We start from the raw sequence: 144,179 nt of genomic DNA on the forward strand, positions 1-144,179 counted from the left end.
AAGGTTCAAACCTTTCATATTTTTTTTAACTTATTTTTGGGAGAGTCTTGCAATATAACCATTGCTGCTCTGGTAATTGCTATGCAGCCCAAGCTAGCCTCAAAGTTGCAGCAATTCTCCTGTCTCAATCTCCCAAACATGGGCATGTGTCACTACACCTAGCTTAATGGTCTCAAGATTTTGGAACCCAGGAGCCCAAGACCTGATCCTGCAATGAGGACCATGGAAACAGAACCTCAAATTTGCTTTTAAAAGCCCAGTACCCCTTTAGCTCTATGCCAAGCCTGGTCCTGGAGCCACAGAGAGAATAGGAAGGATGAGAGAAAGGATCTGGTCCCATGCCACATACATATACTTTGAGACCTGGGTGTTAATTTCACCACCTGGCTGACAATAGAGAGAACCCTCTCTCTGTGGGTTGACCATTGAGCAGGGACTTTGGACATTCCTAGTGTTCTGCAAACAGAAAGGCTTTGTGTTTTTCTGGACTCAGCTCTTCAGTTACCATGAAAAACAGGTGTGAGAAAAATCAACTCCTTGACTAATCTGATTAGTTGAAGGCATGCTTTCTGGTGAGCAGCTGCAAAGGCAGGACAAGGTGGCTCAGGCTCCAAGTAGAACACAGAGTTGGCTGTGTTTGCATTTGGGAGGCTGCCCACAGACAGAAAACACTCGGAACTCTAGGAGTGCAGGGCCTGGTGCTCGCATGACACCTGAATGACCTGCCCATCTCCCTGAGCTCTCCAAGTAGAGTTCCTGAAGCCCTCCTACCAGAGGTCTCCAGCACCGAGGGCTGCAGAGCTGGGCGCTGGCTCCACACTGGTCCCTGCTGGCTGGGGCAAGTCCTAAAGTCCCAATAAGAAGCTACTTAAGACTTCAGAGAACAAGCTTGGGCTCTTGGACCAGAGAGCTTGGACTTCACACGCCAGGCACTAAAAGGCTCTTGAAGAGCCTCAGTCAAGGCACAAGAAGGCAGGAACAGGTGGACATCTTGGGTTTGGGCCTAGGAATTCAGCACAGGTTAGCAGATGTCACTCACCTGTAATATCCTGAAGACATGAACTGACTCCTCTGCTCCTACGCAGTGACTTTTTACATCTAATTCCATTTTTAAAACCACATGGATGAGCTGTCTTTGACCATGGTGGAGACAACAGCAAGGTGACCTGATGGGGCTAGGCCTGGTGAACTTCTTCCTGGCCAGGCTGAATTTTCACCCGTTTATTACAGCTCATAGGTTCTTCTGAACAAACTGCTGTGCTGTGAAGGGGAAGGGGCTATGTGGACTAGTGGCTGAGAGGCCTACTTCACCACTCCCTGCAGTCAATCCAAATGATGATTCCTGACCCTGCCAGGGGAGGAACATCACCTGAGAGACTCTGAAAAACACCAGCTAGGGTCTAGGCCCTCCCCAGGCCACTGGAGTCAGACCCAGCAAGACCCCAAGAGCAACGGTTTAGAAGCTCAGGGGTCATCAGGGCGGGAAGAAAGGAGGGGGGGTTGCGGGGCTGGAACTGACAGGAGGAGGTGTGGCAGTGCACCCCAGAAACTGGCTCTTCTGGCTAAAGGAATGATGACTTGGAAGTTTTCAAAAATATCCTTTATGTTATGGGTAGCTTTTGAAGATCTCTTCTTCTAGTTAGAGACTGAAGACACAAGCTGGCCATTAGGCCTTTGTGCTTAGACTTGCTGCCTCAGCATGGTAATTGCTGCCTTGCACTGACTGGTGTGTCCTCAAATCACACAGCCCAGCTAATCTCTTTGCCTCATGGGCCACCCTCCCTGGTGCCCTCCTGGTCCCCACATACCTCTTGAACAAGGCGGGTATCCTATAATCCAGGCTGGTCAGGGAAGGGCAGAACATGAGGCCTGTGACCTCTGGCAGGTTCTCCTCAGTTTCTGCTGCTTCAAGCCACAGAAACATGAACACATGTGCCGTGCCACTGGAGCATGAGAAGTGGGAGCAGGGCATAAGTATCCTGGTGCCACACTTACCTTCTGCTTGTCTCTGTGGGTCTGAATCCATGTCACATACAGGGAGCTCCTCCACCCCCAGTTCTGGAAATCCTGCCTTCCATCTTTCCCTTTTGGAGGGCAGTGCTGGGATTGAACCCATGGCCCTGTAGGGGGTCAGGCAGGCACTCACCACTGAGATACCCAGCCCCATCCAGTCCTTTTATGTTTTGAGACAGTGTCTGGTCACTTAGTTGTCCAGACTGGCCTCTAGCCTGCAATCCTCCTGCCTCAGCTTAAGTAGCTGAGGTTATAGGTGTGCACTACCCATTTTCATCCTTTTGTGTATCCCCTCTTGTGGCATTTCCTGGGCCTATTCTATACATCCAGTTCCTCAGAAAATGAGGCTGTCATTACAAATTGCCCCAGGGCATATTATCTGGGGGCTTGGGGGTGGGGAGAGTCCTAGTTAGTGCTCAAGGAGGTTGGGAAAGGCTTGAAATCAACCAGGAGACTCACTTGCCAGGGACCCCTCATCTTTGCTTACCCCCTAAAAGGGCAGTGATTTTGTTTTAGGACCATGTCCTAGAAACTAGGGACACAGTATAAGCTGAGTCAATTGTCTGGCCTTAGGCAGGCTCTCAAATATTTGCTTAATTACACTCTCCAATTAGCAGTCACTGGAAAACAGGAACTACCAGCTGAACTTGACGTATCAGTATCTGTCCTCCAAGAGCAAAACATTGACCTACCAACTTTGACCTAAATTTGTCTTAAAAGAAAAGAAGAAACCAAAGGCAACATTGATATGGGCTACTCTACCTTTACCCATGGGAAACCCTGTTGTGAAGGACATAAGCAAACAGCAGAGGCAAACAAACACCCATCATCTTTGAGAGCCATCTATACAAGGCAGGGAGAAGAGAGACCCCAATTGACTTTTACTTGTTAAGGGCCTCCTGAGCGATGGTTCCAGGTAGCTGAATCACTTGGATTAACTAACTCTTCCTAGGATCTGAGGGCAAGTGAGCTGGTACCCCTACTTTTCCTGCAGCAAGCTGTGTCAGAGTGACTCCCAAGTAGAGAAGAATGTTACCCAGCTCCCGGCCCTGCCCAGAGCACTGTGCTCTGCCACATTGCAGCTCCAGAGCTTCGGGGATGTTCCCTCCCAACACTTGCTGTGTCCAGGTCTCTGCTCTCCAGAGTGCCTCACCCAACTCTGGCAAGAAGTCTTTCACATCCCTCAGAAGCAGTTGCCACCAAAGGGCCACATGCCACATATCCATTTAAAAAAAGAAAATTCAGTTTGCTTTAAAGTTCTCTAAAAACTTCAGAGACTTGAAGTTTTTTTCATACAAGTCTTTGACTTGTTTGGTTAGAGTTACACCAAGGTACTTTATGTCCTTTGTGACTATTGTGAAGGGTGTTGTTTCCCTAATTTCTTTCTCAGCCCATTTGTCTTTTTGTATACCGGAGGGCTACTGATTTTTTTGAGTTGGTTTTGTATCCAGGCACTTGGCTAAAGGTGTTTATCAGCTGTAGGAGTTCCCTGGTAGAATTTTTGGGGTCACTCATGGATACTATCATATCATTTGCAAATAGTGATACTTTGAGTTCTTTCTTTCTGATTTGAATCCCCTTGATATCTTTTAATTGTCTTATTGCTCTAGCAGAGACTTCAAGAACTATGTTGAAGAAATACAGAGAGAGTGGACAGCCTTGGTTAGACCTCCAAAGATGGAGAAAACAGGGAACAGGACAGGAGCATACCATAGAGGGCCTCTGAAAGACTATCCAGCAGGGTATTAAAGCAGATGCTAAGACTCATAGCCAAACTTTGGGCAGAGTGCAGGGACTCTTATGAAAGAAGGGGAAGATAGTAAGACCTGGAGGGCACAGGAGCTCCATAAGGAGAGCAACAGAATCAAAATATCTGGGCCCAGGGGCCTTTTCTGAGACTGATGCTCCAACCAAGGAACATGCATGGAGATAACCTAGAACTCCTGCACAGATGTAGCCCATGGCAGCTCAGTCTCCAAGTGGGTTCCCTAAGTTCGCTAGTAAGGGGAACAGGGGCTGGCTTTTTGGTCACCTCCCCCTTACCGGGCCTCAGAGGAAGAAAATGCAGCTAGTCCTGATGTGACCTGATAGGCTAGGGTCAGATGGAAGGGGAGGAGGACCCCCCTATCAGTGGTGGAGGGGCATGGGAGGAGAAGAGGGAGGGTGGACGGGATTGAGGAGGGACGAGAGAAGGGCTACAGCTGGGATACAAAGTGAATAAATTATAATAAATAAGAAATAAATTAAAAATAAAAAATATTTTAAAAAGTGTTTTCTAGAAACCCCAGCCAGCCCAATTGCACAAGAGCTCACGGCAAGATGTCATTCCAAGTATGGAAGAGGCTAGGCCGGATGATGTCTCCAGTCTGGCACTGTTGGAGGAGGAGACACATAAGGCAACCGAGAAGGAACTTCCTAACAGTCTCCACAACAGTTGGGACAGCTCTCAACAGCGCTGCTACGAAGCTCCAGCCTCTGGGCCTCTCTCCACAGCACCAGTCCATTTGCTTCTATCAAGGGTTATTGCTGAAACCTGGCCATTTCCAGGGAAGAGCTGGAAATTCATGGTGGGTCAGCAATGACCTCCCACACCCTTTTTATAAAGACAAGGTCTTAGTTGGTCTTGAATTGAACTCAAGTAATCCTCCTGTGTCATCTTCCCAAGTAGCTGGAAGCACAGACAGATTAAGAACTTTTCTATGAGAAAAGGGCAGACACTTCTGAGAAAGGCCTCCAACAGTCCCTGTCTGACTCCACCCATCTCAACAGTGTCCCTTCAAATCCCACAGCCTTGGCAGGTTGGTCCTACGAGGTGCTGAGTCCAGAACATTGTGAAACCTTATGAGGGGTCTGAGTGCACGGGTACAGGGTAAGACCTTGAGATAGCACACTGCCTCCAAGGGAACTGTGCGGCTGAGGGCCCCAGCAAAGAACAGGGTGAAACTTGGGAGGCCCTCAGACTGAGCTCATACCATCTCAACAAGGCCCCAAGGAGAGAGCAACCTGCACTGCTGGTCATTTACACATCCCCAGGCAGAACACTAGAGCCCAGATCTTGACAGTGTCCTTGGTTAAAAATTTAGCACATACTGTCAAGAAACACCTGTTCCCTGGGCAGGCCCAACCTTTCCGGCCATCAGCTGAGACACAGCCAGTCCTCACTATTGACTCACCAATGCTTCCCACTGAGGGTCTCAAAGGGCCCTAGCCCCAGAATGCCACTTACTGACTTTGTCACCAAAATGCTGTTTATTGTCTACCACAACTCTTCTGATTCTGAAGTTCCTCAGATGCCAAAGGCCTGGGTCTGTGGCCATAGTGACTTCAGAGCTTCCGAGCTGGGACTCCAGAAGTCCTATACTTACAGAGCGAGATTGCTGTGACTGGCGAGACCCAGAGACTAGGGAGCAGGCAGGCCTTGGGAGCCTTCCATACAAGGAGGACAGAGGAGCTCCCTTACCCCGAGGCGAGGAGAGGCACTTCTGCTGCCTTCTGAGGAGGCTCAGCTAAGCAGTCCCCAGTCCACTGAAGAAATGAACAAAGGAAGCACACAGCACATTGGGAGAACATTTACTGGACAGAGACAGGGGTGGAGGTGAAGAAGAGTCCTGAACAGAGCAAACACAGACGTTACTGCATGAAGGGGAGAACATAGAACATACACTGACTCTCCCACTATTCCCTCTCCCCACAAACACAAGCGTGACATCAGAAAAGCTAAGGTGAAAGAAAGGAAAACATCCATGCCACCAACTAAAACAGAGAATCTGCCCCCACATTTCCAACACAAAAGCCTCATCAAATAAGAATTAACTGTGTTTTGCTGCTTTCCCCCTTCGAGCATACTCAGCATTTGAAGATCCTGATGGACAAACACCTGTCAGGTGACAGGAGCTGAGACCCACTGTGGCCCCCAAATATCCCATTCAGGCTGTCTGAATGCCAGTAACTGCCTTCTCATCTTGCTGCCATTTCTGCTACCTCTGAAGTGTAAATTGCAGCAAAGGAGGGTGATCCAAGTAGCTGCAGAGCTCCTGACAGCCTGTGCCAGGCCCTCTCTCTCCAGGTAGTGAATGCCAGCAGATGTACAGCCAAAGGCACACGGGACAAAGCACAACTGACACTGCAATTTACTCATCGCTTATCTTTAACCCAGAAGTGACCCAATGTTTTTCCTTTGCTAACTCTGTCCCAAGTGAAGGGAGTCACACAAACTTTTGCTACTAAAAAGGCTAAACAAGGTCTTCTGGGGCCACCAGAGGACTATAGTACATGGACTTTGAGGCTAGATGTCCCTTCCAGAGCTGCAACAACTCCCTTCCTACTGCAGTAAGCCAATGAATCTCAAATGTCAGGTAAAGCAAAAATCTCAAATTTGCAGGTAAAGCAAATGTCTTTACCTGCCCCATGCCCAAGAAACACATGCTCCAGGGCAAAGGCAGCCAGGAACAAAACATGCCAAAGCAATGCTGGGTCTCTGCTGACACTACTCCTGAGTGTGCACCAGCACTCAGTCTTAGGGAAGACCTACCACCCTACCAGAGGTACTCAGTCCACCCTACAGCCACACTTCATCAGCCTAGGGCCAGCATGCCAGTCTTGGGGCTATTTGTAGCAGAGCATTCAGCAAGCTCTAGGCATGAATGCCATGGATAGAATGACTGGAGTCATGGGAATTTGGCAAGTGACATGAAGTACCCAATGAACTACAGACAAAGGCTCTGATGCCCAAGGAGAAACATGGGTGTAGAGATCTAGCCTGGGGCAGCAGGAGCTGGCAAACCCAGCTAATTCAACCTCCAGGGTTTGGGCCAGGAGCATTTACTTCACTAGACTAGGCAATTCTAAAAACCAAAGCAAGAACAGAGCAAGCTTTGTTTTGCTATTTAAATCAGCCAATGTTGGGTACTGTGGGAGGGCCCACAATTCTTTGCTTAAAATATCCTAAACACTAGGACTTAAAATGACTGGGCTAAAGTATCACAGCAGCAACCACAGAACGCCTTCAGGCTCTAGCCTAAGTTTCCTTGGGCAGGGGTGGGGTCTGCCTTCTGCCTCCAATGTGAAGAAATGACGCTTCAATCCTCTGATGACTCTCAGCTCAGGAGCCACAAAACCAGGAGACATGCTCTAAGAGAGACCCCCCAGTTCCACTTTACTGCCCCCTGAAGTTACCTAACTTTACTTAGGAGCAGGAGCAAAGAAACTGAGGAAAAGAACAGGTGAAATAAAATCTTCAGGCCCAAAAGGTGCTGAGCCTCTTTTTCTTAACCTCCTTGGGAGGTTCCCCAAGGGTTAACTATAGATACTGAGACAGACTCTAACCCTGTCTTAAAGCACCCTTGATTTTCAAGTCTAGAGTATTGGCTCTGGAAAACAAGAACGTCCAGGAGACATTTTCTCAATTCTCTGGGTAATCAATGAAATCACAAATAATGTATCAAGAAAGGATTTGGTTCTCTGAAGAAATGAGTGGAGGGATGGTGTAAGCTAATAATCTGTCACGAGGTCATGAAGTCATTGAACATGCATGACTTCTGGGCAAATGAGAACCTGATGATGCCATGCCTTGCAAACTCAGGTTGTTGTTGGCTCTGCTTGGCCCAGCATGCTGCACGCAGTCACAGAATCAGCTTACAGAACAGCACTGGAATTTTCTTGGGGGAGGCTCGACTCTTCCGGTGCAGTTATCTCATTCTTTCCACAAAGGTCTCCCCACACCGAGTCCTAGCCTGCTGGTCACTGACTACACCACTACCTGAGCAGCTACCTTTCTTTCTTGTTGGCTTTTGGTCTCATCTGGTTTCTGGCAGGACATATGTGCAGTTCTCATATGTGCAGCCAGAACTGCATAAGGCAAAGACAAATTCACAATTAGCTCTCACGGAGTGAAGAAGAGACAAGCTACAGAGGTCAAAACTAAACCCAATCTTCTTGAATTATGGTGAAATAAAGTCAGTTATGCACTTTGAAAGTCAGGAGTACTCTCATGACGTTCTCGGTGCACGGAAGTGAAATACACCTTGCTTGGCTAACCCCCCTACGCCGGCTTGCCGTCTCAGACTTCAAAGCAAGCTCAGTTTTGGGTCCCACCAACAAGATGAGATCAGAGAATAAAGACAGAAGACAATCTGGGGGACCTTTATGTATCATAAAATCTGTGTCCATTACCAATCCATCAGCCCTTTTTCAAAATACAAGACATGGGAATGACTATGCAATGATTAGAGATTTCTCCCTAGAAGCAAAACCCTTTTTGGGGAGTCTATGTTAAAGTGTGTTCAAGAGTGGTCCAACAACCTGAAGAGCAGACCCTGCTCAGCTGGCTCACTCAGGAGCAAACGGTCATTTCCATCTTTCTAGTCCACGGCTCTCTGTCCTATGGGAGATGCAGGGTCAGGTCAGCAATGGATGACAACTGCTACTCAGGGACCAAACGTCCAGGACACAGACGCCAAGTGATTTCTCCATGGGAGACATGCAGAATGACCCCATGATCTTGCCTTTATAAATGCTGACGGGATCATCCAAGCAGATCAACTGAATGCCAAAGAAGAGAAGCTTAAAGGTTCTTAATGACGGGGGAGTGTGCAGGTCAGCTCTCAGCAGAGCAGAGGAGTGGATGGGCTCACCGCTCTCCACCCTGAGCTGGGTACTTGCACATCTTCTATTCTAGCAGCCCCAAGCCCATGCTTTGACCCCCACTGGCACTGCAGAACAACAATCACTTGGAATCTTGGCTGAGGAATGACGGGTGACCTTAAAGACTACTTGAGAGGACAGTAGCACTCGGCATTCTACCCACAGATTTTCTATGACCCAAGGCTGAGGCTGGCTTCACACTCAAATAGACTTAGGAAAATGCACTGTGACTCTGCTATGGATTATCGTATCTGAGTGAATGGGACTCCAAAGGCTTTGATTCCTTGCTCATGATGGGTCATTTTTTTTTAATCATTTAAAGTCACATTGGTCAAATTACAGATACCTATCATTCTCTGGCCCCAAAACTGATGACAACATTTCCAGAGTAAACACACACACACACACACACACACACACACACCACCACCACCACCAAAACAAGAAAATAACTGAAAATTTTAAAGAAAAAAAAAAAAGAAAAAATGTTTAAAAGAAATACAAATCAAAGAAATTTATTGGTATTGACAAAAATACATAATATAAAAAACAGAACACAACACAACAGAAACAAAACTGCAAAGCCCACCCCACCTGGCCCACGTCCCTAATATACTGACAATCTGCAGTCCCAGACCCCATCAAAGATGATGTTTAATTCATGAGGACCTCCATCTGCACCAGCCTGGCGTTAGTGTCCCCAGAAGTCCGGTACGGTATCATCCCAGCAAAGGTAATCAGGGCTCTGGCTTGACTTCGGAGTTGCTGAGAGAAAAGGGGTCAAGACAAGAAAACCGGTTAACTGTCAGGCCAGGGTGACACACTGACCATCAGACTCTTCTACGCTGCACACTTGGTATCAGGAATGTCTGAGCCTCCAATGCCACTTTACTCCAGCCTTTAACAAAATTTGTCCACTGGGGGCCCACTGCACACGGTGTCAGAACTGAACAAAGGCTGAACAACAGTTGGTAACCCTGTCTCACCAACACACCTGGTTAGCTTCTACACGGCTAAGGCTTCAGAACACCGGCTCCAGCATTCTGAGCCTCCCTCTCTCCTGGCTAGTTTCTCACTTCCACGAGAATCTGAGTTTTTCGTGCCCCATAAAGCCCTTGCAATGCAACCTTGCAGGCTGTATCTCTGCAATTCGAGCCACTTCTTTCCATTCCTTCCTCCCATTATCCTCCTTTTCTCCCTCACGACACTCTTCTGAAACACAGTATTTTATCAAATTTCTAGATTGTTACAGGGGGTAAAAAGAGGACCTTACAAATTTAAAATCAGGCCTTTCCAAGAGCTGAAAAAAGAGAACGTGAGTGCCAAGTGGTGAATTATTGAACACAGAATAGAAGTTTAGGAGGGGCAAGCACTAGACTAGACTTAGGAGAATGACTCCTGTCAGATGGCTGCAACAGATGCTGGGACTCAGATTGCTTATGCTGAGATGTACCTCTCATACTAGCAACCAAGGAAGCAATCCAAATCAGATACAAGAAAAGTCACACCTTTCTCAGCTAGGACTGAAACTTCAGGGCAAACTCAAGGGTCATTACCAAGCTTCCTCAAGGACTGTTTCAGAAAAGTGAAAGGCGGGAACTTTTTGCCTTATGTGTGAAATAAACTGTGCATGGTGTTCTTAATGTCCCAACAACAACAACAACGTGCTCTGTGATGAGAACATTGATAGTATTTCCTTTTGCGGTAAATAAAGCACCTAAGCTAGTATGCCCATTTGGTTTCCTTAAATGAGTTCAGACAAGTTCAGGCAAAAGGATTTGATAGTACTTTACTTTAAATTGGGAAACTATTTCTTTGGCAAGCAGCTTTGATGAATGAGATGCTATTCATGTCATCCATCTCTACCTCTCAAGAAAAAGTAAAATAAGAAATACAGAATAAATTGTAAAAAAATAAAAAAAGAAATTCAGAATAGACTGCGTGTAGAGGCACATGACTTTAATTCCAGCACTCAGGAGGCAGAGGCAGGCAGATCTCTGTGAGTTCCAGGACATCCAGGATTATGTAGAAAGACCCAGTCTCATGAAAAAAAAAAAGAAAGAAAGAGAGAGAGAGAGAGAGAGAGGGAAGGAAGAAGGAAGGAAGGAAGGAAGGAAGGAAGGAAGGAAGGAAGGAAGGAAATACAGAATGGTAGGTAAGAGGAAGACAGGAGAGCAGCTTTATTCATGGGTATGTAAAAACTTCTCTCCCTTGCAGTGCTGGGTCAGGACTGCACGCTGCGCCACGGGTTCAATTACACTGCACTCAGAAGACATGCTGAAAGGGCTCCCTCCAGATGAGAGAAGCGGCTGCCCAGTGCACTACTTCCTGTCTAGTAGATAGAAGTCCTGGACTTCTGACCTATGAAAACACATCACTGCCTCCTTTGCTACAGAACGATCTGCCAAGTGTTAGGTAGAGTGAGCTACCAATGGTCTATTGAGAACACAGGCTCTCGACTCCCCAGGTGCAGCTAGTGTTGGCATGGAGCAGCTCAGTGGCTTTCAATCTTTGAAAGTGGATTGAGACCCCTTTGGGGGGTCAAATGACCCTGTCATAGTGGTTACACACCAGATATCCTGCATATCAGATATTTACAGTATGATTCAGAGTTGCTATAAACTGTAAAGATACAGTTATGAAGTGGCAACAAAAGTAATTTTATGGTTGCCAGTCACTACAACTTAAGAAATTGTATTAAAAGATCAAAGTGTTAGAGAGGTTGAGAACCACTGGACCAACTCCCAGGCACTGTTCCCTCCATTTCTCAAAGTGAGCATTCCTGCCCATGCTCACCCCACGTGGAGTCATAGCCAGGTCCTCCCAGCCCTAGGACAAATAAGTGATCCCTATGTCAGGTCTCAGTTTCCTCAGCTCTAAGTAACGAGGATCCTAATGCTGTCCAATCACTTCTTAGGGGCTACTGTGAGGCTTAGAGAGGAGAAACAATGGTTTGTATTAAAGACTGTACCGACTGAAAGTAGAGTATAGTATTGCTGAAAATGTTCAGCCCCCCCCAGTAAGACTCAAAGTAACCCTGTATGTTAAAATGAGCAGAAAATCCTATGGAACCAACTATAAATTAGCATTTTGGTTGACTTCTACCCCATTCCTACCCCTAGTATGAGAACAGCAGCAATCCTACTGTTGGGTTTCTCCCAGGAGCTTTCTGTATAAGGTTTACACTAGTGCTAGGTCCCAAAGGAAAAGGGTGATTAGATCATGTGGCCAAAGAGGGTAGAAACTGGATTCCAAACCAGCAAGGTGATTCTCAGCAATGTCTTAGGAATGCTGGGATCTTACAGAATCACGGTCTTCGATGACTCGCTGGGGTCTGGACGCTGAAGATGGACTTGTTCCCTTGAGCCTCTTAAATTGTGTGAACAAGATGTTCATGGTGGCGAGGAGTACTTCTGAGAGGTTGTGCCTGATCTACAGAGAGAAAAACACCTGGAATAAGGGAAATGGACCCAGGCCCTAGAAGGAGCAACAAGTGGAGGGAGCATGACCTCTGCCTCATCATGCTACAACCCACAGCTGCCAATGGAGAACGATTGTCACCAAAAGGGAACTGTTGGCACTGTGATATCAAGAGTGGAATTGCTGGCCACTCTCCCTGCTCCATAATGATACTTTGGTGGGGTAGCGTGCCAAAAGCACAGGCGCTACCTGCAAGCACGGAGGCTTTACTTAAGGTCAGCATAACGAGACCAGAAAAACCACTCAGTATTATTAGAGGGTGAAGGGATGCATATGACTCCCCAGTTCCCCACAATGTCCTACTGCCTCAGGCCGGCCTGCCTCCACTGGCCCTTCCTTGGAATTCTACAGGGGCAGAGCCTGGTGTATCACTTTAGGCCATGATGCAATAAACCTTGTATCTGGGGGGATGGGGTAAGAATTAACACAGGAACAACAGCTAGTAGCAGAATCCTCTTAGTGTGAGGTGAGGGACAATGGAGGATGACTTTCTGAGCTTTTGTGCAATGGTCTCAACAGTCATGTCTTCTTTATGTGGAAAAGCTAACCCAGGCAGCTGGGTCCAAAGTACAGTGTCTGCGCTCTAAAGAAATTTCTTACCTGAATGGACCAAAGGAGGGACATGTTGTAGCCTCACCAAGGTAGACAGAATCTTGTGGGGCATGGCTTGGATGCCAAGAGTTTGAAAGCTCTGAGTGGTTCCATATGTAGCCCAAGAGAGCACCCTGAGCTACAGTAGACAAGCTTGAAGCCCTGTAGAAGCAGTGAACCTGGGCTTCTGTGATAATAGTTTATGGTCACTGCACTTGCTTCTTAAAAAAAAAATTGTTTTTTATTATTTGTATTCACACACGTGTGGGTATGCTTGTCCATGTGTACATGTGCTGAAGCCATAGGTTAACATCAGATATTTCTCTGTGATCCTTTATCTTATATATTGAGAAAGTTTCTTTCACTGAACCTGGAGCCCAGCATTTTGGCAACTCCACAACTGCTCCCATTGCTGGGGTTACAGACACTGCTACCATGCTCATCTTTTTTATATCCTACTGTTGGGTAGGTATCGGGCATCCAAACTAAGGTCCTTATACTTGCTATCAAACACTTTTTCCAAGGAGATACCTTCCCAGCTCTAGCTTATTATTATTATTATTATTGGTTTTTAAAGACAGGATTTCTGTGTGTAGCCTTGGCTGTCCTGGATTTGCTTTTGTAGACCAGGCTGACCTTGAACTCACAGAGATCCGCCTGCCTCTGCCTCCCAGAGTGCTGGGATTACAGGTGTGTGCTACCATGCCTGTAATATACCCAACAGCTCTGAAAGGTGTAGTTCTAGCAGCCATCTGGACTGGATTTTTCTAGAATGGGTACAACTTCAGCTCTTCTGGTGTTTTGTGAGTTCACACAATGGCTCTTGGAGGAAATGGTTCTGGTTGACCTGAACCTTAAGTCTGGTTTAATTCTCTAATTGTTTATATATAGCAGAGGATATTTTAATACTTAAGTACTTCTAGAGGGTGCATAACCTATGATTTATACCCCACTTCTCCAAGGTCTGCCTCAGTATATAAAGTGGAAAACAACTGAGAAAGACACCCATCATCTTCTGTGGGCTTTCATATGCACATGTGCCTGTACACATGATAACATAGAAATACACACACACCCCATTAAAAAAATAAAGCTTTTAGTTCTGGAAGGTATAAAAGGAATTCTGTAATGAACAAGGAGAAAGACTCACTTCATCACTGAAGTTTCTGAAGGCAGCCACCCTTTCTTCCACGCTTTCCTGATTCAGAGGCACCAGCTTTAAGCGGTCAATGATCTGTTTAAAACAAAACATCACCAGCCACATGACAACGCCATTATAGTTACATTATCTCCCCTCTTCTCCCACCACCAAACAAAGCCAGTCATCTTCTTCAAAAAGAGCAGAAATGTTGATCTTCCTGTACATAAAAGCTTTGATCCTGATGGGTGGTGGTGGTGCCTTTAATCCCAGCACTTGGGAGGCAGAGGCAGAAGCAGAGGCAGACATATCTCTGAGTTCAAGGCAGCCTGGTCTACAGAGTGAGTTCTAGGACAGCCAGGGCTACACAGAGAAACTTTTGTCTCGAAAAACCAAAAGCCAAACCAAAAAAAGCTTTGATAACTTACTAACTTGATTTTTACCCTCATTTCCAGACCCAATTCTAAAATTCAGAGACCTCTACTTCTTTTAGAAGCCTGTTTCTCGATTAAAGGAGAGAGAAAAAAAGAAAAGAGCCTGGGGGAGGCAGGGCACAGATTCTTTGAACTCCTAGGACTTGTCTTCTTCACTTGACAGGCATGTTGGTGATAAACTTACATCAAAGGCTCTGTCAATATGACCACTGTGATACTCGTCGAAAAAGGTGATCAAGTCCAAGAGGAGATAGAATGTAGAGTCCACAAATTTATTTGCACTTATTCCCTGAGCCCTGTACCTGAAAGACAAAAAAGAGGGGTGCTGAAGGAAACAAGGGTTGAGGATGGATCTCCAAAGATCCGAATCTAAACGCATCAACACCCTGAATTCTCTGGATGAGGGACACTAGGAAGTGGAGAACAGTGTTCATTTTTGAAGTTGTGAAGGGCTTGACCAGTGTGGATCCTCTACCTACACACATTCTGAGTGAAACATGCTTCTCCAGCATCCACCATCAATTCTGCAGCCAAGTCTTTAGGAAGGAGAAGAGGACCCCATGGGTTACAAATCCTGAAGGCGGGGGACTACTGCCTAAGTGGAGAGGACTCATTTGCTTAAAGGATGTCTTTTGTGCTGTTGCAGAAAAGCATCCCAAACCCATTCTCCTCTGGAGTTAAGCTGGTTACAGTCTGGGAACTCAGGGACTTTGCTGGGAGCAAGGTGGATTCTACAATAGTGGCCACAAAACCTGAGAACCCCTTGTCGCTGTCACCGCAGGATGTTATAAAAGAAGTTGAGTTAGTATAAACTCTGGGAAGCTGCTAGTACCCAGTGAAGCTGAACATGAAGTAGGACGGGCACAGTGACCTAGCCCCTTTGTGCCCCACTGAGCTGAGCCCGGCCTTACCGCTCAGCAATGGAGAGGGCCATGTTCTTCAGCCGTTCCTTGTTGGACTGTGGGGCACTGATCTGTGGGACAACAGGGCTCAGCAGCTTGTTCATCAGCTCCAGCACCTTGTCAGCATTCTGTGTAAATTTTTAAGATTAAGGAAACAAAAACAAAAGGACAAACTAAATAAGCAAAATAAAAACAGCATCTTTATTGAGGAGGGGGGTGAACTGAACTGCTCTATGTCCTGAGACTGGGGTTCTGTGGACACAACTGTAAACAGTTCATCCAATGGATGCTCATCACCTGCATACTTTCTTATGTCCTAATTATACCTCAATCACAACATTCTTAAATTTGGAAAACCTTTATTTAAAAAAAAAAAAAGATTTATTTATTTTTATTTTTATGAGTATATGTGTTTATCCTGCATGTATGTATGTGCACCAGGTACATGCTTGGTACCTGCAGAGCCAAATAGGGCATCAGATGGTTGTGTGCCACCACGTGGGTGCTGGGAACCAAACCAGATTCTCAGGAACAGCAACAAGTTCCTTTAACCCAGTGAGCCATCTCTCCAGCCCCAGGAAGCCTTTCTTTTTAGGTCACCTAAGTCATCCGTAGGTAGAAGCATTTAACCTAGGCTCTTAGACTGTTGGCCACTGTAGAAGGCTACCACAGCCAACTAGAGTGGCTTCGACAATGCCTATAGGATAGTCTTTCATTATGTCAATCTTTGGCCAGATACAGTCTGTGGATAGTTAGAATTTGGTAAAGTGGGAATTTCACCCTTAATGAACCATCACCATGCTAGAGAAAATGCTTCAGTAGGGATGGTGATAAGCAAAGACAATGCTGAAAAGTTTGAGCATTTATGCCACAAGGCTGGCAATCTATCAAGCACAGAGAAGAAAAGGGGTACAAAAAGGGCACATTTACCTTGGCAAGGTCATAAAGCTTGGCTGCTTCTTCAAACAGGCCTTTATTTTCTGCCACAGAAGCAACTTTGTTGATAATAGGTTTTGTGTCACTGGTAAACTTATCTATGACTCCAGGCTGACAAAACAAATATCAAGGAAGGAAGAGACTCAACACTCAGCAACAACTGTGGCATAGAACCCTGGAACTGGAAATGCTTGCCCTAATCAACACATTTTCCATCTGCCAGAATGGAACTCTCTTGAAGACATAAAGCCCCACACCAAAACCATGGAAAGAAAGACAGGGCACATTTAATGGAAGACGATGGTGCATTTGTGGTTTCTCAAAGATTTCCCAACATGACCAAGAATAGGTAAAATTATTAGTGCTTCTAAATTTGCTGGCATGCAGGAAGTTGTAAAAAAAAAAAATACTTTAAGAACTTTTGATTTGCTTCCTAAGACAGATGCTGAACAAATACAAAGGAAGTGGTGTTGAGGACCTTGAAAAAGGTCTCTATAACCACTCAAAAGTAGGCAAACCATCAGGAGAGTTTGAAAGGCCCCAGGACAGACAGGGAGGGACGATGGACCGCACAACACTTGTGCTTGTCCATGCTAATGCTCTATCAGGACTGAACCAATCAGGTGACTTGTGCCTCAGGCAATGATATGTGTACGTTTAGATTCCAGCTGTGTGGTCTTGAAGAAAATACTTACACATTCTCATTTTTGCTTTTTCATTTGGGAAACAGAAGACACTGGTTCTCATTCTGTTGGTGATTGTCATAACTGAGTAAAAAACTACACACAAAGCACTTGACACAATGCCTAAGAAAATGGGGTAGTACATCAGGCCCCTCATCTGGGATGCTAGGCCAAACCATGCAGTTTTACAAAGGAAAGTGAGTACCTCTGGGGATCCAGGGTCAGGACTGGGCCCTGACATGGGGCTTCTGCCCTTCTCTTATGGTGCCCCCTGGCATGGCAAGTCTTAGAAGAACTACTAAGGCTCCCAGAAGATGGCATTTCCAGGGCTGGTTGGGAGGAGGGGTCCAAAGTACTCAGGGTTTGCCTTTTTAGAGGCAAAGTGCATTTCTAACTTTTCCATCTGGAGAGAGTTAGGCATAGTAATCATTTGTTTTTGTAATAAAAAATATAGCCATCTTAACTTTAAGAAAAACGGCAGGTACGTTTAGAACATATGAAAACACTATCTAATCACAAATTTATCAATTTTAAAGAAAGAAAAGTATATGTAAAAGCAAAGCCATCAGTTGGGCCTATATTTCATCCTTTACTTGTTAAAATGACTGTATCTAGATGTGAATCCTACAATGTAGCTATATTCTGAAAATCAGGGACACATTTAACCCACCTTTCTACTTCCGTCGTTCTCTAGTTTCCCAAGTATCATATCAAACTGTGGAGGAAAAAAGTTTACTCAGTTTACTGGTCAAAGAAATAAACAAAAAACAAAATTCTCTTGGGAAAAGGGGTGCATAGGAGGAGTCTTACATGAACTAGGAAACAGTGCAACTGAGATCAATATTTTCACTGTAAGAAACCAAAGAAAGCCTACTCTACCTCCAGTTCTAGGCCATGTACATTCACACAGAGTGTAGCATGAGAACACACTGACAACTCCGGCCAGGGAGAGAAGAAGCTGACTTACCTCTCGACTTTCTATCACAAGCTCGCTCACACAGCGCAGAAACATGTTTTCTCCTTGACTGTCTTTCTCATCCCTACAAAAGCACAGGAATAGCTTGAGTGGTTTGTGGTATGGAGTCAGAGTTTCTAACAGTTATTGTCAGAATAAAGAAATAAAAGCTAGTTAAGTTAAAAGGCAAAAGGAGGTTTCACCTGAGGAAGTAAAAGTACTGGAGGGCTTCCCTTGGATCCGTGGACTCAAACTTTCGGGTGTAGAGCATGAGCAGACGCACAAAGTTCAGCCGTCGCATGCAGGGAGGGTCACCAGGCTCATGGCTGACTGCACATGGGAACAGAAGGGCTCATATTCTCATAGCCCCTCGGACCCCTGCAGCCCAGTACCCATGGAAACTAAATGTACATTTCCCAATGTGAGCTCACCACTGCCCTGCATTTTCCTTTGAACAGACAGAAGAAAATGTCTCATATGGTGAATGACCAGCATGATGGCCTTCACAGGAAATGACTATGTACCTGATCATCAAGGCTCACATACTGGGGAGAATGTGCTGACCCAGCCACTCACATTTACCTGGCTCTCTACCTGCCTCTACCACCTGGGTAGGTAAATAGGTAGCTAGCTGGCATTTCCAAGGTCTTAAAAGCCAGATCACTAATGAATACCATATTCATGACTCCTGGAATGGCTTTCTCTGGCCATAAAACTAGCATCTGGCGTAAACATTTAACACTCCAGAAAATGCCAAGGGGTTAAAAGCAAGCACTCTAACACTAATACAAAAGCTCAAGTATCTACAATGATCTAAAATGACCACAATCTGGAGTGGTGGCCATTCCACCATGATGTGCTGTGCTCACATCACTGGCAGCTAAGGCCTAAATAAATACTCACGGAGCTGAGCACTCTGCCCAGAAGATTTTAAAAGCAGCTTTAGCTCAAACAGCACCAGGGCCACATGGACAGCATGGCAGCGCAGCCGCTCCATGCGGAAGAGAAAGGCAATGGCAGCTTCAAACTGCGCAGTCAGGAACAGCACTTGGAAGTAGAGGAAGGGCTGCTGGTTTACCGTGAAGTGGGACTCGCCTGAAGGAGAGGAGATAAAACCTACTCAGAAGGAGGCTGCCACTAGCTGTCTGACCCAGGGTATCAACTGGCGTTGTTCAGGTGGAAACAAAGCATCAATATGAGCCTAAACTAACTGAAGGGACCCTGGACCCAGTAAACTATGTGAAATATGACCCAAAGACAGGCATGGCGGTGCATGCCTCTAATACTTTTAGTCACAGCAATAGAAAGGCAGACGTGGGTGGATCTCTGTGAGTTCAAGGCCATTCTGGTCTACTAAATGATTTCCAGGACAGCCAGGGAGAAACCTTGTCTTACAAAAACAAACCAAAAAGACCCAGTTCCTCTACTTTCTCTAGGCCTCACTACATGACTGACAAGCAGGGAGGTCCTGTTATAAAAATCTAAGCTCTTTACATCAGAGGAGAGAAATAGTTAAAGATGTTAAAATGACAAATTGTCTTCAATATGGACGGAGATAGAAACTGCAAAGAAGCTGAAGTGTACATGATTCGCAGAACTCTGACGTCAGCAACAGTAGCTGTAGTCACTGACCTACTTTCTAGAGTTGCCTAACAACGAGGAGGTCAAAGGGGAAAGCTACTCTTCTTTGCAATCAGATGTGACCTCTAGCAAGGTCTACAAGGGAGTGACTAAGACCTCATTCACATCCCTCCCGAGTAAAAACTAGAAAAAAGTTTATGGTTTATGACCATGGAAGTCACGGTTTTCTTTCTTTCTTTCTTTCTTTCTTTCTTTCTTTCTTTCTTTCTTTCTTTCTTTCTTTCTTTCTTTCTCTTTCTTTCTTTCTTTCTTTTTCTCCTTCCTTCCTTCCTTCCTTCCTTCCTTCCTTCCTTCCTTCCTTCCTTCCTTCCTTCCTCTCTCTCTCTCGCTCTCTCTCTCTCTTGCCCTTCCTCCCTTCCTTCCTTTCTTTCCCTTTCTTTCTTTTGGTGGTGCCAGAGATCTATCAAACCTAAAGTCTCTGGAATATCAGGCAAGTACTTCATAACTGTACTCTGAGACAAAAATCTAACTAAGTTGCCCAGGATGGCCTTGAACTCATGATTTTCCTGCCTCAGTCTCTCATGTATCCACAGGATAAATATTTCTTAGTACATAATGATCTCTACCTGATTGAGAATGGTAAACCATGTGCCCCAAAAATAGAGAAGGTGACTGTCCAGGATCTTACCATAGTCTTCTAGTAGCTGTTTCTGGAACTGTGAAAGAGTGAGCCTGTCTTGTGGTGAGCTTGTGCCATCATCATCAAAACACACCTGGTTCAGCTAAATCCCCAAAGGAAACACACACGTTGGTACAAAGTACAACCTCAGCCATATGTACAGCGGTGGCTACCTAGCAGCTATGTTCAATGCTGGGAGCTGGAGGCTACATGATATACTGTGGTTCTTGGAGCTGGGTCATCCTCAGCTCATGCCCAAGGCCCTATATTCCATCCCTAGCAATGCAAAAAAGGAAGGGGGATGGAAAAAGGGAAAGGAAAGAAGAAAGTTAACTGTGTAGTCATTAGTTGGGAATTAAAACACAATAAACACAATTAAAAAAAAATCACAGTAAAAAACAGGGCTGATAGCTGTAAAATTCACTGGCCCTGTCCTGATCACCACACGAACATCATGCACAATGCAGGTGAAGAACATGGAGAACTTAGGCCGGCAAAGGAAGCTGTGCCTACTTTTAACCATAAGTAGTCCTCAGTCTTGTCTGCTACTTCACTCTGGTTGTCAGTGATGTCACATCTGCCAATGATACAGTACACAGCTCGTTTATAGGGGTCTGTGTTATTCCTGAGGGCTCTGCGGTAGTGAAGCCGGAGTTTGTTTTCAGTAGCTGGAGACAATCTGAAGACACACAGAGACAGGGATTCAGCAAAGATCCTCAGAGGTCAAGCAGAAGCACCCACAGAACAGTTAGGAGCCTCTCCTTCACTAAGGGTGTCACAGGTCCTGTCTGCCTGTACCACCACTTTCTCCTGACTTGTAACTACTAACACCATGTCCTTTGCCCATCAGCCTGCTCCAGTCCTGAGACCTCCTGAGGAAGGTCGAAAATGCTAGGGATTAGTACTCTACCCCATGCCACATCCCTCGAGTAGTGACAGAGTGGGTCCTTCCCTTAATTGTCCGGTTGTTGTATGTGTATCTAAATGCACGTTTGTGTGCAGTATAGAGGCCAGAGGTCAACATTTCGTGCCATTCCTCAAGTGGTGTCTTTTTGATATGGTATCTCTCATTGGTCTGGAGCTTGCCAATTAGGCTAAGCTGACTGGGCCGAGTCCCAGAAATCCTTTTTTCCTCACCTCACCAGTGCTGAGATCACAAACATGTGCTGGCATGCTTAACAAAGGTTCTGGAATTGAACTCAGGTTTGCACAGCAAGCACTTTACCTACTGAGTCAGCTCTCCAACATCTTCCTTTACTGGAAAGTTTTGGTGTCTTTAAAAAGTCAGTTATGTTATATAAACATGGTTTTGTTTTAATCCCCAGTGTGAGATATGGGGTGGATTCAGATGGTCCACAATAGCAAACCATTTGCCTCATGTGGGTTCTGAGAGAGGCTCTTTGCCAACTCCAGATAGTTTAATTCTGAGGACTCTGGAGAGGGAATAAAGGTCAGAGCCCACAGAGAGAAAGGAGGCTCCTAGGAAAAAGAAGGCTGGTGCTGACCCCGCCCCACCCCCACCCCCGGTTACTGTTGATGCAGTTTGAGAAGAAATTGGAGATACCCTGAAATGAAGATCAGACTTGTCCCAAGAAGCTACTTCCCTAGCCAGTAGGAAGTAGCTAAAGACAACTACACCTCCTCTCCCCACTAACCCTTTTTCTCTCCTGCCAAGGGTATGTGTGTGTGTGGGGGGGAGGGTGTTGGAAGGGAGAGGTAGAGGCATTAAGAAACATAAAGTTTTTTAAAAAATAGCACCTACATCTTCTTCAGCAGTCTTAAACCCTTGGGCCTCCTCATTCCCTTATTCACATGCGCTCTATTTCATAAAGCAGCCTTGACTTGGTGTTTCCCGCAGTCCTCCACCGATAGAAAACCGTGACTACAGTCAACAGCTGCAGGCAAAGCACAGCAACTGAAGCGATCCCACTCACTGTACCTTCTATCCTTGCTATTCATGTACTCCTGGAACCAGGTTTTAAACTCCCCCAGCTGGTGCTGGGCTCGACTGACGACTTGTGATGCAGCAAGCAGGTCTCCACAGCGCATGCAGTAATAAATTAATGCCCAGACAGGATGGCCTTCTACCTCTCCATCCTGGAAGACAAAAGGCAGAGTCAAACAAACAAAAGCTACACTAGCTAAGGCACTTAATTCCCACCATTACCACAGGAGTTAAAAGCCACTGATAGTGCCCTACTCCCTGCATTTTGCAAACAAATTTGCTCAGGGAAAAAGTGGGAGTGGCAACGCAGTATGAATGTAGAGTTATTCTGAACTGAACAGAGCCCATCTGCCCACAACAGCCCTGTGCTTCCTCTCATAGCCATCAATCATAGGACCATCTTGTTTGATTTTCACAAATCGAGGGCTAAAGATATCAATGATCAGTGAGGGATACTGTCATCCACTTGAGCTTTTAAATTAATTGCTACTGAACAGTCATTCATTCCTTGTCCCTTCACACCTTTGAGTTGTCTGGATATCAGAAGCTGTTAGGTGACTGTCTCTACCCTCTCAACAATGCAACCACCCACTCTACTTATTATTTGTCCATGTAGCAGTCCTGGGCTTGTCCTGTGTTTCAGCAATTCTTTCAGGAGTGGTCCTCAGAACGTCTGGCACTCACCTCTGTGGCAAAAAGCTTCATAAACTTGACATCAGATAGTGTCACTTGGTACTTCTTTACCAGCTAGTCCAAAGCTTGCTAAGCTCTACCATGTACTTACTACTCCAGATACTTTGCTTTCTCTCGTTTGTCCACATTGTTCTCCTCCTGGAATAGCCTTCCAGGGCCCCAGGAGGCTGAGCCCCTGCTCTTTAAGAGTATGACCTTTTGTGAAGTTAGCATCTTTCATATCCCCAATCTCTCGGCACAAAGCTCCAGTTTAGCTTATACACTCTATAAGACACTGTAAAATAATTCCTCAGCTGCCTGGCAAGCTGGGCAGAGGGATTACAACCATCGCCAATGCCATTCTTTCAGCTGTTTTGCTTTAAACTTCTGACATATCCCTCAGTTTGTCTCGCATACCCACATGTTTCTGAGAGAATCCTTACAGCTCAACTTTTAAAATGCTTCTGAGACCTGATGCTGCCTCCCTCTCCTACCTCTCCCCAGGATTCCTGCATGGCTAGTTTCAAAGGGAAACAGCACTGTCCCCTCAACCCTGGCCTCTCTGCCACCCAGGACCTCTTTTCAACTGAGAATGCCTGAGAACAAGTAGTGGCTCTGGAGTGTGTCTGGCCATACAGAGGTTTTTAGTACCTGAAGTCCTGGTGAGGGAGCTGGCAGTTTAATGTTTAGGAAACTTCGAACCAGCTGGTAAGTCCCAGGCACACCACCCAGCTGAGCCTGATGCAGATTCCCAAAGACAGTCACAAGGGTGTAATTCTTATAACTGGAAACATTTCGAAAGAAAAAAAAATGGCAAAGGTTGACAACGTGTATTACACACATCTATGTCCACATTTGGAATACCAGACTATGAACTGTAGAGGCAAGATCTGATTTTAAATCTCATACAGAAGAGGAAACCAAAGCAAATTCCATTTTTATAACTGTACAGAATTTTATTACAGATACCCCCAAAGAATTCCTAGGGGAATATAGCTGAGAACTTCAAATGCATTAAGGGTGGAACGTAATGCTCTAACAGGTTTGCTTTCCTAAAAAACTAAACTTTTTATTTTAAAAAATTTGAAATAAATTCCATGAGAAGTCAAAACAGTCCAGTGAATACTATCACACCCTTTACCTAAAGTACCAAAACACACATCGGAACACATTTTTTAATTTCAGAAACCATTTAAAGAGTTATTAAAATCATAACTACCTAACTTACAAATATTTCAGCCATGTACCTCCTGAGAGCCAGGATATTTTCCTACCTAACCCAAATACCACTATGATACCCAGAAACTCAATATTAACAAACTACTATATAAAGCAGAAGCCATTGTCAAGTTTTATAATAATGGAGCTGACTAGGTTCCTATTCTCATATTCACAATCCACCCCAGGGCCCTGCTTCTATTTGTTTGTTTGAGACAGGGTCTTACTCTATAGTCCAGGCAGTTCTGAAACTGTGAAGGCGTTTTGTACTCACAGTGTTCCTTCTGCCTCAGCTTCCCAAGCGCTAAAATCACAGGGAGCTACAGCACCCAATAGTTTGTTTTCTTTCTGGTCCCAGACCCAATTTATAAAGTCCAAGGACAACTGCTATCTACTTTGATTCCCCTTTAGATGGGGAGTTCTCCCACCTATTTAAGAACCCTTCTATAATTTAACCAAGGTAATTTAATCAATGCATTCTCCCCATCTGTACAAGTATTTAAAAGCACAAGATGAGAGAACAGAGATCCCTGTAGTAGTCAGAACAATGCCCACTACCACCACTTCCAACCTGCAGCAAGACAACTTTTACGCTGACAAGGTCCTAAAATAAAGAACACTAAATTCAGGGGCTGGAGAGATGGTTCAGAGGTTAAGAGCACCTCTGCTATTCCAGAAGTCCTGAATTCAATTCCCAGTAACCACATGATGGTTCGCAACCATCTATATAACGAGATCTGGTATCCTCTTTTGGCATGCATGCTACATGCAGACAGAACACTTTATACATAATAAACAAACAAACAACAAACAATTTAAAAAAAGAATGCTAAACTCCCTGAGAACCAAGACAAATATATCCTACATCACGCTTTGAAACATGGAAGGGACAGACCAAGCCTGTATTTTCTCAACATTTTTGGCCTGATAGCTAAAAACGTATTTGGAACTAGGTCTTCTTTACCATCTGGCGGATTATGTAACTTGAAACAGTAAGTGTATACTGTCAGCAGAAAAGCATCTGAGGAAATACTGTAACCCTGAATATAGCTATTCTAAATAGGTGATAAGGAAGCATTCGAAAGGATGCTGTCAAGAGAGTGACGCTACTCAAGAGATGGAGAAAAGGCTTTGTTAACTGGACAAGAGCTTCAAGAGAGCTCTAAAAGTCCAGTTAGAGGACAAAGAACAAATAACTAAATTATGGGCTGAAGAGATGGCTCAGCAGTTAAGAAAACTTGTTGTTCTTACAGAGGACCTGGGTTGGATTCCCAGCACCCACATGGAGGTTCACAACTGTCTACAACTCCATATACTCTCTTCTGACCTCACTGGCACCAGGCATACACATGGTGCACATATGTACTTGCCGGAAGAACACTGATACACACAAAATAAAATAAATACATTAAAAATTTAACACTTTAAAAAACTAAGTGGAATAAATAATAAAATGGGACACATACACAAAGGACGTAGCCTGGTAGCTGAAGCACCAGTTTAATGGTTAGGTTTATCAAAAAAATAATTTTTAAATAAAAATATTATTTTTAATTCCTTAAGATTTTTATATGGTGTAAGAAAATCTGGCTCACAGTTTGCCAACTAAAAATGAATAACTGTTATTATATTAGGTTCTTTATGGTTGACAATCAATATAACCAAACTGCCTTCAAAGGTTAGCCGGTGGGGCTGGCGAGATGGCTTATCTGTTGAGAGCACTGACTGCTTTTTGAGGTGACCTGAGGTTCAACTCCAGCACCCAAACCGTGGCTTGCTCACAAGTGCCTGTAACTCCAGTCCCAGGGGATCTAACACTCTTCTGGGCCCCACGGATCCTGCATCCTTGTAGTACACAGACACACATACGGGCAAAAACAACCATACAAATAAAATATATATTGAAGTGGAAAAACAGTGCAGCCAAAGTCTTAAGAATTATTTTGTAAAACTTTTACACACAGACTAGAGAAATCAAACAACAACAAGAAGAACAACAAAGAAAAAGAACCCAACACCTTTTTACAGTTGCAGATTCCTTGTAACAAAGGAATGGAGACTAGTGAGGAAGCTTATTTCATGAGGCTAAGGTAATTAGCATGATATTTATATGAAAACCAGTCCCTTGTAGCATCAAGTCTGAATTCCCTTAGGGAACTTCCTAATGAAATAATATTTTGTTGACAAAGAGCAACCACACTGCAGATGGAGTCTGGTAGATGGAGAGACTGTGTGGCAAAGGCTGCAATTCAGCTAGTATACTCAACTAAGCTTTCTCTTCTCAAACCAGCAGGGTGACTCCCAGCAACCTTTCTCTAAAATAGTCTATTGCACACTCCTGACCATCCCTGCTGAAATTCTACAGAGTTCCGTTAAGAGAGATGAATGGCAGTGGTCCTAATAATGAGGTGGACAACAAGGTATGAGGACACAGTCACAAGCCCCTCAGCACCTATGCAGAGCCCTGACTCAGGGGTTAACTGGGTAGGGCCACAGAGGGTAAAGTTACAGGCTTTCTTTCCTAAGGGTTCAAAGTCTTCATACTGCAAGGATGAGTTAAAATCCTATTTTAAAAAAAAAAAAAAGAAAAGAAAAAGAAACAAAGGGACCTGAGGGGTGAATGCTGAACCGTACTAGGAAAGCAGGATTATGGTGCTCTAATCACAACATCTCCACACTGAACACTGGAAAACAGAGAAATAAAAAATGTCACCTGTGCGCCTCCTTAATCCAAAATCCATCATTCCCATTTTGGATTTGTTAGCTGCAGAAACAGTCCTGGTAGATAAGTATTCTGATAACAGAATTAGCTCAGCTCTAGTCAGTTTAAAGTATTCCAGTTGTAACATACTCAGCCCCAGAACTGCATAGACTGAGAAACAAGTGACTTTAGGGAAAGTAAAAGCTAGCGAGAGAGAGAGAGAGAGAGAGAGAGAGAGAGAGAGAGAGAGCCAGAGAGAGAGAGAGCCAGAGAGCCGGAGCCACTAAGCTGCCTTACCTCTGCTCAAGGTATCCCAAGGCCTGCCTGACAAACTCCATACGCACTTCCACACTGCTTCGACTTTTGAGGGCATCAGTTGCTGGTGACAATACCACATCTGTCATTTGTTTCACCATGGTCCACATGTCAGAAATGCTCTGCATGTAAATGAGATTGCATATGACAATGCTGTAAGGATGGAGAAGTTATGTGGCTATGACTGCAATGGCAGGCAGTATGAGGAAGGGCTGAGGTTTTATGTGTGAGAACCCCCTGGTTCAAACTCAGTACAGAAGATGGGCCTCTGCCTCACCAATCACCAGAGCTCTGAAAACTAATGAGCACCCCTGCCCTGCTTGGAGCTGGCTTTCAGACCAATTATCATGCCAGGCCTGACAGAACCACTGCACGGAAGTAAGAAGAGCAGAATCTCAGTAGGTCACCCCTTAAGAGCCCTGAATACAGTTCTAATTACCCAGAGCTCTAGGAATTTAAACACAAGTCCTTACAAGGTTATTTAAGTTTCTTAAGGCTTAAAATAATAGTTTAACCTAAATAACAAAGGTTTTGTCCTCCTAGAGGCTCTCTGCAGCCTGTTTTATGAGTCAATGCCCCAGCCTTCCATTTTTCCCTCCCACTCCTCCTCAACAGTACCTCCAGGGAAGAGGCATTTCTTTGTGTTCCCCTACCCAGTGGCCTCCTCTCCCAAGGCTCTGAATTTCTCCTTCAAAAACATGTTTCCTGGCCTCTTGGCAACACTCTAAAGATAGAACCAGAGAAATGCAACACAGTAGAGAAAAGCTGGCTCTCATGGCTCCTCTCTCAACAGTGAAAGCTGTAGAATACCAGGCAAATATGACTAGTGAATTCTCACTTCTGTCTTTAAATCTGTTTTGTATTGCTTTATATTTCACTACTGGGAGAGAAAAAAAAGGCACATTTTTTTGAAAAACAAATCCATGTATTGGTGTGTCTACTTCTGCAACAGCCTTCCCTTCCTTTTGCCTTTCCCCTAGCACCTTCTAAGGCACTCCCATCCCCACCCATTCTGCTTTGTAAAGCAGAAAGCTGGCCAGGGACATAAGACTGGGGATAATAAAAACTGGGGAGGGGATTAAAAAAGAAAGTGGATGAGTTATGTTCAGCGAGGTTGCATAAACTATACCCTCTGCCATTTGGCTCTCCTTAAAGAGCCTACAGGCACCTGAGGAGAAAAAAATGGTAAAACCCAAACAGCTCAAGACCTCTTACCACCGACTAATCCCAGCTGGGCCTTTTGAAGATGTATTTTTACAAAGCCACCATAAAAACAGTAAACTCAAAATTTATATAAAATGCTGGGAAAAAGACTGTTGTGTCATAAAACAATCTCACTTAGCGCGGCAGCAAAGTCAGTGAGGTGCTGACCCCAACTAAACACTGAACTTGGGTTTCTACTCAGGTTGGCTCTGGGCACTACCTTGTCATCCAGCTCTGCGACAGATGAACACAGGTCCACCAGGTTAGGCTGCAGGTGTCCACTCACTATCTTCTCGTTATAGATATAAATCTAAAATAAGGGAAACAAAGCGAAAAGCATGAGCTATTTTAATTTCTTTTTAAGATCTGAAGTCATTCTGAAGCCAGCAAGTGGTCAATAGAGGCTTATGCTAACCTTCCCTTCCTCAAAGTGCCTAATCATCCACAAGGCCAGGTCTCCAGCTGTGGCCAACCCATTAAAGCTAATCACTAGGCCAGCCCCACAAACACCTGAAAAACAAGGAGCAGGATAGTCTGAGGACAGGGACTAATACCAAAAGCAGGAAGATGAAAGTACAGAACCACAGGCAGGCTCTGGTAAAATTCAGGGCAGAGGACTGAATGGCCCCAGGGCCAGGGCTCATGGTAGGCTACAGCCTCTCTTCTCCTTTGTTAGTGTTTGCTACACATTTAGAATATCTACTTCTAGAAAGCATCTCTGGGTCCAGACAGATAACTTAGTGTTTGCCTCCAGGCCTGACAACCTGAGTTAAATCTCTGAAACCTACATGGTAGAAGATGAGGTGATTCCCACTGGCTGTCCTCTGACCACTGCCCCACAATAAATAAAAAAGCAAATACATGTAGTAAGAAAGAATCTCTGCTCTTCAGGTAAAATCTCTCTTAAAACAGAAAGAAACAAAACAACATGGATTTGATGTCATGTTTAAGGTATAACAAGATACCTTTTTCTTTGGATTTGGTTATAAATTATTAAAATATCAATGGTTACTAAGTTCTACTCTTGTAGAAGGCTTTCTTCTACATTTTGAAGTCCTTGATCTACTGAGTACTGAACTGACAAATCATGGCCCCATGGGAACCTCGGCCTCTTCTACTTTAAATGGAGGATGCTGATGTCATTTAGCTTCCAGGGCTAGCCCAAAGACTTAATGGGTTCTGAACCACAAGCAGTACTTACTCACTCAATGAGCATGTCCTAGAAGTCTTGCTTTGGAAGGCTGTATTCTACATAGTACATAAACATCCACTCTCTGTGGGAGAGTCCCACCTAAACAGACAGCAGGCATTACTGGATTCTAGGTGCTGCAGAAGGTAAGCTCTCCAGAGATTAGCTTTTCAGATGAAGAAGCTAAGCTGTTTCTCCATTCATCTGTGATTTTGTTGGGTCTGAGCTGGTGGCAGCCACAGCAGCCAAGGGAATCAAGCAGGTGAATGAGTATGTGGAATGATTATAGGAAAAAGAGGGAGAGTGATCTAAAAGCTGGAGAAGGAAATGAAGTCTGGTGGTGAAATAGAGTGAAAGGAGGGGGACATCATCTCTGGAGGACTGAGGCCAGCTTCAGTTCCCTAGATTTTGAAGCAGCAATGTATTAAGAAAGACACTTTACCTTCATACCTGCTCCCATCTTGTGGATTAAAGTTTCTGCTTCTGTTATTGCTTAAAATGAATCTACAGTTACACTAAAAAAGCTTTTAGGGTATTTTTCTCAAGAAGTGTTAATTGAGATGTCTAATACGTGACACAGATAATATAGAATCCATTAATTAATTAACTAGTAGCTGAAGAGCCAGTCGGTCTAACAGTTTCTGATAGGCCCTTGCTCCCTTTGTGTAGCTCCCATATGTGTCTGCCCCCAACTCCTCCACTGCAGGGCAGAAGGAGGGATGGGAGTAGGGGAATGTATCCATGCGTCCTCTCAGGCTCATGGCTAAGTGATGCAAGGCAAAACATCTTGAGACTCTGTGGCAATTACAATGAAACACAGGCTTGACTGGCACTGCTTTATTCCAAGAGTCAACTCCAAGCTAAGTCCTGCACATAGCTCCAATGCAGACTCTCTTGATTGTGCTCCTTGGGCAGGCTCATGACCCTCAACACAGCAGGAGCACCCTTACCTGCACTGCAGTGCTAAGTAGTGTCTGCACACCATGATAATCAAGACAGGAAGGGTTCTGAACATCCCACTCAACAAGGGTAAACGGATCTGACCATACCATTAGCCAGCCAAGTAATAGTTAATACAGAACTCCATTTGCCCTGCTTTATAGTTACTCAAGGCTTCATTCCCCAGGAAGCTATTGCCAACAATGTAAAAAGAAACACCTGGTTAAGAGAGGGCAGAATTCAATTTCCCCGCACTATCTGAGTCATTAGGTTACCTTATTTAACTGAATGGAGAACAGTGGCATTCATGGTAAAATATTAACTAATCCTGTGATCGAGAATCCCACTTGCTTTCAGATTTGACTTTGCTGTGAAGTCACTATTTTCTCTGACTCTCTTAGATCACAGCATTCCTTCTCCCGAATTAAATCTTCCTAAAAGGCATACTCACCTGCCGGGCATAGGCCATCTCAATGCTATCCAGAGAGCTTCGAGTAGGAGGAACCACATCACTGATGTAACTCGGCTATAAAGACACACCCAGTATTGGTTAAGAACCGCACTCCATCACCTGAGGCATAAAAATCCCATAAACGCATCCATGTCTGTGACCTGTTAAGTGGGGAACCTGGTCTGGGGAAACAGAGAAAGGAAAGGAGAACAGCAGCAAGGTTCTGCTACAAGGACACAGGCTCAGCTATCCTTTAACAGCCTCAGGAAATATTTTCCAGTACTAAAAACCTAATTCTAAAAATTACGCATTTAAAGAGTAGTTGATTGCAGTGTCTGAATTTCCATTTAAATGACTTTTGACTAATGCTCTTGTTTTCAAAAGCACCTCTCCTTCAGTTGCCCTTGGCCAAGCCACTATTTTACCACACATAAAGTCAATTATCCACCAACAGGATGTGTGCACTGTAATTCCTGAGTAGAAGCAGCTGGCAAACATTCAGCTGGAATTCCACAGACAGGGCTGCCTAAGAACAGGAACATGGATGGCAACACACTGTATAGAACAATGTTCCCTACACAGGTCTCTCTGCACTGGAAAAAATGCAGTCCATCTATTAAGCCATGCTGGGTATGACAAGACAGAGCACGATACAGGAGTGGGTAACAGGGGCAGGGAACCAGAAACCAGAAAGGCAAAGAAACCAGGTAAACAGGGCCGGAGAAGAGGGGGGTTCACAAAGAACATGGAAGTATGTGAAGAGACAGCAATGCACCCCCCACCTCCAACACACACACAGACACAGACTGGGAATGGGCTTCCCAGAGTAGAGAGCATTCAGAAAACAGCCATTCTGGGACAGTTAGGCATGAAGCAAAAGGGAGTTGCAAACTTTATGATTGTGCAAAGTTTATCCAGAGATGTGTAAAACACTCCAAAGGAAGGTTCACTCTAACTGTAACAACACTTGCAAAACAAGTCTAGGGTGAAAACTAAATCCAGTGATACCACACAAGAAGATATAGATTAATTCCTCCACAGAATGTTTGCCTTCATGAACACAAACAGAAATCAGACTGATTAATTTACAAAATTTGGTTATAAAAGCCCATGAGTATGAGGAAAAAAACAACAACAGAAAAACAAAACCCAGGACCAGAGCAGTAGAGCTCTAAATGCCCACCGGTGTATAACCTTATGCATAAAACAAGAACACTTGAACCATTCCTATGAAGGAATGCACCACAAAACAAACAAAAAGCCCTAACACACACCTACATGCAACAACATGCAAAGGACTGACAGCAGGTGTCTGGACAGGCAGGGTGGGGGCGTAAAAGTACATGTGAGGAACTCTATCTGGTACAGCACAGGACCTGTTGAACAGAGAGTTTCCAACATCTTTTGCAGAGAGCAGTGGAGCACTTTCTGTGCTTGCAATCCTACTCAAACCCCAACCTATGAACTAGGCCCATTCCTTAGAAACCTACTAGGAAGCACAGTGCACAACTTAGAATCATCTAGTGTGGGGCTGTCATATTCAAACTGTCAGTCTATATTTTACAAAGTCAATTACATCTTTCATTTAAAATATGTCATACATGCCTGCCAACTATATGCTGGAGAAAAAAATGCTGTCAAACTACAAGCCACCGCTGAAAAAGCCATTGTGATTCCAGAGATGTTGAAATGTAGGAAAGCTGTATGATTGACAGTTGAAATATGGTATTAAGTCTCTAATCAAAATTAGTGGCTGCTCAGTATTCACTGAGTGTCACACACTCACACGCCACAGTGCAGAGCAGCTGTGTCATCTGCAACGAAGCCTCAGCTCAGCTTCTCCAGCAAGCCTGTTGCTTACTGAATCACTTTCCAGACAGCTCATTTGGGGATCTGCCCATTCATTCATTGCCCATGGCCAAAATCCAACCCATCTAAGTTAAACCCATCTTTAAATACTGCTTTTTATTTAAAAAAAAAAAAAAGTGTCTCAGGAAGATGGGGGAGAAAAAGTATGTATGTATGTATGTATGCACACATGCATGCATACAGGTTGAATTCTCTTCATCCACCTTTATGTGGGTTCTAGGGATCAAATTTAGGTCATTAGGCTTTCATGGCAAGCACTTTTACCCACTGAGACATCTCACCAACCCCAAAATACAGTTTTAACTGTTGGATAAGATACGTCTAGGAATCCCACACTGTCACACTGTCCAACTCATCTTGTCATGCAAGCCACAGACACTGAAGACCTTCCTTGCACCGACCAGATGTAAGAACTGGGACACAAGCACAGCCGAGTGAATGGCTATAGGAGACTCAGAGTTAAAGCATATTTTTGTTGTCCTGGACTCGCTTTGTAGACCAGGCTGGTCTTGAACTCTCAGAGATCCTTCTGCCTCTTCCTCCCCGAGTACTGGGATTACCTGCATGTGGTACTGTGCCCGGCTAAAGCACATTATCTTTATACAGGCGACACTTGAAAAGTTACAATCTTTCAATTCCTACCTTCCTTTAGGAGTTTTACCTCTTTCTTCAATGACATCCTAAGAATATTAATTTTTCAAATAACTTCATGCTATTACAGTGTCACCTGCTTTATTAAAACTTGCTAGGCACAGATATTGACAGCGTTTTGCTCTTCTGTTATTGAAAGGCTCCAGGGGAAAACAAATGTTCCAGGGACTACCTATTTCAGTTCATTTCTGCCTTGAAATTTCCCCTGAAAGCCTTGGGCTCCGCTTTACATCCAATTATCCAATCTGGACATTTTCCTTTAAAAATATAAGGTTAACTCCAAATGATCCAAGGCCTCCTGTCTTACGACTCTTTGAATCCAGACTTCCTAACAATTAGGTATACAGAAAAGAATGCTGTAGTCACCAAGTCATACTTCTTTAATTATTAATTTTCTACCAGGATTGTTTTATTCTTAGCAATACTTCATAAAACAAGAGAGAAAAAGATCCATACTAAAACAATTGACCTCAACAATGTACAGCTAACCAAATGCCAATAGAGCTGTAACACTGAACAGACCTGGAGCATGCAACGCACACCGGGCACTGGGCTGCAGCTTTACACTGCTTCCAAGAAAACAAGGTAATTCAGAACAAGAGATCGATCCAGGCTCAGGCTTAATTCTGAGGCCTGTCAGTTATCCTTCAATGTGTGTGTGTGTCTCCTCTATGGGACAAATTACGTGGAGATAATAAATCTTTCCATCATTTTGAAGAAAATTACATGGAAAAAGCCTGTGAAAACACAGGGCTCTATGGTTCAATTCTGAAAGATAACACCAAGTGTGGAAAAGATATGAAACAGAATCGTCACATGCTGCTAGCGGAGGACACGCTAGTGAAACCCTTTAGAAGCACTGTCTAGTGAACTTGAACTTCACAGGGATGGGGGCTCATGTCTTAATTTCAACCCCCGAAGAGGCGGAGACAAGAAGATCACTGTAGGTTTGAGGGCAGCTTGGACTGACTATATACTGAGTTTTGGGCCAGCCTGGGCTACAGAGTAAGACCCTATCTCAAAAAGGCAAAAGAACAACAAAAAATGCTAAATTTTTTTTTTGGGGGGGGGGCTAATTACTGAACCCAGGGCATGGTGCATGCTAAAGTGCTTTTCCAGTGAACCCCAACTCTAGCCCCAAAGCTGAACACACACATAAACTCTGACTTAGCAATTTCCTCTGAGGTATACCCAAAAGAGATACAAATATATTTTCATCAAAAGATAAAGGAATTGCTCTTAATAATATTGTTTATAAAAGCCAAGAACTGGAAATAATCCAAATGTCCATGAACACTAGAATGGCAAACAAAACTAGTTATACTGCTCAGCCATAAAATGAATGGCTTACCACTACAAATAATGTATATCAATAGATGTTATCAAAAGAAGATGTTATGTAAAACAAGACATTTTATGGCTCGGGCTATATAAAGTTCACAGAGGTAGGACCTTTGAGAGTGGGGCAGAGGTCAGAGGCTACTGCTGAGGTGCTGGGATTGTTTCAGTACTTGCTCATTTTTAATAACTCACTGAATTACATACTTATGATTTCTATACTTTACTGTATAAATATTACACTTTAGGGGAAAAGTTCAAAACAACAAAAGTGATAAAAACCAGATGTAAGCTGAGCATAAACCGTATGTAAGTTCAGGCCTGTAATTCCAACACTAGAGAGAGTGCAATAGAAGGATCACCATGGACGAGGTCAGGATACACAGTGAACACCAGACTTGTCGGGGCTTCAATATTAAGACCCTAATCCTATCTCAAAAGAAAGAAACAAAAAGCTCCCAGGAGTTTCCAGAAAATGGCAATTCTCTAGATAAATGGAAGAGATTTTGTGTACCTGCCAACAATATGCAGCAACGTTACTCACTCTGCCGAAAACCCCAACAGAGAAAGCACACACACATGGGCAACTCTCTCCAGGGGCCTGGAGGTCACGGAAGAAGAGCCTCCTGAACAGACTGGTCTATTTTTGAGAGAGGAGCAATCAAGGAAGAACACTTCATTTGTAGTTTATAATTACTTCAAATCCCTATGCAGATCACAACCTATTAACACCATTTTTTAAAAAATGAAGTTTATAAAACCAGGAGTTGTTCTAATTATCTGCTCAGACTCAGGAAGAACTGAGAGGGAAACACTGTATTAGCCAAGGGTCTTAGGTATTAGTTCTTCCTCCTCAAAGACTGTTTCACCTGAAGTCGTTGAGTCTGAGAAATATAAGACAGGGCCCTTAAGGAGTAATTTTCTGAAATAACCAGACAGCAGCAGCTAGTTAGTGGGAGATTAATTTAATAGAGCACGTGCAGGTACAAGACATCAGAAGTCACCTGGCAGGTCCCACAGACCACCAACCCACCCAATCCTGGCCCCCTTATTCAACACAGCCAGGATTTAGAAGACAACATTCTGGGATTTGAGGCATGTTCTAACTCTGAGCCTGAGCTTCCCTGTCTCCACATAGAGTCTAGGCACCTGGATGTGGGCATGCACATATAAGTCAGTACTTGGGAGGATAGGGATGAAGATTGCGAACGTGATGATAGCTTGGGCTACACAGTAAAATTTTGTCAAAACAAACAAACAAAGCTAAGTACTCACCAAACTAATCCTAGGAAAAAGACTAAACAAGAAGCACTGGTAATATTAATATCACTCTTAAAACATAAAAAATTAAAATATGTTCTTCAAAGTTATCTTAAATTACTTTTAGATTTTTTTTTTAATTTTTAAATTTGAGATAGGATCTCACTGTTCTCAAACTTATTTGTTTTGTTTTGTTTTCATGATAGAGTTTCTCTCTGTGTAAGGAAGTAAGAGTGATGGCTTACAGATTACAAAGGGAGAACAAAATGGGGTATCTGGAGATAGGGTATTTTAATTTTTGAACCATATTCCTACACTGTCTTTATTTTTTAATTAAATCTTTAAAAGAGAAGAAAATTCTCAAGTTATCTGATTCAACCTACCTCACTTTCTTGGGTAAAATCAAGGGCATCCTCTCCTGAGGCCAGCAGCGTGTGCAGAATTCTTTGTTTGACTTGTTCCCACTCGACCAGCATCGATTCTCGATGATACTCCTCAGCCATGCCAAATGTCTGTCACACAAATCAGAGAGCACAGACACAGTGATTGCGGTTTCCTTTAAAAACTAGGCAGAACTGCAAAACAGGAGCCCCATCCATGACCGCTATTCCAGAAGCAGACCCAAACAATCTATTTAAAAATTTGTCATTTAAAAATTTTGCTAACAACAGTTTATGACATACTATTTCACTGATGTGAAGACATCTTTAAAAACTCTTATTAAATTGTGGGAAAATGGTCGGGCACTGTGGCACACACCTGTGATTCCAGCACTCTGGGAGACAGGGTCAGGTGGATCTCTGTGAGTTTGAGGCTAGCCTGTTCTACAAAGCGAGTCCAGGACAACCAAGGCTATACAGAAAACCTGTCTCAAACCCCTCCCCCCAAAAAAAAGTTTTAAAAGGTTTTTTTTTTAAAGTGTGAGAATACATGAGATTTAACATTTAAAAACTATTTTATGTATATGCCTGCATGGATATCTACATACCACATGCATATCTGGTGCCCAAAGAGGTCAGAAGGGGATATCAGATCCCTGAGACTGGGGTTACAAATGGTTGTGAGCCACCATACCAGATGCTGGGACTCTAAGCCAAGACTTCTGGAAGAGCAGCCAGCGAGTGCTCTTACCTGCTGAGTTCTCTCCCCAACCCTAGCTTTCCATTTTTAAGTGGACACAGTTCAGTGACATGATACACGTGTGATGGCTGCCACCTTCCATCCTTATAATGCTTATGCAAAACTGAAGCTATGTACCTGCTCACCAATAACAAGCCATTGCTTTCTCTACCCAGACCTGGCAATCACCATCCTGTTCTTTTTCTAAATGTGATCACTTTAGTTATCTCACAGAAGTGGAACCATGACTTTGTCTTTTTAAGACAGACTTACTTCATTTAGCAGTCTTTAAGTTCTATCACATTGAAGCATGTGCCAAAATTTCCTTCCTTTTGTATATAACACTGCTAAGAACATGGGCATCAAGATATCTTTTCTGAATCCCAGTTTTCAATTCTGGAGATATACTCAAATGTAGAATCACTGGCATCATAATGTTCCAAGGCTACATGTTTCCATAAAGGATACAGCACTTTACATTTCTACTGATTGTGAGTCAGGGTTCCTAGTTCCCTACACTCTGACCAACATTTACTATCTGCTGTTGTTGGTTTTAGGAAGAGTGCTAGGTAGGAGCTCATTGTCATTTAGATTTGTATTTTTCTAATGACTAGTGATGATGAGCATCTCTCCCCATGTGCTTATTAAAACAGATGTCTTCACTAAACTTTTGGAATTATACTGCCTATTACGCTGCCTTTTCTTTGTGGGACATAAAACAATCATGAATCGTTGGTATATTAAGATTTAACAAACATCAAGGAGGAGGGACTCTCCCAGTGATTTCATTTATTTGTTTGTTTGTTTGTTTGTTTGTTTTAAAGTGCTGGTATTTCTGGTGAAAGGAAGAAAGTGCTAAAATTAAAAAAAAAAATAGCCTTCTGGGATTTAGTTCCTAGCAGTTTGCTCAACCTCACAATAAACTCTGGTGACAATACACTGTCACCCAAATAGAGGGGTGGAAGGAGCGAGAAAAGCAAGAAGCAAAGGAAGAAAAGACAAAACAGCTTATAGCCTCACTGAATTAAGGCTGCTCTTGGCCTGTAACTTTTTAACTGATAGACCAGGTTTCACTCCATTTAGGCCCACTTTTCAAAAGACCATCTCACCTTCACTGAGAATGGTATCTCATTAGGCAGCAGTAAGAGCATATTAGTAATGCCTGCTTTATTTGGGACAATGCAGATAGTTTATAGTGGTAATAGTAATGCATACAAACTGTGAAGGAACTATTAGAAACATCGAATATACTCTCTCAACAAATGTACCGAGTTTTGAACAGTATCAGTCAAAATGTAGGCTAAGAGAACAGGGGATACAATACATATGTACACACAAAATTATTAGGAAGAGCAGCACATTTTGTATCCTTTTCTACAATGTCTTCTGAAGACATGGGAGAAATGAACAAAACTTGAAAAATAGTCTTCCCCTGGTTTTGTTCTTATAATGAGAATCAGGCAACATGGATGTTGGGTATGGAGGTAGGCCAGCCAGCTAGCTGGGAGTTGGAACATACAGAGAAAACCTTTGTCTGTTGTTCATACACATGAACAAAAACATGAGGCTGTGCATTTTGACTAGAGACATGTGACAGATCAGAAAGATGGAGTTGAAATGGGGAAAGAGGTGATTCCCTAGATGTGACCCACAATGTGTACACAAGAACACCACACCTTTTTAAAAGCTCTTCTTAGTGGTAAACCAACTGCTTCTTGAGCCTCGAGTTCTCCCAGCACAGGAAAATACAAGTGTCAAGTGGCAGGAAGATCAGGGCAGATGTAATAGTCTGCAAGGCAAAGCTGTGCACTACAGTGCCCCCAGGGTTTCTCTTAAAGACATATTCTCTGGCTAATAACCAACAGCACAGTAGTAAAGGCAGCTGAAGAACACAGACAAGGGGCTGAAGAGAAGGCTCAGTGGTTAAGAGCACTGGCTGCTCTTCCAAAGGATCCCAGTTTAATTCCTTGCACCCACATGACAGCTCAAAACTGTCTTTAACTCTAGTTCCAGGGAAACTCTTAGACACACACACAGACAGACAGACAGACAGACAGACAGACAGACGGACCGACCGACCATCAATACACCAATATACATGACCAAAAATTAAAAAAGAAAATCCCACAGACAATATTCCACCACAGAAAGCAGGAACAAGGACAATGGGGTCAGTCAGAATTCCAGCATTAGGTACAGGTTAAAGTGACAACAGTAGAAATTAACTACCCCTCACCCTGTGTTTATTAGGCTATTCTGATACTTCTAGAGATACCAAACAACTTTGAAAGGGGGCTTTGGGGGCTCAAGTGCTCACATGTCCCTGAGAAGTATGCCAGCCTACTTATTTATAGACAGCCAGCAACCTAAATACTGTCACCCTATTCATCCTTGTTGTGATAAAGAATATAAAATAAAAATATGGCCCGACATTAAAATTCTCTTCTCTTAACCATACCACGCCTAGCTTATCTTAATTACATCTGAGATAATGGAACATCCAATTTGTGGACTAATCAGGGATGGTCAGCCACCCATCTGCCCAGCTGAGGCCTACTGGGTTTATAGTGGAGTCTGAACTACTGAACTAGATACACAAAAAAGAATGCTGACTAAAGAGGAGAATTCATATCTGAGAGGGTCAGATGAGAGGGGAGGAGGTCCTTGGACTTGGAAAGGGGCAGGGAAGACATGATGGAGGAAGGGTGGGTTTGGGAGGGAATGAGGGAGCGGGTTACAGCTGGGATACAGAGTTAATAAAATGTAACTAATAATAAAAATTTAAAAAAAAAGGAAAAAAAAAAGAGGAGAATTCAACAGAGCTATTTAAATAACCTAAAGAAAATGGCAGTGAGGATGTGAGAGCCTTAAGCAGACAAGGGAAGAGTAAAGAGTAAGTTGAAAAAGAATGTAGAGACCTAAAAACCAAAGGGAAGGCAAAACCAACCAAGGAAAAAACAACAACAACAAAGCATTACAAATTAAAGCAGAGTCACTACTATTGTTATATGTGGAAAGCATTACCTGTAGAACACTGTTAAGAAAAGAAGACAGAGCAAACTGTGCAACTGAATTAACATGTTAGGGGCTCCTGAACTACATTTTACCAAAAGAAACAGGGCAATATGCTTTGGCTTCACATCTGATTATTACTGAGCTGTGGCAGCTTTTGGAATCTCTTTGTCTGTTCTGAGAGTGTCATTTTGTCTCTGCTGGGATGCACCAAATGGGAAAAGCAAAGACACATTTGTAGTTTTTAGCCTGTTTTACTGGCATTTCAGCGGGACATTGGCAAGTCATTCAGACAGGAAATTGCCACCAAAATGCCAAAAAGCTGCTGATTTTTTTAATCATTTTTTAATTGAAAATTATTTTTGCTCAGCAGCAACTTTCCAGTGTCCAGCCAAGTCAGAGGTATCTCCTCAGGCTGGCTCCCAACACTGGAATGTCTCCCTCATAAACACATATGCACACATTTTCTGCTGTGGTATGTCACCTAAATGTTTTGGCTGGCTGCACATTTAGTCTCAGTATGGCACAATATTTAGAGACTGCCAATTTCAGAAACACATTCTGCAGGGTAAATGGATTAATAAGGTTTGGAGGCATTCAAGAGTCATAATTTAATTTCATTGGTCTTTTATAGCAGCACAATCAATTTTGGTAAGAAATTCAAGTGTGAACAACAACAAAAAAATCTTTTCTAGACATCATCAAATGTAAGTCAAATGAATTTCTCTGTTTTCAGGCCTAAATACTGCTGCCAACAATTAATGAAATTTGGAATTTCCTTATTGGTCACTTAACGCCATTGGAACATTTCTTGCACACTAGAGAAGGCAAGCCCCTTGGCAGCTGTGCCTGCGCTGAGTCCTGTTGAGGATTTTACCCTTGTAGACTGAGCGAACACGGCGTGCCAAGCAGGAGCATGTCTCACTTTATTACAAATAACACACAAACACATTCCGCTTGATATCCAAGCTAAGTAAACACTGAAACAGAAACAGTGCTCCTTGTCCAATTCCTCTGCAGGGAGCCACAGCAGGCAGACTGGCAGGTGCTTCCAGGAGAAGCCACCTTCTCAGAGCCAGGTCCAAACTGACAGCTAATCTTTTCTCCTCCCTCTGCAAAGACCTCTCAGGAGCATCAAAAACTCTTACTCTGAACTGGGATGTTACTAAAGGCTGTGATCCTTGTCAGAAGCAAAAGGAAATAATTCACGTTAGTAAAGGACATGACCTATGGTCATTTGCAGGAATGCTTCTGTGAAATATGCACATTTATCCGACATGGACCTCTATACTGCTGTCTCTTGGGAATCTCACCTAACAATTACTATTCACTCCCAGAATGAAAGCATCCAGAAACACCTGTTCCAAACCATCTGTTCTGATATTTTCGGTTGAGAGCTTTTTGTAGAGGTGGAGATAGGCTAGAATGTATAACAGCTACTCTGGCTGATGTATTTGCCACCATCTAGTGTACTGAACATCTTCAAAAAGCATTTGAGAAAATGTCAGTATGGTGATACAGGGCTACCAAGACAGCTCAGTGGGCAAGGGTTTATGATGCCAACCTGGAAACCCAGGTTTGAGACCCAAATCCACATGGTAAAAGGAAATAACCAATCCACAAAAGCTGTCTTCTGGGTCCACTTCCCCTCCCCCATAAAAGAAAATGTGAAACAAAATTTTAATTAAAAAAAAAAAGTGCCATCATGCCCTAAGATAAGATAAAGGAAGCAGATCAGCCAGGACTTGCAAGAACACTGTCATTTATGCATCTCATTTGCATTGTTTTCTTACCCTCTTCCGGGACTCTTCGATGGCAGATAACAAGGCATTATCTTTCTCATTCTTCAGGAAGCCCTAAAAAGGAGGTAAAGGACACAATCAAGGTCACCTTCAGATGGGCACAAGCGCACTGCCGAGCAGAAGGCGACTGTAAGAGCCTGGGACAGTAGTGCACGTCTAAAATCTCTGACACTGAGGGGGTAGAGACAGGAGCGCCAGGAGTTCAAAGCCATTCTCAGCAACACAGAAAGTTGCAGGGCAAACTGGGATACTGGAGACTCATGTACTCCCCTCCCTCACTGCCCTTGCTGAAGGGCCGTGCCTCCATTTACTAATGGCAGGACTTTAGCCAAACTCTAAATCTCTGCTGACTTGTGTATAATGAAATAATGTAATCAAGTTCTTAAACCCAAAGCTCAATACACAGTTCTATCATTAATACTGATTAAGTCTAGATATGTGGGTGACATTAAGGAAAGGTAGCTCAAGATGACCTCTTGTTCTTGTTCACTGTCTTTATTTGTCTGAGTTGAGGTCAGCTGAGAGAGGTAACAAGAGACTGTGACAACAGGCGCAAACGCACACTGACAGACCCTAGATCAACACCCTGCCTTTTACACAAACGTAAAGCTTCTTTCCCACAGCGTGGGGCTGAGGAGCCAAGTAGGAACACGGACAGCTAAGATTAGTATGATATATTCATGTATGGATACAAAGGCTTAGTTCTAATGTAGAAGACTCCAAGTTATTCTACACCCCAGGTCCACCTACATTCTGCAAGACAAGTGCACTATTCATACATTTGAAATTTTTAATGACCTGCTTTCTTCACAATGTTTTCATCAGGATTTTTAAAAAGAATTTGGGGAAATGTAATAAAAAGAATTAAGCAAAAGCTTTTAAACGATAAGCTCAATTAAGATGTATCTGATGATTTTCTAAAGAGATGGTTAGTTTGAGTACTCATATTTTAACAACTGTAGTTTTACTGCACTCTGTCCAAATAGTCCTTGTTCTTAAGCTGCTGGTTAACAAATATAGATAGAGGACAATACAGGAATACGACTTGGAGAAGATATTACTAATATTCTTAGATGTCCAATATCCCTCATATATTGGCACACGATTTCCCCACACCTGCTCTCATACTCCTAACTGAATGATGCACGGGGAGAGGTAGCCAGCAGTTAGCAAACAGGCCTCTCAGGAAGACAACACCAGGGCAGCTCTGAGCATCTGCTGTAGACTATTCTATACTGATAACAGGGCTGTGACGTTAGGGTAGATAGACCTCTTTAATAGTGGTCTCCACATATAGGAAAAAGGGCTAAATGATATAATTATAAAATATACACACATTGTCGTTCACGGAAAAAGTCAATAACCTTTTATTATGAAGTCTCTTTTTGAGACAGGGTCTCTCTCTATAGCATCCAACTTATTACTATCTTTCCTTTAAGGGCTTCAATGGCTAAAGCTAAATTAAAAACTTAAGAGTGTCACCATTTAAAAGCAAAACTATGCATCAACTACCGAGGATTGATAGTGCCAAACAACGGGTAGGCAGGGACCATGCTCAGCTGCTGCTTCAGGAAGTGGGAACAAGGGTAGGGGTGGGAGGAGAAGTCACTATTTGATAAGGCCCAGTTTACTTTTTCTGTTTTGGTTGATGCAAAGGGCAGTATGTGAGTTAATCTGATATTCTGTCTGCCCTTCTTTGCTTCCCTCATCTTCCCAAGTCAGCATATTAACTTTCTTATTTCTTCTTGTTCTTCTTCTTTGTTTCTTCAAGCCAGGGTTTCTCTGTGTAGCCTTGGTTGTCCTGGACTTGCTTTTAGAGCAGGCTGGGTTCAAACTCACAGTGATCTGCCTGCCTCTGCCTCCCTGAGTACTAGGATTACAGAAGTGCACTACCGAGCCTGGCTACATTAACTTCTTTTAATATTTCTCTTATATATTTTAACATATTAACGTATTTTAACATATTTCTCTTACAAACATACATAACATAAATGCAAAATAGTAGTCAAACACACTCACTTAAAAGAAAAAGCAAAATACTTCTCACTGTGAAAGAGTCCTCAACTACTAAGAAATGAAATTTGAAGAAATTAAAAAAGACATTCCTCCCCCCCACACCAACCAACACCAATTAAAGGGGAAAAGGCCATAAATTTAAGAAAACTCAGGGAAGGAGGTTTACATTGGAGGGGCTGGAGGGAGAGAAATGGGGCAAATAATGTAATTATATTATAATTTCAAAAATAAATAATTATTATAGAAAAAAGAGAGTAAGAAATGATTGGGGTAGATTAAGCTATTAGTCTTTTAAAGGCTATGTTTTTAAAAATCTCAACAAATTAAATTAAGAAGGGCTAGAGAGATGGCTCAGAGGTTAAGAGCACTGTCTGCTTTCCAGAGGTCCTGAGTTAATTCCCAGCAACCACATGGTGGCTCCCAACCATCTATAAGAAGATCTGGTGCCCTCTACTGTCATGCAGATGTACATGCAAATAGAGCACTCATATGTAAAATAAAGAAATAAATCTTAATAAAAAAAATTAAATTAAGTATTTGTATATGAGACTCAGACTTCAGATATGACCCACATATGAACACAGGGTACCTGTTCTCACAACTCACAACACAATCATCTCTCAGAATGCCTGGAAGATAGTTCCAGACCTCTCCCCAGACAGCATAATAGCTGCATGCAACCTAGGCACAGTTTAAACTGTAGGTTACTAATACAACATAAATACTGTGCTAATAGCTCATATACTGTATTATTTGGGCAATGATAACAAGAAAATCTGCACATATAGTACCCCTCCACAGGTCCTGCCATCTCTCTCCAAGGCTTTCTTAAGCTTCCAAGTCTCCCAAGCACTGGTATCACAGGTCTGTACCATTCCATTGTGCAAGTCAGACACAATGACTCTGTTAGAATGTTTGTGTAGGGCCAATTAAATTTATTCTGATCTTTGATTTTTATCCTTTATTCCTTCTAAAAGGAAACATTAGAATAGATTATACATATTATATTTTAAAAACTATTACATCAGCAGCCTATCTTTTGAAAAATCTTTTAAAAAATTAGCAGGCACAGAGTAATGATGGGCTCTTGTGCCATCTAGTGGTGATTAATTTCTGCTAAAGAACAATACCCTTGGGGAAAAGTAATGAATGAAAATATTCTAAACACACACACCCTCCCTTTGGTCACCAACCTATTGAGACAATAGACCACCTAAGAAATTCCAATTTCTCCTGGCATCTCATGATGGGAGAAAAAGGGCTGAAGCCTAGTGCCAGTCAGAGGGGCAACTTGACCCCAAGACAAAAACTTTACACAGGTCTAACAATTTGTCAGAGTCCAGATGATGATGGGGAGGAGCACAACTGCCCTATCATTGCTTAGTTATGCATACATCTTGCTCTATTTAAACCTAAAATTCATGTCAGGACCTTGAAGATAGATTTTGAGGTGGGGGAACACCACTTTGCTCCTCTTCCAGGATAGCCATATTGAATACATGTCTGTCTGTCTGTCTATCTATCATCTATCTATCTATCTATCTATCTATCTATCTATCTATCTATCTATCTATCTATCTTTTTTTACCCCCTCTCTGTTTTTCAAGACAGGGTTTCTCTGTGTAGCCTTGGTTATCCTGGAACTCACTCTGAAGACCAGGCTAGCCTTGAACTCATAGATCCACCTACTTCTTAAGCACTGAGCCATCTTTCTAGTCCATCTTTACTAGAGGAACTGGGCTGCCTTGTGATGTACCTGATGGAGAACAATCCAGACCAGAACCTCAAGGTTAAGTCCATTTTCTTACCAGTACTGCAGTATTTCAGGGACCCTGCGGCCAATGTGGCTTGTAAATACCTACAATTCAGAAGATAAGCCTTATTTTATTCACTATAGAGTCTAGGGTTCAGAATACCCCAGAGAAGAGACATAGGCAAACAGACATCTGTTTTACCTAATGGCCAAATTTTCTTAGCTGATCTGCTTACCAACACTGAGGAGGAGCTGATTCAACAAGTAAAAGTGCTTTCTCTTTAAAAACCTGAGGACCTGAGTTCAGATCCTCAGAACTCATGTACGTACACATGTGCAAATACACACGCATACAACATAATCTTTTAAAAAAGAATCTCTAATGAGAAAATTGCCCATGTTCAGTTTATTCAGAAAAGGACATAAAACAAAAAAGATTTTATACTGCTTCTTTTACAGTTCCCACCTACAACAAATAAGCCTGACTTAAGAACATGTAAAGTTCCACTATTAACCATGCAGACATACATGCAATTAGAGGCTGCTGTCAACGTAACAGTCATCTTTTATATGCCTCAAAACACAAAACACTATTTATTCTCTATCTCTTTCCTTTAACAGACCAATGAGCAACCCAAAATGGAGGGTGAGGCACTGCAGCAGGTGGGACATTTACCAAAGCCTATCTGACACAATGCAAAAACAGAGTGGGGACCACAAAATCTTTTGCTCCCTCTCAGGGGCTGGGTGTACCACTGTACATGTGGAGGTCAGAGGACAACCTCTATGGGTTGGCTCTCTACTTCCAATACATGAACTCTAGAGATTGAGCTCAAGTCATTAGACTTGGCAGCAAATGCTTTTACCCACTGAGTCATCTTGCTGGCCCCCAAAATCAAAATATTAACATAAAGTCAAAAGTGGTATTGGAAATGAACACTATAATTGAATCAACTGCCAAGACACAAACAAAAGATATAAAGACAAAATAAGCAAGAAAAAGCTGGGCATGGTGCTGCAAGCCTTTAATCCAACACTTGGGAGGCAGAGGCAGGCAGATCTCTGTCAGCTTGAGGCCAGCCTGACTGCACAGAGAATTAAAAAGACAGCTGGGACTATATATTAAGACCCCCATCTTTGGGGGAGAGGGGTGAGGGGTGGATAAGTAAAAATAAGAATAATTCTTATTCCAAGAGGAAACAAGAAAAGCAGTGAGCTGGGCCTCTACGGTGGTGTGGACATGCTTCGCATAGTCCCCTTTTGTGGTGTCTACATTGATATCTCCTCAATGAACTGTTCAAGTGCAAAGATGTCATTACTGATGAAACCGAAAAAAGAGACCAAATCTTAAAATGGAGAATCTGCATGTCTTAAAGCATTTTTGTCCACCTTATTAGACAGAGATTACTGTGATAATATATAGAATGAGGCCAAATCTCCAATAAAGTCCAAACTTTACTCTCCAACTCAGATTTAAAGTAAGTCCTGGGGGCTGAAGAGACAGCTCAGCGGTTAAGGACACTGATTGCTTTTCTAGAGTACCCTGGTTCAAATCCCAGTACCCACTTGGCAGCTCACAACTGTCTATAATCCCAAGATTTGACACTCTCACAGATATACATGCAGCTAAACCACCAATACACATAAAAGGTAAATAAATAAAAAAAATAAGCCCTGCTTCTTGTTTTCTATGAAAATTTTAATTATATTGACAGACTGCATGTATTCCCCATAAAGAAGTAACATCAGATAGACAAGAATCACGTCACCACTTGAAGTCTGATGCTGTTGTGTGAATCTGTGGTGAGCCTAGCTGCTCTCTCAGCAGGTGGCAGCAAGCACACGTTGCAGATAGCTCTGAAGCAACAGGTGGCAGCTCCTGGAAAGTGACATGGTGCTGCACAGTTCATGACAGCAGGTCAGATCCCATTTTGAACTTTGGCTTCCTTCAAGTATTGGGCTAAAAAGAGGGCCACAAAATTGCATGACAGATTTGGATCTTCTAAGGCAGATCAAATTATTGTTTTCACAATTCAAACTGGTTTACAGGACAGTCTTCTAAGCCTCAGGAGGAAGAGAACTCAATGTCCATAGTGGGGCGCTAATAAACACAAGAATACTCAGCATGGGACGGTACCTCCTTCCAGACCAGCAAAGGGCACGCAGCAACATTTTGGCCTTTTGCGTTTCATCAGTAATTACATCAGTGTACTGACATTCCTAGTCTCTTCAAAGTCATGTCAGTATTAGTCCATCTGCACCACTGCCTTTCAAGAAAGCCATAGGCCTTAAAGAGGCACATTACTGTTGCTTCTACTTCTACTTTGTGCATATTTTCTCCTTACTACCCATCTTTCTGCTCCCCTAAAGAAACAATATAAACCTCCAGATCAAAAATCCAACTTCTAAGACTTCAGAGTCAGGTAAAGCTGTGAGCAAAGCAGTATTAAGGTGGGTGGTGAGGGCTGCAGAGCTGTGCACAACACCTACCTTATCAATGCAATGAGGGCCCTACGCCAAGGCATTATGCTGAGGCTAATTGGCACACAGAGCTGCTTAACTTGAGGAAGACCATGCCAGACACTGCATCCCAGTGAGGCTACTGCTACTGCTGTTGCTGCTAGAACACTTCTGTCCCTTTAAGGGCAGTGGGGCATTCATATTATCTACCTATACCATCTTACACCAGTCATTTCTGGATAGTCAAAAAAGAAAAACAATTCACACTTCTCAATTATTGGAAGGCTCTGGATCCTACATACAGAGGATACAAGTATTGATGACATCATATAAATGAGTAAAATACTCAGCGATTCCTTTGATATTGGTGGTAAAAATAACAACAATAATGTTCTTCTACAGATTTTCCTTCCTCCAAATGCCAAATAGTTCTGACATGCTTTTTCAGGCCTATGTAAGCATTTTCCTTTGCTGATCTCAAGAGGGCCAGAGAGAGGAAATAACATCAGTGCTGCCATTGCACCAGTTTTAAAAACTAAGTCCAAGCCTACAACCAGTGAGAGGGACCATGATGTAGCATGGGGTGCCAGACTGTAGAAGCAGGGCCTCTGCTCACCATCCTCCCTTTCCTTCTGCTGGAAGCAATGTGGAAATCACAGAGGCAGACATCAAGGGAGGAAGGGGGCGGCCAGCTGCTCTGGCTCTGAGCAGCACCAAAGAGAAAGCACAACTGTGAGCACTTCCTCTCCTTCATCCAACTGCCCCTTAACGTCAGCACACTTGCTAGGGCTAAGCTGTGGGGACACAAGAAAGGGAAGGATTCTGCAGGACGAACTTTTTCAACCTAGCTTTGCAAATGGAATGAATATTAATAGTGGCTGGCTTCAAAGAGTAGCAGCAGAGCCCTCTCCTCACCCAAAGACACGAATAGGATATAAAAAAAATGGACCCCATGGTTACTCTAGGGAAGGAACAAGGTGGGTTCATTGTGGGGGGGATTAAAAAAAAGCATTTCAAGTCTATCTTGGGCTTTGGGTACTAAACCTGCCCTGCAGCATAAATAGGAAAACATCAATAATGGCTTTGCTTATAAAGCATCATGCCTGTCCACGGTCCTATAACCTATGCTGAAAAAAAAAAAAAAACCACTCAAGTAATCTCTACATTAGCAAGAAACAAGATTAGGAGTAGGTTGCTGAGCTCTATCTGATCTTGTGCCTTCTACCCTTTTGGGGAAAAAAACAAGCAAGCTTTGAATACCAAGCCAAGGGTTGGGGGTAGGGGTTTAACAGAGTGTCAACCGAAAGCTAGCAACCTGCTTTCTGCAGCACTCAGGATTAATCCTGAGCTCTACTTAGCAAGTACAAGGACTGCTGTTAGGACAATGTCTAGGAGCCACACTCATACTAATTCCCTCCTGGTACCCAGTGTCATTTACACTGCAGTCAAAAATCCTGGCCTCTCCTGCTTTGCAGCAATGCTTATGCTGATGGGATCTGAGCACCAGCGGGGAGGTGGGGGGTGGGGGTGGCTGTCACAGAAAAGAAAGCCTTCATTGGTTTCACCGCAGTTCCTTCTTACTAAAAAATTTATTTTTCAAAAATCTGGAAACAACCAACCAAAAAGATTTTCTCCGATTTCACATTCCTTTGTGAACAGTTCTTAGAAGTTTCACTCTCTCCTAACCCTCTTCATTAAGGCTGAAAACCTTTTGACTTTACTGTTAGAGCCGAGAAATACTGCAGAATGCACCACTTACCACTGTCACCATAGATACAGTTAGCAGGATAGAAAATATAAGCAATGGAGAACATGGGACAAGGCCATTTTGCAAGTAGAAACTGCTCCAAATAAAAGAAAGCTAAATCTTTTCACTCATTCTTTTGTCCTGTAGAAGGGCAAAGTTAGAGGAGTTAGTTATATGCTGGGGATGCCTTCAGAGAGCCCAGCTCCATCCCAGCTCATAGAATGCCTTACCCTTCATGTTCAACCATCACCATGCGCCTAGGAGCTCCACTTGCAGAGAGATCATATTTTTAAATGCGTGCTTATAAAAGACAAATTGATAACTGCATATCATCTTCAACACTAACCCAGAAAGACTCTAAGCACAGCCAGGAAGTCATTTCTAGGACAGCTGAAAACAGACACCTCTGTGAGTATGGTTGCTCCGGCACAGAAAGACTGACTTTGCTGAAAGCTCAAAGCTCAATCCACCAGCCAGCCAATGAAGAAGGACAAAAAAACAAAAAAACAAAAAAAAAAAAAAAAAAAAAAAAGGAATTAAATGTAGACAGCATACAGGTCAGGAGTCCAGTGCCATGGATATAGGACATTAGCTGCTTCCTTATGCCTGACCTTGAGAAAGTTATTTACTGCAGCAAACCTTGCTTTACTTAACCCAGATGTGCTGACTGTGCCAGATAAACACTATGGTTGGCTCCAAAATTTTCAAACCCATAAGAGATGGGAACAAGAAAAAGCAGCATCGTCATCACTACACTTTATCTACAGAATAATCCAGAACCACAAAGGAAATACTGTAAGCTTTGTTTTGAAAGCACTGCATATTTCATATTTAAAATAACAAAAGCCCATCAAGAACTAGAATGAGACAAAGATTACATACTTACAGAAATGCTACTTCACCTTGCCATTAAGAGCATTGTTCTGCACTCTCTAAAAATTTATCCTTATAACAAGCTTCTACATTAAAGAACACACAATGGAGGCCATTCCAAAGTGTTAATACAATTTTTTAAAGGTGGTATTTGAAGTCTAAATATAAGTGCTAATGAGTCTTTAGGAAAATCTCAAAACACTTCTATTTCCTAGCGCTAACAAGTAACCGCGAACTGGGAGGTGGCACTCCTAAGGATGTCTCCAGATGTACTAAGAAAATAACTGCAGTCCAGCTCTCTTCACAGTGCTCCCGATGACGCCATTTTACTCCTTCCTCACTGCCATCTTAGTGCCACTAGATGCTTCCTAGCAGGCTAGCTGGCATGTCTGCTTATCTACCATAGTACTGCCAGCGCAGTCAAAGGTGTGAGATGAATATATTTTCTGTCACAGAAGAAAAACAACCCCTGATTCTTTACTATCAAAAGGCTAAATTTTATGTGAAAACCGAAAAGCTTCAAAACTACAGAGCATTGAGAATACTCTACAACTATCAGAGGAGCCTCTTCTAGCAGCCAGACTTGAGTAGATCAGGGTGGAAGCAAAGAAATACAAAGCCTTAGACCTCCTGCCACCTCCCAGCTGATCTAAAAAGGTCCTTGGCATAGAGCTTTTTTATAAAGCCAGGAACAGAAAGAAAGAGGGGAGAACCCACAGAATCAAGCAAATAGTACTTTAAAAATGTCAAAGGAAGGCTTTGTAAAGCCCCCTTAAACCATTTACCCCATATTCTATGTAAGTAAGGTTGCTGTTCGAATTCACTGCTCAAAGACACTTTCATTTCAAAGTGTAAGCCTTGTGGAAATCAAAGGGAAAGGAGCCCTTTCCTTTCCAGCATATATATGAACAATTAATGCACTCAAGGCAGGTTCCCTAAGACTGAAAAAAAAACACACTGATAGCTAGGCTTTTGTGTGAGGAGTTCTATCAGGACTCGATCAGGGCTTGTAACAACTGACTCTTGTATGTCAATGTGAAGTTGCTGTGAAGAAAAGTGCTCTCTCCTGAGCCTCCAGAAGGCTGTATTAAACAGAAACAGTGCTTAGTGACAGGACGAACAGCATCCCCAACAACCCACAGGAGGCGGCTTTCTAAACTGATACAAGTCAAGAGAATTCTGCGAACCCGATTCTGTAAAGGTTGAACTGAAACAGCCACCCAGCCTGGTGAGTCAGCTCTGCAAGCACAGTTTACTGTCAAATTTAACATTCTTCAGGGTTATAAAGATAAAGATTCTTCAGCCTTTAAAAAATAAACACACAAATCAAAGTTAAAATCCACATGTTTCCTCTCAGCAGCAACAGAACAGAACAAAGATCTGAATCAAATCAAATCTAACTACATTTAAGAATCAGTCCAGGCTTATAAGCTTACAGTTAAAAAAGTGAGTTTCATCAGTAGTTTTGAATTCACAATTATTACTTAACTAAGCAAAAGCACAAAGAATGGTCCCCATGAGTAAGAGAGAAAAATCTCAATATATTATATTTTGAGAACAAATCTTGTTTTGTTAAAACATTTTTTTCTTATGCCGTTTAATCATGTATTTATAGATCATTAACATGGAAGCTTTTCTTTTTTAACAATAAAAAGCTTTAAAATTCAACAATCCTTTTCAGGAATAGAAAACATTCTTTTAAAGACAATTAAAAAAAAAACTAAACTCTTGAAAGTTACTATATTCTTAGGTCCCCCCCAATCATTTCCATCTGTGATTAGTGACAAATCCATATTTATCATTATTAATGAGTAATTAAGCTCATTTACTAAAATCACTCATGAATCTTATATTTTAAATACAGCTCACATGATTTTTGACAGAGAACTTAAAGAAAAATCCAAGGATCTCTGCTATACTTTTTACAATGGCAGCGTTAGTTTAAAAGTCTATTTTGCCCATTCAACCAAAGACAAATTTTCAACCTTTTACCACTACCTGAGAAATACTTACTGTAGACAAAAGGATTCCATTTTCTTTCTGGGAATATTCTCCCTCTCCTAAAGAACTCTTCTACACAGTGTGCAAATCAATGTTGGTTTTGCAGTAACAAAGCTCTTGTGCCATAGCAGCTAATGTAAATGGAATGGACCTGCAGTTGCCTTCAGAATCCAATTCACCTTGCCTATGATACAGCTAATTGTTAAAAATGGTGGATGAGGCATTTTCCATACATTAAGAAGCTCTGATGAAGGCACTGGCATCCACCCACTTCAAACAAAGAGAAATAATGTGCAACTGTACCAAGGCATGGATAACTGAGTCATCTCCCTGCACACAGGGTCAGTGTTAGAGGTTTCCTCCATCTTTCACAAAATGCAAACCACAGCTATTGTCTCATCTCAGAAATCAATTCTAGGCAGTGTTGCACCAGGTCAGAGCTTTAAAGGAATCTTTAAATCCAGACCTCCAGCACTGAGAGAAGCCAAATTCTCACAGCTCCCCTCCCTTCCTGAGCAGGTGTCCTCTATTCTCCACCTGACAGTTTCTCCAGCTTCCTATTGTTAGTAAAGAAAAGTCCCACCTCTGAAGGGGCCAAAGCCCTCAACCAGGTGAGCAATTTCCAAGTATCAGCTTCAAAAAGAGTCCAGACCCTACAGATCTTACAATAAAAACATATTCTTGAGAACACACGCACATATTTGTTTTTTATTTTGTTTTTAAGGCATGACAATGAACTGATTTAATGTTGAATTACAAACAGTTAACCTCTGATATTAATCAAGCTATTAAGTATTATCTATAAAACATTATTATTATCTTATTATTTTCCAGATATTGTTCACATGACTTAGGGAGTTTTCATTTCACTTATTAAAAAAAAAATCACAAAATCTGAAATATATGTACAATACACATAAAAGACCCATACTGTTTTCAGTTGGAATTTAAGAAATTAAAAATAGTTTTCTTAATTTAAATTGCCAATAACTGATAACTATTAAGATTTTATGTATTAGGTGCTACAATTTAATTTTTCTCATTTAAAATTTTACACTAACATAGGGGGAGAAGAGGGAGGGAGGCTGGGATTGGGAGGAGAGGAGGGAGGGGGCCACAGCCGGGATACAAAGTGAATAAATTGTAATTAATAATAATAATAATAATAATAATAATAATAATAAAAGTTTTAAAAAATCTTACACTAAACATTCTCTGCGAGACAACTGCAAATATTTCTGACAGTAATTTTTCCTTACATAGGAAACACAAGTTATGGGATTCTATGATCTCTCTTTCTCTCAGACAGACAGACAGACAGACACACACACACACACACCTCAATTCTAAAGAAGGAACTGGTTTTATCATAGAAAAGAAATTCTACCTTTACATCATACAAGAATACTGTAGTTCACCTACCTCTTTTAAAAATCTTGAAGAAAGTCCATACTATTTGCTACTTAAAAAGAAAATTCATAAAAAAATAAAAACAAAAATAAACCAACTCTTTAAATCTTTACACAGATAGATCTCTGCCCCACCCAAACAATTTTGTTTTTAAGAAAAGCATTAAAATAGCAAGGCACAAATCTCAGTGATTCTCAGAAGAATTAAATACTTTTTCTACCAAATGAGTTAACGGCTACCAAATGTATCTCAAAATTTCACACAAACCAAGATCTTATCTTTCAAAGATACTGCAATGTGCTGTCACTCTATTACCAGGGCACATTTATCTTAATTTCATTATGAAACAATAAATCCTACCTGCCGCTCTCAAAATATTTAAGGAGGTGCAGCTCAGCCGATGTCGGTCACTGCACCTCGTCCATGCCCTTCTAGTGGGATGAACCCTGCCGGCACCAGTGCTCCGCGCTTCCCACCCTGAATTGCCTGAATTGAAGAGTCCAGTGGGAGGAGGAAAAAAAGAGAGGAAAGAAGAAAAGGGAGAAAAAAAAAAAAACCAACCTCTCTGCAAGTGCTAATATGACTAAAGCACTAGAGTCCAATTAGACAATGAAACTGTAGCATCCCCTTACAGGGGGTTCACAGCAGACCCCCTACACAGAGCACTGCCGTCGGAAATGCTCCACACAAATTCAGAAAAGTCAGCTATCAGTTTGCAAGCACGAACTGATGGGAGTAACAGTTTATAGGTTACAGAAGGGTATTTTATTGTTAACGGACTGTACCAAGTTAAGATTAAAGAGGGGGAGAGACAACATGTAGGCAAGGAATGCTATGCTACTTTTTTCCTCCAACCCAAGCCACTACAATTACTCTGATGTGAATTTCTGATGACTTCCGACATCTTGCATGGTTAATAATCACTTCTCTGTCATGTTCACTTAAGGTGGAAAATGCATTTGCTGCATTGTGATGCAGTGCTGTGGCCACAGATTGCAACACCAGTTGTGCAAAGCTGGTCCCTTAACTGAGCAGCAGGAATCTGCACATGTCATGATGCTAAAATAAATGGTAGTTAAAAGACTTTATACAGCAGCAGGCAGATTCTGCCATTTTAGTCTACAGAATATGTAGCTCCAACATGCAGAAATATTTCAGATCATTGTGCCCTTGTCAACTGCACTGCCCTTCAGAGAGAACAGTAAATTCACCTTCTTAAATGCTTGGTCTCTTAGTAGTTAAAAGATTTTGATACTAAATAACTATTTTAGTTAATTATATCTTTGAACAGAACAGAGGTTATTTGCATTTCAGGAATATACAGCCAATGAAACTGTCAGTGGCACAGGAAAATGCAGGCCTTTTATTAACATATGCTCAGCTCAACTGTCACTTATTAGTACAACATTTATGGGAAAAACATACGATGTATATGCAATGAATGTTCCCGTTCTACTGCAAAGATTTTTAAGGTGCTTGCCAGAAACGGGTACTTTTTCTCCTTATGTTTAACATATAACCTAGAAATTAAAGATCAAGATACCAATGCTTTTCATTGTAACAAAAGAAAAATTCAATGAAGCAAGTAAGTGTGCAACTACAGGAGCATTTTTGTGAAATAGCAAAGATGCACCAAGATCTCCGCCCGAGAGAGTTAAAGTCAGACCAGTTAGTGAGAGGGCCATCATTATCACACAGGCTGAAAGAAAAGCTGACAACACAGACCTAAAAGTGCAATCTGTTGGCTGCAAACCCAACACCTTTACTTGCAGAACCTGAGTGATATAGGATACCTGCCAATTTCATAATGTACTTTTACATAAATATTAATCTGGCCATTTAGCATCCAGAGTTTGGGTACTTAAGGTTGTTTAATCTACCATCATCATTTGTCTTTTAAGAGACAGAACCAAGTTATAGAATTTGGTGCTAAAATAAAACAATACAATTAGTATATTTTGTACATTAAAACTTCAAGTTAAACACTCAGAAGTGAGATGCTTCTGACATTTCTATCTCATCAGAACAAATCAAAATCCACACTGCACACTGGCATCAGAACATTGAGTCAAAAAATAAAAGAACCATGATACTGACATAAAGAAGCCCGTGATTGCCCATTTTTCACTGTGACAGCAGCAAATGGCTACCTTGAAGGTGTATGTTGTTAACAAGTGCTGTAACGCTGAAGAGCTTTCTAATTTTCTTACCCTAACTTAAAATAAACTTCACCAACAGTGCTATTCAGTGCCATAGCACATGTCACAATAGTTGTTGCTGGCATCCAACAATTCAAGTTTTTGTTCCAGACCCAATACAAGGTACCACCAACAGCTCAGAACTACAGAGGAAGAAGGCTGGAGCATGTGTTGGGGGTAGCTTTGAAATTAACCAGGCTCAGCTTAGGCTCCAATTACTGAACAAAGGATAATCCTGGGGGACCTCTCTCTGAGCCATACTAGAAGCAAACTCGTTTGTATTTTATCAAATAAATATTGTATTGAGCACAGCAGACAAGCAGTGAAACAAGGGTTCAGTCTGGAAATGGAAGGGGCAAGAAAAAAGAAACCAAAGATCCAAGTGTGGTAAAAGACAAAATACCTCACTGATAGAAAACCTGAGGGTCACAGAAAGGGAAGTGAGAAAACCCTCTTTGTTTATTTAAAACTGCACTGAGTCTGTTAGACTTTTTACTCTTTACTAATCCAAAACATAAATTAAGAGGATATTTCTTTGTGTGAGAATGAATTCTAAACTAGCACAGAGTTCTTTTCCCTCAATCCATAAAAATTTTTAAGGACACCAGGCAAGAAGCTCAGTTTGTAGCTGCAGAACAGGCCTCCGAGGGAGAAAAGGACTCCAAGGCAGAGATGATAGAGGTCTAACTAATCTACCTTCAGACTCAATGCCTGAATGTGCAGGTCAGAAAAACATTGGCAAGGTGCCACTTACAAAAGACGTATCTCTACTTGTGTCTCTAATCAAGCCCAAACCAACCCATTCTTTTTTTGTTTTGTTCTTGTTTTTCTTTTTCTTAAAGATTTATTTATTATTTATACAGCATTCTGCCTGCATGTGTGCCTGCATACCAGAAGAGGCACCAGATCTCACTGTAGATGGTTATGAGCCACTGTGGGATTGCTGGGAAATCCCAGCAATGAACTCAAGACCTTTGGAAGAACAGCCAGTTCTTAACCTCTTAACCTCACTTAACCTCTGAGCCATCTCTCCAGCCTCCTCTCCCCTCCTTTTTTTGGCAGGGTGGGGGTGGGGCTTTCAAGTCAGGGTTACTCTGTGTGTAGTTTTAGGTGTCCTGGAACTTTAGTTTTTCTACCAGGCTGGCTTCGAACTCAGAGATCCTCCTGCCTCTGCCTCTTGAGTGCTGGGATTAAAATCAATTTACTCTTAAATGCCAATGAGGTAATTCATTTTTTAATTTAGCCTGAGACACTAAAAACAAGCAAAACTAGGAATATTGGCTCATACTTGCAGTCCCAGCACTAGAGAGGCAGAAGCAGGAGGATTTCAAATTCAAAAGACAGCCTGAGCTCAAAGCTCAAAGCCAGTTTAAGCTACAAAGCAAGACCTCAGGAGCTGGAGAGATGACTTAGTGGTTAAGAGCCCTTAATGCACTACTTCTAGAATACCCACGTCAGGCAGCCCACAACTATCTGTAATTCCAGCTTCAGGTGATCTGACACCCCCTCACCTACATGGGTACCTGCGTGCATGTGACACAATAAACCTAGGCAGGCACACACACACATGCACATATAGAAATCAATAATCTTTTATTAACATTAGGTAATATACATAGTAAGATTGCATAACAGAAAAGAAAGCCACTGAAATTCTATAGTTCACATAGAATTATAAGCATTGTTAGATAAAATCCTATTCATGTCAGCAACTGTGAAGAAGTTCTGCAAGTACAATGACCACATGCAGGAGATTACCCAGAAATGAGTGGGCTCTATTTTGCCCCGTTCACTGGGCTGCTGGGAAGATCAAGTGATACTGCTAGTGAGTATGTCCTACTTTGTTTCTTATAGTCTCACTCATCATGTAGCCTAAACTGACCATAAACACTATCTTCCTGCCTCAAGTTTCTAGGTAGCTGAGATGACAATAGTATTTATTTTTAGTATTTCCCTGCTCTTAAACTTTCAATAGCACCTGTGGCCTACCTTGCACTGCCTGACAGTCATTTCAAAAAGAACACATCATGCACACATTCACAAACACATGCACTGGCCAAAAGAATCACTTTTTAGCACGTGGCTACCTTTGGTTATTACTATAATATTATCCTCCTCTCTCATTTTCTGCAAGCTGAACCTATTTTGTCTCTCAAGGCCCATTCAGGTTCTAACTACTCCAAGGAGTATTCTCCAGCCTCCCCAGAACTCATCATTGTCTCTTTCACCTCAAAACTCCTAGGGCATTCAGAATTTCACAGCACTCCCATTCAGCTGGTCACTTTGATCCTGTTGTAGGATTAGTCTTGACAAGATGAAGACAGAAAGGCGGTTCTGGAAGGCGGTGTCTAGAACTTAAATTTAATCTAGTTATCTTTGATGGCTACCAGGTGATTTTCTAAGTGCCCAACAGAGTCACTCCCATCCTCTACATCTCACACACACAGAAGACAGACATGACTGCTGAAAAAAGAAGCAAATATTATTCTCGATTGTTGTGGATTCCTGAGACAGTTTCAGCCTTAGATGATGAGGCAGATGCTGAGGTGGTTCTTTGCCAACATGCAGAAATGCATCAGCCTAATTCTTCCTGTGACTAAGCATCAGTCCCCATAGTATTCAATTCCCAGAGTCAGCTGCCCTTTCATAGAGCCAAAAAGGCTTAGGAGAAATGAGAAGACTTTCAACCAACATTAGTTGTATGGCATTCACAGCTCATCTGTCCTTACAGATCAGCCAAAAACCAACAAGGAGTCCACAAAGTCATGACACACATTTTACCCAGAAGACTGCATGAGAAACACTACTATAAAAGGCAGTCGATTTAAAGAGACAACTTCTTTATGTCTTTATCTTGCAGTAAAAAAAGTCAACGTTCATTCTCTCTTGTTCACATTCAGGCCAACTGGCCCAGTGGCCAAAGCACATAGAAAGGAAAGACAAGCACTCCCTTCCTGGAGAGGGTAGTGTTCCTGGCACCAGTGGAAGCAAGGTTCTTTCTGTCTTCTACGGCACATATATGCTATAGTGGGGCAGGGCGTTAGCACTGAGCTAGGGTATGATATATGATATCATATGATAGACATAATATATTCAAACCCCAGGTGGAAGGAATTTGAAAGGAAGATTTAAGCTATTCCCCAGTAAAGACAGTAACCAATGGGCTTAACATAGGATGAGAAAATATCCTCCACAAATATTCCTTCAGGTAATCCACTGCAGTTTGTGACAGACTCACTATGTAGACCAGACTGGCCTCAAACTGGCACTGGTGATCTTCCTGTCTCTGCCTCTTGGGTGTTGGGATTACAGACATTTATTACAGCTTTAAGGAGCTTCCAGATTTTAAGACACTCAAATGAGAACTCTTATCTTTTTGTCTATCTGCTTCTCTTTTTCTCTCTCTAACATTAACAGACTTCAGTACTCAGAGAGATAGAACAAGCCAGGCAGTGGTGGCACACGCCTTAAATCCTAGCACTCTGATGAAAAGGAGGGGGATCTTTGAGTTTGAGGCCTGATGGTCTACAGAGTGGGTTCTAAGACATCAACGACTACACAAAGAAACCCTCTCTTGAAAAACCACAAAGAAAAAAAGCAGGGAGGGTAGGACAGAAAAATAAAAGGTAATAAAATAATAAAGTACATGAAGACTTATGAAACTCATAGCTATAAAATTTCTGAGAATTTCCTTTAGTTAAGGAAATGAAGTGTAGAAAAACTAAAGTTCTGGGCTAGGGTCCTGCAATCACCTGGCCTGGGTTTTGGCTTTCGCCTAGGACTTGACATTATTGTTCTTTGCAGAGCTCACTGCCCACTGACAGTGCACAGAGAGAAACTGTCATTGCCTAAGCCCCAGATTTCAGGAAATCTGACGTTACCATGGGGGATAATGGTGGTTTCAAAAGAATGGCCTCTAGCTTGCTAATTTTTGTTACCAATGTATTTTGCACAACAGATGTGTTTCTTGCCAGGTTGATTGCAAATAGAATCCATTTTAAATTTAGTAGGAGCTGTTGTGTGAACAAATACTAAAATGAAATATCCCAACATTTGTCTTATAAATTCATATATTCAGAGTGTGGACTTGCTTATTTAATGTAAGACAGAGCATGTTACTACTATTATCTTAAAGAGAAGATAGATCCTAATTTCCATCTCAGTTTTTTGCTACACATATTTATTAGTTATTATTTCTACTTTTAGGTTACTAGTTAAAAATAAAGGAGTACTTGGCAGGGCATGGTGGCACACCTTTGGTCCCAGCAGTTGGGAGGCAGAGGTACTCTATGTGTCTGAGGTCAAAGCCAGCCAAATCTACCTAGTGAAATCCTGTCTGAAAAATAAATACATAAAAACAAACAAAGGACTCTTTAAACACAGGACAAAAACCTATTTATTTCATTTTGGGGTCAGAATTTCATATTCATTCACATAAACACACATTCTTAATATTTCTTCTTGGCCAGTGAGAAGGCTCAGTGGGTAAAGGCACTTGTTGCAAATGACCTGAGTTCTACCCCCAGAACCAATAAGGTAGAGAGAACAACTCTTCGAACTATCTTGTGACCTACACATGTGCACTTTTGTATGTGTGTGTATGCGTGTACACACATAAATATAACTGTAAAAAAATCCTATAAAGGAAACTTATATGTGATTTTTATTTTTAATGTCTATAATAAAACTTAATGTCATTCCTAAAGTATGTGATACCAAGATACGATAAAATTATGTTTAAGAATATAAGCCTTAAGAAAATAATCAGAAGCTGGGTGTGGTATATATGCCTTTGATCTCAGCATTTGGGAGGCAGAGGCAGGTAGATCTCTGAGTTTGAGGCCAGCCTGGTCTACAGGATGAGTTCTAGGAAAAGCAGGGCTACACAGAGAAACTGTCTTGAAAAGCCAAAAAGGGTAGGTGGGGAGGAGAAGAAAAGAGTAAGAAAAAGAAAAAAATCAGAATAAAATTTGATGTCCCAAGTGACAGCAGTTTTTCGACAAAGGGATGGAAAAGATACCCCTGGCCTGGCCTCACCTACCACTTCAAGGAAGCCTGTCTAGTCCAGGAAGCTTGCTTATGTCACCCAATAAAATACTGTTAGGTTCTCATCTCTAAATTAGGGACACAAAGATCTGCAATTCTAAACTTGTTTTTTAAGGCTGATTTGGAAGTGCTTTTCTCCTGTACTGTTCTCTCTACCGGCTTAAAAGGCCATGATGGAAATGTTTTTTCTCCTGTACTGTTCTACCAGCTTAGAAGGCCATGATGGAAATGGTTTTTAAAAACAGGTGTCACGTTTCATCAACATGCTTCTTCACACGAATCTGCAGCAAACAACCAAGGACATCAAATAGTTCCAGTTCTGACACCTCACACCCTTTCTCATTATTGGGCATTTCAGATAGCCAAATCCTGTTACAAACTGTAAAACACTGAAAATGTAATGAGCACAGGGACTTCACATGAACTTCACAAAGCATCCTTCACAGGAAGTGTGCATAAGGAAGTCCCTGGCTGGTAAGGTGTGGAAGGTTGTTATCTGAAGTTCTTAAGATGTCTGGGCAACTGTGAAAACCACACTGTATACTCATAGTCTCTCAGACTGAAGCACTTCTTGACAAATTATTAAAAATTTAATCTGTTCAAGTACCTCATTAAAGGTACCAAATATGAATTCAAGTGATAGAGATGTCTCATGAAACACATACTGAAGTTGAAACCCGAAAGCAATAGGTAACTACACAAAAGTCATTTGTCCCGTGCCTCAGTTTCCTTCTCTCTAAAGTGGTAAACTTCCTCTGGACCTAAAGGAAGGACAATGCATGGACCTTTAAATGATACACTACAGGATTATTCCTCAAAGTAGAGAGAAGTCACTTAAATGTTTTCTAAAACATGAGCTGCACATTCTAATACATTTTTCAAATATGCAGACTGATTTAGACATTTCCAAGGAGATATTTTATTCTGCTCTTCTGCTTTCTCTCATGGCATCTGTTGTTAGTAGCAGCTAAGGAAAAGTAAAATCTAATGACATTAATGGTAAGCCTAAGATTCCTGACATCCATTTAATTGAGGTGGGGGTGTAAAAGCAAACAGAATAAAGAAAGGAGGCTGGAAGAAAGGCAGAGGGAAGCAAGTTAATGAATAAAAAACAAGTCTATCTTTCATCTCTTCTGGCTCCTGCTGATGGCAGACAGTGTATTTAATCTGCTGAGAGACCAGATTTAAGGTTTCCTTTTGGCATAGTCCACCTATGAATTATTAATGCTTGCAGAAGCAATAGCATATCCGCTCACAGCATCAGAAGACAGTAATGGCGAACCAAAGTGGGATTATTAATCCCACATCCTTTTCCTATGTCTGTCTCCCATTCCTTTTCATTCTCCTTTACATGACTGCTTCTTAGGTAGTATATTTTGAGCTACAGCTTCAATTTTATATTCACGAAAAAATTATAATTGACAAAAACTTGTTTTTTGTCAAGTCATAACAGATATGTGAAGTATACATTTTCTTGTCCAGTGTACCCTTGATGAAGCATAGCTAAAAACAAGGATGGTTCTAAAAAGGATATGGTAGCTGCACCTATAATCTCAACATTTGAGTGTAGAGGCAGGAGGACCAATAGTTTTAGGTCAGCCGTGGCAACACAGTAAGTCTGAGACTAGCCTGGGCTACCTTAGGTCCTGTCTCAAAAAATCAAAACCAACCACACAAAAAGCAGCAGCAAATAAGAGAAACAAACAAACAAAACCCACTACAAATGATTATGAATCTTTTGTGGACTCAAGCACTTTTAAACATAAACTGCTTTATAGGTTGGCGCTAAAATTTGTTTAGTGAAAAAAATTTCTGGAGTTATTCACAGGTAGACTATGAGCTATGAGACCATCTTAAAAAAAAAAGTGGGGTTTAGTTACACTAGACTTCTGTGTTCACAAAACCCTGTTGGTCTCAAACAATAGCACTTACATACACGGTACAGGCCTCATGCCAGGGCCAATCATTATGAGGGCTGGCATGCTTACTTTTCAGACGCCCTAAAATGATGGAAACGCTGCTGTTCCATGTACCACACTTCAACCACCAACCAAAAGCTTGCTTCTAGTTTCCTGGTTGAGAGTCACACAGAAGGAAATTAAAGCCAATATCAGGTAGGAAGTTAATACAACACACAGAGCTCAAGCACACGACACCAACCCTTCTTTATGGGCTCTGCAATATATCACTGTTCTAGTACACTTCTTCCAGAAAAACAAGAAGCCACACTTGCATGCAAAGTTAAGACCTGCTGTACAGGAAGTCAAAAGTGAATTAATTTACAGCTTCATTCCCAAAGTGTGAGGGAGAGCAGTCTTGTTTCCTCTGCTCTTCCTCATCCTCCCTTCTACTTAGTGGTCTGCTTTTATGTGTAAGTCATATGTAAAGAGTTCTAAAAGTCTCATTCCAAGCCTCTATGGGTAACAGGAAATTCTTACAGATCTTCAACATAAGTTGAGTTAGACTCTAAAAATCAGGAGTAGAAAATTAGCAGAGAATTTGGGCTAGGACCAAAAAGTAAAGATATACATTTCAGGATACTTATTAATATAACAGCATGTTGCCTGTAATACCAGCACTTGGGAGGCTGTGACAGTAAGTTCCTGAGTTCAAGGTCAGCTTAAGCTACATAATAAGACTGTCTCAGAAAACAACAGGAAAAGAGAAAAGAATAAAATGAGTTTAATGCTGGCTAAACTAAATTCCATTTTTATAAGGATGCAAATGCAAAACAAAATAAAAACTAGTATTGAGAGAGCACTTTTGGCAGCAGACAAACAAAAAGGTCCAGATGGGGACATCAAGGTCAGAACTCCAAGGGGCATTTGCCACAGGCCCAGCTCATCCCTAACCCTGCTGTGTCAGTCAGCTGTGGCAGGTGCACACTGCAGGGCTACAGAAGCCTTGGGAAAAGCAGACCTTTCTCAGCAGATACTCTTGACATTAGAATGGACTAACCCTATTCAATGTGCTCTACCTCGTTTATGCCCCAGGCACTCTGAGAGTCTGGTCTGGTACATTTCCATTAGCAGTGGCAGCATCTGTTGACAGCCTGTCTGAAAAGGCTGAGGCAAGCAGAGAAGGTGGTAGGTAGGGAGAAGAATACAAAGGACAGGTGGAGAGCAAGAATGAAGGGGGAGGGGGGAATCAAGCATAAAACAAAGGGGAAAAGGCAAAAACAAAATATCTTTCTTGTGACCTGCAAGAAACCTTGACATTCTGGTCCACCTAGAGTTCCAAACTTATTCTTGTATGCCACTTTGCATTAACTTGGTGTCTTCGTTAGGGTTTCTACTGCTACAACAAAACACCTTAAAAAAAAAAGTTGGGGAGAAAAAGGGTTTATTTGGCTTATACTTCCATATCTACGTTCATCATCAAAGGAAGTCAGGGCAGGACTTCAAACAGGGCAGGAACCTGGAGGCAGGAGCTGATGCAGAGGCCATGGAGAAGTGCACCTTACTGGCTTGTGACTCATGGCTTGCTCAGTCTGCTTATGGCATCCAGGACCACGAGCCCAAGGATGACACTGCCCACATTGGGCTGGGTCCTCCCCCATCATCACTAATTAACAAAATGCCTTACAGCTGGATCTGATCAAGCCATTTTCTTAATTGAGGTTCCCTCCTTTCAGGTAACTCTAGTTTGTGTGTCAAGTTGACATAACACTAGCCAGAACACTTGGCACACAGGACTTACTTATCCTGAAAAATCTCGAAACATGCTAAACCCTTCACAGCAGTGAACTGTCAGCAGCAACAAACATCAGTGTGACTTTCTGTTCCAAAGCATTCCTTGGGGGAAAAAAATGAGGCTCACTGTGGTGGTTTGAACAGGTTTAATCTCCAAAGACTCAGTGTTTGACTGCTTGGACCACAGGGAGTGGCACTACCAGGAGGTGTTGCCTTGGAGGAAGAGTGTCACTGTGTGGGAGTGGGGCTTCAGGTTTCCTATGCTCAAGCTCTGCCCAGTGTGGAATCACAGTCTCCTGGTTGCCTTTGGATCAAGATGTGCAATTCTTGGCTCCTCCAGCACCATGTCTGCCTGGATGCTCCCACCTTGATGATAATGGACTAAACCTCTAAAACTGTAAGGCAGCCCCAACTAAATGTTTTCCTTTATAAGAGTTGCCTTTGTCATGGTGTCTCTTAACAGCAATGGAAACCCTCACCATTATTTACTGTAGAGCTCATGGGAGCCAAAGGAACAAATTACGTTTTTGTTGTTGTTTTTTTCAAAACAGGGTTTCTCTGTGGGGCCCTGACCGTTCTGGAACTCACTTTGTAGGTCAGGCTGGCCCTGAAATCAGAAATCCACCTGCCTCTGCCTCCCAAGTGCTGGGATTAAAGGCAAGTGCCATCATGCCTGGCCCCAAATTACTTTTCTAAGTGGCACCTTACATCCTTATAAACCACACAACTGACCCCAAATCTTTCACCTAAGAAGAAATAAATAGAAATATAATTTCAAAAGAGGCAAGAATATATCCAAGAGAAAACACTGGGGCAAAATATTAATAAAACCACCAATGAAAGAACCAGTATAGCATGTGACATATACCTATATAAGCTCAGCATTCAGGAGGCTGAAGCAGGATTGTGAGTTTGAGGCCAGCCTTGACTAGAAAGCAAGACGTTGTCTCACAACAACAACAAAACAAAAAAAGAAAAACCATGCACACATGCATATATGCGAACAAGCACACAACATAACCAAGTCAGGCATAGCGGCCAACACTTGTAATCCCAGCATTTGGGAGGCAGATATAGGAAGAACAACAGTATAAAGTTATCCTCAGCTACCTAGATAAGTTGGAGACCAGCCTGAACTACATGAGACCATCTTTTTAAAACAAAACAACCTAAAACAAAACAACCAACCAAGCCTGCCAAATAACAGAAAGAACTAGCTTTGTGTCTGCAGAAAACAATGACATGAAAGACACTGTACCAGTCCACAATTTGACATCCTCTTCAGTAAGGCAAGAAAGGATTTACTTTAGCTCACAGTTCAAGGTACATATGGTAGTTTAAATGAGAATGGTTCCATAGGCTCATAGATTTTAATACTTGATCACTAGGGAGTGGCACTATTTGAAAGAATTAGGAGGTCTGAGCCTGGTTGGGAAAAGTATGTCAATGGGGGTGGCCGTTGGGTTTCATAAAGCCCATTTTAAGCCCAAAATCTCACTCTCTTCCTGCTGCCAGCTGATTTGGATGTAAAACTCTCAGCTATCCCCCAGCACCGTGTCTGCCTTCATGCCGCTATGCTTCCCGCCATGATAATAATGGACTAACCCTCCAAAACTGTAAGCCAGCCCCAACTTACTGCTCTCCTTTATAAGAGTTGCCATAGTCATGGTGTCTCTTCACAGCAATAGAACACTAAGATAGTATAGTTGATCACAGCAGAGAAAACAAGGGAGCAGGAGCTTGAAACAGCTGAGCCTATTTCATCGCAATCAGAAAGAGAGGGATCAATGTGTGCATGTGGGAATGTTCCTGGCCACAATTAAGGAAAGTCTTCCCACAACCACTAACACAAGACAATACCCCACAGGTACACCCAGAGGCCCTTTTCCCAGCTTCTCTAGATCCTGTCAAGCTGACAATTAATATCAAACATCATAATTTCTAAACAAATATGAGGCTTGTATCATTGGACCACCTCAAGCACTACAGTGAGGGTTAAGTGAGTAATGGGCAAAGCCCACTGAAAAAGGATTACACAAATAGCATGAGTATTCTGATATACCACTAATAGTACACATAAAACTCCTGGCTGGTTTCTTCCCCCCAAATCTTCCAAACTAGGGCAAAGGCAGAGATTTTCTGAATAACAAAAGTTCTAAATGATCTGAAGGGGATAATAAAATGCTTCAATGACTGTTCATGAAATTTGTGTGTCCCTTTTCACATAGTGGAATGCTTCTCAATTACAGAACAAAATAAAACACCACATACTGTTTTTGAGGCACCGAACAACTCTGAGTAATAACAGCCATTTCAGACCATCTCTAATGTATGATGTACTAATTCCTCACCTCTCAAAAGCATGCCAAATTTTCTTTTCTCTTTTTAAAAGACTGGGTCTCACAGAGACCAGTCTAGCCTCTGCCTCAGTAAGCAGCAGAGGATGATCTTAAACTTCTGATCTTCTTGTGTTCACCTCTTGAGTGCTGGGATTATAGGTGTGCACCCCACATTCAGCTTAGGTGGTGCTGAGGGTCAAACCCAGCGCCTCACATGTGCAAGGCAAACATTCTACTAACCTAGTTATAGCCCCAGCCTTTTTTGTTGTTTCAAATAGGATTTTCACAGCCCTAATATATGGTTATCTTGTCCAAATAAACATTTCCAACAACTGTATGAGGCAGTATGTCAGTCAAGGTGGTGTGCTATGGACCCATTCCCCAGGTTAATTTTGAATTAAGCAGGTCTTACTGTAATGGTTAATGTTAACTGTCAACTTGAAACAATGTAAAGTCATTGAGACTCAATGAGAAACTGTCTAGATTATGATGGGTTGTGGGTATGTCTGGGTATTACCTTGATTACACTAATTGATATGGAGAAATGTGCCCACCGTTGGTGGTACTATTTCCTAGGAAGGAAGTTTTATACTATTTAAGAATGGAGAAAGCAGTGTCCCACACCTGTAATCTCAGCGCAAGTGGAGGCAAAGGCAGGTGAATCTCTGTGAGTTCGAGGCCAGCCTGGTCTACAAAGCTAGTCCAGGACAGCTAAGGCTACACAGAGAAACCCTGTCCTGAAAAACAAAAACAAACAGGCAAAAGGAATAGAGAAAGCATGCTGAGCATTAGCATACATGCATCAATTCTCTGCTCTTTGTTTTAATTATGGATATAATTCGACCAGTTCTCCCAAGTTCCTGCTGAATTGCATTCCCTTCCAGGATGGTCTGTAACGTGATACTGTGAGCCAAATGAACTTTTTCTATTGTTTTTGTCAGAGTATTTGATCACACAGTCTTTAACTGTGAACATTCCCTGTGCACTGGCCACTAGCCTTTCCCATTACCAGTTTGGTGTTCTCTTTGTGACTCAATGGTTTTAGTTTGTATTTACTGTAAGGGCCAGTTAAGTCAGGAGGATGATGACACACATGATGTCAGGCATTAATGTTCTGCTGAATGTCAATCCCTGTCTCCTAGAAGTGAGTAATCTTGCTGTAGATAAATTTTCGTATATTCCAGAATACTTGCCAAGTTGAGAGCTTTGTCTGTGTCTTTAAATTTCAAGCACACATAATACCCTTAGGCAGCCAAATCATATTATGCGATACAAGATTTCAGCATTCCGGCACACTGCCAGAGCTTAATAGCCAGTTAGACACAAAGTAAGGAAATGGGCCTGCATTAGGCCTACAAATAAGTCAACAATCAATAGTCCAGTATTACAGTAAAAATGTGATGTGCCCTTTAAATTGCTTCTAACATCATCCTTCTCAAGCTCAGCTTCAGAAACAAAACAAAGATGCTCAAACAAGAAGTGGCACACAACCTATTCTGCACAAACAAAAAACTTGGCATTTTAAACTAAAAGCTATCCTGGATTACATACAAGTTTTACTGAGCACCTAGAGGGCAGCGGCCTGAGGAATAATAGACAGTAAACTAAGTAACAGCTCAGTAAGCAGGAAATTCTAGCAAGGAAGCAGCTCCTGGAGTCTAACTGGTGGGAAGGTTTGGTCCTCATGAAAATTTACATCCTCTCTCCCCAGACCCAGCAGGGCTTTGCATGAAGGTTTGGTTGTCCAGCTTTTTACTCATTTGACATTATTTTACTACTAAGTTTCCTTAAAAATGAGCAATACCTACCACATTCCTTCAAGAAGTAGCACATCTGAGCTGAGAAGATGGCTCAGTGGGTAGCAGTGCTTGCTGTGCAAGCATGGGGACCCGAATTCAAATCCCCAGTACCCACACAAAAATCTGGGTTTGGCCATGGACACACCTGTAAGCCCACCCCCACCACTGTTAGGACAAAGACAGCAGATCTCTGGGGTTTGCTATCTACCACCCTGGCCCAGTTCACTGAAACCCTGTCTCAAGGGAGTAAGGCTGACAGTTTAATAGAAGGGGACATCTAATGTCCTCCTCTGCTCCATGAATGCACAGATGTACGCACTTACATACATGTACAATTTAAATTTTAAAAAGATCATATATCTTCCTCAAAATATTTAAGGTAGTAAAAATAGACAGTTTATTAAGAAAGGAACAACAGTCCTGAGTATGGAAATATGCTAGTGAGCAGAGAAAGGCCTTAAAACACTTCAACTGCACACTCCACTAGCTCTTCTCCTTCAAACACACCTTGACAGTCTGTTCTTTCACTTTCACTACTCTAGTCTATAAATGAAATTAAAAACCTAGGGGTCTAAGACCACAGAACAGAACTCAGGTCAATAGACTACAGTTGAAATCTAGCCTCTGAGGGTTTTAGGACCTGTTCAGAGAAGAGAGTTAACAAACAGCAAACATCCATCTGCCTCTGTGGGTGGCTGGAAAGATTAAAGGAGAAAGTACAGAAAGTGCTGGCATGTGGACATAATAAATGATCAATAAAACTCAGCTTTGCCACTCTGACATTAAGTAGAGTAAAACAAAGGAATTTAATCTTGCCTTTGACCTGTACTTTCCTGTACAGGGAGGGCAAGAGAGAGGCAGGCAGAACTAAATCACAATACTCATAGTACAGGCAAATGAGTGTCACTTCAAATGGCTTACTCCCAGTCTGTAGAAATGCAAAACCTGCCAGCAGAGGCTGAATACCTGGCTCAGCAGTTAGGAGCACTGGCTGTTCTTGCAGAGGACCTGGGTTTGATTCCCAGCACGTGGCAGATTCCAGCTGTCTGTAACTCCAATTCTAAGGGATCTGACACCCACTTCTGGCCTCCATGGGCACCAGACACCCATGTGGTGCACAGACATATACAGAAAAACACTCATACACATAAAATAAAAAGAGATAAACTGTGAATACAGTTAGAAACTTTTATTAGCAATCTAACAGCAATTTTATCCCTACTGAACCTAACTTTTTAAAACAGAGCTTACATTTTACATGTCTTTTTTTCTAATGATTCATTCTTATTATATTTTATAAAAGTATCAGCTGGGCATGGTGGTACACAACTTTAATTCCAGCACTTGGAGGGTGGAGACAGGTCAAGGGCGACCTAGTCTACACAGTGAGACCCTGTCTCAATGAACAATAAACAAAGTGTTTCTAAATCTGAGATAAACAGGGGTGGGAGAATGGCCTGATTTGAGAAGCAGCTTTTGACGCTAGGCGATGGTAGCACATGCCTTTAATCCTGGCACTCGGGAAGTAGAGGTAAACAGATCTGAGTTCGAGGCCAGCCTGGTCTACAGCATGAGTTCCAGGACAGCAAGGGCTACACAGAGAACCCTATCTCAAAAAACCTTCTACTCTCCCACACACAAAAAAGTAGCTTTTGAATGACTAATGCCCACCACTATATTTCTTTCTAACTTTAAGACATCTAGGACAGCTCAGGGCCTCCTCACAGAACCAAATGTCACTGCAGAGGCCCAGAAACCTTCAAGGATCCACCAGGCCCTGCTCCTTTAGAGGCCAGCCCTGCTGTGACAGCCTGAAAGACACTGAGTATGGGAGTGCCTAACAGAGGAAAGCATGCTCAGAGAATAGCACACCCATGCATTCTGCTTCCTCGAGGAAATTAAGTATATGCTGTTCTGCCTGCTTTAATATAGCAACAGCATTTTAAAAAGCAATAGAAGAATGCACCTCTCTATCCTTCTGCTCATATCATCCCAAGAAATAAACCAAATTAGGCAATACTGATAAGGTTAGTCAGCAAATCCACAGTCCCACTTAAGAGTCTATTGACCTGATCTTCCCCTTGTTCTATGAATTAAACAAACAGCCCAGCCCTGCTTGTAAACATGCTTTAGGAAACAAGGGCTCTTTCTTCTAAATGTTTTGGCAGCTGCTATGATGCTCTACATGCCCCAGGTTTCGGAAAAGTACCACAGGCTTCTCTGACTGCACCTCAGACTCACACTCCACAGTGAGAATCAAGACCTGGACCTTCTGTACTCTAGAATAACTAATCCTGTGGGCCTGTGCCAATCCTGTGACAGCTGCAGGCCATGTCTGTCAGAATGAAGGGCCTCAGTCAGGCATGACTGCAGCTATCTGAACTGAACCTCTCCACACCTCGAACCCCAAATGGAAGCTGGGCATTTGTGACACAGGAAAATGCTTTATGAAACAGCTTTACGAAGCAGCAATACACCTGGTTCTAAGTAACAGAGGACACTGCCCTTCCACCTTCAGCTTCCTTCCTCTCTCCAAACACAGAAGAGTAAAGTCCTCTCCAGTCTGAGCCTCTCCCTCCACTTCTTCTCATAGTGGGCACTGGTGGTTGAAACACAAGTAACCTAGGCCCCAAGTTTTGTAACTACTGAGCCACACTTTGCAACTGCTGTAGGCCAAACAAAGGTGTCACATCACGCTGCAACCTGAAAAGCTCTGAATTGAACATCCCGAAATGGAAATAGGATGGATCACAGAGCACAGTGGCAGCAGATCAGAGTGGTACATAGGGTCAAGGGCTGCCATCTGAGAAGCGCTGTCAATGCTTGACAAGACTCTCCAGTGTCAAATAGTTAAGAGGATAAAAGGACATAGCCATTTCCGGTTTCTAAACCAAGTCATTTAAAGATGCTAGACTGAAGATGACAACTTGTATTCCCCAGCTCCAGAGGGCTGGTGCATCAAGAAATATCGGCAGGTTAAGAGAGCTAATGAAGGAGGAAGGGATGCTTCAGTGCCAGTTCAAAGGCACAGCCCAGCCAATATCTATATGCCCTGCTCTATTCAGATGTTAGATAAATATTTTAGCTGTGGGCTCATTCCAAAATATTCTAACAGAACTATTCCACTTCTTTCTTCTTTAAGGTGGTAATTGATATTCTCTGCTCACTACAGGATACAAGAAAGCCCTGGGAAGACAAAACAGCCTGTCATTTCCTGCTTGCTCAGAATGCATTCAGCAGCCATTTGCTTGCTTGTTCTGAAAGCCTTGAATTCAGAAGCAAGTGTGAATGGATAAATAAAAGGACTGAAATTTTATATCACTGGCTTACAGAAAAGCAGTTTTCACATTTTCTATAAACCTGGTTTGAATCCAAAGGTTACAGTTTTTAATTCCATTCACCAAATAATATAATTGTACTCTGCCACCAAGCTACCATGCTTGCCTTTCTTTGATCACAAGCAGGCAGGAAAACATAATCATTTCAGTTCTCACCATGTAAGTATTAGTATACTTAAGTATAAACACAAAACAAGATACACACTGGCTTGCCTCTGTGAAGACACTTTTAATTTTTACAAGTTTACGGGGTTTTGCCAACTGTGAGATTGACATGGTCAGGGTTCAGTGTCAGCAAATATGTTTGAACAGCGGGAGTACAGAAACCTCTGTGTTCACACGGGGAACAAGGCCTAGCATAACTCCTGTCCCTGAAGAAGAGCTGAGCATAGAGAGATGTAAGCTTTTCTAAATGCAGCTCAGCTGCCACACCCAATCTTGACCTAAAATGTACACCATATTCCAGAAAAGGGTTTCTCTTCAACGAACAGACCTCAGACACTGCCTCGCACAGATTCATCTGATACAGCACTAATGACAGCCTGGATTAGGACCAAGACAGACAGCTGTTTCACGATGGGAAAAGACAAGGTCCAAATGTCCATTAAAGTCCTCTATGATCAGAGATGGCCGGTGGCTCCGTGGCTAAGAGCTCTTGCAGAGGACCAGTGTTAGTTCCCAGCAACCACATGGCAGCTCAAAACCATCCCTAACTCTTGTTCCAAGAGATCTGATGCCCTCTTCTGTCTCTGTGTACATAGTGCACACACATGCATACAGAAAAAACATTCATACACATAACATTAAAAAAAATTGTAACCTTTAAACAAAAGGTTACCGTGAACTTCCAGTAGACTTCCTTAGGCCTGGGAGAAATACAATAAAAAAGATTAATAAACAGAAGTGCTTAACTAAAAACTTTCAACCACAGAGAACATGAAAATATGTAGAGAACAAAACAAATTTCTTCAGTCCACAGTCTATCAATTAAAAATTTCCAATCACTTAGTTCAGTTTAATTGGTGCAGAGAAATCTGCTCAAGCATATGAAGTATAGTAGAGCAAGACAAAAGGCAGATGTGTTTTGTCTACTAAAACCATCCCTCAGAATTGTAGAACAAATGGTCAGCATGCAAGTGGATAGAAACTTTATGAATGAACCTCATCTTAAGCTTCCTACCAAAGTTCTGCCAGACATTTCCTTGGTGCACATGCTTAGCAGTTAAACTTCAAGATACAGACAAAAACAAAGCAACCACTGGCTCTGATGGCACATGCCATAATCCCAGCACTGACAGGCAGAGGCCAGCTTGTTCTACACAGTAAGTTCCAGGCTAGCCAAGGCTATACGGTGAGACCCTGCCACAAAACAACAACAGAAAAAGTCCTAGAGCCTGGCATAATGATCCGTAACTTAACTGCAGCTCTTAGGAAGCAGAGGTAGACGATCTTGAGGCCATTCTGGAGTACAAAGCAAGTCTGTCAGCACAAGTGCGCGTGTGCACATGCGCACACCAGCAAAGTAGTCCTAGTATCAAGAGAGTATATGCCCACTCTGAAAGCATTTCCCCTCAACTAGAGGACATTTCCAGCTGCACTTTGTACAGAATTAGTATTTATCCAGGAATGTTCCCAAAGAGCTGCTACTCATTGTGCCAATCACTCTGGCAAATCCAATACTCTGTCCAGCAAACTGTGCAAGAATTCTGCAACCTGCTCCAAATGCACAGTTAGTGAGCACCACAACCTCTTTTCTTCTTTCCTGTTTTATATAATTGTCTAACTGGTAATGTCTCTTTCTCAAGATAGAAAATCAAGAGACAAACTGAAAATAACAATTTGTATGATAAGGGGTTACAGCACTGATTCATTTTTAAACTCACAAAGACATTTAGTTTTTCTTCTGACTTTTCAAAAAATAAACTGAGTGGTCTAAGCATACTCTTCATTTCCAAGACCAGAAAAAGAAAAAACAAACCAGTGAATATTTTATTATAAATAGTGTGGTAAGCAAATGGCTTAACAAGCATCTCAATGCTGTGACTATGACAGAGCAGCTTTCCTGACTCTAAATTTTCTCATGATAATGTGTCCTTTCTTTAATACTTGTATTTCTTTTTACTCTTATAAAACATTTTAATCTACTAATTAAGGCAAGATTATGAAGTTGGAGGCCAGCATGGGCTACATAGTAGTACCAGGAGACCAAATGTTACGTTGAAAACCCTATGAGAGAAAGAGAGGGCAGCTTACTGTTTGATGTTTTATACGCAGCAGACTATCTGTCACTGAAAAGCTCTGGACTGGAGTCTCTCTAATACATTACTGTTTGCTGACTTGTTTGGACAAAATGGGTGGCACGAAATTCCAGAATCAAAATGTGTGTAGTCAGCCTCACTTCCTGAAGACCCGGATGGAAAGCTGAGGATGTGCTGGCTGTGTTCACCTGGTCACTAGGACGGCCAGCACTAAGTGTTACTCCTGCACTATCGATGGGGTTTTTAATGGAAGGTTTAACATTTCTGGCACTATAAGTGTACTGTGTTGACGACTTCTCCCCCAAAAGATATGCTCAAATCCTAACCCTGAGCACTTGTAAATATGATCTTCTTTGGAAATAGGGTCTTTGTAGATGTGACTAAATTAAGGATATCAATATGAAATTGTCTTAGATTTGGGATGCACCCAATAAATTCATCAGCCTTCCTTTTTCAACAGTGCTTCAATGGACGAATCTTATAAACTGACATGACAATTTCATTCAACAAAAGAAAAGGTAGATTGAACAGAAAAACCTATGAAGGCAGTGTGTGAGAAAGAGATGCTGCCACAAATCAAAAAATGAGAAACCCCCAAAACCTGGAGGAAAGATCCCAAAACCCTAGAGTTAAGGAGAACATGCTATGGTGTCAATGCTTTGATTTCAAATTTCTAGACTCAAAACTGTAAAAGAATATACCCTCCTGCCGGGCAGTAGTGACACACACCTTTAATCCCGGTACAGGTAGAGGCAGGTAGATCTCTGAGATCAAGGCCAGCCTAGTCTATGGACTGAGTTCCAGCAGAGCCAGAACTACACAGAGAAACCCTGTCTTGAATAAACTAAAAAAGAAAAAAAAAGGGGGGGGGTGTAAATCCCATTGTTTTAGAGGAACCTATTAATTAGTTTTTAGCAATATTAGTAATTTAGTAATTTAGTAATATTTATATTGGTAATTAGGCACAAATATTCTAATATTGCTTTGATTTAATGCCATTTAGAAATTGGGAAATACAGCTCCCACTTTATGCCTACCCAGGCTATTTCTGCACAGCCTTTTTGAATTATACAAGCAATGCAGTGAAAAGCCCAGTAGAGGACTATGAGAAACCATCCTGTATTATTATATAAGTCATTTTTGTCAATCATATATGAGGTCTGCTCAGAACATGATAAAGACGTGCAACCTGCCCTTAATTATTTTTTTTGTCAAGACTGAAATGAGTGCGTAGATTTCTATAAACCTTGTGTCTAAGACTATAAAGTCACTTAGATCAGTCTAGTACAGTTGATTCAGCAGTATGTCCTATTACATTATTGCTCTTATACAGTTTATAGGCTTTCTTTATGACTGTTTCAAAAAATAAAATCAATAAACATTTTCAAAAATTCTATTAAGTATCATTCATATGTATATTTAAGTGGTTTCCAAGACATATTACTGTTGCTGGCCACAGCAACTTTTTAAAAATGCATTTTCAATGCACGCCAACATCATTGATTAGGGCAAACAAAACCTGTATTAATTTCAAGCTCCATTAGAAACAGAAGGAAATATAATCAATGTTTACCAAACAGAAAGAGACAGTCTGTACATGGAAAAATGCCTCATGAGCTTATAAGACAGCAAACAATGAGCAGTGGAGTCCTGACGAGCATCTGTCAGAGTGCCCCAGCCCTTCCTTTTATGACAGTGCACTCAAGATACTCTGATACTTAGCGTGGATTACTATATAGCATATTCTTGTCTCCAAAAAATGCACCATTTGAAAAACAAAAATCCATGTGTTGTTACAAAAGTCAATCAAGCAGGATGTGGTGACTCACACTTGCAATTCTAGCACTCTGGAGGAAAAGGGAATAAGATGAGTGCAAATTGCAGGCCTCCCTGAGCTACAGAGTGAGTTTCAGGTCAAACTACATATTGAAACTGTCTCAAAAAAATAAAAAATAAAAAACACCCAAACAACAAAAAACAACTTAGCAGCTGTACAGTATGTGAAAACAGACTACCAGCTATATTTTACTTGTAAAATCAAGCAACCTAAGATGTCCAATTTTACTATTATCCACAGCCAAAACACACCAAAAGAAAAAGTAAAAGAAGGACCACTCGATGCTAAGAGTGGCACTGTGCCAATCAGGCTCCAACACATGACACTGCTGGACGTCAAAGGACGGTGGTATACAATGTTAACTTAAGCCGAGTCAAAGGACACAACTGCCACCCAATTTCTTCCTGGACTTGCCTTTGTGGAACCTGAGTCCTTTTTATTTCAAAGGAAATTGGGGCAGGGGGTGGCACAGTCCCAACTACTCAGGAGTTTGGGATCACAAGCCCAGGAACATAAGCCAAACCAGACAAGAGTAGGTCCCATCTCTAGCAAACAAACAAAAACAGGAGCAGGTAAACCAATGCATACAGCACAGCTCCGCATTCCACACAATGCTTTCATTCCAACACAAAACTAATCAAACCAGGAGGTTTCTGCTTAACAATTTTATAGCAGTTTCTCATTAGATTAAAACAGCAACCAGCAGCTAGTGGAATATTTGGCTCAGAGACAATGGGGTGCTCTATTAGGCCATTTCCTGGTATCACTAATGCAGCCAAATACTTCCTGAAGTTCAGAAAGTCAATTTCAATAAGTTCCAATACAAGCAAGATGCAAAAAGAAATGTGAACAACAAATAGTAAAATTATCTGAGATCTAGTAAAGAAAGCAAGAAAAACTTAACAACTCCTATCTCTGTGCATTGGACTAAGCCCAAGTAATGAAGTAAAATCTGTTCTCAGAACCAAAATTATCTAAAAAGTACAGGTTGGAATTGCTTTCTTAAATTTAGCCCCAAAGAGCACTCTCAAAAAACCCCAATGATCCCCCTCTATCTCCAAATCAGTCTCTTGTTCTTTTAGTTTCTGGGTAAGAGGAAAATAAAGAAAGTGGCATTCTTAGCTCAGCTGGTAAAGAAAGGGCCAAGGCCTACAGCCTAGGCACAAGCGCCAAGCTACACACACAGCTGGCAGCCCTTACCTGAATGTCTGTGTCCTTCACAGGTTCAAGAGGTTCAAAAGTGGTGGCTGCGCTCAGACTCTCCAGTCTCTGAGAGATGTGGGATATATCAAGTCCCCGTGAACCGAGAAGAACTGATCTATACGGGGAAGCAAGGCAGGAAGACAAGAGAGGGAAAGTATTAGGTTATCTAATACATGCCAAAACATACTAGAGAGTTGTTTTAATTCAAAACCTCCTATCCTGGAGTATGAGTAGGGGCCAGAGCAAATGGTAGAGCACCTGACTGAAAACCTCCATTTTCTGGCGAGAGGTTTTTATATAGCTGCTTTCTTACCTTCCCATAATGGTCTATGAACTCAAACAGCAGACAACACTGCATTTGGGAGCAAAATATCCAAATTAGTAATGACTGGCTTTGAGGGAGGACCTCATTACAGAATTAAATAATACCAACTACATAAGCTAGTGAGCTCCAAACACTTTCAGGAAACCAGTGAGATAGATGCAATCATTTACCCCAATTTGTAGATGGGAAACTAAGGTGCAAAAAGATTACCCAACTTGTCAAAAGTTACAGCGCCAGGACATGGTAGACACAGGTAATTATCTATCCTAGCTCCAGAATACAAACTCTTCCCCAGCACTCTACACTTAGTGCTTCTGGAAGGAAAGCCAGTAAAGCACATTTACCGAAATCCTCATTAGCTGAGGAAACTGGGGCATCAGATAACTTGCTCAAGACCAGAATCAAGGGCTACTTCTGCACAGCTTGTCTTCAAAATTCAGGTACCATGTAACTATACCTTCAAATCCCCTCTTACTCAGCTAAGGATATAGCAGGCCACTTTCTGATAAATAAATGCTTCTGGAGAGAAATGGGAATGTAGCTTACTTCATTTCTCCTCATCTAGGCAGCAGAACAATGAACAAATTTAAAACAAACAAAGTCTAGAATGTTGCTGTACATCAGTTAGAAAGGCTAAGCCAGGAAGACTGTAAGCTCCCAGCAGGCTTCCGCTACAGGACAGCCCTTCTCTCAAAAAAATCAAAACAAAACAAAACAAAAACAAACAACATATCTTCACTAATATGTAAAGTTCTTTGAAAGAAAGAAATCTGGGTAAGTTGTTATTTTTCTTTACAGATGTATGCACACACATATGTGCATGCATGCACACATGCCATGTGGGTGTGCACTAGTGTAGATGAAGATCATCAGATTATCTGGAGCTAGATTCACAGATCACTTGACATGGGTGCTGGGAAGCAAATGCAGGTCCTCTAGATAGCGAGGTGAAAAACAGTGCTTTTCACCTCTAAGCCATTTCTCCAGCTGCCCCTCCTCTTTTTTGTTTTTGCAAGTCTTGCTTTCAACTCCAGATATGGAAAATGTGCCTCCATATCTAACTAGTTAGGTTTATTTTTTTAATTAATATTTTTGTATTATGATTTGGTACCCAGAAAATGTCACCAACAAAGTATGTTTTCATTTTGAGTAAGAAGCTACAAAGCCAGGCCAAATGAGAACCAAGATGATGATGGAGATGGAGGAAGAAGAAGGAGGGCTGATGCTGCTACAGCATTTGGGAACACACATAACACCTAAGAGTATAATTCTAGGTTTTCAACCCCAATCTAACAACTCTCTCAGAGAAGAAAAAGGGGTTCCCTATGCCTAGCTGTAGTCTGATAAAAACAATTCCTCCCTGTAGATTAATTCCTTATGTCACACATCTCTGGACTTCCTTTCTAAGCAAATGTATCTGATGACAGCCTACCTCTCTTCTAACAATCTTGAATGCATACCTTCCTTCCACAGTGCTTCTCAGTCCTGGCTGCGTATCAGGACTGCCTACACAAAGACCTATTCTGACTACTCCTGGGCAAAACTGGGAGTAGATCATTAGTATAATGTTCTCCCTCCTTTCAGAATGGCTCTACTGATATAAATTTGCATACCACAAAATTCATCAGTTATAATGTACGTACAATTCAGTAATTTCCATATATTCATATACAGAAGTATGCAACCAACACTACAAGCAATTTTAGAATATTTTCATCATGCCCAAAAGAATGCCCCATCTTGAGAAATACTTCCCTATTTATTCCCCTCCTAAGACCCTGACAATGCATATAAATAATAGAGTAGTCTTTGTGGCTGGTGCCTTTCTCTTAGTGTAATGCTTTTGAGGGTCATCTATCTGGGGTAGATATTAAAACTTCATTATACCATACATAATTTGTGTATCCATTTCAATCTGTGGGCATTTGGGCTGCTTCCAAGGTTTTCACTGATATGAAAAATGCTGCTAAGAACACCTACACACAAGTTTTGCATGAATGTTTACATTTTTCTTGGGTATATACTTCAGAGCAGAGCTGCTGGGTTAAACTGAAATTTTGTTCAGTCTTTTGAAGAATTCAGACCATTTTCCAAAGTAGCCACACCAGTTTACATCCTCACTAACAATATACAATTCTCAAATCCTCATCTTTATGATTATACTATCTTGTCAGTCTCCCTTTTATGGTTGCTACAAGAAAATGATAAAATACTGAATTTCTTTGTATATATAACTCAGCTTCAACAATCCACAAGACATGATTAATCCTGATCAATCCTTCTGTCCTATTTTCCTCCAGCACTGATTATTTTGAAGTAGATTATAGCAGATTCAAGATATTTCCCAATTGTTTCATAATTTGAAAATCTGTTTGTTGAATGAGTGCCAAATAAGATCCTGTGGATCTGATATGCTTTCTAAATCTTTTTTCAGTATAGGGTTTTCCCTCCATCTCATTCTTCTAATTTCTTTGTAGAAGAATTTAGGCAAACCCTGTAAAACAATGTAACTCAGATTTAATCATATGAATCACCTGACTTGTTAAAATGCTGGTTTTGATTCAACACCTCTGGGATAGAGCCTGATATTCTTCACTTTAAAAAGCCTGGTGGTTGGCACTGAGGTTACTGATAGGAAGAATACACTCAGAAGAGCAAAGATAAATTCAAAGCAAGTGCTAGGGGTATGACTGGATGCAAGCACCAGTGTTTTGTTGCTCTGTGTTCTGGTCACACTTCCTTCAAGGAGTATGGAGTCTGCAGACACTGATGCCCACTGCTTAGACTCAGCTGTTCCTATGGGCTTAAACTCTACTGCTATCTTTATAAATCCTGTCATCAACTATGTGATCACCCCAATAGTGAGCTGATTCTCTAGTATCTTTCAACGTGACTGATTTTATTTTGGCATCATTAAAAATGGAAACACAGTGAGCGCAGTGGCATACACCTATAATCCTAGAACTCTGGGAGGCAGAGGCAAGCGGATCTCTGTGAGTTTGAGGCCAGCCTGCTCTACAAAGTGAGTCCAGGGCAGCCAAGGCTACATATACAGAGAAACCCTGTCTCGAAAAACCAAAAACCAAAACCGACAAACAAACAAACAGAAAAAAAACCTGAATACACATTTGATATGTTTCAACCTACTGCATTTTTACAGTTATTTTCTGTTTTTTAAGATTTATTGTTGGGGGTTGGTCTGGTGCTCTATGTATTCAGATGTTAAATTCGGGGCCCCAAGATCTGTTTGCAGTCCAGACAAGAACATTCTCGCATATACTGAACTATGCTGTATAAACTTTGCTCCCTAGTTATCTGACTGGTTAATTAAATAATCTAGACAGCCTATAGATGGGCTGAAGAGAGGTAGGTGGAGTTTGGTTTCCCAGTCTCAGGTAGGGACCACAGAGAGGAGGAAGAAAAAGTTGCCATGAAGCAAGATGGACCATGAGCATACGGCCATGAGGACAGGCCTGATGGAGCAGAAACAACCTAATCAGGACAAATATTTACAAGTAATATTGGGGAACATGACTGGCAAATAGCAAAATAGCTTAGAGGTTGATATCTGGGCAGCTCTAGTGCTTTAAAGCTTAATATAAAGCTAAAGTCTCTGTGTCTTTTATTCAGGAACTAAATGGTCTAAAGTGGTGTAGAAACCCATAATAGATAATCAATCAGAAGCAAAAGGGGGTACAGCAAACTCTCCCCAAAATAATTCTATATTTGTATAGAATTTCTACATTGTATGAGTGTTTGCCTGCATGTATGTTTGTGTACCACATGTGTACATGACACTGCAGAGGCCAGAGGAGGGTGTCGGATCCCCTGAAACTATAGTCACAGATGGTTATGAACTGCTGCCCTGTGGGTGCTAGGTTCTCTGGAATAGAAGTCAATGCTCTTAAATGCTGAGCCATCTCAGCATTATGCATTTCTTATCCTTCTGATGCTCAGATTATCTCACCTTTGACCAATAGAAGCTGCAAATTTGTTTCTAAGTTTTAACGTTGATTTTATTGCATTTTTTGTGTTGATGTAGGGGTGTGTGTGTGTTTTGCTTTTTGGCTTATGGTTGTTGGAGATAAAACCCAGGACCTTACACACATTAAACTTACACGTATCAAAACTGCCTTCTAAGTTCTTTCTGAAACGACTCCAGTAAGTCTTTATGACTGCCATCTGACATGGCAAGTTTCACGTGTAAAATTTTAAACAGAGACCAGAGATCAGCCAGCAATCCAGAGCCTCAGCTGCCTTTAAAGATAGGATTGTTGTACTACTGTTCCTAGACCTCTTCAAAAGCAGAACTAAAAATGCAGTTTTTTATTTTGTCTTAATTTTCTTACAATAAATTACAACATGAGTTAACATTATTGCTTTCAATTCAAATTCAAGAACATTCAATTTCAGGTTTACTTCACATGTTCTAATTGTATCTCCTTTTCACATTGCAAAAGTCTCACCACCATAACTACTAATATGCTTTGATCTACACAATACATAACAGTCTCCAGAAAGCAGTAATAGCCTTCTACCAGTAACAACATATTAAAATATTAAATAACATGTTAAAATACAATATAAAGATATTATCACCAACTAATAAGCATTTAGTTTGTTTTATTTTCCATTTTTGGATTTTTTTTCTATATAAGTTTTACTTGATAAATATGCCAGATACTTATAAACTGCTCCAAAGTCAAATTCATTAAAGGGCCCTGGCCTCTTCACCATGTTCCTCTTTGTTTTTCATAGGTAACATTTTGTCTGTTTACGTTCTATATTAGTCCCACCTTTGTATGTCCTGTGTGCTTTGACACGTGGGGCTCTGCTGACACCGTAGGACTGCCCCTCTTGCAATCTAAATCCTGAAAGGTAACAAAAGCTCCATTGCAAACACATCTTTCCTACCCATATCAGTTGGGGTGGTTCAAATGAAAATAGCCCCCATGGGCTCACATGTCTGGTCCCTAGTTAGTGGAACTGTTTGGGAAGGATTAGGTGTGGCCTTGTTACAGGAGGTGTATCACTGAGGGTAGGCTTTGAGGTTTCAAAAAACCACACCAGACCCAGTCTCCTGCTTGCTGCCTGTGGATCTAGATGCAGCTCTAAGTTACAGCTCTTGTGCCATGCCTACCTGAGGCCAAGCAGCCCATCAGATGGTCATGGACTAACCTCTGAAATTGTACACAAGCCCCCACTTAAACGGTTCCTTTTAGGGTCTGCCTTGGTCAAGGTGTCTTCTCACAGCAATAGTAATTAACTAAGACACCAACAAATCCCGATTGTGGGCCAGAGTATTCCTTTCCCGACCTTGGCAAAGTCAGGTACCAGGTAACTAGAGATTACCTGTACCTCAGAGCCTCCACCCTAACTAATTCTAACCATATTTAACCTGTCCTTCTACAGAAACCACAATGGTAGTCCCTGCCCTTGCTCTATCTGCCTCTTGATTAGGTTTGGGCTATAATCCCAAAAGACACAATCCTATATAACCATAACCCTGAATGGCAAAATCCCAAAAGATCAAAATACCAAAAATATGATTCAGGAAAAATGAATTTTAAAAATGAAAAATATTTATTGGAGTCAAGCATAATGACACAGAGTTACACACCTGTAATCCTAGCATTTGGGAGGTAGATGCAGGCAGGAGGATTGAAGTTCAGGGTTAGGCCCCTTCATAGAGCTTGAGGTCAGCCAGAGCTATATGACTCAAAACAAGCACAAAAGGCTTGTATGTATCTGCGGTATGTATGTGTGTGCACATGCGTGCGTGTTAAGTCCAGGGGGTTTTGTTGCTGTTGTTTTGTTTCTTGAGACGGGGTCTCTCTATTACACAACCCTGGCTGTCCTGACACAAACCCAGGGTTCTGAGCATACTAAGCAAGTGCTCTCTGTCAATAAGCTACATTTCCAGCCTCATCTCAATTCCCTCCAAATGTGTGTATGTATACATGTGTGAGTGTGTGTGCTCGTGCGTGTGTGTGTGTATAAGAGTCTTGGTTTATAGCTTAGGCTAGCCCGGAACTCACTATGTAGAACCAGGATATCTGCCTGCCTCTGCTGAAAGTAAATATGTACACTATCACACTCAGCTAATTTGTCTTTTGAAAAAGGAGTCATCTGAGAAACACTAGGAGCATGAGAACATTTCATGGGTGGCTTTACAAAATATTTTGAATAGGCTGTATGTTTTTACAAGTATAAACAAATACCACAACTGTGTGGTATTTGACACACGCCCCCACAGGTTCATGCATTTGAGTGCTTAGTCATCATGGAGTAGCTCTACTTAAGAAGGATTAGGATGGATGGCCTTGGTGCAGGAAGTGTTACTGAAGGTGGCTTGGAGGTTTCGAAAGCCCATGTTAGGCTCAGTCTTTCCCTCTGACTGCCTGCAGACCAGGATGTAAAGCTCTCAGCTACTTCTCCAGTGTCATGTTGCTCCCCATCATGATGATAATGCACTAAGGCTCTGAAACTGTGAGCACACCTCTAAGTAAATGTTCTTTTTTCTAAGAGTTGCCTTGGCAGGTCAAGCATGGTAGCATACACCTTGAATCTCAGCAAAGGCAAATAGATCTCTGAGTTTGAGGCCAGCCTGGTCTACAGAGGGAGCAAAAGTTACACAGAAAAACCCTATATGTGTATGTGTATGTGTATATTTGCGGGAAGGTGGAGTGCCTTGGTCATGGTGTCTCTTCACAGCAATAAAACAGTGACTAAGACAAACTGTAAGAACAAAACTATAAAAAAAAGCATTTTATTCATATATCACTGTAATTGGCAATTGGTGCACCCAGGTTTTTTGTTTGTTTGTTTGTTTGTTTGTTTGTTTTTACACAGGGTTTCTCTGTAGCCCTGGCCATCCTGAAACTCATTCAGTAGACCAGGTGGCCTCCAACTCAGAGATTCACCCACCTCTGGATTAAAGCCACATATACCACCATTCTGCAGTACACTCAGCTTTATACTGTCGTCATTTGAAGTAGTATGATGGATAACCTATTTTTTTTCTGCTTGTATATTTAAATGTATTCAGTGATATATACCAACATAACTACTCCTATTATGTCTTCCCTTCCTCTGCCATGCTTCTGTGTTGATTTGGGTACAAAGATATAAATCCAATCTGCGTCACCCTCATATACAAACCACAAATTAACACTAGCAATCAAACTAGCACCCTTGTCTGCGTGCTGCTCTTCCTAGCATGCACATCATTATTTCTGAGGCAGTTAGTAGCTGCTGGCTTCTTCAGGCATATGTGGCTTTCATTTATTAAAACCTCCTGGAATCTCACCAGCTGGAAGGAATGCCAATGCTGATGCATGATGCATTTTTCTAAGTGAAGTTTCCATCATCACTGTTTCCATCATTCTTTCTACAGAGCTCAGCTTTGTACCTCTCTCATGAAGCAGCCTTTCCAACCACCAGATTTACAGCCTGGGAAACTTTGGATTTCAAGGTGTCAGCATTTGAGATCACAGCATTCTGTAACAGGTCCTTAAGCATTATCACCAGCTGGCTCCCAAACAATCCTAGTCTTCGCTTGGGTGGGCCTACCCATTGTATTATGGCTCCAGTATCTAGTGAATCTGTGGGGAAAAACAAACTTCCTCATGATAGTCATTCCCCTCTCTGCCTTAACCATGTTCAATTAAGACAAATCTTAAGTATTTTTGAAATATTTCTTTTTAAAAAAAATCAGCAAATATGTACATATATTTGTATCACTAACGCTTTAAAAAGAGCTTGTAGTACAATTCTCTTACTATACAATCCATCCATTCCATGTAAAATATTTGTGGAGAGTTTTTTAAGTACACTCAGAGTTTTATTCAACTATCACTTATAATCAATTTTAAAGCATTTTCATTGCTCCCAAAAGAAAACCTATTCTTTAGTAATCAGTTCCCATTTCCCCATTCACTAACCTCTAAACCTGGCAGCCCTCATTTCACAGATTTGCCTCTTCTGGGCATCACTCATAAACAGAATCATATAATGTGTAATCTTTTGTAACTAGTTTCGTTTACATATTTTAGGGCTATCCATGTAAAGCCTATGTTAAATCATATGTAATACCCTTTCTTGCCAAGTCAAACCCCATTACATGACTACGCCGTACTGTGCACCTGTTCGTCAGCCATCTGCCATTAAAACTGGTGCACGGGTTTTGTGTAGACATACGTATGCATCTCTTGGATATATACCTAAAAACAAAGTCACTGGATTATATGGTAACTGTATTTACCTGCTTGAGGCACTCTGGACTATCTTCCAAAGAGGCAGAACCACTCTGCATTTCTACCAACAGTACATACAGGAAGACTCAGCCAGGCTCATTTCTACTCTATGCATACTCTCACCAACACTATCACGTGTCTTTTTGATTAGCTCCACCCTGGAAGGTATGAAGGGGTATCCACAATGTGCGGTTGGTATGTACTTCTCTGGTAGCTAATGGCACTGAACTGGACAATGATCTTATGCCATTTTTAAAATTAAGTTGTCTTTTTATGAATAAATTATAAAAGGCTAAAAAGAAATAAAACAAAACATGGGCCACTGAGATGGTTCAGTGTACCCACCAGAGATACTTACCACCACTGTTGACCTGAGTTTGATCCCTGGCAAGTTGTCCCGACTTCCACACAAACGTACATGCATACATGTTCCACACATGGGCATGCATATGTACATGCACACGCATACATAGTAATTTTTTAAAATCATGAATATAAGTTCCTTAGCATTTAAATAAATATCAAGCATTCTTTCCTAAAACATACTTCTCTCTTGAAAGTTGCCTTTGAAGTACAAATGTTTCATTTGCTGAAGTTCAACTGATCAATATATCCTAATGGCCTAATATCCTAGATAGCTCTGCCAAATCTAAGATCAGGAATGTTTGTTTTAAAACCCAGATGGCCCAGAATGGCCTTAAACTTGATGTACAGACAAGGATAACCCTGAACTTCTGACTCTCAGGCCACCATCTCTAGAGTTCTGGATGATACTGCAGGTATGTGCCACTGTCTTAATTGTCACTAAGTTCTATTGCTGTGAAGAGGCACCATGACCAAGGCAAGTTATAAGGACGCATTTAACTGGGCGCTTTCCTATAGTTTCAGGTTGGTTCCATGACCACCACGTAGAGAGTGTGGCAGCAGACAGGCAGGCTTGGTGCTGGAGTTTACATCTAGATCTGCAGGAAGAGGGAGAGTGGGCCTGGTGTGGGTTTTTGAAACCTAAAAAAGCCCACCCCCAATGACACACTTCCTCCAACAAGGCCACACCTCCTAATCTTTCCTAACTAGTCCCCCAACTGAGGACCAAGCATTCAAGTATATGAGCCCACAGAGGCCATTCTCATTTAAATCACCACAGCTGCCAAGGTCTATGTGGTGCTAGGGACTGAACTTGCGCATGCTGTGGAAACACTGGACCAAGTGGGCTACATCCCTTTCTCGAGGTCAGGTAAATTTATGTATACAACTTCTTCAGAAAGTTTTAGTTTTAACTCTTATGCCTATAGTCCAGCTAGAGTTAGTGTTTGTGTAGAGAATGAGATAAGGGCCAACTTTATTCTTTTGTGTGGACATCCAGTTACCCCAATCTCATTTGTTAGAATGACTACTCTTTCCATGTTCAATGGTCTGAACACCTTTATTGGGGGAAAAATCATAACCAAATAAACTTTCTAGATTCATAATTCTTGAATTATAGCTGTTATATTTTAATAGGAAGGGAAAACCCAATATTCTTAGAATAATTTTAAAATTACAGATACTACATACAACTGATTTATGTGTATGAGGGGTTTCGCCTGCTTGTATGTATGTGTACCACATGAGTGCCTGGCGCCCACAGAGGCCAGAGGAGGCTGGCAGATCCCCTGAAGCTGCAGTTACAGACAATTAGGAGCCACCATGTTGGTGCTAGGAACTGAACCCAAGTCCTCTCCAAGAACAGACAGTGCTCTTAACCACTGAGTCCCAACTAGACTTGTAATTCTATTCCAACAATCAATTTACCCATCCTTATGCCACACAATCTTGATTAGTGTGTTCTGTTGTTGTAGTTGTTTATAAATACAGGGACATTATGTAGCCCAGGTTAGTTTTAGAACTTACTATGTATGCCAGGCAGACCATGACCTCATATCCTCCTGCCTCAGCCTCCTTAGTGATGGGATTATATAGATGACCACACCTATTAATTACTGTGACTTTCTAGTAAGTTTTGAAATTAAGTGTCAGTCTTTTATTTTTCTGTCTTTTAAAGATTACTTTGGAGGGCTGGAGAGATGGTTCAGGGGTTAAGAGCAACGTCTCTTCTTCCAAAGGTTCTGCATTCAATTCCCAGCAACCACATGGTACCTCATAACCATCTATAAATGCAATCTTGTGCCCTCTTCTGGCATGCTGGTACACATGCAGGCAGAATAATGTATAAATAATAAATAAATAATTTTTTTAAAGGGATTATTTTGGGGACTAGAGAGATGGTTCTATGGCACTGGCAGCTCTTCTAGAGGATCTGGGTTCAAGTCCATGGGCAGCAGGCACATACATGGTACAAAGACATGCATGCAAACAAAGCAACCATACTCATTAAAAAAAATTTTTGTTTTGGCCATGCAAGACTGCTTATATTTTGGATCTATCCCTCAATTTTTGAAAAAGAGGCCAGCTGGGGAACTAAGGGGTTTTTTTCCCCCTAACTTTTTTTTAATGTCTTTTTTTTTTTTTACGTGAATAAGGCAATTTATTAACCTAGCATCCTTTGTTCTAATGTTTCTTGATGGCAGCTGCCAGCTGTCCAACAATCCTGCCCAGATCTCTCTGTCCCTGAGGTGTTAGCTTGTGGCCCCCCATCTTGGTCCTTTTCCACCATTTTCAGCCCCTCCAGGGCTTGGAGCACTCGTGGGCCACGCTCTTAGAGCATCTGCTGAGGTGGTTGGGCCTGACAGCATTTCTCTCCATCCTCCGTAGATCTTGGTCATGGAGCCAACCACTACACCACCACAGAGGTACAGGTGCCGCGCTGTGGAAGCAGCTCATGTGTAGAACCAGTTTTCGTCAAAGGGGCAAGCTCTTTCTGTTTGGCCAGTCTCTTGACTGTGTCCACCTATTCGGGGACTTTCAGCTTCCCAGACTTTTTGAGGAAGGCTGCCAGAGCCTGACGAACTCCTGCTGGTTAACGTCTTTTACAGTAACTCCAGGCATCCTGAGGCCTCTGTGCTGCCAGCCAGGGGAAAGGGAACTCTCCCTGGAAGCAGAGTTAACAGACTGTTGTGAAACACCATGTGGTTGTGGAGAACTGAACCTAGGTCCTCAGAAGAGCAGCCAGTGCTCTTACCCTCTGAGCCATCTTTCCAACTCCTGATGCTGGGATTTTTAACAGAGTTTTTGTCGAATGCGTAGCTCAACATGAGGTGTACTAATACCTTAGTATAAACTCTTTCAATCCACTAACACAGGGTGTCTTTTACCGGCTTTCTTAAATAAAAGGGAAAAGCACTCCCCACCTACCCTTTTATTGTTGTAGTTGCTATACTAGAGACCAACCCAGGCTAGCCATGCATTCTACTACTGAACTACATTTCATTACTTTGGTGTTTGATACTGTTTTCTACCTTGTAATTTTTACTTAATAATCTGTCCTGGATTCACTCCATGATAGTATATATGCTTATTCCTTGGTACTACTGAAAATTATTTAAGTATAAAAACCTATCACATCTATTGAGCTAGTATCCTAAAGGCAGACACTCATGATTTCCTATTTTTGCTATCTCAAATAATGCCACAATGAATCTTTAAGGCACAAAGACTTTTCATATATTTGTTACTACATCTTTGGGACAGATCCCTAGAAACAGAACTGCTGATCAATTTTGCTATTTCCTAATTAAATCTCACAGTACTGCATCTTCATCAGTGACATGTGAAGAGTACATCCAGTGTCTAAGTGACTTTAACATATGCTCCAGTAAAAAACTCTAGAATGGAAAAACCAGCTGCTAAGAATTCCAGTCCAGCTTGGATTGCATATTTAGTTCCAGGCTAGCCTGGGCAACATAAATAGTCATCTAAGTGGCACCTACAAGAACTATGTATCACATAGCTTATGCTTTGTCTATGCAGAAATGCTGGTGTGGGGAGGGAGAAAGAGAGAAAGTTCTATAGCAAAAGTGTGTCTCTAGGTATGAATGGTTATACCAGCAACTTTTCATATGACGGGCAAGAGTTCTACCACTAAGCTACACTTCTAACCCAATATTTGGCTTTTAAGGGTAGAAAAGTCCAAAAGTCCCTTGTCTTCTACAGGACCCAATTCTAACAGTCTGAAGAGCTCTCCAGATGATCAAAAGGCCACAGAACCTGGAGTCATACTCCAGAAACCCAAAAGAGTAGAAGACACAAAAGTTGTTCCCAGTATATACATGTTTAGGAAAAAGAAACTCATTAAACTTCATCTACAATTTATTCATGAAAAAAATCTTAAATATATTTCAAAGATGGACATCAATTCCTACCTCTCCCACTTTTCAAGCTTTTATAATAAAATGAAGAGAATGACTGTATCAATTCTCTGGGAACAGAAAGTACCTTTTGGCAGATGCCAAAAGGGATTTTTACTGACCAAGCTGAATTTGAATCTAGTTGCCCACTTACTGTCTGACCTTCCTCAGTCAGAGAATGAACACGACACTGATTTCACAGGGCTGACTCCACACTGATTGATGGCACTGTACCTGGCAAACATGAAGTGACCAAAAAGACAGCTTCATAAAATTATCAAAGCAAAGGATTACTTGCTATGCAGCTTTGGCCAAACTCTGTTAGATATGCTTTGCATGTGAAAATAGACAAATTAATAACAACAGGTGCCTTGGAGGATAAAGCTGGAGAAAGAGAGTGGTCACTATCTTTCTCTTTGTACATCTCTAGGCTGTTTTGCTTCGGTTTTAATGGGAAATCCACTGATTTACTTCTACTGAAAACTGTGGGGAAGCAAGTGATGCTGGACAACCATAGACACTGACAATACTCTTCATTTTAATGGAGATACAAATGAGTACTCATTTACTCTATTACTCACACAAGGAGAGAGATTTTTTTTCTATAACAGATAATAAACATTTCAGCTTGTACACCATATCTTCTATTACAATCACTCACCCTGATATGCAAAACAAAAAAAAAAAAGAAAAGAAAAAAAGAAAAGCCACACAGTCAATATATAAAATTCAGTAAAGCTGGGTGTGCCTATAATCCCAGCACTCAGAAGGCAGATCTCTGTGAGCTGGAGGCCAGCCTGGTCTACAAAGTGAGTCCAGAACACCCAAGGCCACAAAAAAAAAAAAAGAAAGAGAGAGAGAGAGAGAATCCAGTAAGACATAACAAGCAGCAAGGCTCATGGGCCATACATAGTCTGAAAACCCGTTTTATATATGCCAGGCATACTCAAACAAACAAACAAAAAAACCAAAATTTTAAAAGATCAAGCACTTAAATGCAAAAATGCTATCAAATTTGCTCCCTAGAGCTGGAAGTGTTGGCACACACCTATAACCCCAGCTACTCACAAGGCCAAGGCTGGAAACATGCATATGGTGCAGGCAAAACACACACACACACACACACACACACACACACACACTCCTTTTGGTAAAAATTTAAAAAATAAAGAATTCACAAAACTCAGGCCAGACTTAAATTTACAATCTAAACTAAGACCATAGAGACATAATTTTTTTTTCAAAACTTATTTCATATTTTTTTTAAAATCCTACTTAGTTCTCTTCTCTGCCCTCATCCAGCATGTACTAAAATATTCTCTGCCTATCAAGAAGATGGAAAAATACAGTCAGCCCTCTGGTTTCTTTTTAAGCACCTGCCCCACCCTATACCCATTCTTTCAATGCTTCAAATGCCTCCTCCCTAAAATAATGAATTTAAGGTAGAAGAGATGAGGAAGAATGGAAATTTACAAGAAAGAGAACATGACTGATAATTGTTAGCAAGAAAACATCTTCCCTTTTTGCTCTTAATAGGCCATAAAGCTGATGCAATTAAATTATAACTATAGCAACTCAGCGGGTATCCATGGGCTTTTGCTCCTGCAGCATGCTTGCACAAGCAGAGGCTGCCTGCTTAAAATCAGGGAAACTGTGGGCAGCCAGGAACAGAACTTGGAGCCTACAAGGAAGACAAGTTAGCAAAAATATCTACAGGATGGTTGGATATTAGGGACTAGGGTAGGTTAGCTATTGGCAGCACTTTGCTAAAAGGCTGCATAGTTTTAAAAAAAAAACAAAACAAGGGCTAGGCAGTGGGGCGGCGCAAACCTTTAATCCCAGCACTTAGGAGACAGAGGTAGGTCAACTTGTGTGAGTTTGAGTTCTGTGGGTTTGAGGCCAGCCTGGTCTACAAATCAAGTTCTAGGACAGCCAAGGGTACACAGAGAAATGCTGTCTTGAAAAAAACAAACAAACCAATAAACAAACAAAAATCAAAACAAAATCAAAAGAAAAAAACAAAAAACCTGCCAAAATTCATCTGACTTGACTCATCTTTATTAACATCAAAGGAATCAAAACTAGCATTTAAAACATAATACTCTTGAGGAGGCTACAGAACGTCCACAGCATACCATTGACTCCACAGAGCAACTAAACACTCAGTTTCCACCAGAAGCTAGAAAAGAAATGCAGTCTTCCCACTACTTTGCCATTTACCACGTACTAAAACAGACAATGCCTGTGTTAACACCAGTCTTTCTCAGGTTCACAGAATGAAGACTAGATAGACATTTTCTTGAATTACACAGAATCCTAGTAACTTTCTGGACCCACCAAAAGCTTAGTAGCAGCACCCTTTCACCCGTCTTTCTCCAAGACCCTTCCAGAAATACAGGAGCATGAGTGCTAGAGTCAGCCTTGCTGTGTTGGATCTTGGCTCACACCTGCTATATAATCTGAGAAAGTAACTGGCCCTCTCTGAACCTTTCTTGTTCAATTAGAATATAAGCATCACAGTCTTGATGCTGGCTGTGAGAATTAAGCAAACATTTAACATGTTAGGAAGCTTCTGTTACACAGTAAATAACCATTAAATCAAAATTTTCACAGAAAGCAGTTTGGTTTTGATTTCTTATTGCGTTTTTGTTTTACCCTACCAGGATCCTCTGCACACTCCACCATCCTGCAATGCTGTATGACCCTGTTAGTCAGCATTTTTCCTCAGAGCCTTGTTCTCTTGGGGCTCACCCACCTTCCTGTTCTACAATCAGCTGGAGAGCACTGCCATTTCAAGGCCTTTCAGAGGCACTCTGGGGTCACCGACAATAACCAGGCAGACTCACTCCTCACTTGGACGGCTTCTCCTTACTGACCATTCATCAATTTTTTCCAATTACCCTTAAAAACTCTGATCACTGCTGAGTGCTTTCTGGCTTTGGGTAGCACTTATGTACACGACCATATCTCCCAACACACTTGCAGGGGCCATTTATGACTCAATAGCCCACAAACCCAAGCAGGAACTACCTGAGCATGTCAGACAGAACAGAGTTCCTCCACCTACTTCCACCCTCACTTCTCTGCCTATGATATGGGCCCTCAGCTTGGTCAGACAGATAGGTTAGAACTCTAAAAACCTAGAGGGCACAGAAACAAAGCAAGGCTTATTAATCTGTTATAACTCTTGAGTTCCTAACTGTCTGGCTTGTGACTGTCACAGAAGAAACTGATCCTGCCCCCAAACTACCCAGTCCAACAGCACCTCCCCACCAGTACTCACGCCTTGACATCTGCTGTCTCCTGGGATGTGCGCGTGAGGGTGCGAGAACGCAGGCGCTCACCCGCCTGCTGGATCTCCTGCAAATTCCGTTCTACATGTGGAAGCTCAGAGATGCCTTCAGTCTCAGCAGCCAGCTGTTCAGCTTGCTGAAGGAGCTCACCAAACCCCTCAGTATCCATTGGAGATGCAGATGCTACATGGAAAAAAAAAATAGACCTAGGTCAAGGTGGAGGGAGGCTTTCTATCTGCTTCAATCTGTTACAAGATTAATAAAACTCCAGGACTTTTTGTAAACTGAAAGGAAGACAGTTCTTTAAAAAGCAAGGTTTGTCCCTTAGTAAAGCCTAAGAACAAGCCTGACAGAGAAAATGAGTCAGACTGTGAACAGATCATTTCTATGATTATTGACAGTCTCAAGATTGATTTCACCATCACAACAAATTCAAGCATTTTTAAGCCACAGGCTAGATTTCCTGCCTCTCACTGAAGATTCATAACAGATAAGGAAATGAAAGATATTATGGCAAGCTCAAGGAAGCCTAAAGAACAATCCCTCTATACCTCCAATCCCTCCATTTATCTTGAGGGGAGAGGGCATCATCACCACACCACCTGAAGAATGATTCCATTAAAAAGGAAAGCAATGGTGTCATATGCCTTGAATCCCAGCACTCAGGAGGATCTCTGTGGGTTCAAGGCCAGCCTGGTCTCTAGTGCGAGTTCCAGGACAGCCAGGGCTACTTAGTGAGACCCTGTCTGGAAAAAACAAAAACCAGAACCAAAAAACAAAAAAGAAGGGATCTCTGGTGCTTATATCAGGAATTTTGTGATAACTCTGGACCACATAAATTCAGTTATGTGCCCAGCATACACTCAGCAGTGATCTGGTTGAACTGAGAGCAGAGAAACACTAAGTGTCTTCTAACTAAACTCAGCCTCACTTTATTCTAACACAACCATGTCATGAACATAAAAGACATCCTTTTTACTATTCATGCCATGGTCTCCATTTACACATTCTTACAAGGTTACTGAAGGCCTCGTTATGTATTGACATCTGACTTGTTACTGCAACAACTACCAGTAATTATATTTATATTAAAAAAAACCTAACTTTTAGGCCACAAATAAAATTAACAAGGCCACCTGTTTCTCTAACAACTGATTCAAAGTGCTGTGGCTTAAGAAGAGTGCTGAACTCGTGGGAAGCATTTTCTAACATTCAATTCCTGAGGCTCACAGGGGGTTAAGAGCATTTACTACTTGTACAGAGGACGTGGGTTTAATTCCCAGCACCCACATGTCGGTTCACAACCAACTATACCTCCAGTTCCAAGAGATCTGACGCCCTCTTCTAGGTGCACAGACATACATACAGGTAAAACACACATAACATAAAATGAAAATCTTTTAATTTTTTTTAAGAAAGTGCTACTATTTGCCAGGCATAATGATATACACCTTTAATCCCAGCACTCAGGTGGCATAGGCAGATAGATCTGTCTTCAAGGCCAACCTGGTCTACAGTGTGAGTTCCAAGACACCCAGAGCTACACAGAAAAACCCTGCACACACACACACACACACACACACACACACACACACACACAAACACACAGGAAGGAAGAAAAAAAGTGCTACTATTTACCAGGTAACAAACATTTACGAATCTTGTGTATGTACAACTATATCATCCTCATACAAGGTTCTTGATGAAGTAAATATTTTTTTAAAGATTTATTTATTATGTATACAATGTTCTGTCTGCATGTACACCTGCAGGCCAGAAGAGGGCAGATCTCATTATAGAGATTGTGAGCCACCATGTGGTTGCTGGTACTTGAACTCAGGACCTCTGGAAGAGCAGCCAGTGCTTTTAACCTCTGAGCCACCTCTCCAGCCCCCTGAAGTAAATATTTTTAACTCCTACCACTATTAAGTTAACAGAAGGTAAAATGTATTGCCATCATAAAAATAGTTAAAGAGGCTGGACAGGTGGCTCAGCAGTTAAGAACACTTGCTGATCTTAAGAGGAATGAAGTTTGGTTTTTAGCACCCATACCAGCCAGCTCACAAATTGTTTGTACTCCAGTTCCAGAGGATCTGATGCCCTCTTCTGGCCCCCAGGGGCACCCAAATATATGGCACACACACACATACACATATATAAGTACATCTTGAGGGTACTGGAGAGGTGGCGCCATGATTAAGACCACTTGTTATTCTGACAGAGGATCCAGGATTTGGATGTCAGAACCCACATGGCAGTTCACAATTGCCTATTACTCTAGTTCCACGGGTTCGATCCATTGTCCTCTCCACGGACAATGCATGCATATAGCGCACTTACATACATGCAGGATAAACACTCATACACATAAAACAAAAATAAATTTATAAACTTACAATGCTAAAAGATTAGGAACACATTTATTATTAAAAAGAAGAAAATTCAGAGGGGCAGGTAGCTCACACCTGTATTCCCAGTACTCAGTGGGCTGAAGCAGGGTTGCTCCAAATTTGAGGCCAGCCTAGAGGTACAAAGTTGAGTTCTAGGCCAATCTACAATATAATGTGAGGCTCTGTGTCCAAAAACAAAAACAAACAAACAAAAACACAATTCCTTATAAACAATAGCTTAATTAAAGGAATTTATAAAATTTATTTTGATATGTGGTCATATGTCTATGTGAGTGTATGTCATATGGGTATGGGTGGCCACAGGGGTCTGAAAAGGGCATTGGAGCCTGGGGCTAGAGTTACAGGTTAGTTAGGAGCTGCCTGAGGTGGGTGCTGAGATTCAAACTTGATTCCTCTGGAAGAGCAGTTTGGGATCTTATTAGTTAAACTGTAGATCTTATTTATTCTTTCCTTAAGTTCATGGTTTCTACTATACACATGAAATGCCACTGATCTAGCTCTATACTTAAAATGTCATTACATAATTATACCTCAGCTACAGAAGCGTATACTAATGTACAGGGCCATCTTTACCACCCTAACTCCACAGCCAGAAGACAAGGACTTTTTGAAATGAATATTAAAGGGAATTAACTTTTAAAGACAGGTCACATTTGGTTAAAATGAAAATAGTTCCTCTAAGAGTAAATATAATAAGAACTGGGAAATAGTAAGAGCTGGAGAGGACAGGGTCTCCATAAGGAGAGCAACAGAACAAGAAAATTTGAACATAGGGAACTTCCCAGAGACTCATACTCCAACCAAGGACTATTCATGGAGATAACCTAGAACCCCTGCACAGATGTAGCCCAGGGCAGTTCAGAGTCCAATTGGGTTACACAGTAATGTGACGAGGGACTGCCTCTGACATAATCTGATTGGCCTGCTCTTTGATCACCTCCCTCTGGGGGGGAGCAGCCTTACCAGGCCATAGTAGAGGACAATACAGCCACTTTTGATGTGAACTGACAGACTAAGATCAGAAAGGAGAGGAGAACCTCCCCTATTAGTGGACTTGGGGAGTGGCATGCAAGCAGAGGGAGGAGAGAGGGTGGGATTGGGATGGGAGGAGGGAGGAGGGAGGGGCTTATGGGGGGATGCAGAATGAATAAAGTGTAATTGATGAAAAATTTAAAAAAAAAAAAAAAAGAAAAGAAAAACACATATGAAAATAATACATGATTTTTAACTGTCACACCAAAAGATTTAAAAATGAATAGCATGAAGCTACTTTTGTGGGAAATGAGAAATCCTATATTTTGCTAGTGGGAAATGAAATCTGAAAAAATTTTTCTAAATGGCAGTTTGCTAAAATGAATAAAAAAATCCTTAAAATCAGAAAAAAAATAAAAATAAAAATAAAAAAAAATAAAAAAAACTTTCTTTAGCTATGTGAGAAAGTCTAAAAGGGGCATAAACTGTAATACATCTCATTGTACATTCATAATTTTTGGAAGCAGATAACTTCATAAAAAATGAAGTCATGATTCATAATACAATATGGATGGTGAAATTAAAAACCAAACATTACATATTCTTTCATTCTCTTTATTTGAAATGTTGTGAGCTAGAAAACCTATCTAAACATACATTACTGTCCACGTCTTAATAAGAAAAGATGTAACCACTAATGATGATGAGGTTTCTTTGAAGGAAGATGAAATATTCTATGATTAATTTGTGACAGTTCTCACAATTTCATGCTAAAAATTATTGAATTGTTAACTTTTCATGGATTATTTGTACTGTGTGTAAGATATATCTTGGTTTGTCTGTTTGCAAACAGAGTCTTCTTGGGTAGCCTGGACTAATCTCAAACTCACAATGATCCTACTGTCTCAGCATGTAATCCTGAAAGGATTACATTCATATGACACCACATCCAGCTTTTCAAGATATATTTCAAATAAAACATTAAAATTGTTCTTACTATATGTAGTTTATTTTAAATAAATAAAATCTGTATGCAAAAAAGTAAAAAAAAAAAAAAGAGTAAATATAAAAACATTTTGGTTTCATCATGAAGTTCTAAGGTGACTTTAATCTTTAACAAAAATTATATACACTGTAAGTCTTAAAACTAAAGTTCCTAGAAATTTATATTTTAAACCCAACACATTCAGGCTGTACCTGACTATCATTGCCTGTGGGAGAATGATAGCAGAATTAAAAATTCCTCAGTTCTTGCCTGCTATAGTCTAGTCCCTACACAGCAGCAAGCAGTGATGCTTTTAAATTCAGGACTACCCTACCACTTAACCTGAAGCTACAGTGATGGTCTCCAGACAGCCTTTACTTCCCCTTACTACTCACACCCAACAGCATCAATTCCCTTTCTTCCCTGGGCCTCGTCCACCCTGAGGGCTTCCTTGCTGGCTCCAGTGGATGAGGCACATCCATGGTCTAAATTAACCTTTCACGTCTTTTCTCCTACTAGAACACTCCTCCCCAAACATCATGGCTGATTCTACATCCGCTTTGAGGCCAACCTACATGCTATTTTAAAAGGTTACCATGTGGGGCTGGAATGATGGCTCTGTGATCAAAAGAACTCTTGTAGAGGCCTGAGTTTGGTTCCCAGCACTCATGCTGGACAGCTAACAACTGCCTGTAACTCCAGCTCCAGGAAACCTGACACCCTGTTTTGGCCCATATGGGCACTCACATATACAAATACACACACATACACATAAATTAAAAAAAAAAGTAAGTCTTTAAAAATCCTAAAACTGGGGTTGGAGATCTAAATGACTCAGTGGTTAAGAGCACTGGTTGCTCTTCCAGAGGTCCTGAGTTCAATTCCTGCACCCATACAGTGGCTCACAACCATCTATAATGGGATCTGATGCCCTTTTCTGCCATGCAGGCATACATGCAAACAGAGCACTCATATATAAAAATCTTTTTTTTTCAATCCTAAAATTAAAACCAGCAGGTCTTGAGTGGGAAGATACACCTGTAACCCAGCACCTGGGAGGCTAAGACAAGACTGTGAGTTCAATGCCAGTATCAGCTCCTACTCAGTGTGACTCTGTCTCCAGCACACCTTTCACCCAAAATTTGTCTTGCCTACAAGAAGTATAGGGATTACGACGGAGCAGAGATTGAGGGAATGGCAAATCAATGACTGGCCCAACTTGAGACCCACTCCATGGGAAAGAGCCAACCCTGCCACTACTGATACTCTGCTAAACTTGCAGACAGGAGCCTAGCATAACTGTCCTCTGAGAGGCTTAATCCAGCAGTTCATGGAAACAGAGGCAGAGACCCACAGTCAAACAATAGGCCGAGCTTCAGGAGTTTTATGCAAGAGTGGGAGGAACAGAAGGAACCTGGGGAGTCAACATCACCACAAGACCTACAAACCTAACCTGGGCCCATGGGTCTCACAGAGACTGAACCACCAACCAAAGAACATGCATGGACTAGACCTAGACCCCTACACATATGTAGCAGATATGTAGCTTAGTCAACATATGGGTCCTCTAACAATGGGAGTGAGGGCTGTCTCAGACTCTGCTGTCTACCTCTGGATCCCCTTCCCCTAGCTGGGCCGCCTTGTCAGGCCTCAGTGGGAGAGGATACACTTAGTCCTGCTGTGACCTGAGGTGCCAGGGTGGATCGGTACCTCTTGGGGGCCTCCCCTTCTCTGAGAAGTAGGAGGGAGATAAGGGAAGGAAGCATAAGGGTGAGACTGGAAGAAGAGGGCGGTAGCTGGGATAAGGCTGTAAAGTGATTTTTTAAAATGTTGTGTTTTTCATAAGATTCCCTGCACTCTGCAAAAAGTTTGCCTATGGGGCTGGAGAGATGGCTCAGTGGTTAAGAGCACTGTCTGCTCTTCCAAAGGTCATGAGTTCAATTCCCAGCAACCACATGGTGGCTCATAACCATCTATAATGTGAACTGATTCCCTCTTCTGGCAGGTGTAAATGCAGATAGAACACTCATATACATAAAATAAATAAATCTTAAAAAAAAAAAAGTTTGCCTATGAATCTCAGCATATGTCTTGATACCAGGCTGGGTAGAGCCTCGGTGAAAGGCTCCTGTCCTGTTCCCTGTTTTCTCCCTCTTCTGATGTCCATCTTGTTTGCCTTTCTGAATGAAGATTGAGCATCTTACCAGGGTCCTCCTTCTTGATTAGTTTCCTTAGGTGTACAGATTTTAGTATGATTATCCTATATTATATGTCTAATATCCACTTATAAGTGAGTATATACCATGTGTGTGTCTTTCTGCTTCTGGGATACCTCACTCAGGATGATCATTTCTAGATCCTACCATTTGAAGAGGGAGATAGAAAGACTTGGAAGGAACAGGAGCTCCACAAAGAGAGCAAGAGAACCGAAAAACCTGAGCACAGGGTTCTTTTCTGAGACTGATACTCCAAACAAGGACCATGCATGGAGATAACTTCGAACCCCCGCACAAAAGCAGCCCATGGCAGCTCAGTGTCCAAGAGGATTACCCAATAATAGGAACAGGGACCATCTCTGACATGAACGCATGGGCTAGCTCTTTGATCACCTCCACCTGAGCGGGGAGCAGCCTTACCAGTCCACAGAGGAAGACAAAGAAGCCAATCCTGATGAGACCTGATAGACTACGGTCAGATGGAAGGAGAGGAGGACCTCCCCTATCATTGACTGGGGAAGGGGAATAGAAGAGGGATGAAGGGTGGGGTTGGGAAGGGTTGGGGGAGGGGCTACAGCTGAGATACAAAGTGAATAAACTGTAACTAATAAAAATGAAATAAAAAATTTTAAAAAATGTTGTGTTTTGTAGCACACATCCTTTAAGGCCAGCACTCTTGAGGCAGAGGCAGGCATTTGAGGTAAGGCTGGTGTTCTACGTAATGGGTTTCACACCAGCCAGGGTTACAGTAAGACCCCATCTCAAAAAAAAAAAAAATATTGGCCGGACAGTAGTGGTGGTGGTTGTAGCAGTGGTGATGGTGCACACGTTTGATCCCAGCACTGGAGAGGCATAGAGATCTCTAAGTTCAAGGCCAGCCTGGGCTACAAACAAGTTCCAGGACAGCCAGGGCTATACAGAGAGAAATTATGTCTCAAAAAACAAAAACAAAAATAAAACAAACAAAAGAATGCTCTTACTGGGACATTCCATGATCTAGATCTCTTTACACCTCCTAGGAGATGCTTGGGAGCCCCGTAAGAAAGCTATAAATATACTGTGGGCTACAGATGAGCTAGAGTGCCGAATGCTCTTCACCCAGAAGGTGACCTAAAAAAATTACATAAACTATGATAAGTAAATGCCCTTTAAAAAACAAAACAAAACAAAACAAAAAAAAACATAAAGGAATTGTCCCAGCATGTCACATTATCTCTTTGGGAAAGGTAAAAGGCTAGGAGGAATATCCTTGCTCTTTTCACATGACCAAAGATGGTAGACAACGCCAGGTGTATTCCCCCACGGTTCTTGTATTTGCTTAAGCTATCTGTAGACATCACCACCTGTTTTGTTTGCATTAATAAAAAATGAAGCCGGGTGTGGTGCCTTTGATCCCAGCACTTGGGAGACAGAGGCAGGAGGATATCTGTGAGTTTGAGCCCAGCCTGGTCTACAAAACAAGTCCAGGACAGCCAGGGCTATTATACGGAGAAACCCTGTCTCAAAAACCAAAAAATAAACAAACAAACAATAATAAGGAATGAGAAGTGCTTTGTTTGCAGTACTCTTGAACTCAAAAGCCTGGAGTCCCCTGGTATTCCCTCTCAGATCTTTGGAATATATCCTTTGAACCTCGAGACAGAATTGCTCGTGGGTTGGCAGATGCTGAGAAAATTAAAGAAAATGACTGAAGTTCACAATTTCTTGTCTTGTCATGCTGGCTTGCATTCCCCTGTCATTCAGTGTCTACACAGCATTGCTGGGCCCTGTTCCTGGAAGGGGCAACTTAACATTCTTAAAGGAGGGGGATGCAAATACTGGTGGTTTGAGTGTGAAATGCTTCCACTAGAGGCTCATATGTTTGAGCACTTGGACCCTGGTTGGGGGCTCTTGTTAGGGAATGTTGTGCACCCTCACCAGGTAAAGACCTTCACTGAAGACAAAGTCTCTGGAGAACCCAGTCTCACTTCTATTCACTCATTCCCTGGCTGTGAATGCAATGCTCCTATAACCATGTCTTCCTAGATATCATCTTTCATTGTGAGCCAATGTCTTAGTTAGGGTTTCCATTGCTGTGATGGTACACCATGACCAAAAGCAAGTTGAGGGAAAAAAGTGTTTATCTGGCTTACACTTCCAGATCACTGTTCATCATTGAAGCAAGTTAGGAGAGGGATTTGAACAAGGCAGGAACTAGAGGCAGGAGCTGATGCAGAAGCCATGAAGGAATGCTGCTAACTGGCTTGCTCCCCATGGCTTGCTCAGCCTACTTTCTTATAAAATCCAGGACCACCAGCCCAGGGATGGCACCATCCACAATGGGCTGGGTCCTCTCCTGTTCCATTCCCAGTACCCCCAGCACAGGCAGCTTACAACTGCCTGTAAACACAGATCCAGAGGCAGCTGATACCCTGGACATCTGTGGGCACCCACATTCATGTGCACATACCCTCACATTCACATTAATTAAAAGTAATAAATATTTTTTTTTAAAAAAGAAGGAAAATGCCCTACAGGCTTTCCTACAACTGATCATATAAAGGCATGTTCTTAATTGAGGTTCCCTCTTCTCAGATGACTCCAGCTATGTCACACTGATAGAAAACTATCCAGCACAATAAGTTTCAAAGGTACACACCATTAGACACTATGAGCCCCTGGAAAAATAGCAAGTATTTTTTAAATATCAGGAAAGCAATATAGGTTTTACTGAACCCTAACAACAATGTAGGATCCTTTCCCCTCAAAATATTTTTAAAAAGCACTGTATATACAAGATTATCTCACTTTTTTTTAAAGATAGTATGCATACCCTAGTTATCATACAGCAATGAAAAAGATCAAATTAAAGCCTAGACTCAAAACAAAGGGGGGAGGCAAGCTTCAACAGAATCTACTCAAAACAAGAAAAACTAATCTATGCTGCTAGAAACCAGAATACTGGTTACCATGAGGGGCTCAGAGGAAGTGCTGATTCAGAGTAAGCAAGCATAATATACCTTCCTGGACACTGCATACTTAATTGTGGCCTTTTAAATTTCTTTTGAAGTCCTAACCACCAATGGAACAGCAGAGGCCTTTGGGAGGCAGCAAGTTTTAAATAAAGTGATAAATGGAGGGGTCCATAAGAAGCAATTGGTGGTCTTCTAGGAAATCACACCAGAGAGTTTGCCTTCTTCCACCAACTTCTCCCCAGGCATATGCCAAGAAAAGACCACAGTGCACACAGTAAGAGCAAGACAGTAGCCAGTAACAAACTTCCAATTTCCAAAGCAATTAAGATAAAGAGATTTTCAGAGAGGGAGTTGTGTTCGGGTTTTTGCTTTTTTTTTTTTTTCTTTCTGTTTTTATGTTGTGTTTTGTTTTGTTCAGACAATATCTTGTAACTAAACTGGCCTTTCTAGAAAACACAATCCTGCCTCCACCTCCAGAATGAAGACAAATTTCTGTTTAAACCATTCAATCTATGGTCTTTTGTTATTGTAACTTGATCTGATAAGGATGTCAGGGTAACGGGAAATTCTCTCTACCTCAATATACACAGATCATAGGCTTGAACAAACGTAAAAAAAAAAAAAAAACCTTACTAAATCACATACTTAAGAGTTCTTAGAAAAGAAAACACAGCAGATACACAGAACAAGAAATATTGCCTCTAATTTCCCTACTTCACACCTATTCCCTGCCCCTAGAACTCACTGATTCTCAAATCCACACTTAGTCCCTTGCACTCAAACTCCAACCTGAGTTGGGCTGCAGACATCCCCTCAAGTCTATCACTGTCATGCCTACTATGTGTCAAAGTGTAGTTTCTAGCCACCATCACCAAATACCCTCTCCACTCCTGCGTAGCCTGAGGTCTGCATCCCTTAGGTTCTAACTCCCTCTTTTCCTCTGCATCTGCACTTGACCCTGGACTGTTGACTCACAAGTATTCTTCACTCTGCCAACTCAGATACTATAATACTGATAATTTATTACACTTCATTTGTGTGTCGCAGTGTGGGTGTAGAAGTCAGAAGACAACCTGAAGGATGGAGTTGCTTCTCTCCTTCCACGTCGTCCCTGGGAGCTTAGTAGTGGTGCCTTTACCAACTAACTGATCCATCTTACCAGCCTCAAAGAAAAGTTTTGAGAGAAACAGGTAGGTATTAAAAGCTAATGCTAACTCCTAGTAAAAACCCCGAAAACAAATTCTATTCAACCTCAATAGAGAAAGGGATATTCAAAATTTTCACAAGGTCCTGGAACTGCAGCCCCTGGCCTCTCACCATCTCACAAGGCCTAACTGTCATTCTTTAAGTTCAAGTCCTTATGCAACATTAAGTATATGGTCAGTGTCCCTCTGGCCATTGCTTTCTGTCAACCTACTTGTTTTCTCATATCACTTTTCTTATAATGCTTTTGCTCTTGCACCCCACTCACAGGGATTCCAGTGAGACTGCTTTTGACTGTATGCATCTGGTCACCAGACTGACTGTCCATGACCACCCTGTACATGCCCTGCCCTTGTTTCTATACATTTTTTCCCAAACGAGAACACCCACCCAAGCTCCTAACAGCTATTTCACCCTTGTATTGTGAGACTATGAACAAGATAATCACTCCCTCTGTGACTCCCTTTGAAAACTTAAAAGTCACTAAACATACCTCCCTCTCCTGCCACATAGTAACCACTCAGTAAATAAATAGTAAGGCTAATTCAAATCTCAACCTAATATTATGGCTTATATATAGTTGATGTGTGCTATCCAAGAGCTCCAGCTCCCATGTGGCAATGTTCAGAGGTGGTATGACTTTTAAAGACTTAGGCTTAGTAAGAAGCCCCTCCCTGTTTTCTAGCTTCCTGTCTTATCATGTTCTCTCTCTAATTCCTGTCATGATGACACCTGCTATGAGTTAATTTATTCATAAAACACATAAATACATATATGAATCCACTTTTGTTTATTCCACTATTATCACTTTATTCCAAGATCACAGCACCCTCCAGACTGTTTTCCTTGTTACTATATTGATCCCTCTACTACCCAGTATGCTCTCTGCCTAACAGTGGGAATAAGCCTTTGAAAAGCAGGGCTGGAAATGCAGCTCAGTGGTACAATGCTTGCCTAGCATGCTCAAAACTCTAGTTTTTAATTTTCAGAACTACAAAAAATGGTTTTGGGGAAAATAAAAGCTAAGCCTTCAATAATTCCCATTATCTGTAAACTCAAGTCTAGTCCAATGTGAAAGTTATTGCTTGCTTGTAATCCCAACTACTTGGAACACTGAGGCAGGCGGTACTCAGCAACAGTGCTTGTTAGCATGCATGAGGTCTGGGTGAACGGAGACCTCCACCATCTGTCCTTGTACCAACCCGTGCCCTCTGCTCCCACTCTTCCTCATGACTATGCGCTTCAGCCATATTGTCTCCTATTGGTTCTTCAAATATGCTAAACTCATGGCTGCCACTGGCTTCTTCAGTCACGACCTCCTCTGCACCTACAGAGCATTCACCCCTAAATACAGACGAGGCTTATCCCAAGCTCAATTCAGGTCTCTGCTCATGGGTCTCCTTTCTGAAGATGCTACTAAGACATTCCGCCTGAAGCAGCCCCACCATCTCTATACTTTGTCCCTTTTAAAGTGCATGTCAAAACTAGGCATATTTATTTATTAACCTACCATCTGTCTTTTAACAGTTTTGAGTCTGGCAAGGTTATCGTGTTTTTTCACAACATCAGTTCCTAGTGCAATGAATAAAAAGTAACCAATACACCAAAGACACTCCAAAATTAGTGGGGGTTGGGGGAGGTTATTCCATTAGTAGATCTTACAGACTAACACAGAGACTTAGAACAGAAATGTCTGGCAGTGTTTGGCATTTTCCTGGTAGTCAACTACTATGTATTGGAAGATTCAGTTATATTTGATTGCATTGGTGAGTAAGCATAAAGTGGTCTGACACAGCTGACTGGGGAGTGCAGGAGGCACAAGCATGAGGATCTGAGTTCAAATCCTTAGTGCCCACATATAAAGCCGAGTGTTGTGGTATCAGTCTGACCCCAGAACTGAGGGAGGGATGGGCAGAGCATGGTGGATCTTGGTGACTCACTGGCCAGCCAGTCTTGCCAATCAGTAGGCTCTAGATTCAGTGAGAGCTGCTATCTCAAAAATTGATAGAGAAAAACATTTACCTCAAGCCTCCTGACCTCTGATATCCACAAAAACACACAGGCATGCTCCCCCTCATACACACACATACATCAAACACACACAAAGTATAAAGCTACAAAACATTTCAAATACTTTAGGGTATTTGAAACAGAGGTGGTGTAGCTATAAAAATATAATATAAGGCAAAAAAAAAAAAAAAAGACTCCTGCATTTCTAAATTCTTCTTTTTCCAAACCAATTATTTTTAATTGTCTATCTGGTACCTACACCTGACTGAACTCTAGGTGCCAACAACTCCAGTTCCTCACCTTCAGTCTCCTGTAACAATTTAACCAGAACCCATCTGGTTCCCCTCTCACCTGAACCCAGCCTATCTCTAAGTTTACTTCTCATACCTATGACAAGTCATACCCTAAACTCTCCCCTCTGCTCTGACCCTCATACCTTCCTGATGATCACCTCAACCTCCTAAAACTCTCCATTTCTTCTAATCCACTCTCCCCATGGACAAAGTGGCCATTCCAAAATACCTCCCACCTAAGACCAATCAGGGGCACCTTCAACTTCAGGCTTTGTGCTGCATGGGGTGCTCCATAGAACTGACATTGCCACACACTGTCTTCAACTCTCACCATCTTCCCCATCTGTGCCCTGGCAGTTCTCTATTCCTTAGGAAGCTTTGTACCTTCACACTCCTATAGGTACACACATCTCCCCACTACAGACATAGGGAGCTCCCATGCATACTGCTAAGTCTACCTACCCAAAGGCCCTCCCCGGTTATTCTGAGCCTTCTATTCGTTCTTCCCTGATGGAGCAATTGTTGATGTTGACCATCTCTTCTTAGACATGTCTTCCTATACAGGAAGGTTTATAGATGCTTAATTCTGAATCCTGAGCAGCTAGCTAAGCCTGGCACATATGAGAACCATAAACATGTTTGACAGATTTGGGTTCTCTTCCTGATCTTTGCTCTGACACCCCACTTCCCACAATATATCTACCTTGTAGGATCAGGGGCAGGAGAAATGCCTCAGCAGTTAAGGGAGTTTACAGCTCTTTGGAGGACCCCACTCAGCTCCCAGCACCCACATCAGAGGCTTACAGCTGTCTATAACTCCAGCTCCAGGGAATCTGACACTCTCTTCTAGCCTCCATGAAAATATCCACATACGTAAAAGACACACAAGAACACACATGAGAGGGAGAATCCAACCTCACCACAGCTCCAACAGTTCACATTGCACGTTTCTATTTGTGTTTATTGTTTATGTGGTATCTTCCAAAGGAACGTGTCTCCTTCAACACCACATTCCCATTGACTTTACTGTAATGAAGTCAATAACATTCATTTATTTTATAGTTGTTGAGCACCGACTCCACTGTGTACCAGACCTAGGTACTAGGCAGACACTCACGTTCCACAGCGGCAAGACAGTACAGAGGACTAGTAAAACCTAACTGCTAAGATGTGATGAGCTACTAAACAACTAAAGCAGTAAAGACAAGGAGTAAGGAAAGTCTTGCACTCTAGATGCCCATTGAGTAAAGACTCAAAAAAGTAAGAAAGAAGGCAAAACACACAAAACCACAGGAACATAGTCCTGAGGTCGAAACATGTCCACCAGTGGTACAGGAGGGTAGCAGACACTGAGAGTGTGGGTCAGATTATTTAAAAGCCTTACAGCTCACTATGGGGGCTTACTCTTATTATTATTACTATTATTGAAGAAACTTACTAGAGAGTTGAGGAGTGTAAGGGTTCTTCAGCTAGAATCTCACTTATAGTCCAGGGTGACCTCAAACTTGAGATCCTCCTGCCTCAAATTCCTAAGTGCTGGGATTATACACTACGTATTCTGCTTGGGTGTGAGTACATGATCTGGTGAGCAATTTCCCTGCTGTGATGAAAAGCAAGGCAGAGCCGGAGAATATTTCAACAATGCAACTAAGTTGTGATGGTAACTTGTGTCTTCATGGAAAACACTGAATATGGACTGGGGAAGGGAGCAGCCAATGAAGACTCGAAGAGTACTGGCCAGATCCTTTTATTATTTTTTATTATTTTTTTAATTATTTTATGAGAGAAAAATGGAATGAGGAACTAGGGATGTAGTTCAGTGATACAGTACTTGCCTAACAAAGCCTTTGAGTCTTAAGTACAAGAACAGGAGGAGGAAGCAGAGGGGAAGGAGAGGGAGGGTGGCAGCAGCCAAATGTTGCTAGGCTCCATTTCACACACCTATAATCCCAGCACTCAGGAAACTGAGGCAGGAGGCCCTAGAGTTTGAAGAAGCTGCACAGCAGGAAACCTGTCTCCAAAGAAGAAAAAACTTAAATAAACAGGCTGAGGAGACATCTGGGGTTAGGAAAAGGGAGTTTGCTAGCTTTATATCCTGTTTCAATAATCAATCAGACAATCTGAAGATGTTAAGTAGGCAGCTGGATAGTCAGGAGGAGGGACCTACACTAAAAGTATAAATACAGGCTGTTAGTCTGATGCACAGGTATTTAAAGCTGCTTGAGTGCAACATAAGTAAAAAATTAAAAATTCCCCAAACACAAACAGACAGTGAGAAATGGGGGCGGGGGTGCTTGGGTATTTTTATGAAATAAATAAATGTTCCTGGTACGATTAGACATTTGGGGTAAATGCCCCCAGACAGAACACAAAATGTGTCCCCAAACAGAATACAAGCGCTGACCTTTGCTTGTGCTGAAAGACCCCTATGGGGGTAGGGGTGGGGCGGGGTCTAACATAGACCAGGCTGGCTTCAAACTCGCTTTGACAGCAACACCATGCCTGGCATGCTGTGATTTTCTTTCAAAGGGGAGCCAATATACTTGGGCATACAGAGTACCCAGAGACAACCGGAGCGGCACCCGTTAGCATCCTGTTGGATTATCGGTAGAGGAGACAGGAGTTGACAGGGGTTGGTTGGGTAGTCTCCCTTTACCGGAGGAGGCATTCTGTGAAAGAACGACCCCTAACCCCCGTAGAGGGCAGCCGGGCCGGTGAGGCCTGGCGGCCGTGGACGTGGGTGGGCGTGGCGACAGCGCACCAGTGGGGAGGACCACGCTCAGAAAAGCCTAGTCACAGCCCTCGCTGAGGTGTCGCGCCGGCCGGCGTGCCCAGCCGCCGCAAGAAAGGAAGCGCGAGCCTCGTGGCTAGGACCCGAGGCGGGGTTCCAGCCAGTCTCGGGGTCCTGCTTCCAGAACACGCCCCGAACCCGGGGCCGGGACCGCGTGGACGGCCGCAGCTCACACTCCTTACCTGGTTCTGCCGCCCGCTCCCGGCTGCTGCACTACGCCGCCGCTTCTCGCGCCGCTCGCCCGCGCTTCCTGATTGGCCGAGACGGTCAGTTCCCAGAGGCCCCTGCGCGTTGAGCCTCCAAATAAACTTTATGGAGACCCAGGAAAAAGGACACGAACATGGGCGGGGCTGGGGCGGAGCCTGAGGCGGATCTGTCGCTGCAGGTTAAGTCCGGGGAGCTCCGCCCTCCTCCCGACCAAGTGGTTGGAGTTGACCGTACTAGAGGAAACAGTGCCTCAATTCTGCTAGCTGGACAAATCCAGAGAGATCTGCTGCTCGCTGGAGAGCTCCACCCAAGTGCTAGGGCTGTTTCAGGTGCTGGAGACATGGGGGCTTCCACAGCAGACAAGATCCCTGACCTCAGGCAGTCCTCAGCGTGGCCAGGGAAACAAAATAGAGTAATTATATTCGGGAGTAACCAGGAGAGGTAGGAAATGAAAAGCAAACTAATTGAAGAATATGGTTGGATGGCCAGGGAAGGCTTCGCTCAGGTGACATTCCGACTAAAAAGTGGAAGACAAAAGTATGTTTCAAAGTTTTTAGGGGGAAATCCTGTATTTTGGCAGCCTGAACAAGCAAACTAGGCTGGCCCACTCACTCCAGTAGGCCAATTAGAGAAAAGAGCAACGCTGAAATGCAAAGAAAAGAGAATACTTCAGTGTAGCCACTTTAAGGAGTGGAACTGAGCGTGTCACTGAGACTCTTCTGAAGGTTCTTTGTTAGTGCAGTTTTACCTATTTTATTCGGGTTCTTATGCCTCTAGCTCTCCTCCACCCCAATCCTTTCCAACACCAAGTATGAGAGATAGAAGGCTAGAGGGGAAAGAGGCAGAACATGGGTCTTTAGTACTTCCTTCTGGTTAAGGACATACTTTTTGGGGGCAAATCCAATCTTTTTTTCAGGATATCACCAACTTCTTCTCGTGAAACTAAATCAACAGCAGCCAGGAGCAGCAGAGGGGAGCAGCAGCATCCTTGTTCTTTCTCTGAGCCCCCTCCCCAGCTCTCTCCCAGCTCTGGTTATTTATACCCTCTCAGAGTCCTCAGAATTATCTACTGCTGGCAAAGATCACGCTCCTGCCAGGGCACAGAACAACCATACTTAACAGCTGTGGACAAACTAAAGCAGTCCCTTACACCTGGAATGAAAATAAAAACACGTTTACATAACATAGCATAACATAACATAACTAAGGCTTTGTTAAGATTTATTTATTACATATACAGTGTTCCATTTGAATGCCAGCAGAGGCCACCAGATCTCATTATAGATGGTTATGAGCCACCGTGTGGTTGCTGGGAATTGAACTCAGGACCTCTGGAGGAGCAACCAGTGCTTTTAATCACTGAGCCATCTCTCCAGCCCCTCTAACTGAGTTTTTAAAGAAACCAAAACTTCCACTACAGTTCTCAGTCTGGTTGGTAAAAAAAATAAAAAAATTGTAAGCAGACTCAGAAGGAAACTAAAGGACAATTTTGTTGGGAGTCTGAGAGGAAAAATAAAAAACAGGGCAGGCAAGCTACAGGCCTCAGCACCTGCTGGGAGGAAAGACCTGGCTAAGAGGAAGCTTTGAGTCGGAAACAAAAAGGGGAGCAGGCTTCACTGGGAGAGGCAGTAAGGGAAGAACTTCTGATGTGTTTACCCAAGTATCTCACTCAGGGGCTAGCTACTGCTCCAATCTTCTTACCATCATGGTGTGTGTGCGTGTGTGTGCGTGTGTGTGTGTGTGTGTGTGTGTGTGTGTGTGTCTGGTACTCGAGACTGCCAAAAGAGGTCATCAGATTTCCTGAAGCTGAAATTACAGGTAGTTGTGAGACATGGGTACCGGGAACCAAACCTAACAAACTTTTCGAGAGTAGGACGCTTTGCTAATCCATCGTTTCAGCTCCCATGATACCTTTGAATTGTTAAAGAGGCACTTTTTGGAGTGCATAGTTAGTTTTGGACATGTCTAATCTTTTAATGACGATCACAGTCTTGACATAATGAGGACCATGTGAACACGGGCCTAGACAAAGTTGTCACCACTAATAATTCTAGTTTGGAGGACACCTGCTTGGTAAAGTGTTCTATTAGGCTTTGCCTTACATATTTGGGGAACATAAATAAAATTAACAAACAGAAACCCACACTAATTAGCATTATAGCTGCATAGAAATTCTTTCTGTATGCATGTGTATGTTTGTGGTATATGTTTGTGTATGTAACAGGTGTGTGGGCAGGTCTTTGCACATGTGTTTGGAGGTCAGGGGTGATACTGGGTGTTTTCCCCTATCTCTTTGCCTTATTTTTTGAATCAGAGTCTCTCACTGAACCCAGAGCTCCTCAATGGCCTAAATAGCTAACCAGTAAGCTCCAGGGATCCACCCATCTCTGCCCCTTAGCGTTAGGGTTACAGAAGCTTACCACCACACTTGGCCTTTACTTGGTCTCTGAGGATTAGAACTCAGGTTCTCAGGCTGGCATAATAGGTACTTTGCCAACTAAGACTTTTTGCCAACCCAAATGTTCTTACTTATTTTTATTACATTAATTAATATGCCGTGTGTGTGTGTGTGTGTGTGTGTGTGTGTGATGTACTCAGTCCTTAGACTTGGCAACATTGTCTTTATCTGCTGAATCATCTTGCTAGCTGCAGAAATTCTGTTCAGTTTTAATTTCATGGGTAAGAGTGTTGGGGGGGGGTGATGCCCACAGAGGCCAGAGGAAGGTGTTGAATCCCCTGAGACTGGAGTACAGACAGTTGTGAGCTGGCATGTGGGTGCTGGGACTAGAAGCTGGGGGCTCTGAGGGAACAGGTGTTCTTCACCACTGAGCCAGCTCTCCAGTTGCCCCCTACCAATAAGTTCTTTATAAATTAACTCAGCTTCTATTTTTCAAGCAAAACTTAGAGCCTCTGGCTCAGCAAGGTCTACAGCAGTGGTTCTCAACCTTTCTAGTGCTGGGACACTTTAATACAGTTCCTCATGTTGTGGTGACCTCCAACCATAAAATTATTTTGTTGCTACTTCATAGCTGTGATTCTGCGACTGTTATGAATCATGATGTAAGTGTCTAGAATGCAGGACATCTGACATGTGGCCCCCGCGGGGGTTGAGAACTGCTGGTCTACAGAAATGATAAAACTCAGTACTTCAGAACTCTTTCCTATGAGGGAAGGGGAGCAGGACCACAAGCAATCCTTTTCTAATGTCTAAGATGTGTCTCATATGTCCAATAGTAAAACACTCATATGTACAATAGTCAAGGCAAATAGATTATGGCTAGTATTATTGCTGTAAAGAGACACCATGACCATGGCAACTCTTACAAAGAAAAATATTTAACTGGGGCTGGCTTACAGTTCAGAAGTTTACTCCATTATCATCATGGCGAGAAGCATAGCAGCACGCAGGCAGGCATGGTGCTGGAAAGGCAACTGAGAGCTCTACATCTGAACAGATGTAGAGCTGTCCTGGCAGACAGCAGGAAGAGAAAATGACTCTGGACTTGAGCTTCTGAAACCTCAAAGCCCAACCCCTGTGACACACTTCCTCCAGCAAGGCCACACCCCAATAATGCCACTCCCTGAGTCTATGGGGGCTGTTTTTAATCAAACCACCACAGCCAGGTTTTAAAAGGAGGACTGCCAAAATGAGAACTTTTCATCTGCATGATGCTGATCACAAGTGACAGAAATGTCACATTTTTATTCGCTATTGAATATATTGTAAGTCCTGGTGCAATGCATATTTATAAAAGAAAGCATTTTATATTTATTAAACTTGTATGCTATTAACTCTGTAAATCTTTGCATAATGTTTAGATAAAATGTAGATAGACAGCTCTACACATTTCTTTCCAGTCACACATTCATAGGGTGTTACACATATTAACATCACGTTAACGTAGAGCATAAAGTTGCTTGGGGCAGCACACACCTTAAATGCCAGCACTTGGGAGGCAGAAGCAGGTGAAGCTCTGGAAGTTCCAGGCCAGCCTGATCTACATAATGAAGCCTGCCTCAAACAAACAAACAACAGAACAAAACAACAAAACAAACCAACAGTTGTTTAAGTGAACCCTTACTCTGTGAAGGCTCTGATTCCTAATTAGCCAAAAAGCCTTAAAAATTAAGCAGAAACAAAAATAATTGTTTGATAAAAATCTCTGTTCTGGAAATCAGCTTTTACAAACGTTTCTAAGAGGAGAATATCTTTATTGTTTTAGACATGGTCTCTCTCTATAGCCCTGGCTGGCTTGGAACTCCCTATGCAGACCAAACTGGACTTGAACTCATGCATGAGTCTCATAGAATGAGAAGTAAAAGAAAGTAGACATGAAAGGAAGATTCCATTAACATAGAGTTCAAATCAGGCAAAGCTAATTGCTAATCTATGGTGATGGATGTCAGAGAGTGTCTATTTTGGAGTGGAAAGGGGGTGTTGCCTGGGAAGGGAAAGAAGGAATCTTCTCAGAGCTGAAAATGTTCAGTTTCTTAATCTGGCTGCTGAGTGCATGGGTGTATTCACTTTTTAAAAATTTATTAGGCTGCACATTTAAGATCTGTGCACTTTGCCCCACATATATTATTCATTATACTACAATAAAACAGTTGTGGAATTGGAAATTGTTTTGTGACCCAGAACTCATATCACATTCCCTCCCCCAGCTGTGTGGAGTCTGCAATTGTGATTTACATTTTGTATTCCCCACACGTGCTACACCCTAATGGAGTACAAAGCAAGAAATATTTTGTAAAGGACAGGCAGACGCCTCCCCACCACACCGATTGCTCTCCTATCTCAAGCTGCTGCTGCCAGAGATGGTTTTGTAGTGGGTGGCAGCAAATTACATAAAGCTTTGTGATCTGTGGCTGAGTGATCAGCAGAATTCTCCAGGAGACATTAAAAGCTTAAAAGGGAAGGCTCTAACTTCGCCCTCTGCATGGGTTTAATTTCAACTGCACAAAAGTTGATTTGACATTATCAAGGATGGTAAATTGGCTTCTGCTGGAAAAGCAGCTCCTGGCAATGCAGCAAGCATGCCTGGAAGCTGTGACAAGGGTGCCAAGAGCAAGTCCAGGCTCAGCTGGAGGACGGCTAGGAGCACAGCTGTATTGCTCAGGATGATTGAGCTGCAGGTGACCAGTTGAAACAAGAAGGGATTTTGCTCGCTCGCCTAATTACTAGTCCAGCAGTAAGGTGCTCGTAAGGTTGGCTGACTCAGGCCTTTTCATGTCTGCATTTTGCCATCCTTGGTGGAGACTTATCTTGAAGAAGTAAGGCTGTTTCTGATTGAAGAAAGTTGACAGTTTCTTCCCTGTACAGTCACATCTCTGGACTCTGTCAGCTTCCCTGATGGGTGTAAGATACACAGAGCAGTTCTCTCTAACAGGGATCTGCTAAAAACCAGACCCCCAAAATATGTGAGCAGATAAATATCATACAATTGAGCACCTTATATAATGTCCTGTGATGAGATGTCTCTACAAGATTGTCCTCATTTAACACTCACAATGACTTTTCTGGAGAGGCGTTAGTAACAGCCCCATCTCGTGGGTACAGTAAAAGAGGGCTAGCAGGATTAAGTTTACTCAAGCCCATATGTTGAGCTCAGAACAGAATAATGAGTCAAACAAGAGTAGGACCATGTATCCAGTATTAGTCCTAACACACCATCTCTTACCTAATCCTATCCGTAAGACCTCTGACACAGCAGAGACCACCACAGTTCACGGGCAAAAAGAATGAGTCAGAGAAGCACAGGTCTCGTGCTTTTCTGGAGGGAACAGAAAATTATACCATCGCTTGAGAAAGCCAGCAACCTCTAGGAAGGTTAAACATACCACCCAAGACCCAGCCATTCCTGCCACTCAAGATACATGGAAACACGTTCACACAGAAGTGCTTCTACGAAAGTGCCCATAGCAGCCTTATTCATAATAACTCAAAACTGGAAACAGCTAGGTTTCCCTTGTCTGTCAACAAGACATGAATGGCTGTGTGGCCTGTGACATGGCTGTACGATGGACTAGTACTTGGCAATGAACAAACTGTTAACTGCTGCATCTGTCTATGTGGGTCTCATAAACCACTCTCAGGCGAAAGCCAGGCATGAAAGAATAAGTAGTGGGATGGAGAGGTGGCTCAGAAGGCAAGAGCACTGGCTGCTCTTCCAATGGTCCTGAGTTCAATTCCCAGCAACCACATGGTGGCTCATGACCATCTATAGTGAGATCTGGCGCCCTCTTCTGGCGTGCAGGTGTGCATGCAAGCAGAACACTGTATTCATAATAAAAACAAAAACAAACAAACAAAAAAACCCTCACGTTAAAAGAATAAATAGTACGAGGTTCCAAGGTTCCAATTATATCAAACTCAAGCATGCACCAAGCTAATCTGCAGTGAAAGGGTTGAGAATTTGCTTTCATAGAAGTGTTGATGTGTTGAATATAGCGTTGGGATGAGTACAGACACAGAAGAAACACATGCAAAACTGTACTGAGCTATGTGTTAGGATTTGTGTGCTTTATGGCACGGAATTGTTTCTCAGGAAAATATGGATCAGTTTAAAATTGGGCTGAGGCCATAGCTCAGTGGTAGTGTGCTTCCCAGCATGCCCAAGGCCCCTGGGCTCTGCCCTTGACACTGCAGACATCATCCAATAAGACAACACAGTGAGAGGAAAAAATGATTTACACGTACTCTCCTATTCCTTGCAACAAGCTCGTAACCACCCCAGGCAGGCAAAGAAGGTTTACTGTCATCCTGCACTCTGTGGAGAGCTGAAGTCCCGGTGGCTCATTGTCTTGCCCAGAGTTACATGGGCTGTGGTGGCTGGCCAGCAAGGACTCCCTTCTGCTGCCGAAGCCACCACCCTCTATGCCAACCATGCCGCACAGATGAGCACCGGACCCTCGGTGCATTCCAAAGAAGTCCTTAAAGCTTTGCAGCCAACCGTGATTGAGATGGGAGGGGATCATTAATCAGCAGCAGCTGACAATCAGACAGCCTTGCGAAGATGGGAAGGTTTCCCAAATATCTGGTTGTTTTATTTGTTATTAAATATAATGACGGTTGGGCGAAAGGGGGATAAAAGAAGGAAAGAAAGAACCCGACCATCCCACACATGCCTCCATTGTGGCTCTGTAGAGACAGCTTTGCTGATGTCTGTCAACGTTGTTTATGTCAGATTGGGCAATTTGTCACTGATGCTGAACCTGCCAGAAGAAAAATGGATCTGATTGACATGCCCCTCCAGCTCCCCTCCCTTCCTTTTCAATATTCCAGATGTTGTGATTAAAAAAACAAAACCAAAAAAATTGTTTCCACCCTCAGGAAGGCTTGTCTGTGGGTAAAACATATACCAAGGGAGCTTGGGGGACATGGTTTTGGTTTTTGTGGAAACTTTGTCTCCAGGGATTCTGTGTTCTTGATTGGCTCAAATTACCCTCCATTTTCAATCGATGTCTTTCAGTGGAGCCATCTGTTTTGGGGCCCATCTGTCAAGGGCTCTGTTGTGGTTGATTATTAAATATATTTGCAGCTGATGTTTCAAGAAAAAAAATGACAAAAGAAAAACATCTCCAAGGATGGAAGCAAAAATCAGAAACAGACTTGTAGCCATTGATGTGCTTAGAAATCGGAGAAGTTAATTCTATAACTAGCATTTAGGAGGCTGAGGCAGGAGGACTGCCAGGAGTTCAGGGCCAGCCTGGACCAAATGTGGATTCCTGTCCTGCAGCATTAGACCCTGCCTTGAAGGAAGAGGAGGAAGAGGAGGAGGTGATGGTGGAGATGAAAGCTTCTGCTAGGCATAGTTTCATAAGCCTTTAATCCTAGCACTCAAGAAACAGAGGCAGAGAATCTAGCCTGGTTTACATAGCATGCCAACTAGGGCTACATAGAGAAATCCTGTCTCAAAAACAAAACAAAATGTATTAGTCAGGGTTCTATAGAATAATAGAACTTGTATATATATATACACACACAAACATACACACATATACATATGTATGATTTATTGGAGTGATTTACTGGCTCCATTTCCCTAATCCAACAGTGGCTAGCTGTGAACAGGAAAATTCAAAAATCTAGTAGTCTCTCAATCCCACAAGACTGGATGTCCCAGCTGGTCTTCTGTATATCCCAAGGAAGTAGGCTCCAATACCAGTGAGGGAATGGATCTGCTAGCAAGGCCAGGGCAAGCAGGCAAAGAGCAAAAGCTTCCTCCAGTGCCAAGCCCAGAGTCTGTCTCTCTCTCTCTCTCTCTCTCTCTCTCTCTCTCTCTCTCTCTCTCTGCCTATGGATCAGAATGAAGTTCTCCGCTACCGCGCTAGCGGCATGTTGCCATGCTTCCTGCTTAAAGCACAGCCCTGTGTACAACAGAAGCTCAAAATTGATAACTGTTTTTATTTCTGCTGAGACCTGTCTTTACAACCCCACCCCCACCCCCCCAGAAATGGGTAGAAATCGAAGCTTCCCCACTTCACTCACTAGGACAAAACTGCCAAGCATCTTACAAGCTTCCTGGGACATTGCAGTTGTCCACAGCTGTCTATAGACTAAGGCCTTGAAGACCAGTGTGGCATACTCAGCTCTTCGTCCATCAGGGTGGGTGCAAGGACTGCTTGCTAGCTGAGGGAGGTCCCACATGACCTTCACAGAACTCAGAACGTTGGCTCCGGCCACACTGCAGCCAACATGGAAAGCAGAGGCAGACGTTTAAATAGAACAGGGCCGGCAAGCCTATGTGGCTCTCAGTGTTGGGAGGAACCAACTCTTCTGCAGGGACCCTTCCTGGTGGTCAGCCAGTGCAGCTTGGCTGTGGCATTGCTAGCACCAAGGCTCTTCCTAAAACTGTTGTAGCCCGACCTCACTGACTGTTAGAGAAAGCGATAAGTGCTGGCCTCAGGAAGAATCAGAGTTGAGCCCTGTATGCAAGCCTTGGCTCAAACTTTCTAAAGGCTGCGATGTCTCACTCATTTGTTTAGAGATCATGAGGAGAAGTCCTAGCCAGGCCTGGGGGCACACTCTTGTGATTTTTTTTTTTAGCACTCAGGAGATGGGCAGGAGTCCATGAGTTCAAGAGTCTTAATTAAACCACAAGTGGGATTCTTGAAAGCCCCACAATAGTTTGGGGCTTGAACTCAGAGATCCACCTGCCTCTGCCTCTTGCATGCTGGGATCAAAGGTGTGTGCCACCACCGCCCAGCATGCACCTGTCCTTCTTCACAGGAGTAGCACACAGGGTTCTACCTGTCCCCTCCTCTGCAGCAATTTGGCTTTTCCCAAAGGTTGGCACACCTTCGAAAGTGACCTCCCCTCTGCCTTCTGTTTTGTCTCTAGCTCCATTTTTTTTTCAGGGACCTATTTGTGTTCCTTTTAAAAATTTCACCTTTCTCCTCACTCCATACCTAGCTGCTGCTTGAGACTCCAAGGCAAGTCAGGAAAACAAATTTTTTTCTTGCCTTTAGTCTCTTGCAAGCCAAGCTTTGCAGTGCTGGATGCTGTGGGGAGTTGCCTGACACAATCAGGAAACCTCTCTCACCAGAGTCTTATAGGCTGTTGCTGTGCCCCAGGTGCTGGGAGCACGAAGCTACCCCTTACCTGCCCCTGGAACTCTCCACCCCCTGGGAACCATGAGAGATGTATCTTATCCCAGGCAGTGAGTGACAGTCAGGCAAAACAAAAGCCCACAGGGCCACAGAGGCGAAACAAATCCATGCTCTAAGGTAGGAAAGGGGATGTTTGTGGGCAGAAGAGGGGCAGCATCAGGCTCAGTGAGAAGCAGGGTGAGATCAAGTACAGGACGGTGAGCAGCTTAAACCCTACTGCCATAGGCAAGATCAACAACCTCAATGTTCAAGCAATAAGGAAAAAGCTTAATAAAGATGATGCAAGCTAAAGAACATGATGCTGGCACCAGCAGTCCCATACAAAGCATGGACAAATGCAGACCTTCCCAGAAGCTGGGGGTCCAGTGCATTGGGTCCATTAGACCAGCCTCCCTACTTTGAGTGTTTAGTTAAAATTTTGCAATAATAACATATTAAAAGATGGCTGAGATGGCCCGGGTTCAGCTACTTGGGAGGGTGAGGCAAGAGGGTCACTTGAGCCCAGGGATTCTGGCCTAGCCTGAGCAATGAGAGCCCCGCCCCTACTCCTATTTAAAAGAAAAAGGAAAAAAAAAAAGGATGAAGAAAATGTTGCAGAATATTTAACAATACCTAGAAATTGTACTGTGTCATTAAATAAAAAACAAAACTAACTAAAACTGCTAACTCAGGCACATAAAACAATGTCTGCTTATTTTAATTTTTAAATATCAAGAAATTGGCATTTGGGAGATGGCTGAGCCGGTAAGGTGTTTGCCAAATCTGGAGTGTGGCTCTCTACCACTCACATAAGAAGCCAAATGCTGTAATCCCGGCGCTGAGGAGAGAAGGGGCAAATCCCCAGAGCTTCCCAGCCACCCACTCTAGCCGCTCAGGGGACTCCAGGTCCAGTGAGAGAGCTTGTCTCAAAAGACAAGTTGGCAGCAAGCCACTGAGGAAGACACATAATGTCCACCTCTGGCCTCTATGCACATGAATGTACACATATTTATGTGCAAATTGAAAAAGCAGAGCAGTGATGGTGTACACCTTTAATCCCAGCTCTTGGGAGGCAGAACCAGGTGGATCTCTGTGAGTATGAGGTCAGCATGGTCTACAGAGTGAGTTCCAGGACAGCCACAGACACACAGAGAAACCCTGTCTGGAAAAACAAACAAAATACTTAAGCCAGATACTCAAACAACATATATATATATATATATATATATATATATATATATATATATAATTAAAACATACATATTATGTGTGTGTGTCTCTGTGTGTATGTATGTGTGTATATTTATATTAAGCCAGACATGGTAGCTCACACATATAACCCCAGCCCAGCTCTTTAGACTGAAGTGAATGGATTGTTTTGAGTTCACTGCCAGCCTGGACTACTTTTTCTCAAAAAAAAAAAAAAGAAAAGAAAAGAAAAGAAAAGAAAGAAAGAAAGAAAGAAAGAAAGAAAGAAAGAAAGAAAGAAACAAGGGCCAGCAAAATGGCTCAGCAAGTAAAGACACTTGCTGCCAAGCCTGATGACTTAAGTTCGATTCCCAAGACCCACAAGTTGTCCTCCGACATCCATACATGTGCCATGTCATTCATGCACCCACACATATACATATAAAAACATACTTACATAAGTGTTTACAAAAGAAAGCCACACAAATACTATATTTTTCATAGGTACCCAGAGAACAACAACAAAAAAAAGTATTCACCTATGAGTTGGAAAAATGTGGACACAAAGCTGGATTTCTTATGTAATTCTAACTAATTTTTAAAAGTGTTCTATTGAAAAGGCCCTAGATCTTATCCTGTCTCTGCAGAAGAATGAGAAACAAAGGAACTAAAAGTTCCCACATTTCTAAGTGCATAGAAAGCAATCTGGAGTAATGTTAGGTGATTATTTGGCAAGGGCTGGAAGAGAGCAGGCAAGGGTAGAGCTGGCTGCCTCGGAAGTGGAGACCTATTGGACTGTTTCAATTTTTCACAAGAATATGTTCATGTATTCTGCATAATTAAAAATTAATAACACCCAAAATACTCTCTGTGAATGTACCCTGATGGTAGCTAGGAATCTCCATGGACGTGAGATGGTCTTAGTTCTTTTCTATAATTTATGAATCCCCTGCTGTGAGCATTGATGACTTAAGCTATCAAAGTTGGGGGAGGAAGGAGGGCAGATGAGGAAAGAGGTGAAGAGGCTGGGGTATAACTTAATTGTAAAGCACTTGCCTGCCATGCTACCATGTATGAGGCTCTGGGTTGGAGCCCAGCACTGCTATGAATAAACAAACAAACAAACAAACAAACAAATAAAATTACAATTAATAAGCTGGGCATCGTCATGCACAATTTTATCCCGGAACTTGGAGGCAGAGGCAGAGGCTGGCAGATCTCTGTGAGTTTGAGGCCAGCCTGCCTGGTCTACAAGCAGGGCTACGTAGTGAGATCCTGTCTCAAAAAAAACTTTAAAAAGAGGAATGACACCTCTGCTCTCTTGCTACATGGAATCCATAAAGTCCACTCTTCCAGGCCCCACTCCAGGTTTCCTGGTCCCCAGCCGTCCTCCCACAGACAGTAGCTCCTTCTTGGTGTTTGTTATGCACAGGAAGAACAAACAAACAAACAAACCCATAGTAGGTTCGGACCTGGAAGGCCCACAGGAGTGGAATACTGGCATTCTTGCCCTGGGCTCATCAATCACCCTCCTTGCTGAACGTCCCCCCCAGAAGTCTTCCTACTCTTTCATGGGTGTTGAGAATCCTTGGTAGAATTTACATAGTTCTGAGTAAAAGGAAAGTTGGGCATGGTGGCACACGCCTGCAATCCCAGCACTCGGGAGGCAGGAGCCGGCAGATCTCTCAGTTCAAGGCCATCCTACAAAGTGAGTTCCAGGACAGACAGGACTGTCACACAGAGAAAGCCTGAAGGAAAAGGAATCCAGGCCTGGCAGCATATGCCTGACATGTCAGCTGCTCAGGAGGGTGAGGCAGGAAGACAGCCTGGGCTACAGGGCAAGTTCAAAAAAATGTGGGACCATTTAATAAGAACTTATCCAAAAATTGAAGTGCTTACCTTGCTTGTTTGAGGCCCTGGATTCAATCCCCAGCCCTGGAAAAATAAATAAGTACACAAATAAACAAATGAATAAATATAGAATTAAGAAGGGAGCACATCCTTTTCTCCCCACTCCAGGGTCTCCAGACACCCCTCCCACCTCCATGTCCCCCAGGTTCCGCCGCCAATGCTCATAGAGCTTTGTTTAACAAGGTTCCACTGTGTGTCTGGCACTGTGCTAGGTCAGAGCGGCATGTTAGCCAGAGACAGTGACACACACCTGGTCCTCAGGCCTGACGGTGTCGTATCGGTGAGAAGAACTAGTGATTAACTCCTGTGTGATTGGAGCCTTGAACAACCTTTGCAGTCAGTGCTGAGATGCAATTCTCCAGCATGACAGTTATTTTTTTTTTCTTTGAGACAGGACTTCTTTGCGTACGTAGCCTTGGCTGTCTGTCTTAGATTCGATTTGTAGACCTGGCTGGCCTCAGACTCACAGGGATCGGCCTGCCTCTGCCTCCCTTAGTGCTGGGATTAAAGGTATGTGCTGCCACGCCCAGCAAAATAAACTTTTTATTTCATGTCCATTTGTAATTTTCCTGCAGGTGCATCTGTGTGAGGGTGTTGGGTCCCCTGGAACTGAAGTTATAGATAGTTGTGAGAGGTCAAGTGGATGCTGGGAATTAAACCCAGGTCCTCTGGAAGAGCAGCCAGTACTCTTAACCTCAACCATTTCACCAGCCCTCTGCTGTTAACTTTCTAAATGCCCTTTGGTGACCCTGCATCCTCCCTGACCGTAAGGTAAAAAGTAAAAAGCAATCTAAATGAAGTGAATCCTGGCCTGGGGATAAGAACCAAGATAAAAAGTTTTAGCATGCTTCACATGCTAACTCGAAAAGAATGAATGTATTTATGAAGTTGCCAGGCATCTTCTACCACTGTACAATGGTCTTTAAATGGTGTCCTAGCGTGCTTTCTACTGCTGTAATAAAACACTATTACTAAAGCAGTCTGGGGAGGAAAAGGTTTATTTCGCTGAATGGTTTATAGTCCATCATGGAGGAAGCCAGGACAGGAAGTCAAGGCAGGAACCTGGAGTTAGGAACTGAAGCAGAAGCTGTGCAGGAGGAGCACAGCTTCCTGGCTGGTCCTCCGGGTTCAGTCAGCTCTACCTTTCTCAGTAGCCCAGGACCAGCTACCCAGAGAGACTGCCTTCCACGGGGCCTGGGCCCTCCCAATGGAGGAATTCTCTCTCCTCTCTCTCTCTCTCTGTTTTTGCATTTTTTAAACTTTTTGTTGATTCTTTGTGATTTTCATATCATGTACCCCAGTCCCATTCATCCCCTCTATCTGCCCTTCCAACCTCCTCGAACCAAAACAAAAACAAAATACACAGAGACACAGACACACAGAGACACAAACAAAAACCAAAGCATAGAAAACATCATGGAGACTGCAGTGTGTCACAGCGTGTTCCGCAGTATTTCCCTCTGTCCACACATCTTCACTTGTAAACGCTCATTGCAATGAGTAGTCATTGGTCAGGTTTGAGATCTCTGGCTTCTGCGACACCATCAATAGTAGATTTTCACTGGGTCTCCTCCAAGTTATCCTGTTGTTGGCCTGTGTCGTGGAGAACGTGCAGTTTTGCTCAGCAGGACTGGCCCTTTCACGTGTCCCCAGCCGTGCATAGGTAACGCAGATTTGCGGATGGGCCGGCTCAGAGACCTGGATCTGGGCCTGGGTTAGGTGGCTGAGTTGGTCAGAGCAGCGCTCTCCCTTACTTGTACCACTGGGGAGCTCCTGATGGAGGAATTTTCTCAATTGAGGATTCCTTTCCTGGATAACTCTAGTTTGTGTCAAGTTGACAAAACAAACAAATAAAACAACAACAACAAGAAAAAAAACTATCCAGGACAAGTGGTTTTCTTCGACGAAAATCTCTATTTCCACAGAGTGAGGGAGTGAGGGAGGAAGAGAGACAGAGAGATCTTTAATGTCTAATTCTGTGCTGTCTGACTCCTTTCTTAAGTCTATACCATGCAATTTAATACTTGTAGTGAAGACTTCTCCATTTAAAAAAAAAATCCATTTATGCTGGAAAGACGACGGCTCAGCTTGTAAAGGTGCCTATGCGAGCCTGACAACTTGAGTATGATCCCGAAAATGCATATAAAGACAGGAGAGAACCGACTCCACAAAGTTATCCTTGTTTATAAATGTTCTCTAATGCATAGGACACCCCGCCACACACAAACACACACAATTAAGTTCTGATGCCTGCTGTAAAGAAATGTGGTCAAGAGCCTGGAGAGATAAGAGCACTGTCTGCTCTTCCAGAGGTCCTGAGTTCAATTCCCAGCAACCACGTGGTGGCTCACAGCCATCTATACGAGGATCTGATGCCCTCTTCTGACATGCAGGTGTGCACGCAGATAAGGCACTCATCCACATAAAACAAATAAAATCTTGGAGGGGGGAAAAAGAACACTAGCACTAGCTTTGGGAGAACTTGAATTCACCTCCCAGCACTCCCACGGCAGCTCACAACTGTCTGTAACTCCAGTTCCAAGGGAGCCGACACCTTCACCTTCACACAGACATGCAGGCAGGCAAAACACCAGTCCATAAGAAACAAAAATAAATAAAGCTAAAAGAAATGTTGTCAAAGCACCAGATAATAACAGAGAAGGTTTGAGGCCAGCCTGGGCTACACAGAACAATCTTGCTTCATAAAGGCAAAAAGCTAACTAAACAACTAAACAAACAAAAACATCCCCAGTTTAAAAAAAAAAAAAATTCTCAAAAACCTTCTCACAATCACAATTCTCGGAATTCAAACTGTGTTCTGACCTCTGGAGGAAGGAAAGAAAGATGCCCTTAAACAAACAGAAACGGGCCCTGGGGGAGCCGGCAGCTGGTGCTTATAGCAGCCCACAACGCCAGAGTCTTTCTCCAGGAGCAGTACGCACAGCGGTCGTGCGGCCTAAGCTTGGGAGCTTCAGAACAGCACCCAAGGAGAGCAAGTCTGGCAACTTTTTAGGAGGCTGTTCGGTTGACGTGTTGACTCTAAATCAGGATATCCCCAGCTTGCAATGAAAGGTCTTAACCACCAGGTGGTAGCAAATGCCCAGCAAGTGAAGTCACTCCGCTTCAAAATTCAAAATGCGGATAACCGTGGTTAAATTACGCAGCCGACTTTTTCTTTTGAGATTAAAAGCCTCATGTAACCCAGGATGACCTCACATTTGTTGCGCAAACAAAGGTCACCTTGAACTTCTGGCGCTCCTGCCTCCACCTCCTGAATACTGGGATTACAGGTATGCCCACCCCGGTCTGTTGGTTTGGTCTTCAGTACTGTTTGAGGGGAATATGATACAGCCGTGTGCTGTTTGATATCTCGCCCCAACCGTGTTCAGTAACATCAGCTTGGTAGTGAGAAATTGGGCAGTCCTGGTAAGAGCTGCGTGACGGAGCATTTGTCTACCGAGCGTGAGGCCTGGGGTCCGTCCCCAGCACTGGAGGGGGAAAACCCTAAGCAGATAAAATAAATAAGGATCGTCCAATTAAAGAAAGCTGTATTTTGGGGTGCACCTGGGCCTTGCCAGCCAGCTGTTCCACCCTAAGGCTGGATTTGAGAGAGCAGCCCCTTGCTGGCCTCTTGAGGTCCCTTTTATAGGCGAGATAAGGTAGTCACAGGGGCAAGAGAGTCAAACATTGTTAGAAAGATATGGCGAGAGGGAAGGATCAAGGGTAAGGATATGCTTCATGTGCATGGGGCCATAAGTTCAGTGTAGGCTGAAAAACAAGCTTTGCAGTTTGCATCAGAGCTAAGACTCTGTGTCTCTCTGACTATCCTGGAACTCACTCTGTAGACCAGGCTGTCCTTCAACTCCCATAGATCCACCTGCCTCTGCCTCTGCCTCCCCAGTGCTGGGTTAAAGGCGTGCGCCTGTACCACCCGGCTATTCTTTAACTATAAACAGAAACTTTAACCTGCTCAGAACAGGAACTTATTCTTTAACTGTCTTAACTGCAAACACACCTGCAAGGTATATTTTTCTCATTTTGGTCTCCCATTAACTTGCAAGGTATATTGTTCTTGTTTTGGTCTCTCACATAACTAGACATATCTGGGAAGAGGAGACCAGGCCCCACTATGTAGTGCGACGGCTTGGAACTTACTATGTAGACCAGGCTGGCCTTGAACTCACAGAGATCCACCTGCCTCTGCCACCTGAGTACTAAGACTGATTAAAGGCACCACTACACCAGGTAAGGGACAGGAACTCTTAGTTATGAAAATGCCCCCGTCAGATTGGCCCATAAGTAAGCCTGTGGGGCATCTTCTTGATTAGTGATGGATGTGAGAGGGTCCAGCCCGTTGTGAGCGGTGCCATCCTGGGCAGGGGGCCCTGGGTTGTATTAAGGAAACATGTGAGCACGCCATGAGGAGCAAGCCAGCAAGCAGCATTTCTCCTTGTTTCTCAGTGTCTCCTCTAGGTTCTTGCTTTGAGTTCCTCCCTGGGTCCCCTCAGTGATGGAACACGACCTGAGAGACATGAGATGAAATAAACCCTTCACTGCCCAAGTAGCTATTGGTCATGGAGTTTTATCACCACACAGGAAACCCTAATTAAGATAGATGGGATCACCCTGTGCCCAGGCTAATCAATTAAGTTCTCCTGAAATCTGCCCTAGTCTCAAAAATGGCTGCCTCCAGACTGGCGACACGGCATCTCTCTTTGCTCTATTATTTGTCCACTATTATCTAATTCATTAAAGAAATGACTCATATCAGTGAGCAGGTTCCGGCCCACATGTCATTGTTTTCTCTTTATTTTTCTCGTTAGTGTAAAAGAAAACATGAAAGAAAGATTCATATTTCACACTGGAACTGTATTCATCAACTGTAAACCACAGGTTAGCTACAGACAGACTTACCGTGAAGGTGGGTGGTAGCTTTCCAGGAAAAGCAAGTGTCCATGAAGACTGTACTACGATTAGTATTGCATACTTAGTCTTTATAAATTGTATCTGAGGTATCTTTGTTGTCATTAGAAATTATGGTAAGCACATGCACTCATATTTTTTAATTTGTCCCTCTCCCTGAACAATTTGCTAACCATTTAATAGCACTCCCCTACCGATATTTCTTCTTCCTTCTCTTCTTCTTTTGTAAATGTAGGTGAGTATTTTGTTGGAGTGTCTGGGGGGGTGCAGAAGGAGGGCATAGGATTCTCTGGAACCGAAGTCAACAAGTGACTATGGTCTGAGTGCTGGGAATTGAAGCTGGAAGAGCAGTCAGTGCTCTCAACCACTGAGCCATCTCTCCAGTCCTCTTCTCCTCTTTTTAACACACCCAAGTGGTCCTCTTACACGCTTAAACATGTGAGTTTTTGTGGATTTTTTTTTTTGGTATTATATAATTCTAAAGCTTCTACTGGAGTGCAGATGCCACTAACAGCCACGAATTTCTGAGGCACAACAGGGCTTCGGGAGGGTGGCAGGCACTTAAGCTATTAGATGTCAGGATTCTGTGAGGCTTAAACAGAGCGAGCCTAGAAATGGATCCCTACTGGGCTGGGAACGTGGCTGGATGGTTTCATCCCCCAAAACACAAAGGCGAAGGATCAAACAGCCTTAGCTGATACTGACCTGTACTTCCACTGGAGAGGCTAAGGCAGAAAGATCCTGAGTTTAAGGGCAGCCTGGGCTGCACAGCAAGTTCTAGGCCAGCAAACACCCACGTCTATGGAACTTTGGAAAATGACAAAAGGGACAAGTCAGTCATAGAGAGAGGAAGGAACATTGCATCAATATATCTGCTTGCTCACCAAGAAGATGACAGTGGAACCCTGTCACTCCATCCCAGATGGATGACAGATTGTGTGCATGGAGGTGTGTGTGTGTGTATACAAGTATGTATATGTGCATATACATACATGTATATGTATGTTTGAAACAGTTATGTAAGACCTGTCTCAAAAGGAATGGGGAGGAGAGGGTCTATACAATGCCTACACTGAAAAAAATATAAGCAACCCTTAGAAAAACAGTCTCAGGGCTGGAGAGATGGCTCAGTGATTAAGAGCACTGAATGCTCTTCCAGGGATCCTTAGTTCGATTCCCAGCACCCACATGGTGGCTCACAACCATTTATACTGGGATCTCATACACTTTTCTTGCATGCAGGTATACATGCAGATAGAGCATTCATATATGTAAAATAAACAAATCTTAAAAATAGAAAAATGCTCTCAAGCAAAAAGTAATGGCATATGGTACCAAAAGGGCGGGGTGGGGGGGGTCACCACTCTATTGGCGGTTGGACCTGGGAGAATGGAGACTATAAATGAGGCAGACAATTTATACGCTGAGGGTTAGGAGTCACATGAATACAGTGTACAGCCACTAGGGCAAGCCACAAGAGACAGGCAAGCTGCATGCAGCACAAAACATGTTTTTCCATAGAAGAAACAAATAACAATAGCCAATTGTAATGAATAATATGAAGTAAATTCCCTCCTATTCACTATACCTGGGAGGGACATGAAGGCATGATCCAAGAACAGTTCCGTGTTTTTGAAGAAACTGAGGTCACAGACTCTTGTCTTAGTTTCTTGCAGTTTTTCACAGGAACTCAAAAATCTCCTCACATGACTCCACCATCATGTTCTGACAGGAAGGGAGGAAGTGGGTGTGGGAAGAGAGAAGAAGATGATTAATCTACAATGATGTGATATTTGAAAGGGACCCAGGAAGCTGAGAACTGACTGGACAAGTTCCCAATGGCTGAAGCTGGAGTCATCTGAACAAGAAAATGAAGCCATGTTGGATTATAATCTAAATCATAAGACAGCAGCCTGGGCTACACAGGGAGATCCCGTTTCCAAAACCCAACATCAGTGCTGCAAGGCACTGCGTTCTCTTTTATCTACAGTTAAGAAAAAAAAAAAAAAAAAAAAAAAAAAAAGGGAGGGAGGAAGGAAGAAAGAAAGAACCCACTAGAGGGATGTCAGGGTCATCAAAACAAAGAGAGCGTGAGAGCGAAGACGTCTCAGGAGACACAATGGCTATATGCAATGTGTATCCAATCCTGGAACAGAAGGAGCGTCAGGTGAAAACTCAGGAAACCTGACTAAAGGGCTGACTGCTTCATTATAAACAAGCTGGGAGTTCAACTCAACTGTTACAGTGAACACCTACCGTGCAGGACAGCTCAGGTTGGATCCCCAGCACCACATGAACCCAGACGTGATGGCAGATGTCTTTAACCTTAGCATGTGGAAGCAGGAGGATCAGAGGTTCAAGGTTATCCATAGTTAGGTATTAGGTTGATGTCAACTTGGGTGACATGAGAACCTGGCTTAAAACAAAGCAAAGCAAATGTAGGACACAGCATCAGGCTGTAGAGATGGTTTGGTGGTTAAGAGCACCTGCTGCTCTCCCAGAGGACCTGCGTTAGATTCCCAGCACCCATGTGACAGCTTATAACTGAACTACAGTTCTAGGGGATGGCCCCTTCTGGCCTCCTCTGGCACCAGGCACACAGGTGGTGCACAGAACACAGGTAAAATACCCATACATATAAAATAATGATATAAACATGAAAACCCTATTTTAAATAAACAACCAATGAGCTCAAGATATAGACAAGTGTATACAGAAACAAAACAAAACACCAGCGTGGCAAGAAGCCTGTGAGGAGCTGGTGGAGGTTGGTGATGGGGATAATGCTAACAAACACCCACCATGAGACACCATTTTGCTCATATTCAAATGTCTCAGTTTCCAACCCTGACAGAGAGGCTATAGACCCAAAGACTCCATGAAGCCCTGAGGCCATGGTGAGGACATGGGGTGATAGGGAGACTGATGGAGGCTCTCCATGTTTGTTTTTGATATTTATTTAGTTTTTTTGGTTGTTGGTTGGTTTGTTTTAAAGAAGGTCTCGCTGCTTAGCTCTGGATTGCCTGGATCTCACTATGAGGACCAGCCTGACCTTGAACTTGCGGGAATCCCATGTCTCCGAAGTGCTGGGATTACAGGCATATATGCCCAGTACTTGCTCTAAACTGAAACATCAGCTCTCAAACCGTAAACTCAGGACTGCAGGAGGGAAAGGCTTATCTTACTTATCATCATTTAATCAGCCTTCATCACAGGACAAGTAGCCTGAAACCAACACGCCATTGCTTTGCTCTTTAACCTTCCATGGCTCCCTATGAAATGGGAAATGAGCAGATAAGACTCTATTTCCAGGAGTTTTCTTATTCTGCCTCCTCCTCTGGGACAGGCAGGGCCTGCTCTGGGGTGGGTGTATGGTACTGGGAGTCAGAGATGCCAGAAAGGGGAGAGGGGCTGTGTATATGCCCTCTTTGACCTCTTGCCCCCTAGGAAGGTTGCTATGGGGATTTGGTGTTGATTTTTCTATCTGTACTAGGCCTAGACCCAGACCCACAGGGCACATATGTCTCTGAGGAGCTGCTTATGGCTGACACAAACTTGAATTTATGACAGGGGAGAGAGTTTTCTCAGGCCCAAGGGTAGTGGCCATGCTGGAAAGAAACACTTACCAGCCCAGAAATGGCTCACACCCCCCCCCCCCCATGAGTGTGTTTCACAGGTGCAGACAAGGAGTGGAGGCAATACACAGTCTCTCTGCCCTGGGCCCTGGGGACAAAGCCAGCATAACTCAGAATCAGTGGGGAGTTCTGCAATGCCATGGGGGGGCCCCCACTCCACAAGCTTCCTCCAAGACTCTGGGTGAAAGCAATACAATAAAGCCAAGACTTGTTTGCTGGGAGAAAAGGTAGGGAGTAGGGACTGGGGTACCATTCTTAGAGAGAGGGCAGGAACCAAGGAACTAGCCTAAAGTTGGGGTGTAGGATCCACACCCCAACTATGATCTTGGGGCCCATAGTTGGGCCAAGTAACTACAATGAATATACTTTGAGGCTATTTTCACAGTGAACATCGTCTGGCCATGGCTGGCTGGAGAACTTGCTGTGGCTGAGTTCATCCTTAAGTTAGCTTAGCTCTGGCAAGAGATCTAGGCATTCCCTATAGCCAGGAGCCACAGAGACAAAATCTGGGTAAGTGAACTGGCAAAGAGGTGTGTGAGGGGAACAGTTCTAGAACATATTCCCAGGCTCCATCTTGTCATATTGGTGGCAGCCAGTCATCACTGCTGTTAAGACATCTCAGGCTGTGGCTCTCTGAACTCAGGCCTGTGGCCACTGCTCCTCAAAGCTGCGGACCTGGGAACCTTCACTGAACCTCTTGAGTCTTCTCACTCCTTTGTAAACAACCTGTTTTTTAAGCTTCTCCCAATTACTCATTGATTTCCTGCCAAGAGTCTGGCTAGTATAGAAAGCAGCTCCCAGGGGATATCTCAGGGTTAGGCAAGGCCCCAGGTCCCACTAGAGAATCTACAGGTGGCCGGGTGTACCTTCTCCTCATCTGAGGCAGCTGAACTTCCTTAGACTAGGGGTTCTTGGGTGAAGAAAGAAGAATTCAATGGAGAGATTACCTTGGCGGGTGGCAGAGGTATTGGATGAAAGAGGTGACGTCAGCTTTGTCAACTCGGTAGCCTAGCCAAGTGGTACACAGGACACAGCCTGCTGCCTGGCCACACACAGCTCCTACGCTCTCACCTGCTCACCCTCTTCCTTTCTCTTAGATAGGGGCTTGTTATGTGCCTCCTGAGTGCTGGAATGAAAGGCATACACCACATCAAGCCTGTCCTTTTTTCTCCTCCTTTGAGGATCTTGTTTTGTAGCCTAGGCTAGGCTAGTCTGTAGTCTGGAACTCGCCATGTAGTCTAGGCTAGCCTTGAATGTGTTGCAATTCTCTTGTCTAGGCCTCCCAGATGCTGGCGAGAGTCTAGGAGTTAGATAGCTCTGTGATAGACAACAAGGAGAGAAGACACAGCTAGATAACAAAACCGGCAAACTCTGGTTTCTTCCTTAGCCTCCTGACCTGAGACCAAGGCCTAGCATCTTGAAACAAGGACCTGGCAGCATTTTTCTCCTGCCAGTAGGGCCTGCCTGGTGTCCATCACATTCAAGGCTGGGACCAGGATGTGGTACCAAAGCTGTGGGCCTTTCAACCACTCTGTCTTTGTTCAAACTGACCAATCCAAAATTAAAGAGAGAAAACCTGTCAAAGACCCTGAAAAAGCCCCAGCCCTCAGAAAGAGCCCCAGATTTTGGGTGCTCAAGTGCTCCTTCTGCCTAAAGACCCTTTTAGATGCAGCTCCAGACAGCAGGCTTGGGAGCAGATCTGTCTCCCTCTCTACAGCCTCCATTTCGGGAAAACCATGCTCCATCAGCAGACAGCTGGAGGAACTGTAAAAGAGTTGATGAGCTGATGAGCCCCACCTGAGTTCATGGCTGAGCGACTGGGGTCAGCAGCAGGGAAAATGGGGAGAAATGGCTGCCAGATCGTGGACTTACGGCAGTCTCCCAGTACCAGGTCTGAGTTGCGTGGTACACCTGTGGGCCTCAGTGTCCCGGTTCTAAGGATGAATAATCAACCACCTTGTAGTTAGTTCTCCTTGCTCAGTCAGTTGCTGAGGAAAGAGGATGGGAAAGAGGAAGAGGACAGCAGCCTGACCGCTGCCTGATACTGTTAGGTTCCTGCTCTGTCAATCCTCAGCTCAATCCTCAGCCCTTATGCAGTCCCACTCAAGTTCCTGCAAGAGCCACTGTGAGGAAGGGGATAGAAGAGAGTGGAAACAAAGGAGACACAGCACACAGCCCTTAACTTCTCAGGGCACCTCCTGTGGCAGAACCAGCCCTGAGCCCCTGACTGACTTCAAAAGAAGGGAGAGAAGCCCATTCTCATGTCCACTCATCTGAGAAGGGCAAGCACCCTTCCAGTTTACCACACAAAGGAAAGTCCCAGATGCTACAGTCAGGCCATGATGACAGCAACTGAGGTCAGGACCTGAGGCCCTCAACTCAAAAGGCACTTTCCTTGCCCTCCACGTGCAGAGACTCCCAGACCTGCATAGAGCCTTGGGTGCAGGTAGCTGCTTCCAACCAGCTGAGGGAAGCGGGGTGGGGTAGCTCAAGCATGAAGTCTGAATTCTGACAAGGAAGGAGATTCAAGGCAGACATGCTTGCTCTCAGGAACTCACCTAGAAAGAAAGCAGTGGACAAACGGAGTTCACTGAGCTGGTAACCCAAGACCGACCCCTCCCACCCAGGTACATGCAGTGTTGTCCCCGGGAACGGGGAACCCTAAGGCCCATTCCAGGGGTCACTGCCCAGTGAGTGGCTCAAGTGGATCTTTTTCCAGACCACATGAAGACACAGGTCCCTGTGAAGGTGCAGGAGACCGCCAGAGGGCAGGCCAGAGCCAGGAACAGCCAGCCCGGTTTCCAAGACTCAAAGCTGCTGCTCTCTGCACTCAGCACTTGTGTCCCCAGGGCTGAGTCATCCTCACCTGGCCCTGGGTGGTGCAGAGAGCCCCAAGGAGCTGAGTGCAGAACCTCTGCGCACAGCAAAGCCCCTCCTCCTGTGCTGGCTCTGTCACATGCAGCTGTTTGCTTGTCCATGGCCTCCCTGCCTCCAGGCAGTCCCTTTCCAGTTCCTTTAAGTTTGCTGGACCTAGCCCAGTCCTGGTAGCACAGGCCTTTAATCCTAGCCACTCAGGAGGCAGAGGTAGGGGGGGAATCGCTGTGAGTTCAAGGGCAGCCTGGTGTATAAATGAAGTCCAGAATAGGCAGGGCTACACCAAGAAACCCTGTCTTGAAAACCAAAATAAATAAGTTTGCACATCCTCACCTACACCAACATTCCAGGAAAACAACCCTGTTTCACAGCCTTCCCCCCCCCCCCCCCATTGTGCCATGATGGATGTCACCTTACCCTGGCTTGGAGTACATGCTCCCTAATTGTTGAGCTATGATGAGGTATGAGGGACTGGTCTCTGGTGTCACCTTTGCCCTCCCTACCTTGTCTCTCTCTCACATTTGGCCCTTTTTCTCTTTTGCACCACAATAGGCAGGCATGGGGTTCTGTTCCAGGTCTGGCTGTAGCCAAGGGTGGAGGGACAGAAGGACACAGGTGTATTTCCTATGGAGCTTTCCTGGGCTCCCAAACTTGCAGGCTCACCACATCCCAAGGCACCTTGACAAGCAGTGTTTCCCTCGGAGCCAGCGAACACATTCACAGCTTCCAACAAGAGAAAGTAGGACAATTGTCCCCAAATGTTTCCTTCTGATTTAATGGCAAGGGCTAGACTCTGAAGAGGCAAACTCATCCTGACTCGGGGAGTCCTCCCACAGAGAAGGGGCCTCATCATGACCCAGAGGCCTCCCTGGTTATGCACTGTCCTCTCCGGGTTCCTGGACACTGCTGTCTCCTGGTGGGGTGTCTGCACTAGCTGCTCACAGGGTATGGCCCTCACCCTGGGGAGTCTGCGGGTTCTGATGAATGCTCACCCTCGGGCAACATTTCTCTAACACACTGTAAGTGGCTGAATCTCAACCTGCTGAGCCTGAGGTAAAATCCTTACAGGGAAGCAGCCTGAGTGACACAAGATCCAACCTGAAGAAGAAAGAGCACAGGGTGCATGTATCTGTACTTTCCCTTCTTCCTTCCATGGTTTTTGAAATCTTCCTGATGATCCTAATACAGTGCTCTTTGCTTCCATTATGTCTGTAGTTGGCATCATTTCAGTTACCAAGGTTGAAAGGGATAAAAATCAAAGTCTCCTCCCATGTGGGAACTGGAAAAACCCTGGAGAGTTGGATTTCCCACCCCAAAGTCTCCAAGTAAACCCTTCTGAGAACTAAAGCAGGGTCAGAGTCAGAGAAAGAAGGTGCTGATGGCTCTGAACTAAGAAAGTGCCCCATCAGGAGGGACAAAACAGGTCTATGTCCCCATCAACAGCTGCTCCTGCTTTTCTGTGTCAGAGATGAAACCCAAGGTGACTTTCCTGTGTTGCTTGTGTAGGGCCAGAGTCCAACATTTGACTCCACAGCCCAGGTCTCTGCATTGTTAAATCCCTCACCTCAGTCCCTTATCCCAAGCCACACACAGAACACCAGACCAGAATGAAGTCATCAGGTGTCACTGTCACTCACACAGTTGCTAGAAAAGATCACAGCCAACAGGGCAGAGTTATCTGAAAACAGACCCAGCTCTGCACACATTGCTCCCTTTACAGGTGGGAGCAGCACAGCCCTCACAGCAGCCACAGCAGGTGCTCTTGTCAGAGGTCCCTCTGCAGCACAGCCCCGGGCCCCAGGGGTCCCTCTACAGACACAGCCCCGGGCCCCAGAGGTCCCTCTGCAGACACAGCCCCGGGCCCCAGAGGTCCTTCTGCAGACACAGCCCTGGGCACACTTGGAGCAGCCCACAGGGCAGTGAAAGCAGCAGCTGGAGAGAAATGAGAAGTGAGGCCATGCTTACCCCTCACACCGAAGAAGTATTTGTTATTCATCTGTTTATTTATGAACAGGGTCTGACAGAGCTATTGTAGCCTTGAACTCATGAAGCTCCTGCCTCTACCTCCCAAGCACTGATATGACAGGCCAACAGCTCTGTGCTCCCATGAGGAGGCACTGTAATAAAGACCGGGGCTCTGTGTGTTTTGAGAGCCCAGATATGAACTTTGGGGTTTGCATTCCAGTAGAGCTAGGATACCTGTGCTGAAATCCCGGAGTGGGAGCAGAATGGGCTCCAGGGGCTAAAGGACAGCCAGTGTCCCACGGGCACACACCAGCCCCAGCCCCAGATCTCACAAGCAGGCCCAGCTGCTCTTCCTGCTGGAGGGGCACTTGCAGTCTGTGCAGCTGCAGGAGCAGGAGCAGGTGCAGGAGCTGCCTGTGGGGAGGAGACAGAAGCAGTGAGCTGCAGACACAGGCAGGAGCCAGGAGAGGCTCCCCCAGGCCAGCACTGCTGTGCATGTCAGGGCCTGCAGCCTTCTGTCCCTGCGGTCACACAGAGGCATGCCACTGGACTGGCCACCCTACTGCTGGGCGGCACAGCCACTCTCAGATGTTTTCCCACAGGAAGGAAAGTGAGGGGCTCCAGCCACGGGGGTACAGCATAGATTGGAGCCCAGGCCTTTCTCCCTTGAAATGAGAACTCTGAGAGAAGGAAGGAGGAACTTAGTGAACTCCACAGTGTGGTGAGAGAGGGAAGGAGGGAGAGAGACAGACAGACACAGAGAGAGAGCGAGAGAGAGAACTAGCCTTGTGTAGTAAGGATCCATTTTATCCAGAAATGAAAATGAAGGTCTGGCCAGCTGCGGCCAGCATGGCTCTGGCAGGCTTCTTCCCTATTCCCCCAGCCTTGCCAAAACCCATTAGATTATATTCCTGAAGCCAGCCACCAAGGTCTACTCCTGTATTTGGCCAATCCCTCCTCCTGAGGCTGACTGGCAAGGTCCAGCTATCAAAGTATTGGAGTCCAGCAATCAAAAGCCCCTGTTGGCTCACCCAATTCAAATTAAACACTTCATCCTAACCCGGTGTTTCCTCTGGTACCTTTATAAATTGCCATTTCCCTATGTGGCACATCTGTGTCCTCCCTTCCAGAGGCAGTCCTCTGTCCCTCCAGGATAAATGCCCCTGCCATGCACCCTCCTGTTGTGCCCTTCCCCTTTTCCCTGTTCTGTATCTTGTCTTTGTCTCTTATTTCCTGCCCTCTGTCCCTCTGGGGCAAATAAATCTCCTTGGTGCAGAGACCTTGGTCTTGAGGTATCCTGAGCTGATACTTTTACTATGTGTGTGCTCTGAAGTCTCTTACCAGCTGTACAGGAGCAATTGGGGGCCAATATTAATGCAAATGAGTTGAGGTCCAAAGAAAAACATCTAAGCTTCTGGGAGGCACATGAAAGTCAAGGAACCTGCATGCTCGCTTTGTAGTTAAGGCCCCACTCTGCGAGCAAAGGTCCTGCTCAGACCTGCACCCACGACTCCCAGCTGGCCTGAAGCCCACTGAGCTGTTCAGAACACACTCTTCTGCTCCCTCAACAATTTGAAAAGGTTGAGGGCCCGCTGGGTGGCTTATTAGGAAGGAACACTGGCAGAGCCTGCACTGGCTGGGCTCCTTGCAAAGGCCCCGCGGCGCCTCCTTCTTAGCACTAGTGCACCGGTCCCCTTGGTCACACTTTGTTTGGGTTCTGGCTAAATTGAGTGCAAGCTTCCCTCTGGGTGCAGTCTCTGCCTGCAGTGGGTGGTTCTTCTGCGCTGGCCACCAGGCAGCCCTGAGAGAGGCGGGGTTTTGCACTCGGCTCTAAGCTGCTTGCTGTCACCCTACTTGTTTTTGCCGGTTCCAGGAAGTTCCCTGGTCTTCCCTCCCACTTGGAGTTCCAGGAACCTAGTAGCAGCTGTCTCCCAGTCCGGCACTATGGATGTCACCTTGGTCTTCCAAAGTCTCTGAGATCAAAGTGAGAGCAAGGGAAGCGTGTGTCAGGGTCATGTTTGCTTCTATGACTTCTTGTCCCCACATCCTTCTCTGGCTCCATTTCCCTAGAACCCAGAAAGAGGACAGACACAGACAGGACTTTGCCTCTGTCCTCCATTGTTTACTCAACAGAAACAGGCTTGGGTTCTTGCAGTAAAACTATCCTAGGTTCTCCATAGCCAGGGAGCCCTCCCCAGTTCACTGGACTGTTTTGACGCAAAGTACTTAGAGTCAGAAGACTAAGCACTGGGCAGCTTCCTTCAATCCCAGATGTGACCACGCAGCTGGAATCTGAAAGAGCAAATTCATCCTGACCTTGCAATGAACTTCCACCTAAGTCACAGCAATGGAGGACCTCCACATGCAGGATGCAAAGCTGTTCAAGGGCCATCACTGAGCCCTTCTGGATGTCTGGGCCTGTGCAGCTCCAGCTGTATGCACACGGGGGCGCTGACAGTGAGCCGCTGTGTGGATGGTTAAATGAGCTTCCCTGTGTCTTCAAATGTTTACTCTTCAGTCAAATCTTCCAAAAGTGTGTTTTGTACTCTTTGGACTCATGTTCTGCACAAATTAATTGTAGCATTTACCCCACTGTGAGCTGTGGCTGAGCTGATTGCAAGCTTCCTGCTGGGCCTGAAGTCTACCAGGGCAGAGGGAGAACCTGGCCCAGGTGTTTAAGGTAGAAAACAGGTTTAAGGTGCAGAGAAAATAAATACTATAGTTGGTGGGTTAGGGCCTCTGAGTGCTTGCTACTCAAGCTCGAGGCTCACCTGAGTTCGAATCCCCAGCACCTATATGGTAAGCCAGGAGAGGTGGTCCAAGTGTCTAACTCCAATGCTGAGCTGAAAGTGGGGGGACTATGGTGGTTCCCCGTGATTTCTGGCCATCCAGGCCAGCAGAAATAAAGCAAGTTCTACGTTCAGCAAAAGATCATGTCTCAGAAAGTAGGGTGGAAATTGATAAAGATTGCCAATGCCCATCTCAGGATTTGCATTCAACACACACAAACTACTCAGAACCTCTGAGGCTTAAACATCTGAGGTGGGTGTCCCGCTGTGTGACCTTTACTCTGAGATAAAGTCACAGGTAGCCCAGGCTGCCCGCAAACTTAGTTCCTAGACCAGCCTGAAATTCCTGATATTCCAGCTGTTACTTCTCAAATGCTGGAATTACAGCATGAACCACAGAGTTTTTTTTTTTTTGAGACAGGGTTTGTGTGTAGCCTTGCCTGTCCAGGACCTGTAATTCCAGCTACTTGAAAAACCGAGGCAATAGAATAAAAAATTTTAGGACAGTCTGGGCTTCACACAGAGTTCTAGGCCAACTTATGAAACTTGGTCAACTCCGGTGTCCAGATAGACAACAGAGCCCCCTAACACATCACTCCACCAAAAAAGGGCTGGAACATAGCTCAGTGCTAGAGCCCCTGCCCAGCATGCTAGACACCCTATAGGCATCCCATACCCCCTTCCCTATTCCCCACAATCTGAGGAGCAGAAACTGGAATAGAATGTCCATAAAGCACTGAGGTGTTCCTGTGCAGATGGGACAGTAGGCATCTGCTTCCCTCCACCCCACACACAGACCTGACCAGGTCCATGGCTGCTGTCTTCCACATGAGGAAGCTCAGGAGGTAACCTGGCTTTACCCAAGACATTCCTTCCTTGGGGGAAGGAGCTGAAGGCAGAGGCACCAGGTGAGTCCAGAACACAACCCCTGCACTATCACGTCAACCTGTCACCACAGTTTCTAATTTTAAATCAAAGAAAACCAGACTTAGAACAAATGGGCTTTTATTATTCACACATATCTTAGAAAAGGGGGTTTAGTAAACAGGGTGGATCCATATGAAAAGCTCTGGGGTGGTCCAGCAACACTATTTACACGTGGGAGCAGCCGTGTCCTCACATCAGGCACAGCATGTGCACTTGTCTGACTGGCCCTTGCACACACAGCCCTGGGCACACTTGGAGCAGCCCACAGGGCAGCAGGAGCAGCAGCCTGGAAAGGAAGGGAGAGGGAGAGGTCAGAGCAGGTTCCTAGTACCTGTCACACTGGCCTGGCTGAGCAGCTGCTTCCTGTCCCCAGCAGAGAAGCCTCTGGCTTCTCTCAGCACAGCTTTGTCCTGGGGCAATCCAGCGGCCCTGGCAGCTGCAGAGCAATGGGCCTGGAGAAGGGAGGAATGGCCTCAGAAAGCCAAGGACCCTCCTCACAGGCAGCGGTGTAGGAGTTCCCTGCCCAGCCTTAGCCAGCACCCCAGCTTTCCCCACTCACTCTTCTTGCAGGAGGTGCATTTGCAGTTCTTGCAGACACAGGAGCTGGAGCAGGTGCAGGAGCCGCCTGTGGAGGAGGAGAAGACAGCAGTCAGGAAGAGGGGCAGGTTACAGCAGTAGCCAACCCCATGTGCCCAGCTCACTTCACTAAGTCCTGCTCAGAGCTCCAGGAACCTGGCCTCCCTTCTCTTCTCACAGGGGAGGCAGGGCTTGGTTCTTTGACTCCCAGGACACAAAGATCTCTTATGGCCTTGTTTAGGCCATTAAAAAGCTTAATAGTGCCTGGGGCTCACAAAGATGTTCCCACTCCCTGCGTGATCAGGAAGCAGACATTCGTGCGCCTATATACTTGTCCCGACAAAGAAAATCCCTTCGGACACTAGTTAAATTCCAGGAGTAGATGAAGGTGCTTGCAAAATGGGACTCTAGAAAGAACTGGAATGACTCTCCCACTAAAGGCACCCATTCCCGCCGAGCCTTTAGAATACATCCTGTACAACTGGGGGGAACAGGCTCTGAGGTCCCAACTGGGTTTTCTAAAGACCAAGAACGGGGTGACTTACCGGTGGAGCAGGAGCAGTTGGGGTCCATTCTAAAAGATCTGGTGAAGCTGGACCTACAGCGAGGACAGAAAGGAGCTGGAAGTCTTGCGAAGGCCAAGCGGCATGCTGCCCTCTTTATAGTCCTGGAACCGGTCCGGGCGCAAAGGTTTTGCACACAGCAGGAGGTTGCTCTGGCCCGCGCTGAGTCACGTGCCCCGCGTCATTGGAGGAGCGGAGTGCACCCTTAGGGCGGGGTGCAGAGCTGCCTCCAGCGCTGGTGCGCACAGCGCGACCGCCCCTTTGGAGCAGCTGGGTCGGGAATGACGACCTGTGGACCCCTAGTACAGCATGTCCCTGTAGCCCCTCAGCTTCACTGTCCCACAGCTGTCTGCCTTAACCCATCTGCAGAGCTGTGTGCTCAGCTTCTTACCCTGAGTTCCTGGGCAGCCTTCAGGCCAGACCAGGTCTCTGGATAGAAGCCAGCAGAAGCAACGGAGATAGTTTTGTAAAAAGACGAGCCTTGATCACCTTAGAGCAGGGACAGTGAACAGGGAAGAGTGATGAGGCTCTCTGCTGGAGGTGGAATTCAAGAGCAGGAGAGAAGTCCATTCTGGGATGACATGGACCAGAGCGTTGTGCCTGGGGTCTAGTGGGTGTTTGTTAAGCAGGAAGGGCCAGTGTGTAGCTTAGCACAAGTGTTAACGTCTTTCTGGGCTCTGATCTCTGGCTACATCCGTGCTGGCGTCTCGTCGGAATGGAACCCTACACTTATCTCGGTCAATGTGGTTGTTTGTTTTTTCTTTGTTTGAGACACATTTCTTTTCTGTGTAACAGTCTTGGCAGATGATGTCTGTGAGTTCAAGACCAGCCTGGGGCACACAAAAGAGATCCTACTCCTACTTAAAAAATAATAAGAATTAAAAAATAAAAAATAGAATTCTTGCCTGGATAATGTTGAGCAATTGGAAAGAGCAATGGATTTCAGCCTGGACTTGTGGATAAATTCCAAGGACTCAAGGACAAGTCCCAAGCAGAGATCCCAGGTCAGAGACATCAGAGGTCCTATCCTGGCTAGGACTGCGAGCTCTTAGCCTGCAGGTCAGGCTGAGGCACACTCTAGCACAAGGGTGCTGATTTCCTTTATATTCTGCCTGTTCATTTTTTTTTTTTTTTTTCTGGATGCATACTGAGATGTTTCTGATGGACGAGAAGAAATATGTTTTGTGCTTGGTGCTTTTGCTTGTTTTATTAATTTGTTTTATTTTATTGTCTATTACCAAAACTGAGGTCTGTAACTGAATCTTAGGTGTTTAGATCTCTTGCATAATATGATTTTTTTTCTGGTGAGGATTGAAGTGAAGGCATCCTGAGAACTAGGCAAGCTTTATCTCCATCCTTTTAAATTCTTTTTATTTTGAGACAGAGTCTCACTAAGTTCTTGGGGCTGGAGTTGAATGTGCTCTCTAGCTAGACTTTGAGTTGGAAATCCTCCCCCTGCCTCAGTCTCATGAGTAGGTAGTATAATAGACTTGTGCCCCACCAGGCTCAGCAACTCCTCTTTCCTTTGCATTTCTTGTTCCTCTTCCTCTCCTTTTCAGGTTTTGAAGAGGGTTTTGCTCTGTAACTCAGAAGGTTCTGTAGGTTACTAGGCTGGCCTTCAACCTGAGACAATCCTCCTGCCTCAGCTTCCCAAGTTGCTAGGATACAGGTATGTGTGTGTATCACCATACTAGTTGTGTTTTGTGTGTGTTATTTTTTGTTTTGTTTTGTTTTGTTTGAGGCAGGCTTTCTCTGTGCAGCCCTGCCTGTCACTCTGTAGACCAGGCTGGCCTCAAACTCAGAGATCTGCCTGCCTCTTCCTCGCCAGTGCTGGGCTTAAAGGCCTGCACCACTACACCCAGCTCTGTGTGTTCTTTTTTGAGACAGTGTTTCATGTAGCCCACCTTAGCCTCAAACTTGCTATGATCCTTGAACTTTTGATCCTCCTGCCTCTGCCTCTCAAGTACTAAAATTATGAACAGTGTGCAAACAAACCTAAGAATTAATCAGGGATTTGTGCGTGCTAGGTGAGCACTCTACCATTAAGCCACATTCCCAGACGCTTTTCTTTTTTCATGGTTCTAGGAATGAACCCCAGAGCCTCACACGTGCCAGGTAAACTCTCCACCACTGTGCTTCTCCTCAGCCCAATATGCTTTTTTTTTTTTGAGAAGGTAAAGGTGCAACTCCCCATTCGCTTAGTTTCCAGGCATTTGGGAACTGAGTGACTAAGAGTGGTCCCAGCTTTCAGCTCCCTGGACTCCTGTTATGTGTGCCTTCACTTGGCACATAGGAGTTTTTATTGGGATATCTGTCTATCTCTCCATCTAGCCATCTGCTCTGTCTGGAGACAATGAGGTAAATGTCTGAGGTACATTCTTACTAACCTGAAATCAGCACCACCTAAATCCAGGACAAGGCTGAAAAGACTAGAGTCAGGAAGGGCATACAGGAATAAATGAAACAAATTACCAACCCGTGCACTCAAGGAAGGAAATTTCCTTAAGCATCAGGTCTCTGCTTGCTTGCCTGTGTATTCTTTGGGACTCAGTTTCTTATTACAGAGTGTCCTCTCAGACAGTTCTCCTCACTCGGGAGCTTGCCAAGATGGGAGTATTCCTTCAGAAAGTCCACCTAGGTAGAATGCTCATACTTGGGTGTTTTGGTTTTTTGTTGTTGTTGTTGTTGTTGTTTGTTTTGTTTGTTTGTTTTCAAGTAACCTTGGCTGTCCTGCACTCATTTTGTAGACCAGGCTGGCCTTGGGCTCACAGATCCACCTGCCTCTGTCTTCTAGAGTGCTGAGATTACAAATGTATAGCACCATGCCTGGCTATATTTTCTTTGTTTATGGAGCCAGCTGCTCTCTCACCAATCCCTAGTTATGAGATTTTCTCCCTCTCATGAATGAGGACTTCTTACTGAGTCTGTGGGCTCCTTTCTAGTCACCAGGGTTTGCAGAGTCAACGCTGACAAAGCAGGCACTGAGTGGAGCAGGGCAGCTCTGGCTCTCAGGCCCCTTAGTGCCACTGAGGGAGTTAACAGTTCTGGGTTTTCAGGAGGATGTGGGAACACAAGGATGTGATGCACTTGCCATCAGAGCCTTAGGTGGGAAAGAAAGATGTCCAGGGATGAAGGTGCCTCTTTTCTTCCATCGTGTGGGCATTGTTCAATCTGACTTGGCACCTGTTGGTGTCCTATTTCTGATGAGCCTGAAGCCATTTGGGTGCCAATGTGTCTGGACCAGCAGAATCCAGTCTGGTTGGGAATATGTGACAATATGATGGTTGGCAGCTGGGAACATGGTTCAGCATCTAGGCTTCCACTGAGTGACAGGGTATCAGCATTTAGAGA

At 43.2% G+C, this 144,179-nt stretch overlaps 2 protein-coding genes and 1 pseudogene across 7 annotated transcripts in view; all 3 read right to left on the reverse strand.

Moving 5' to 3' along the window:
• Window positions 1–9,154: 9,154 nt before the first annotated feature.
• On the reverse strand, window positions 9,155–109,988 carry Nup93 (nucleoporin 93). 5 transcript variants are annotated; one of them, XM_060392189.1, is made up of 22 exons: window positions 109,862–109,988; window positions 93,835–94,027; window positions 77,686–77,803; window positions 41,710–41,772; window positions 36,169–36,297; window positions 30,668–30,742; window positions 28,309–28,398; window positions 26,868–27,007; window positions 23,303–23,435; window positions 21,974–22,131; window positions 20,548–20,713; window positions 20,044–20,137; window positions 18,678–18,869; window positions 17,978–18,104; window positions 17,787–17,859; window positions 17,490–17,534; window positions 16,131–16,247; window positions 15,210–15,328; window positions 14,483–14,600; window positions 13,877–13,960; window positions 11,959–12,087; window positions 9,155–9,420 (listed from the first exon to the last, which is right to left on the reverse strand). In XM_060392189.1, exons 2-22 carry the CDS (start codon window positions 94,011–94,013, stop codon window positions 9,310–9,312), a joined length of 2,460 nt encoding a protein of 819 aa, XP_060248172.1. In that variant the 5' UTR covers window positions 94,014–94,027; window positions 109,862–109,988; the 3' UTR covers window positions 9,155–9,309. The 5 variants fall into 5 exon arrangements, with proteins under 5 accessions (XP_060248172.1, XP_060248174.1, XP_021512821.1 ...); XM_060392191.1 differs by lacking the exon at window positions 41,710–41,772; XM_021657146.2 differs by lacking the exons at window positions 77,686–77,803; window positions 93,835–94,027; window positions 109,862–109,988 and adding an exon at window positions 54,339–54,697.
• On the reverse strand, window positions 87,846–89,258 carry LOC110560956 (small ribosomal subunit protein eS19-like; annotated as a pseudogene).
• A 29,762-nt stretch (window positions 109,989–139,750) lies between the features above and the next one.
• The window catches only part of LOC110561159 (metallothionein-1), a 6,712-nt gene continuing 2,283 nt past the window's right edge, over window positions 139,751–144,179 (reverse strand). The window contains exons 1-3 of one of the 2 annotated variants that reach the window (XM_060392203.1): window positions 140,811–140,961; window positions 140,249–140,314; window positions 139,751–139,975 (exon numbers count right to left, since the gene is read on the reverse strand). In XM_060392203.1, the coding sequence (XP_060248186.1) occupies window positions 139,884–139,975; window positions 140,249–140,314; window positions 140,811–140,838 (186 nt within the window). In that variant the 5' untranslated portion in view covers window positions 140,839–140,961 and the 3' untranslated portion in view covers window positions 139,751–139,883. Of the gene's footprint in view, window positions 139,976–140,248; window positions 140,315–140,810; window positions 140,962–144,179 lie in introns of those variants that run through there. The other variant, XM_060392204.1, reaches the window with a different exon arrangement.

This window comes from Meriones unguiculatus, chromosome 10, assembly GCF_030254825.1.
Source record: "Meriones unguiculatus strain TT.TT164.6M chromosome 10, Bangor_MerUng_6.1, whole genome shotgun sequence".
Taxonomy (NCBI): Eukaryota; Metazoa; Chordata; class Mammalia; order Rodentia; family Muridae; genus Meriones; species Meriones unguiculatus.

Coding starts and splice junctions, on each gene's coding strand:
- Nup93 (XM_060392189.1), bottom strand. CDS start 94,013: ATGGATACTGAGGGGTTTGGTGAGCTCCTTCAGCAAGCTGAACAGCTG. Junction 30,743..36,168: donor ATTTTACCCAAGAAAGTGAG/GTAGGTTGAATC, acceptor GTGTCTTTATAG/CCGAGTTACATCAGTGATGT. Junction 22,132..23,302: donor CTCCCTCACCAGGACTTCAG/GTACTAAAAACC, acceptor TTTGTCTTCCAG/GATGGAGAGGTAGAAGGCCA.